The sequence below is a fragment of the Papio anubis genome, chromosome 13 (assembly GCF_008728515.1).
Source record: "Papio anubis isolate 15944 chromosome 13, Panubis1.0, whole genome shotgun sequence".
Taxonomy (NCBI): Eukaryota; Metazoa; Chordata; class Mammalia; order Primates; family Cercopithecidae; genus Papio; species Papio anubis.
This window is the reverse complement of record NC_044988.1, coordinates 81,729,382-81,873,560: the sequence shown is the minus strand read 5'-3', so window position 1 is coordinate 81,873,560 and position 144,179 is coordinate 81,729,382. Positions and strand designations below refer to the sequence as shown.

At 41.2% G+C, this 144,179-nt stretch overlaps 2 protein-coding genes and 1 pseudogene across 4 annotated transcripts in view; all 3 read right to left on the bottom strand.

The window, feature by feature from the left end:
• LOC100999647 (uncharacterized protein KIAA1958) overlaps positions 1-32,075 on the bottom strand; it is a 171,792-nt gene extending 139,717 nt beyond the window's left edge. The window contains exon 1 of one of the 2 annotated variants that reach the window (XM_003911355.4): positions 31,790-32,075. The gene's annotated coding sequence lies outside the window, so the exon portion shown is untranslated. The remainder of the gene's footprint in view (positions 1-31,789) is intronic. The other variant, XM_003911356.4, reaches the window with a different exon arrangement.
• A 13,349-nt stretch (positions 32,076-45,424) lies between these two features.
• HSDL2 (hydroxysteroid dehydrogenase like 2) lies at positions 45,425-128,875 on the bottom strand. Of its 2 annotated transcripts, none has more exons than XM_003911357.5 (11): positions 128,599-128,875; positions 111,631-111,794; positions 109,621-109,719; positions 106,296-106,410; positions 100,949-101,052; positions 98,919-99,017; positions 79,554-79,748; positions 76,425-76,496; positions 63,336-63,485; positions 57,733-57,861; positions 45,425-47,382 (listed from the first exon to the last, which is right to left on the bottom strand). In XM_003911357.5, exons 1-11 carry the CDS (start codon positions 128,613-128,615, stop codon positions 47,270-47,272), a joined length of 1,257 nt encoding a protein of 418 aa, XP_003911406.2. In that variant the 5' UTR covers positions 128,616-128,875; the 3' UTR covers positions 45,425-47,269. The 2 variants fall into 2 exon arrangements, with proteins under 2 accessions (XP_003911406.2, XP_009186539.2); XM_009188275.4 differs by lacking the exon at positions 45,425-47,382 and adding an exon at positions 56,880-57,556.
• Positions 60,037-62,916, bottom strand: LOC103878143 (annotated as a pseudogene).
• Positions 128,876-144,179: the final 15,304 nt, after the last annotated feature.

Here is a 144,179-nt window from a genome sequence, read left to right as displayed (position 1 = left end):
CAGTGGGAATGAGCACCTGCTCTGGTATCCTGGGCTGTTCCAAGGACCCACTGGGGACTGAGCTGACACCTTCTCAGCTAGGACTTTAGAACATTCATCTTGCCCAGCTTTAGTCTCAGGGCTGGGTAAAGCAGCTGAGCTTTTTGACTATAACCAAGGATGGAGCCATAAATAAGTAGATATGGTAAGTGAAAGTAAGATAATTGGTCCCAACTGGGTCAATGAGGGTCAGGACCCAAGATCAAAGCAAGCCACGAGAATGATCGCATATATCAAGCCAATCATATCCTTGGAATGAAACCAAGGAGGACAGAATCATGGCCCCAACAAAGGCCCAGGCTAGGCGTATACACCAGATAGATCTACATAGCACAGTGACTGGACAAATATAAAATGTGACTCAGGTGAAAGGAAAGCACGCCCAGAGCTACTTAGAGGTGGGAGAGATATTAAACAGGACAAGGTGAGACCTGGGTGACTACTGCTGGAGTATTAGGGATAAAGCACTAAAAAAGAATCAGATCCCTTATCTGAAACATGAAATACTAGAGGACAGCAAAGGTGGTCTACAGTTTCTCAGGAAAGAGTTCTGTAAGTGGCCAGGCACGGTGGCTCACGCCTATAATCCCAGCACTTTTGGGAAGCCAAGGCGGGCGGATCACCTGAGGTCGGGAGTTCGAGACTAGCCTGACCAACAAGGAGAAACCTCATCCCTACTAAAGATAGAAAATTAGCCAGGCGTGGTGGCGCATGCCTGTAATCCCTGCTACTCAGGAGGCTGAGGCAGGAGAATCGCTTGAACCCGGGAGGCAGAGGTTGCAGTGAGTCGAGATCGCACCATCGCACTGCAGTCTGGTCAACAAGAGGGAAACTCAGTCTCAAAAAAAAAAAAAAGTTCTTTAAAGCCAGAATTCTATGCCCAGCAATGATTATTCAAGTGTGTGGAGAAAAATAAAGACATTTCACTAAAGGGCATACAGTAATCAGTCTAATAGACTTTAACAATGGGGATAACAGAGAATTTATCCTATTGATTTTTTTAAAAAACTAAATTAGAAGAAAAATTCAAGACAGATATAAAAATCAGAGTAACAATTAAACCTGGGTATATATTTGTTCAAATACAGAATACATGTTCTTTTCCAGTGCCTGCAGAATATTTCTCAAAAGTTATCATGCAATATGCCACAAAGAAAATCTCAAAATTCCAAAATGCAAAAATCATATAGGCCATATTTATGACTGAAATGCAATAAAACTAAAAATTAACATGATAATCTAAGAGAAAATCTTTTTAAAAATATTATTCTAAATAATACAGACAATTTAGAGGGCCTGGCATGGTAGCTCATCCCTGTAATTCTAGCTCTTTGGGAGGCCAATGTGGGAGGGTCACCTGAATCCAGGAGTTTGAGACCAACCTGGGCAACACAGTGAGACCCTGTCTCTACAAAAAATTTAAAAACTTAGCCGGGCATGGTGGCACACACTTGTGGTCCCAGCTACTCCTTAAGGGGCTGAAGTGGGAAGATCACTTAAACCCAAAGAGTCTGCAGTTACAGTGAGCTATGATCACACCACTGCACCCCAGCCTGAGCAACAGAGCAAGACCTATCTCTTTAAAAAAAAAAAAAGAAAGAAAGAAAAAAACAGTATAGGCTATTTAGAAATACAAGAAACTGAGACATTAAAACCTAAGGAAAACAGGCAAAGCAAAGAACCCAGGAAGATGGATTGTCTTACATGCCTTTATTAGAAATTTTTTTCTAATTGAAAAATAAATTGTTTAAATATTAAACCCAACAAGTTTAAAACATGATAAAAGAAACAAGAAGAAAAGGCTTATAAGGTAAAGGAGAAATTAAAGAAATAGAAAACAAAACAAAGAAGATGGCACAGATTACATCATGAAGAAAAAAAGGATTTAAAGAAATCATTTATTTAGCACCTCCTAACTTCCAAGTACTGCATGCCAGGTGCTAGGGATATGTTTCATATGTTGAAAAGGACCAACATATGCTGTCTTGATCCAAACCACAGATGGTCTAAAAAGGATTCCTAGAAGGAAAACTCAGGACATCAGTATTTCTAGCTTCCATTTTTATTCTTTATATTTTGACTTTGTTCTTATTGGGAACTAAAAATTAACATTTATTTGTATTCAGTATTTTCTTGATGGTCTGGATTTCCTCTTTTAGAATCACTTACAGTGTATAATTACTGTGAAAAATTCACTGATTTCTCAGTTTCAACACCCTGTTCATTTCTCTGTTTCTTCATTTTCTTTTCAATCAGTGCTTCTGCTTCTTCTGCCATTCTCCTATCTATAGTTTAAGTTTGGGGATATTAATTTATACAGAATACCACAGCTCTTACTGTAAAAGTTAACCTAGGACCAATATAGCCACTCACTTGGAGTAATACAGAGTATCATGTAGATGATGGTAAAAGCATCGAGCATATGCTGTTGCTTTATCAGACCCAATAAATAATGCAGAACTAATGCAATATATCAATTTCATTCGGCCTCTAGTTATTTGAGACTATACTACATTCATTCTCTTATCTACAACTGAAGGTAGTACTTCTACTCAAAGCCAGTGCTAAAGACTGAATTAGATTTCGTTAGCAGTAATATGCACATAGCATGTTCATCTACCTCCATCTTTTCCATTTTCCATCTTAAGTGTTTTGGAAATGCAAAAGCAAATTAATTTGCCATCTCCTTACTACTAACCAATTTAATCCATCAAGCACAGTGTAAAATGACGAAGAACTGCTTTCAGTTTGCTATTTTCCCATACATACAAAACTTAAGAACTCCTTGATCTTAATTAAGATGACATATCACCAAGGGGACTGACCCCCTCTTTTCTATTATACTAGTCCACTTCCTGCAATATTGTATAATTAGGAACAAGAGACAAGCTGATGTATTTATATCAGCACTTACTGAAATACTAATTAAATGCTATAATAATACAACAATTACATGAACATAATCTACTGGGGTCCAATTAATACCATATAGTTACTGATTGTTTTATCAGAAACAAGTTGGTACAGAAATCTTTTAACTCCAAAAGGTACATCAGCATTTCTCACTGTTATGATTTGCAGCAATCATATGTATCTGCTGGAAAAGCCTCAAAGAACTGAAGGATTTGGGATTTGTTTTCCTAATCAGCATGCCTATTTTGCCTCTCTTACACTGTAATTATTAGTTCAGTAATCACTGAGCACCTACGTACCAAGCACTAAGGAAGGCAAACCTAGGTAAATTAATGTTCAAAAAAGACACAAGGATAATTCAAAACAATGAATTCCTAAAAGCCTAAAAGTCATCTATGTCTTCGATAAAGCTTTTGTTACTGTAAAATTATATTTAAATACTTGGTGCATATGATATCCTGGTGATAACCATCATGTAAAAGCTACATCATAAAACTTCCAATCAGACCCTAAAATAGTTTGGGAAGCTATGAGCGTAAGTTCAGACATCATAAAGAAACACCCAATTTGTCTTCAAGCTCATGTAAGTATGATAATAGCATATATTAGTAAAAAACACATGTTTCACAGAGCAGTCCACAGAGAAATCATGAGCTAGTCTGGGCATGATGGCTCATGTCTGTAATCCTAACACTTTGGAAGGCCAAGGGTGGGAGGACTGCTTGAGCTCAGGAGTTCAAGACCAACCTGGGTAACATAGTGAAACCTTGTCTCTTGAAAAAAAAATAAAAATAAATTAGCCAGGCATGGTGGTGCATGCCTACAGTCCCAGCTACTTGGGAGGCTGAGGCAGGAAAATTGCTTGAGCCCGGGAGTTTGAGGCTGCACTGAGCTATGATTGTGCCACTGCACTCCAGCCTGAGCAACAGAGTTGAGACCCTGTCTCTAAAAAAACATGAACTAAAAATAGCAAAGAATGAATTTGGTTCCAAAAACCAGTCAATAATGTTAGTTTTTTTTTTATTTTAGCTCCCCAAATGTTTATTTGGTTTCTACCAGCATCTGCTTAGTTAACTGTTTTACGTCCAAACTTGGCTACCTTTTGTCATACTGTTCTTTCCGATTTTACTTTTTTAAAAATGCCTTTATTGGAATATAACTGAAATACAATGAATTACACATATTTTAAATGTACAATTTGACAAGTTTTGACATGTAATAGCCATGAAACCATCACCATGATCAGAAAAAATGAACATACACATCACTCCGAAATGTTTCCTTTATAGCCTCTAATTCCTCCCTTCCACCCTCCCCATCTCACACTTGCTCCCAAGGCAAACACTCATCTGTTTTCCATCTCTACAAATTAGTTTGCATTTTCTAGAATTTCAAATAAATAGAATCATATGGTATCTGTTTTTTTGACCTGGCTTCTTTCACCTGACATATTTTGAGATTAATCTATATTGTTGGGTGTATCAATAGTTCATTCTTTTTATTGTTGAGAGATATGCTCTCGTACGTATATGCCACAATTATTTTATCCATTCACTTGCTAATATCCATTCACTTGCTAATAGATATTTGGATTGTTTCCAGCTTTACAAATAAGGCTGCTATGAATATTCATGTACTTATATAAGTCTTCATACATATACATGCTTTCCTTTTTCTTTTTTAAATTAGCCTCCAACTTAGTCCTTCAAACCTTTTCATTTTTTTAAGAGTCAAGGTCTCTCACTGCAGCCTTAGACTCCGGGCTCAGGTGATCCTCCTGGCTCAGCCTCCCAAGTAGCTGGGACAGCTTCCATGCGGCACCGCTCCCAGCTGCTTTCCTTTCTGTTGGGCAAGCACTTAGGGTCAGGTGGGAAGTGTATGTTTTTAACTTTCTATAAGGTGAAAACTGTTTGCCAAAGTAGCTGTACCATTTTACATTTCCACCAGCAGTGTATAAAAACTGTAGTTACTTAATATCCTAGCCAACACCTGGTCAGACTTTTTAATTCTAGCCATTCTAATAGAGATGTAATTCACTCTGGTTTGATTTGCATTTCAATGACATCGAACATCTTATCATGTGCTTACTTGTCATCTGTGTATCTTCTTGGGTCTGTTCAAATCTTTTGCCCATCCTTTTTATCTGAGTTCCTCGTTTTTTTAGTACAGAGTTTTAAGAGTTTTGTGTAAAGTCTAGATACAAATCTTTCATTGTATAATTGGCAAAATATTTTCTCCCAATGGTTTGTATTTCTATTCTCTTAAGAGTGTCTTCCAAAGAGCAGAAATTCTTAAATTTTCTGAAGTCCAATTGATCAAATTTTACTGTTATGAAATTTTGCTGGTGTCATCTCTAAGAAATCATTGCATAATCCAAGGTTACAAAGATTTTCTCCAATGTTTTATTCTAGAAATTTTACAATATTAGGTATTAAATTAATCCTATGATCCGTTTTAACTTTTATATATGGTACACGGTATAGACTGAAGTTCACTTTTTAGAAGTGCAAAAGGTTTACTGGAAAAAAATTTTCACAAATAAAATGAAGTTCACTTTTTGCATATAGATATACAATTCTTCAAGCACCATTTGTTGAAAAGATTATCCTTTTTCCACTGAGTACCTTTTCACCTTTGTCAAATATCAACTGGCCACATATGTCTGTGAGTCTATTTCTGGACTCTCTATGATGTTCTACTGCTGTATTTATTCTGTTAAATTAAGTTCAGCCTAAAGCTGCCTCCTTCCACATTTGAAGTTCAGTCTAAAGGTTTCTTCCTACATAGAGAACTATAACCTAACTCGATGTGTAAACAGACTGCAACACACTCTTGTACCAATCACTGAGTTTTAGCCAATCACTGAGTTTTAGCCAAAGGCAGCCAACTTTTCAAATTGTTTTCAAGTAAGGCAAACAGGGAGCTGTAACCAATCAGCTGTTTCCATACATCACACTTCTGCTTTCTGTACATCACTCTCCTTTTTCTGTTCACAACTCTTCCACCACATGGCTGCACTGGAGCCTCTGTGAACCTGTTCTGGTTCAGAGGGACTGCCCAATTCGTAAATCATTCTTTAATCAATTAAATTCTGTTAAATTTAATTTGTCTAAGGTTTTCCCTTTAACAATTCTTATACCCGGGCGCGGTGGCTCAAGCCTGTAATCCCAGCACTTTGGGAGGCCGAGATGGGCGGATCACGAGGTCAGGAGATCGAGACCATCCTGGCTAACACGGTGAAACCCCGTCTCTACTAAGAAATACAAAAAATAGCCGGGCGAGGTGGCGGGCGCCTGTAGTCCCAGCTACTCAGGAGGCTGAGGCCGGAGAATGGCATGAACCCGGGAGGCGGAGCTTGCAGTGAGCTGAGATCCCGCCACTGCATTCTAGCCTGGGCTACAGAGCGAGACTCCGTCTCAAAAAAAAAAAAACAATTCTTATACCAGTAGCACACTGACTTGATTACTGTGCCTTTATAATAAGTCATGAAGCCAGGAAATGTAAGTCCTAAAACTTTATTCTCTTTTTAATGTGTTTTGCTCTAAATCCTTAGCATTTCTGTAAGAGCTTTAGAATCAGTTTGTCAATTTCTACTAAAAACTTTGCTGAAATATTAACTGAGATGGCAATGAAACTACAGATCAAGTTGAGTAAAACTATCAATCTTAACAATATTGCATCTTCTGAACCATAAAAACAGTATCTCTCTTGACTTATTTAAGCCTTTTAAATTTATATCAGCAATGTTTTACAGTTTTTAGTGCATAGATCTTACATGGATTTTATTAGCCTTATCTCTAGTTAGTGTTTTTGATGTTATTACAAATGGTATTTGCAAATGTCAATGTTCAATTGCTTGTTACTAATATATAGAAATACAACTGACTTTTTTTTTTAAGAGACGGGGTCTCACTGTGTTGCCCAAGCTTGTCTCGAACTCCTAGGCTCAAGTGATCCTCCTGCCTTGGCCTCTCAAAGTGCTACAACAATTAACTTTTATGTATTGAATTTCATCTTGCAACCTTCCCAAATTGATTAATTAGTTCTAGAATTTCTAGTATTTCTTCTGTACATTCCACAATATTTGCTACATAGATAATCATGTTGTCAGTGAATACAGACAGTTGTACTTCTTCCTTTCTAGACTGAATTTTCTTCCCTAAATCTGAATTATTTTCCTTTATCTTCCTTTATTTCACTGTCTATAAACTCCAGCACAAAGTTGAATGTTCTCGATCTTAGGGAAAAGCATTCAATCTTAAATTATTAAACATGAAGTTAGCTGTAGGTTTTTCATACATGCCTTTATCAGGTTGAAAAGATCTCTTTTATTCCACAGTTTGCTAAGAGTTCTTTTTTTTTTTAATCAGGAATAGATGTTTGATTTTGTCAAATTATTTTTCATCTACGGCAATCAAATGATCATACGGTTTTCTTTTTTAGCCTCTTAATATAAATTGCTTTCCTGAGTTTTGAGTGTTAAATCAAGCTTGCATTCCATACATTTACTTGGTCATGATGTGTTTTTCTTCTTATGAATTGCTGGATCATTTGTTAAAATTTTGTCAGGTATTTTTATAGCTATGTTCATGAGAAATATTGGTCTATACTTTTACTTGTAATATGCTTGCCTGGTTATGGTGTCTGTACTATAGAAACACAAGGGAAGTATTCTTTCCTCTTTAATTTCTTAGAAGAGTTAGAATATAATTAATACCATCTCTTCCTTAAATGTCTGGTAGAATTCCATAGCAAAGCCATCTGTGTCTGCAGTTTCCTTTGTGGGAAGGTTTTCAACTACAAATTCAATTTCTATAACAGATACAGGACTACTCAGGTTTCTATTTCTTCTTGAGTGAGATCTGGTGGTTTGCGCTGTTCACTGAATTTATCCATTTTATATAAGTTGTCAAATTTACTGGCATAAGGTTGACCGTAACAGTCTCTTATTATCCTTTTAATATCTGTAGAATTTATATTGATATTACCTCTCTCACTGGTAATCTGCATGTCTCCTAATTTTTGATTAGTCTGGCTAGATATTTGTATTTTTAAAAAATTTTAAATTAAGCTTCTCAAAGAACCAGTTTTTGGTTTATTTTCTATTCCATTTCACTGATTTATGCTCTGATATTTCTTCTACTTTTTTTGGTGTCATTTACTGTTTGTTTAGTATTCTAATTTCATAAGACAAAACCTGAGGTCATTGACTTTATTTGCTGTAATTTTCCCCAAAGTACTACTTTAGCTATATTCCACAAATTGTGATGCCCTGTCTTCACTTCTTTATGTAGCTTAGATTTTATGGTATATCATTTAAAATAATCCTTTGTACACACTCAATTCTCTCAACCCTTTTTTGCTTCAGCACAATTTACTGACTGCTTTCACATCAAATTTAAGACCACTAAACTCAAATGGATCCTTAGTGCATTATACTCGTCTCCCTAATCCAGTGACTCTCAAACTTTTCTGTACATCAGAATAGCTTGTTAAAATACAGACTGTCCGTCCTCACCCCCAGAGTTTCTGATGCAGTATGTATGTCTGGGATGGATCCCAAGAATGTGCATTTCTAACACATTCTCAGACGATACTGGTGCTGTTGGTCCAAGGATCACACTTTGTTCAAATCCATATTTACTCTCCCACTTTCCTAACTGAACATCTCTTCAAATCTCCAATTCCTTTTGCCCCATCCTCCCTCTTACTGAGAAAACAGAAGCAAGCAGCAGATAATTTCCACATGCTCTCAATGCCACATCTACCTGCCTACCTCTCTTGACACCATCCCCTGCTTGATCACTCTGTTCTATCTGTAAAAATCTTCCTTGCTTTTTTGCAAACGCATCAACATTGTCCCCACTTCAGGGACTTTACACTGGCTGCCTGGAATGCTCTTCTCCCCAGATAGTTACACGATTTGCTTCTTCACAACCTTTAGATCTGCGTAAGTGTCTCCTTATTAGAAAGGCCCACCAAGACTACTGTACAAAAATTAGCAAACCTCCCCTACACATGCCTGGCACTCCCTATGCCCCTTACACTGAAGTGCTTTTCTCCATGGTACTTATTATCACCTGACAGTATACTTTGTTGTTTATGTGTCCATTATCTATGTTTACCTACGTGGAGAATTTGGGTAGAAGAGAGGTATAAACAGCCGAATTCTTTGGAATTAAAGCGATTTAATGATAAGAGAAGAGACAGTATATGTAACCCATTTATCTGAGAAACCCGTGAAAGAGGGAAACAGGGACAAGGAATGGCAGGCTCAAGCAGAGACTTCTTAAGATGCAAAGGCAGATCTGAAAGCACTGGTGCCAGGATCAGTGTACAGAGAAATTTTAAACACGATGAAGACTTAAAGGATGTGTGGGAATCAAGACGGCTTAAATATCTCAGAGAATTGGGCTCGCAGAGATTTTTGCTTTTGCTTTTAAGGCAGGTATCTACTGAGAGTTGACTGTATGCAGGGCGCTATGGGGAAACAGTTCGTGCTCACTGTGACATTTGATTCAGTTAATCTTCACAACAACCCTAGGAAGTAGGAATTACCATCCAGGCCTTTTTGCACACAATCAGAGACATCCCACTGACAGATCTGCCCACTATAAAAATACCACACCAGCTTCTCCTCCCAAACAGTTTCATCCTTCCTTTCTCCCTTACCTTACTTACAACTGATCTTACAAGGTCTCCAACTCCAGGGTCTTGTGCAGTCAAAGATCTTAGGAGCAAATTTGTGTGGAAGGGGCTGAACCACTTCCTTAAGCACTCAGAGGGTTATTAAGCTGCCTACACAGGTAATGAACCGCTTATGCTCAGAGAATCCAGATGCCACCCTGACTCACACAAACCACCTCTGTTGACCGACTCCCAGTGTCTTCATGTTAATTCACCCTCTGTTGAGCTCTTGGAGCTACTCCACATATTTTTTCATCACAGCGGCTTCTCCATATCTTTTCTTCCCAATCTTCTTAGTTGCCCAATTTCACTCTCATCCCCTCCACTTTCAGGAAAAGCCTCCATTCACCAAAAACAGAGGGCAGCCAACAGAAAATGTTTCAACCTCTCTTTCTTCCACTTCAAACTTTCAACTTATTCTCAGGAATGTTCTTCTCCTCTACTGAATCACTATTCCTGGAAATGGTGATAAATGTATGGCTTCCTTTTCAACATCCATAATCCTTTTTGCCTTACTTTACTTATTACACTGACTCGCACCTCCCAAACAATGGTGAAAATAAATGTCCTCATCTTGCTCCTGACTTCACCTGCAGGCCTTCAGTGTTTCCTCATTTGGACATCTTCAGTGTTTCCCCATCAAGAATGGGCCTGGCGGGAGGCCGAGGAGAGTGGATCACCTGAGGTCAGGAGTTCAAAACCAGCCTGGCCAACATGGTGAAATCCCACCTCTATTAAAAATACAAAAATTAGCCGGGCATGGTGGCACGCACCTGTAATCCCAGCTACTTGGGAGGCTGAGGCAGGAGAATTGCTTGAACCTGGGAAGTGGAGGTTGCAGTGAGCCAAGATCGTGCCATTGCACACTCCAGCCTAGGCGACGCAGCAAGACTCCGTCTCAAAAAAAAAAAAGAACGGGCCTGGCTTGGCTTCTTACAAGGATGCTTATTTTAAATGTCTCAAGGATAGAAATTCTCTGTGATAAGCTTTCTCCATACACTATTCTGCTAACACTGACCAAAATAGATAAATAAATAAAATAAATGTATCTACATTGCTCTTTTTAAAATTTTTTACCATATGTTATCTTTCGAGGCATTTTAATCACAAGTCAGCTATTTCTTGAAATGTTTTAGTATCTTCTTTATCAAATAATTTTCTTTCTGAAATGACTATAAATGCAGGCTATGTTTGCTCATTTTGCAAAAGTACTATATCAGTGAATGGCCTATAAAAGTGAAAAAATTTTAAATTGAACCACACAGTTTAACTAGCGGCCAGCAGGGCCAAATAGTCTTATAAAAATCTTACTTAAAAAATTAGACAATCAGCTTTATGGTACAAACCAGGCAACAGAAAACCGATTTCAAAAATAATCCTCAGATGTTTAATAATGTATATTTTTACAACATGACTTTCAGCTGTTGTTTCACCTTTTAGCTAGGCTGAATCTGATTTTAACCATGCTTCTGGCATTGTATATATATGCAGGGAGCAAATGCAATCTATTGAAGCGAAGCAGTGTGTGTAAAAGGGCTCAATTAAATGGTGGAATGTTTCTTGTAAATTAAAGCCCTATTGAATAATCATCTTCCATGCAAATTATCTTTCTTAGGGTGTTCCAACAATGTGCCATCATCGTATGTAGCTGCTTTAATACATGCTTATTTGTAATGCTTGACATAATGAATTCTCCCTCTTTATTCCCTTAGAAATGAGAACGAGAATTTAAGCTTTTTAATTTTTCCTTGCTAGACTGCCTTTGTGAATACACTAGTAAGACACTATTTTTTCATAACCTACAGTGCAGAAGAATGATTTAACTAGATGCATACTAGTAGTATATTTGTCCAAAAAAGCAAGTTAAATGGATTTCTGATGGAAAAATAGCACGTTAATCTCTCCTTTCTCAAAAAAGTAAATTTTCCCTGGAAGCTCAGAAGCTCAGACTCCTAATCCTTTTCAAGCCTGTAAGATTTCTACTCTTAAAAGAAAGTCATATGCTAAAATGTAAATACAGAAAACAGAGACTGTTTGCCTAATGCATCAAGAGAGTTCACATATCTCCTAAAATGTACACAAAATTATAGGCTATATATATAGATATGTATTGAATAAGAAAGGAGTCCAAAGATTTTATCCAATTCTCAAAGGGGTCAAAAACCCACAAAAATATTTAGAATTACCACATAAAGCTAAAAGATAGAATCTCGCTTATAATCTCAGCAGTTCAGGAGGCTGAGGCAGGAGGACTGCTTGAGCCCAGGAAGTCAAGATCAGCCTAGGAAATACAATGAGACCTCATCTCTTAAAAAAAGAAAGAAAGAAAAACAGATACAGTATCTTAGAGTTATACTTTGATCTTATAGGTATAGATGTTTGATTGATATCACGCAAAACAAAAATTCCCATTCAAAAGAACCAAACTGGCCAGGCACAGTGGCTCAAGCCTATAATCCCAGCACTTTGGGAGTCCAAGACAGGAGGATCACTTGAGGTCAGGAATTCAAAACCAGCCTGTGCAACATTGTGAGGCCCTATCTCTATAAAAAATAAAAAATTAACCAGGCGTAGTGGCACATGCCCATAATGCTAGCTACTCAGGAGACTAAGGCAAAAGAGTAACTTGAGCCCAGGAGTTCGAGGTTACAGTGAGCAGTAATCGCACCACTGCACTCCACCCTGGATGAGAGAGAGAACTTGTCTCCTAAAAAAAGAAAAAAAACAAACCTAAACCTAAAATACTCAGTCAATTTCACACATCTTTCCTACACATTCTCTTATATGCATACGACATATCAACCTAAGCCCTGAAAAAAGTGACTGGCAAAGGATACAGGGGCTATTTGAGAGTCATATGCCACTCCTTGGACCAGAGCCTAGCGCATCGGCAGAGAGTTGGGATTGAAAGACAAATTCAGTGTCACAATTTCATGCTTCATCTGGGTCTCTGTAATGTATGGCCTCCTTCCCTCTACCCACAAATACTTCTAAAAGTCCTTAGCTTAACTATTAACTAAATCATAAATTTTGAATTGCACTTAGAAAATTTTTCTCAGAGGTCTAATGTAATGGCCTAGAAATATTCCAAGTTCAATTAAATACCACAATTGCTACAATAGCAATGACCACGGAGTATGTAAGTATCTGGGTCCCGTTATGAACTCACTACCAAACCTAACACACTTCTAGTTAAGCATAATCTCAGGTTCTATTCAGAATTAATATGCCCACAGAAACCCTAAATTACAACCCATGACTCGGCAAAAAAAGGCAAAAACTTTCTAATAAAGCTAGTGTGGCAGAAACACTGCAGACTATATCTGCATGTATCCAGCTGTGTTTACCAAAAAAAAAAAAAAAGGCAGCAGTTTGAGCACATAAAGACCTCTGAAATTTTAATACTTAAGAAAATAGTATCAGCACTGCAAAAAGATTCCCTATTTTTTCCAGTAAAAAAAGTAATAGAAACTTGTGCAACCCCCAAGTACCCAAGTAGTCACAAACATGTATAAACACGTAACACATCAGGGACACACTACACATATAAAATTATCCTTAATTATCATGAAGAAAAAACATTCTAACATTTGTTTTTTTGCTTTGTTTTGTTTTGAGACGGAGTCTCGCTCTGTCACGGAGGCTGGAATGCAGTGGCGTGATCTCCGCTCACTGCAAGCTCCGCGTCCCGGGTTCATGCCATTCTCCCGCCTCAGCCTCCCGAACAGGATTACAGGTGGGATTACAGGCGCCTGCCACTACGCCCGACTAATTTTTTGTATTTTTAGTAGAGATGGGGTTTCACCCTGTTAGCCAAGATGGTCTCTATCTCCTGACCTCGTGATCCGCCCACTTCGGCCTCCCAAAGTGCTTGGATTATATGCCTGAGCCACCGCACCTGGCCTCTAACATTTGTTTTTACAAACTGTCACAGTACTCTAAGTTAAATTTCATTTTTCTCCATACTTCAGATTTTACCAAAAGCTTTACCCTACAGTTCAAAAATTATAGAAACAAATAATTTGTTCATTCTTAATTATATTCATTATATGAGTTCAGTGGTCTTCTGTCTCTTTGATATTAAGGGACATTCAAATGCTAGAATTTGGCGACACATTTCAAAGGAAAGGGGTACATGCTCACTCTCTGTTCTCTATTTGATCCCCCTTCACTGCTGTTTGTCAGTTTAAATCGAACTTTTTATTGCCCTGACCTATATACTCACAAAGCAAAGTTCTTGCCTGCTCCAGTAAACAAGCAATCTTTCCTACAGCTGCCTGGACCCCATGCTTTTGCCTGGACCCCATGCTTTGCCTTTCATCACCTAACCACTCAGGCCGTTTACCTAAATCACAGGATTTCTCCAAATGAAATGAAAGTAAATATCCTTTTCAACAAAATTTGATAACCATCTGTGAAGTGCTACAACAACATACAATTTGAAACCACTATACTAATTAAAATTAGCTTTAAAATGTTCTTAATACATTACTACATTGCCTGCAAAGTCAAAATAGAGACATATATAAACTTTACACCATACAATTCAAGGATTTGTTAAGCTTAATTTTCTCTGCTATCTAGTGTTCAAATATACTCTCTTCTAGATATTTAAGCCTCAGTAATAATATAACCAATGTGCCTGGCACTGTACCCACACGAATTCATCTAATCCTCATGACAACCCTATAGGCTATATACTTAGTATTATACTCATTTTATATATGCAGAAACTAAAACACTGAGAAGTTATGTACTAATAAGGACGAGAAACAGGATTCAAAACCGGGCAGTCTGAGTCCAAAGTCTGGTCTTAACCAGGGTGCTAGCCTAAAGAACTCATTATTGGAAGAATAAAATCATGTCATTTTCAGCAACATGGATGAAACTGGAAGTCATTATCTTAAGTGAAATAAGCCAGGCACAAAAAAGAAGTATCACATATTCTCACACATGGAAGCTAAAAAATTTGACCACATGGAGGTGGAGAATGGAAAGACAGATAACAGAGACTGCGAAAGATGAGTGAGGGGACCAAGGGGAGGTTGAAGAGAACTGGTTTAAAAGGTACACATAGAATAAGAAGGAATAAATTCAATGTTAGATGGCAGAGTAGGGTGACGATCTTCAACAAAAATGTATTGTACTCCAGCAACAGACATGCTAAATACCCTGACTTGATCACTACGTATTATACACATGTAACAAAATTTTACATGTACCCCATAAATTTGTATAAATAAAAAATATATAGACATCTACACATATATACATATACATACGTACATACATATATAATATTTCATTATTGGCATCATATTTGCTATAGTGGTTTTGGCGCTGAGAAGATTTGCACAAAACAGACTCAGATTTCATCATTTTCAAAGATTTTCTTGTCATAATCTTATCATAAAGATAAGATTAGGTAAATCATGAATCACAAAAATCACTCCAGTGCTGGATAACCTGATTAAATGGCGATGAAACATACAATGAAAAGGAACTAGAAGCTAGAGTTCCTTCATTTCTCCAGATCATTTCCCCATCTGTAATAAGGGGATTAAAAATAGATAATCTATTTTTACTAGATAAAAGGCAGGGCATGGTGGCTCACACCTGTAATTCCAGCACTTTGGGAGGCTGAGGCCAGCAGATCACCTGAGGTCCGGAGTTCTCATGAGACCAGCCTTGCCAACATGGCGAAATCCCGTCTCTACTCCAAATACAAAAATTAGCTGGGGGTAGTGGCATGCACCAGTAATTCCAGCTACTCGAGAGGCTCAGGCATGAGAACTGCTTGAGCCCAGGAGGTGGAGGTTACAGTGAGCCAAGATCGCACCACTGCACTCCAGCCCAGAATGAGACTCTGTCTCAAAAAAAAAAAAGATAATCTCTACAGTTCCTTCTGGTTCAAACCCTGAAAGATTAATACATAATTAAAGAGCCAACAACTCCTTAGATGATTTAAGACACTGTTGCCCACCATCAATAAAGTCAGGTTACAATCAACTTGAGAAAGACCTAAGTACTTGATTTCTAAGGTATTAAAAGACAGAAATATGCAAAATACTTCGTCTTTAATTATGCTTTTTATTATAAAATATAACCAAATTATAGAAAGTATGGCAAATATATATATAATTTATAACCCCAGCACATTAACACTGTTAGCATTTTAGGGTATTTTCTTCCAATCTTTTCCTTATGCATAGCTTTGCATGATAGTCATGATCAGGGAGGGAGGGAAAATGGGAGAAGAAAAATTCTTTTTATTTCCTACTTGAACAATTTTTAATAGGGATTTTTCATTTTGCCAGAAGGTTCTACATGATCTGCCCTACCCACCACCACCAGCAATTACCTGTCCAAACTCTTGCAACTCTCTTCCCTTGAAGCTCTCCCCTCCTTCCCTCTAGTGTAGCCCTTGATTTTTTTTTTTTCTTTGAGACAGGGTCTCGCTTTGTTGCCCAAGCTGGAGTGCAGTGGTATGAACACAGCTCATTGCAGCCTCAGCCTCCCTAGTAGCTGGGACTACAGGTATGCAACACCACATTTGGCTAATTTTTTTAATTTTTTGTAGAGAAGGGGTCTTGTTTCCCAGTTGGTCTCAAACTCATGGGCTTAAGCGATCCTCCTGCCTTGGCCTGCCAAAGTGCTGGGATTAAAGGAGTTAGCCACCGCAACCACCCAGCCCTTGAAATTCTTGTTCCTAGAACATATCAGGGCACATTTCCAACTGACCCTTTGTGTTTGCCATTCCCTTTGCCTCAAATGCTCTTCCCCCAGATACCTGCATGTCAAGCCCTCTTACTTAAGTCCTTACTCAAAAGTCACTTTCTCTGTGAAATATTCCTTGGTAACCCTAATCTAAAATGTCAAGACCTTACCCTGAAATATTTCATATCCCTCTTTCCTGCTTTTCTTCTTCCTTCTTAGCACTTACCCTTTACATGTTATTTTACTTGTTTCTTCTCTATCTCCACTACTAAAATTTAAGCTCTATGAGGGCAAGTATTTTGTTTTTACTGATTTCCTAATATCTAGAAAAGTACCTAACACACGGTGAATGCCCATTAAATATCTGTTGGTTAAACAGTCCCTATAATCATCATTGTAAACGGCTAGATCCAGTTTTATCAAGGATTTAGCCAATAATTCCCCTACTGATGGACATATTGGTTACTGCCAATCTTTTACTATTCTAAATAATGCTCGAATGCAGGGGTCAGCAAACTTTTTCTGGAGTAAGTCAGATAGTAAATATTTTCTGCTTTGCAGGATCTCTATCATAACTACTCAATTCTGCCACTGCAGCACAAAAGCAGTCACAGACAACAAATGGTGTGGGGTTGCAGCAGACAAAATTTAGACTGCTTCACTGAATGTTTTTGTGCATGTATCTCTATCTTTTCAATTATAATTACTAGATAAATTGGTATAAATATATTTATGGCTCTTAACATACTGACAAATTGCTTTTCAAAATGATAATCATGGAAAGCGGGACAACTAGAACATTTACACACCGCTGGTGTCGGTGCCAGTATAAACTGATATAATTACTTTGGAGAACACATTAAAGCTCAGCATATATACCCTATGACTCAGCAATCTGTCAGGATATTTATTTTGTTTCAGAGGAATTGTGTTAGATACTGGGAAAAGCATGAGGAATAAATAATGTCTTGTTTATTATCTGAGTACTAGTCACATGTATTCAATTTGTAAGTTAATCAACTATACACATTGATATGTTCATCTTTTGTAAGTATATTATACTTCAAAGTTTTATAAGAAAACAAGGATGCCATATTCCCATCAGCAATACATATGAGAATAACTTCCTCCCCTCCTCCTTTCTACTCACCACACAATGGGTATTATTTCACTTTATATTTTTGCTGATTTGATAGTGTTTAAAAAAAGCTTCTGGATTGCCATAGTATTTTGTCTGTGATTATCATGGAGGCTAAACATTTCTCTTCTATAAATGGCTCTTCATTTTATCTATTATTCATTAGGGTTTTATTATTTTTTTGTAAATCGTGAAAATAAAACAATACAAGGTCATAAAGACATCAACTCTTTGTCTATCATATTCCTGCAAGTATTTTCTTTTTGTTTGTTTTTTCAAGAAAGAGTGATTTTTAGTAGGGCCTGCTCCATGTGAGCCCCCATGCTGGACCCACTAATGAAGAGTTATTAGAAGCCATAGATGGGAGTTGGGGTCTAGCATTAGGGTTTCGAATCTTGGCTCTTCTGTGCAGTCTGCTGTGTGACCTCATGCCCTTCCTGTCTCTCTATGCCACAGTTTTCTCTGCCTGAAATGCTTGGCTACCAGCTCTGCAAGGTGTTGGTTCCTCTTTATTTTTTAAATCTGAAATGGAAGATTTTCTTCTTAGACCAATTGAAGACTTGACTGAAAGAGGCCTTCCTTGTTACTCTCCATTGCAGCCCTGGTTGGCTGCCTTCTTGGCAGCGTTCTCACTTTTCAACTTGGTTTTATTTTGTTTTTTCAAGAAACAGGATCTTGCTCTGTTGCCCAGTCTAGAGTGCAGCGGCGCCATTATAGCTCACCATGGTCTTGAACTCCTGAGCTCAGGTGATCCTTCCACTTCAGTCTCCCAAGTAGCTGGGACTATAGGCATGAGCCATCATGACTGATTAATTTTTCTTTCTTTTTTTTTTTTTTCTGTAGAGACAAGGGTCTTGCTGTGTTGCCCAGGCTGGTCTCAAACTCCTGATCTCAAACAATCCTCTCACCTCAGCTTCCCAAAGTGTGCTCCTTCCTTTTTAATGCCATTGTTTTATTTAAAAAATAAAGTTTTTTGAGTTTTTTTGTTTTGGAGACAAGGTTTGGCACTGTCACCCAGACTGGAGTACAGTGGCATGATCATAGTTTACTGCAGTCTCAACCTCCTAGGCTCAAGAGATCCTCCCACTTCAGCCTCCCACCTTAGCCTCCCAAGTAGCCAGGACCACATGTGCATGCAACCATGCTGGGCTTTTTTTTTTTTTTAAGAGATGGGGGTCTCCCTATGTGGCCCAGGCTGATCTTGAAACTCCGGGGATCAAGCAATCCTCCTGCCTCAGCCTTCCAAAATACTGGGATTACAAATGCGAGCCACCAAGCCCAACCAAGTTTAAACTTTCACATGGTCAAACCAACTAACCTCTTTATCAGTGCACCGTTTTTCTCAAAAATATTATACAGAACTACATTTTTTTATATTCAACAGAATATTGTTTATTATGTAATGTGCAAGGACATGCTTATCTCTCAAGCCAATAGTATGTTCTTAGATGACTAAATAAAGTAACTGTAAAATATCTATTTGATAATTAACAGGAAAGCATCAAATAAAAATAATACTAAGCTGACCACGGTGGCTCATGTGTGTAATCCCAGCACTTTGGGAGGTCAAGGCAGGAAGACTGCTCAAGCCCAGGTGTTCGAGACCAGCCTGGGCAACACAGTGAGACCTTATCTCTAAAAAAAAAAAAAAAAGAAAAGAAAAAAAATTAAATGGTATTAAGGTTAATTAATAGGATAAATTTTGATACCAAAAAAATAATTTGTAAAGCCAGGTGTGGTGTTTTGCCTGTAATCCCAGCATTTTCGGAGGCCAAGGCAGGCAGATCACTTGAGGTCAGGAGTTCGAGACCAGCCTGGCCGACTTGGCGAAACCCCATCTCTACTAAAAATACAAAAATTAGCTGGGCGTGGTGGTGCACACCTGTAATCCCAGCTACTCAGGAGGCTGAGGCACAAGAATCGCTTGAACCAGGAGGTGGAGGTTGCAGGGAGCTGAGATCGCACCACTGCACTCCAGGCTGGGCGACAGAGTGAGAGACTGTCTCAAAAATAGTAATAATAATAATAATTTTATTAAGAATATATACTTTTCAATGGATATATTCATATTCATTAACAAAATTCAAAAGGAAAATATTTCTAAGACTACACTATCATATGACCCAAACTTTTAAAGCAGAACATTCCTTAAAATGCTGCCGTGAAGGTAGAACGGGAGTACCTTCAGCTAAAATTTCACAGAAATCTTCAAAGGCTATTTACTATAGAAAACCATATGGAAGTTTCTAAAGGCAGAACTACCACAGTAATCCAGCAATCCCACTACTGAGTGTTTATCCAAAGAAAAGAAAACCAGTGTATCAAAGAAATCAGTGTATCAAAGAGATGATCTGCACCACCAAGTTTATTGTAGCACTTTCACAATAATTAAAACATGGAATCCAACCAAATGTCCATCAGTCGATTCACGGATAAAGAAAATGTGGTGTATACATACACAATGGAATACTATTCAACCATAAAAAGGAAAGAAATCCCACCATTTGCCACAACATGGATGAGCCTGGAGGACATCATGTTAAGCAAAAGTCAGGCACAGAAAGATAAATGCCACATGTTCTCACTCATATGTGGGAGTAAATTTTTTTGAGCTCATGGAAGTAGAAAGTAGAACTGTGTGTATTAGAGGCTGGGAACAGCAAAGGGAGAGGAGTGGATAGAGGCTAGTTAACAGATAAAAAATTACTGCTAGATAGGAATGAGCTCTGGTTCTGTAGCACTGTAGGATGAATATGGTTAACTACTATTTATTGCATATTTTCAAAAGGCCAGAAGAGAGGATTTTTAATGTTCCCAACACAAATAAATAATAAAATGTTTGAGGTTATGGGTGTCCTAATTACCCTAATTTGATCATTATATGTTGTATACACACATTGAAATATTACTCTGTATCCCAAAAACATGTAGAATCATTACATCTCAACTAAAAATAAAAGGGGGAAAAAAATCACTCTACACATAAAATTTATGCATTTTATGTAAGTTACACCAACATAAAAGAAACTTTAAAAGAATCTTCAAAGGTTGTTTAAACAAGATTTTGGTAAATCCGTTAATTTTATGGATTTGTAAGTTGGATTGATTGATCCTTCCTTGAATTGGCTGTAGTAAACTAGACTAAATTTATTGTAAAACTTCAGAGTTGAAAAACTTAAGCAAATTTTCCAGGGAGGGAAAAGAAAAATTTCTCTGTATCAGCTTGGGTTCATCCAGATGCCAGAAAAGGATTCCTTTGGCAGATTTCTAAAACGACTGAACCGCCACCTTTACTTAAGCTATGTTTAAAGAACATCTCTACTAAAAATGATTTTAATCTTGTTTTCTCCAGGAGATAAAGTATAGTTATATGGTAAATTCACTAATGTAGAACTCTTTGTTTTCAGAAGATGTCAGATAAAGAAAGTCAATAACTGTACCAGAATTGTCATGAAAATGTTAACAACCTTAGTCATTTAGAAAAGAATTAAACTCCCTGCAACAAATATGTATTGGCTTATCACTATAAATCAGATACACTAGAAAAGCTATTACTAATCAGATTATTGCATATCTTACCCTTTCTTGCCTGATGGTATTTGTCCCCTTTGACCAATTGGGAAAATAAGTCTTCCAATATAACAAAAAAAACCTACTTAAAAATAAATAAAGGACTCCTAAGCAAGCAAGACAACAGACTCAAATCTAATCATATGAATATGTTAGAAATGGTGGGGGGGGGGGGCAGTGGAGAGGCTGGTAGAAACAGAAACCTAAAAAGGTGATAAAACTGTATTGAACCTACACAAGTGAATACCACTGAAACTGGAAATCTGAATAAGAGTGGTGGATTTTATCGATGTCAGTGTATTCATTTGCTAGGGCTGCCATAACAAAATACTACAGACTGGGTGCCTGAAACAACAGAAGTTTATTTTCTGACAATTCTGGAGGCTAGAATTCTAAGATCAAAGTGCTGGCAGGCTTGGTTTCTTTTGAAGCCTCTCTCCTTGGCTTGCAGATGGCCTCCTCTTTGCTGTTTCCTTTACAGAGTTTTTTCCCCTGTGTGCATGTCCCTAATGTCTCTTTTTGTGTCCAAATTTCCTCTTATAAGGACACCACACTGGATTATATTAGGGCCCACTCCAACAACCTTATCCTAACTTAATCACCTTTTTAAATGCTCTAGCTTCTAAATACAGTTACATTAAGGTACTGGAGGGTTGGGGCTTCAACATACGAATTTGCAGGGACACTACTCAGCCCATAAACCGTCAATATCCTGGTTGTAACATTACAATTTTGCAAAATGTTACCACTGGGGGAAGCTGAGCAAAGCATGCAAAGAACCTCTCTGTATTATATCTTACAACTGCAAGTGGACCTACAATTATCTCCACGGGAAAAATAAAAACACCCACAGATAGGAGGATAACAAAATAAGTGAACAATAACAAAAGACAAAATGTTCAACAATATCAGGTGATAGGACAGTCCTATGGACACCAGATAAGTAGGCAGGGCTAAAACGCCCACAAAAATAGAACCTACACAGAATAAGCAACTGAGCAGATGAAGGCAGAAAAAGGAGAGTTCTAGTGATTCTAAGAGCTGGGAAAGAAGAAATTACCATCAAAAAGAGAGGATCCTTTTTAAGTGAAATTGTATCTAAGAACAACCAGTAAAGTTTCTGAGTTTCTGGGGGAGAATGCAAGACCACAAGGACCTAAGAGGCTTTAGGAAGAACACTGTGGACTAGAATCCAAATCAAACAAAGAGGCAGGAGTGGGAATAAAGGAAAGCGATACCCAAAGAAGGTTAATCTCAGAGAACATCACAGAGGAGGCCACATCAACATTGAAATATACACTCAGAAAAAGGCAGCAATAAGTGAACTTGCTAATATTTTACAATTTCACAAACAGAACCCACTTATGTAACCAGCAACCAGTTCAAGAAACAGAACCTTTCCAGCAGCCCAGAAGCCTCTACTTTCTCTGTTCTCGTCAATACTCCCCCAAGGGTAGCCCCTATTCTGGCTTCTAACAGAACAGAATGATTCTGCCTGCTTGAGGACTTTCTATATATGCAGGCATACAGTATAAGCTCTGCTCTGTCTGGCTTCTTTAGCTCAACATATGTCTGTGAGATTCACACATACTACTGCATGCAGCTGTAGACTGTTTATCATTCTCATTGCTCTACAGTATTCCGTTGTGTAAATATACCATGATGTATTTATTCAATCTGAGTCAGTTTAATATTGCTGTATAACAAATCACCTAAAAATTTAGTGGCTTAAAACAACAATTTCTTGTTTCTCACAATTGTATGTTTTCTGGGTAGTCTCTCCTCTGGTTTTCCCTGGACTTGTTCATGTGGCGACTTTTAGCTGGAAGGAAGGTCAGCTAAACTACAAGGTCAAAGATGGCCTCACTCACAAGTTTGTCAGTAAGTACTGGTCATTGGCTGGGCACCACGATTCTCTTCCATGTAACCTCTCCTACTCCCGGACATCCCTATATAGTGGTCTCAGGACATTATTCCCCGGAGGACGTAAGCACTGATCAAGCTTGTGTTGCACAATGCTTGCAAATGTCCAACTGGCCAGAGCAAGTTACACAGCCAAAGTCAGACTCACTGTGGAAGGGAACAACAATGACTGATGGCCATTTGGACAGATTTCAGTTTGGAGCAATGACAAATGTGCTATGAGCATTCTAGTCCATATATTTGGGGAGTATGGATCATAGAGTAGAACTACTGAGTCACAGGATTTGCAGCATATGTCCAGCTTTAGTAGATACAGCCATAGAGCTTTCCAAATTGCTGTACCACTTTACATTTCCATTCCAATTTACACTTCGAACAGCAGAGCAGGAGAATTTCAGCTACTCTACATCCTCATACTTGGTATTTTTTATTTTTCTCATCTAGCCATTCTAGTGAATGTACAATGGTACCTCATTTTTATTTTAATTGAGTGGCCATATTTTTAAAATACTCCAGCTAAGCAACAAAGGAGAAAATCTTCAAACCATAAAAGCAGGAAAACTATATTTGCCAATTTCCACCTCCATCACAGAAAGCTTCTCCAAAAGTACAGGTAAGACCATCTAATTTAAATATGACCAAGAGAGAACAATTAAAAAGTACAGTAAGAAAAAAGATGAGAACTGTAACATATTTCAAAATGAATAAGAGAAATTAAGAAAATAGCCAGGCACAGTGCCTCATGCCTGTAATCTCAGCACTTTGGGAGACCAAGGCAGGAGGATCACGAGCCCAAGAGTTCAAGACCAGGCTGGGCAACACAGTGAAACCCATCTTTACAAAAAAAAAAAAAAAAAATTCAGCTGGTAGTGATGGCACACATCCATAGTCCTAGCTACTTGGGAAGCTGAGGTGGGTGAATTCCTTGAACCTTGGATGACAGAGAAAGGCCCTGTCTCAAAAAGAAAAAAAAGAAAAAGGGGAAAAAATTTTTAAATGATAGAAGCTATGGAAGAACAGCATAGATCAGAAATTGAAAAACTAAAAAACGAATCTTGCCAGATAACAAGAGGATGTACAATAAGAAATGACAAAGTTCATGACAGAACAGGAAAGAAAAAACTCAGAAAGGAAGTGAAAACTAGCAAGAACACTAAACTTGATAGATAGGTGCAGTGGCTCATGTCTGTAATCCCAGCATTTTGGGAGGCCGAGGCAGGTGGATCATTCGAGCTCATGAGTTTGAGACCAGCCTGGGCGACACGGTGAAACCCTGTCTCTACAAAAAATACAAAAATTAGTAGGGCATGGTGATGCACATCTGTAGTCCCAGCTACCTGGGGCTAAACTGGGAAGATCACCTGAGTCCAGAGATGTTGACACTGCAGTAAACCACAATGGTGACACAGCACTCCAGCCTAGGTGACAGTGAGACTGTCTCAAAAAAAAGAGAGAGAGACATAGATACCACAGAAGATACATTGAAGGCACTAAAGCATAAAATAGAAAAAAATAAAGCAAATATAAAAAATAAGAATAATATTAAGGTATAGATATAAGAAGATCCAACATACATATAACAGGAGGCCCAAAAGAGAGAGAACGAAAATAATGGAACACTACTAAAAAACTATAATTGATGAAAATATGAAAAAATATTTGAGCCAATGTAATAAAAAACACTATGTATCTAGGAGAATTAACAGGGAATGGCTAACAGACATTCTAGTAAAATTATTGGCTTTAAAGATGAAAAAAAAGCCCTTGGGTATCTAGGCAAAAAGATAAAATTAAAGAAAGAAAATCATATTGGTATTAGAGTTTGACAACACATTTTACCAGAATAGAATAGGACTCAGCAAACTAAGGCCCATGGACCAAATCCAGCCCACTGCCTGGTTCTGTAAATTAAGTTTTATTGGAACAGTCATGCTAGTGCATTTACACACTATCTAGAGCTGCTTTTGCAATGCAATGGCACAGTTAAGTAATTGGGAAACCTATGACCCACAAAACCTAAGATAATTATTATTTGGTCTTTTACAGAAAAAGTTTGCCAACTCCTGCAAGAGAGTAACATTTTTAAAGATACTTGAGGGGGAAAAAATGTGAGTCAAGTATTTTTATTCAGTCAAAGTGACCTTGAACTATAAAAGCCACAGATAAACAGTGTTAAATATGAAAGGCAAGGGATACATTTCACATGAGCCACTTACAAGAATTCAGTGAACTTCAGACTACTAAATGATTACAGAAACCTTACCATAAGGACTTCTGTTGCACACTGAATACATTTAACTGTAAAACTAAGACTAACGCAAAAGTAACACAGTAGCACGATTCGCATGTGGCAAACAGACAGAATTGAGAAAACTAGGGGAACAAGAACTGACTGACCCAGGGGCTTGATTATGTATGGAAAATGGGATTAAGAATAAAGAAGGAATCAGAGATAACTCCTAAATTTCTGGACTGGGAAAATGGATGGAAGGTGGTACCAACTCACTGAGCTAGGGAATAAAAGAAAAGACACAGATTTGAAGAGGACAGTAAGTCTGGGGCATGTTGAATGTGAAATGTTTGTGGAAAATTAAGTGAATATATCCAGTCATAGTAGGACACAAAGATGTGCATTTCAGGAGAAAAGCCCTGACTAGGTATTAGATTCAGGAATCATCAGACATGTGTGAAAAGACCAAATAATGCATAACTTACCATGAGAGCAGCAAGATGAATAGCTGAAAAAAAAAAAAAGGCACCAAAAGAAACAGGTCCTCAGAACTCAGAAGAAAACAGCATTAGTGCTTCCACTGAATTTGGCCACAATAATATTCTCTAGTATTCCAAAACAACTATTAAGAATTTTGGCCAGGCACAGTGACTCAGGCCTGTAATCCCAGCACTTAGGGAGGCCCAGATAGGAGGATATCATGAGCCCAGGAGTTCAAGACCAATCTGAGCCACACAGGCTCATCTCTACAAAAAAAAAAAAAGTTAGCTGGGTGTTGGGCGTGCACCTGTGATCCCAGCTACTCAGAAGGCTGAGGTGAGAGGATTGCTTGAGCCCAGGAGGTTGAGGCTGCAGTGAGCTGTGATCACATTACTGCACTCCATCCTGGGCAACAGAAAAAGATCCTGTCTCAAAAAAAAAAAAAAGGATTTTGTACTTTAAGTCATTCAAAATAAAGCATTTAAAAACAATGAATACGAAGAGTGAAAAAACAAAAAGCCTTTATCTATTCTTAATGACTATATACAGAGCTGATCATACTGCTATGTATTTCGGCCTGGGACTCAAGTGACAAATTGACAACAGAGTAAAAAAGACATAAAAGATGAAACCGCTACAAAATTCCACAAGTGGAGTGAGGTATGTATGTACATATGTAGGGAGGTAGGTACATATGGGTGAAAGGCAGTAGGCAGAGGGGTGGACCGTGTTACGGGATGAACTGTATTCCTCTCGAATTCATCTGTTCACATCCTAAACCCTGGTACCTCAGAAGTGTGACTTATAGGGGAAGTAAGGCCTGGAATAGAGGTAATTAAGGTAAAATGAAGTCACATGTGTGGGTCCTAATCCAATATAAGTGATGTTCTTAAGAGAAAATTAGGACATACACATACACAGAGGGAAAACCAAACGAAGACACCTTAGGAAGACAGCTATCCATCAGCCAAGAGAGGCGCTTTAGAAGAACCCAACCCTGCCAACACTTTGATCTTATACTTCTAGCCTCCAGAATTGTCAGAAAATAAATTTTTGTTGTTTAAGACAACCAGCCTGTGATTCTTTGTTATGGCAGCCCTCACAAATTAATACAAGCTGAGAGGAGGAAGTAGTCCTAGCTGGTTAAGAATTCACACATATTGTCAACTCCATCCCATAAATATGAAGTCCTATAATAGAAAAAACGGTAGAGCTTTTGATACATGGTGATAATGCCTTAAATCACACAAGGAAAATATTTTTTAAATAATTAGTATTTCCAGAGGAAAATATAAGAAAAAACTGAAAGGATATAATATTTGCAATTAAAAAAGGACAGAAAAGGTTAAAGTAATATCAGTTTTGAAGAACACCAAGAATAAAAAGAGAAGTCAAGCAAGATGTATCCTATGCGTGAAATGAAAGTTAACCAAAGAGTAAATGAATCATCTAAAAACAACCCAGCAAAGCAAGGGAAAGCAATGGAAGCAACTTTGGATAATTATTTAGAATTAAAAAGAGTTGTATTTTATTTTAATGTTTAGTTAATGAATTCCTTGATGATTAACAAAAAACATTTTCAGGCCTCAAGTGAAAATATATTTCCAGTAGGTTTTAATGGAACTTTGGTTCTTTGCAGGTTTCTTAAGGAAAAAAAAAACAACAAACAAACTAACAAAAAAAACAGCTAATAATCACTAGCCATTCCACACATACTAGTTTTTGTCCTATGTCTCGAGCTAAAGAGGCCACAGATTTCCAGAGGAGAGTAAGGTGGAGGAGAAAGCTATTCTCTAACTTGCAGCAACCAAGGGGGGACTTGCTCCCTGGTGCTAGGTTGGCCAAAGTTCATGCAGAGAAGAAAAAAAGCTAGAATAGAAATTCAGCATTTTACGGTAAGATTTTTAACGTTTTTAAACATTGCTTCAACGTTTTAACATCTTCTTAAACTTTTTTAAAGTTATGGTTGGACGTGATGGTTCACACCTATAATCCTAGCACTTGGGAGGCCAAGGCAGGATGATCATTTGAGTCCAGGAGTTCAAGACCAGCCTGGGCAACACCGCAAGACCCCATCTCTACAAAAAATAAGAAAAATTAGCTGAGTGTGATGGCACATGCCTGTAGTTCCAGCTACTTGGGAGGCTGAGATGTGATCCCTTGAGCCCAGGAGTTCGAAGACGCAGTAAGCTATGGTTGCACCACTGTATTCCAGCATGGGTGATAGAGTTATGACCACATCTCTAAAAAACACAATGTTATATCTCATGTCAAAGTTGTATAATTTCTCTTTTGATACATAGTTACTTCCTTTCAGTATAACAATATCACAGTTGTCCTAGACCAGGATTCTTTGCTTTCTATACATTATTTTCAAGTGTGATAATATGTTTCTGAAATACATCTTCTTTGTCACTAGAGCCATTAGCATTACCAGTATGAACACTAATGGTGAAAAAGCTCTCCAACTGTTTTAAGTGTAAGACTTTGCAAAACAAACTTGAATACGGCTGCATAATTTGCCTTTCTCCAGAAAAGCCTATTAAACGTTGTTGGCATTGGATACAAAATCAAATTCAAAAATTTGCATTTTCAGTACTTTTGGTTTCTTGACCTTTATTTGAATTTGAGACTAAGCTTTACCAAACAACAGAATTTACACAGTAACTAGTCAACCACAGTCCTCATTATGGAATCTATGCAGTGCATTTGTTACCTAGGAAACGGACCAGAGCACAGGCAGAGTGCAATTTCAGTCTAGCAAAAGAATTCTCCAATCATGCTAGTAAATAAAGTCCATAAATCAACTAATCAGAAGCAAAGTCAAGAAGTATCACATAAGAGTTAAGCTCAATGGAAACTTTTTTAAAGGAAAAGAAACCTGTGGGGCTTCCTCAGGCAACTATGGAGATCTCTGAAGTAAATATTATGAGCAGGTTTCTTTACAAACACAAACTGTCAGAAAATAAACTGTTCAAAATAAATGGCTTCTCTCCAATCTTCAGCTTCTCTATTTTTGACAGTACTTAAGAGAAAAAGCTTCTTTAGAGCCAGCCTCATACATCTGGTACCAGAATATTAATCCAAGAATGAAATCTGCATTTTCGGCGAGCAGCATGGGGTTGGTGCTGTTGTTAAACAATGCAGGACGATGATAACGGCTAGAACGAGAGGTCACTGTCCACACCTCTCACAGCGGGACCTGCGTCCCCACTAGGCTACAAAAAAATGTGAAAAAAAGACTTGAAAGTCACAGATCTATCACAAAGAATAAAATTGTTACTTTTCAGCTTTCCATTTATTACTAATGAAAACACTAGTCATTTGAGCATTCTAGTTAACATAAAGTGGCCATTTTAAGCTTCCTGTAATGATACCACATTGATAACCAATAAACAGGAAAATGCTAGAAAAGTCCACGGATTTTAAAGCTTATCAAATTTAACTGTGGACAGCTTAGTGTTGTTTTAAAAAGAGAAGTTGGTAAATGTCAGCTATATTTAAAAATGCAGTTTTATACAAATTCAAATTTTCTGGAAGTAGCACGTATTTGTCAAAACAAGTCAAAAAATTTCAAACATGAAAAATGAAAAATAATTTATATGCCTTCCTGAACACCAACTTACCAGAAAGGAAATCAGTTGAAAATACATAAGGTTCTCTGGAATGCTTCTGATTACACTAAAATATTATTGCTAATCATACAAAAACAAAAAATTAGTATCTACTTATCAGTCAAAAAAACACACAAAAACATAAACAAAACTAGGGTGTTATCTTTTAGCCAGCCCACATAAAGACTACACTGATGATCTCAGAAAACAGTTAGGCACAACTACAACTTTGCCAAAACAATTCTCAGTACAGGCCACACTCTGTTAATGCTTAGTTACACAGTGACTCTTTGTTAAATCTTATCACTACCACTGACAGCCTTGTAAATATATAAATAAGCAATTCAATTATTAGCTTATCTTTTTTTAATACTTTAAAGAGCTAAGGAAGAGTATGTATACCAAAGTGCTGAAATTCTGAGAGTGGTCTAGAACTCCATTCCTGGATTCGCGATAAAGCCTGATTAAATTTCAGTACCTCTCCTCTTTGGGCTATTGAACGCTAGTCAAGGGCCTACCAGAGCCACATACTGAGCTCTGTGCCTCTGTGCAGAATTTAAATTCATTTACCTAATGCAGACTGGAAGTCAAAGCAGAAACCAGTAAAATTTTGTCAACTAAAAGGGACTGGCTTGATCACTGCTGGGTTTTAAGTAATGTGTGTATAAATGTACACTCCAGGCATTTACAGTATTAGGCATGCAATAATATTAATCTGTTTAACTGGGGCAAGAATCTAGGATAAATTTTTCTCCTAGAAAAAAACCACTATTTTAAGCATACTAAACTTTTTATAATGACAAAAATCAGTTTGTCTTTTAAAAAGTGCATTAAATTGTACAGTTTTCTAAATTTTAAACCTTAATGAAAATTTAAATAATACATAATTTTCCACGTTTTTCCTTCAAGTTTAGATGATAATGCTTTTTGTTTTTTTAGGAAAACCTGCATTTTCTACATATGACTGTCTATATAATTGTACGCATGGCCCCCAAAACTGCTTCTTCGTTTTTTTAATTTCCTGGGTAACTGTCAGACTTAAGTTTGTCAATATAGATTCTCACACGGGGGGCAAAAAAGAGTTTCCAGAACTGAGCAGTAGATTGAGATTAATAGTTATAAATCCATACCTGCATATTAAAAATCTGAATCTGTAAAATTTATTTTCTGGGTGCTTATTCAACCTCGTTTATCATTTGAATATCTACAAATACACAGCAACCGTTAATGAAGAAACTTAGCTAGCTAATCAAATAAGACAAATCAGAAACATTACCCTACCGTATTTTTCAAAACACGGTATCCATATCCATGCACAACCGAATCGCTGGGTTATATACATAGAATAAAATAGGAAAAGCACAATCCTAGGGGGAAAACTCAATTCTGACATTCATGATCTCATGGGTTGTGAAAGATCTCATATCTTAAATCAGTAGAAATAAAGGCTTCAGCCTGAACGGAAAGCTAGATCATTGTTTATTGCACTCCAATTTAACCTCCACCATGCAAGCTGTCACTACCTGACTGGCTTGTTAACTGTTTATTTCGTCAGGAGAAGATTCCGTCTTGCGAATCCTAACAAGTACGGGAAAAAACAAAACTTTACTCCTAAACTTCAACACACACACACACACACACACACACACACACACACAAAATATACATAATTGTAAAAATCACAGCCATGCTCATTTTTTAAAGTCTCCATCTAAAACCTTAAAGAAAAAAAAAAAAAAAGACTTGAGGGAACCAAAAACATTCTTTGACTTTGGTTTGACGTTGCTCAGTCCAACCTCCTCCTACCCAGGGGAATACATTTCTCGATATATTTGATAACAAACACAAATCACTGTGCGCAGCCTCAGATGGGGGTGGGGGACGGAAGAGCCTTTTGGAGAAAGCCCTCCTCCGTTAGAAACAATAAATAAGGGAGCGAAGCCATGCACGTTCCTTCACACACACCCCAAACGCACCTCGGCGAGCCTCCCGAGGAGGGAAACTAGTGGGGCAGAGCCCTGAACCACCTCTCTTTCTCCATAAGCATCTCAAGACTTGGAAACTAACAGGACAGACCTTTTCTTCCTCCTTCCCGCCCTCCTTCCCACCTCCAACAGACCCAAGAGCAGAAGCAGGGGCGCCAGCCCCGCGCACTGCGCCTGCAGCCGCCGCTGAGACCCGAGCTGCCGGGCGGCGGGGCGGCCCGCGGCAGGCGGACCGGAGCTGCAGCCGGGGGTCTCTGCGCCTCGCACCCCCAAGCCCGGCGCTGCCGACGAGCGGCCGCCCGGGTCCCTGCCCTCGCTCCGGCCTCGCTCCCCCGAGAGGAGACAAAAGGAAGGTTCAGCCGGGTCACCGCGCGGCCGCTGACGGGGAAGCAGAGTCGACCCCTGCGCGGCCGCCCCCCACACAAAGGGGATCCCCGCCTGGGTCGCGGCGTCGGCGCGCTCGTCCCCGCCCAGCGCGCGGGCTCTCACCCACCTGCAGGTGTCTGTGCGTCTGTCCATAGGAACGCGGGCGGCGGGGGGGCCTGCGGGAGCCGGGCAGCCCGGGCTGGACGGGGCGGGCCGGAGGGGCGCGAGGGCGGGAGGAAAGCGGCCGGAGGACCGGGCACCGAAGGCAAAAGGCGCGGGGAAGGCGCCCGGCGGGCGGCGGACCGAGGCGCGGGGCGGGGGGCGGGGGCGCCAGCCTGGCTCGGCCGACCGGCGCGTTACCTGTGCGCCCCGCCCGCGTGCGCGCCCGGCTCGGAGCGCGGCGGGCGGGCAGGCGGCGCAGGGTCGGGGCGGGGCTGGCGATGGGCGGGGCCTGACCTAGCTCCAGCCGGCACCGGAAACGCTCCGTGGTCGGCAAGACCCACAGGAAGTGTGTAATGACACCTCCTACGGCACGCACCAAGCTCGCAGTCGTCGCCCAGAGGTGTAGACTGAGCCTCCTTGCTGCAATAATATCGCGCTGCACGCGGCGGGCTGGCGCGTCCTGGAGGTTACAACCGGTCCTCCGCGCGCACGAGCTCAGTCTCTGCTGCCCCGACAGGTGTGGAACCCGCCATCCCCGCTATGGTCCGAGGAAGTGTGCAGCACCGCCCCCTGCTACACGTCCCGGGCCCGCGGTCCCCGATGCCCCCCGGAGCTCTGTGCACCTCCACTGAAATGCAAGGAGCAGACAGAACCTACACCGTCCGTGAGGTGTGTGAGTCCCCTTATAACGCATTGAGTAGAGTTACCTCTCCGCCCAGGGATGTGCGTTAACACTTTCACCGAGATGATATGTACAGTCCACAGTCACACCCTTATCCCATCGAGGGAGCGGGGATGCTTAATGACACCTGAAATACACTAAAACTAGGTCCTCCAGCAAACCAGGGACACAAGAACACCACCTACACGACTCTGCACAGCAAAGCTGAAGCTGGACTTACTAGGTGCTACCAGGCTTGGTCCACCTTTATTTTACCTAACACTTACATAGTACATGCTGTGTGCCCACAGTTTGCACTGAGTACCTAGCGAATATTTATTTAATCCTAAGAACTCTGAACAGTGGGTGCTATTAATATTGCCATTTTATGGATAAGGATTAACATTGTCATTTTATGGATATGGATGAGGCACAGAGAAATTAAGAAATATGTTCAACATCACATATATAGTAGCTAGAGGAGCCTGGATTCATTGCAGACAGTCTGGCTTCAGAGTCTGCTCTTAACTCCCTTTCTGTGTACAGCACTGACCATCTCCAAAACAGTAATCATGGTAATAAATAACATTTATACCGTATCTGATGGGCCTTAATTAGTGCCCACATCTTGGCCTCACCTCACCTGTGACAGGCATACCCCAGTCACTTGTACCCTTGGAGTAGGTAAAGGAAGAGAAGAATATTTTTGAGGCAGAAAAAGAGGCTAACTTCTTAGCAAAGGAGAAGATATCCAGGGTCGCCCAGAATCCAGGCAGGTAACTTCATTGCCACATCAAGCATGTTCTCTCCTTTAGGGTAGCTTCTGCCAACCCCTCTCCATCTCTAGAGCTGATTCAGGTTGATGTTCTTAACACTCCTCTATCAGCACTCTTCCAGGTCTAGGCTGAAATTTGAAATCTGTGTAAATTTTGACACAATAATGTTTGTACAAACAAAAAAGACCAAAAATGAAAACCCCCTAGTTAACTGCTGCATATTCTAAAGATGGGATCTTGTGGAGAAATTGGAACTCTTATGCAACGGTGGTGGGAATGTAGATGGTACCACCACTATGCAAAACAGTGTGAAAGTTCCTTAAAAAACTAAAACTAGAGCTAACATGTGATCCAGCAATCCCACTTATGGGTAAGTGTCCAAAAGAATTGAAAGCAGGATATCGAAGAAATATTTGCACACTCATGTTCATTGCAGCACTATTCACAATAGCCAAGAGGTTGAAGCAGCCCAAATGTTCATCAACAGATAAATAGATAAATGAAAATGTAATATATACATATAATGGAATATTATTCAGCCTTAAAAATGAAGGAAATCCTATCACAGGCCACAACGTAGATGAACCTTGAGGATGTTGTGCCAAGTGCAATAAACCAGTTACAAAAGGACAAATACTGTTATGATTTGATGTATATGAGGTATGTAGAGGTATGTAAATTGTGTGATTATGTCAAACTCGTGGAAACAGACAGTAGAATAGTGGTTGCTAGAGGGTAGAGGGAGGGGAAAATAGTGCTATAATGTTCACTGGGTATAGAGTTTCAATTTTGCAAGATGAAAAAGTTCTAGAGATGTTACACAATAATGTAAATATAACACCACTGAACTGTACACTTAAAAGGAGTTACAAAAGTACATTTTAAATTGTTTTTGCCACAATTAACTTTAAAAAAAATCTAATTTTATTTGTTTAAAGGATATTTCATCATAATGAATTTTTTTAATGATGCAGGCATCCAACCATGATGAGGTACCTTGTCGAATAAACTAACTCTGCCACTGAGGACTGTAAAAGCTGTTTAAATAAATAAATAAAAAGTCTGTTTAAAACAATTGGAGAGCAACCCTGTCATCCAAGGCTTGAGAGTCCAAGAGCCCCCAGGAAGAAGGGAAATACTTTGAAGTGAGTCCTGCATTCTCAGCCACTCTTCCTTCTCAGGGCATTGTTGATTTGTGTCTAGGAGTGTGGAAGTCAGAAAGAAGCACCCTAGAGCTTACTGGCAGTCTTACTGGCCTGGTGATACAAAATTTGGAGTCAGGTCTATTAGGGCAGCTAGGACTTGAGAAACCAAGATCCCAGATAAAGCAATCACAGTAAACCTAATGGGTTGGCTGAAGGCCATAATCCCGGCACTTTGGGAGGGTGTGGCAGGAGGATTGCTTGAGACCAGGAGTTTGAGACCACCCTGGGTAACATAGTGAGACCCCCATCTCTACAAAAAGAAAAAAAAAAAAAATTAGCTAGGCCTGGTGGCCCACATCTCCAGCTCCAGCTACTCAGGAGAAAGAAAGAGAGCGAGAGAAAAGAGACCTGTGGGATTATGCTTTTATTAGGTCCATAGGCATTACGCCCTTAAAAAACCACATGCGCAAAGGAGGGGAACTTATTTCCAAGGCTCTGGTGTTGACCATTAAGTTTTTGTGGTGTTCTGTTTTGTTTTGAGACAAGGTCTCGCTCTGTCACCCAGGCTGGAGTGCAGTGGCATGATCTCAGCTCACTGCATCCTCTACCTCCCTGTCTCAGTCAATCCTCCTGCCTCAGCCTCTTGAGTAGCTGGGACTAGAGATGTGGGCCACCATGCCCAGCTAATTTTTTTTTCTTTTTGTAGACACAGGGGTCTCACTATGTTACCCAGGGAGGGTCTCAAACTCCTGGCCTCAAACAATCCTCCTGCCGCACCCTCCGAACCTGCCGGGATTACAGCCCTCAGTCAACCATTAGGTTTTTTCATGGTCAGCAGCTGAGGGATATGTTGTGTTTGGGGGTCTATAAGATGAACAAGTGGGCTGTATCAACCACACCAGGAGGGGAAGTTTGTTTTGTTTTTGTTTTGTTTCTTGAGACAGAGTCTTGCTGTGTGGCCCCGGCTGGAGTGCAGTGGCGTGATCTCAGCTCACCGCAGCCTCCTCCGCCTCCCACATTCAAGTGATTCTCGTGCCTCAGCCTCCCAAGTAGCTGGGATTATAGGTGCGCGCCATCCTGCCCGGCTAATTTTTGTATTTTCAGTAGAGGCAAGGGTTTACCATATTGGCCAGGCTGGTCTTGAACTCTTGACCTCAAGTGATCCTCCCACCTTGGTCTCCCAAGGTGTGGGATTACAGGTGTGAGCCACCACACCTGGCCAGAAGGGTAAGTTTTAACGAGGCCAAAGGTCACGGCGGGGGCCAGGGGGTGGGTATACAACTGGGTTTCCAAAGACTTAGGCCAGGCCTAAAAATGAATACCAAAGCAGCAACTATATTAAAAAATTTATGACACTGGTACATGCTTCAACATGGATAAACCTGGAAAAGCTTACAAAGCTATGCGAAAGAAGCCAGTCACAAAGGGTCATATATTATATGATTCCATTTATATGAAGTGTCTAGAATATACAAATCAATAGGGAGAGAAAGTAGACTAATGATTCCCCAGGGCTGAGAAGTTTCGGTGAAAATGTGAGGTAACTACTACAGAGTAAAGTTTCTTTTTGGGGTGATGAAAATATTCTAAAATTGGATGATATTTATGAAACTCTGATTATACTAACAACTACTGAATTGTACATTTTAATGGGTGAACTGTATGGTATGTGAGTTATTTCTCAATAAAACTGTTTCAAAAAGAAAGCATCAAATACAAATCCTAGGCCAGGCATGGTGGCTCATGCCCGTCATCTCAGCACTTTGGGAGGCCAAGGTGGGAGGATTGCTTGAGCCCAGGAGTTTGGGACCAGCCTGGGCAACAAAGTGAGACCCCGTCACTACAAAAAAATTAAACAATTAGCCGGGCGTGGTGGCACACGTCTGTAGTCCCAGCTACTTGGAAGCCTGATGTGGGAGAATCGGTTGGTCCTAGGAGCGTCAGGGCCACAGTAAGCTGTGTTTGTGCCACTGCACTCCAGCATGGGTGACAGAGCAAGACTCTGTCTCCAAAAAAAAAGGAAAAAGGAGTCCAATAGAGGGCCCAGTCTGAGGAAGGGGCACAGGTGCCAAGTCCAGCTGTGAAGGTGCCGTGGTGTGAAGGAGCCATGTCCAGCAAGAAGGACCCCCTAAAACAGTTCAAGAAGCAGGCCAAGAAAATGGATGAGGAAGATAAGACTTTCAAGTGAAAGCAAAAAGAGGTGCTAAAACAAAATGATTTATCCCAACAATTGCAGAATACAAGTTCCTTTCTTTCATTATTTTTATTTGTTTTGAGACAGAGTCTCACTCTGTCACCCAGCCTAGAGTAACATGGATCATAGCACACTGCAGCCTTGACCTCCATGTTCAAGCGATCCTCCCACATCAGCCTCCTGAATAGCAGGGACTGCAGGTGGGTGTCATCATACCCAGCTAATTTTTTTTTCTTTCTTTCTTTCCTTTTTTTTTTTTTTTTGAGACAGAGTCTCACTATGTCACCAGGCTAGAGTGCAGTGGTGCGATCTCGACTCACTGCAACCTCCACCTCCCAGGTTCAAACGATTCTCCTGCCTCAGCCTCCCAAGTAGCTGAGACTACAGGCACGCGCCACGATGCCCAGCTAATTTTTGTATTTTTAGTAAAGATGAGGTTTCACCATGTTGGCCAGGATGGCCTTGATCTCTTGGCGTTGTGATCCGCCTGCCATGGCCTCCCAAAGTGCTGGGATTACAGGTGTGAGCCACCACACCCGGCCATACCCAGCTAATTTTTAATTTTTTTTTGTAGAGATGTGGTCTCGCTATATTGCTCAGGTTGGTCTTGAACTCCTGGGCTCAAGTGATCCTCTCACCTTGGCCTTCGAAGTGTTGGAATTACAGGCGTGAGCCACCATGCCCAGCCTAGATGTTCCTTTTAAGTGCATATATAATGTTCACTAAAAAAGGCCATATAATTAGCTATAAAACAAGTCTCGAGAAATTTAAAACGATTGAAGTCACACAAAGTATATTTTCTAACCACCGTAAAGCTAAATTTGAAATCAATTATAGATCAATATCTGGAAACTCTATGAATATTTGAAAATTAAACATGTTTCTATGTTCCTCATTGACTAAAGAAGAACTCAGAAGGAAAGTAGGAAAATCTCTCGAAGTGAATGAAAAATTACACAATATATCAAATGTTTGTGGGAAAATGTTAAGGCAGTTCTAAAAGTAAAATTTATGGCTTAAAAGTTTATATCATAAGAAAAAGAAGGCCCAAGAGAATGAACTAACTTTTAATCTTCAGAAGCTAGAAGAAAGGACATATTAAACACAAAGAAGAAAACAAATAAGATAGTAGAAATCAACTTAAAACAGAAAACAGACCCCCCCAAAAAAACAAAAGAAAGAAAGAAAATAAAGGAAAACATAAAGTATTTTGTAAAAAATCATTGCCAGGCATGGTGGTTCATACCTGTAATCTCAGTGCTTTGGGAGACCAAGGTGGGTGAATCGCTTGAGCCCAGGAGTTTGAGACCATCCTGGGCAACATAGTGAGACCTTGTCTCTACAAAATTAAAATTAAAATATTAGCCGAGCATGGTGGTGTGTGCCTGTGGTCTTAGGTCATCTAGAGGCTGAGGTGGGAGGATCACTCTAGTCCGAGAGTTTGAGGTTGCAGCGAGCTGTGCTTACGCCAGTGTACTCCAGCCTGGGTGAGAGTGAGAATCTGTACTAAAGCTCCATTTACATTAGTCAAGAAAATGGACATTACTAATTTCAAAAATGAAAGAAGGAATTCATAGACATTAAAGTGACAATATAGAATATTGAAGTCAACTTTATGCCGCTAAATTGAACAACTTAAATTCTTTAAGAGACAAAAATGACAAAATGGGCTCTAGAAAAAAATATAAATTTGAATAGTTTTCTTTCTATTAAGATATCGAAGCCTGGCCAACATAACAAGACCCACAAAACAGATTTTTTTTTTTTTTTAATTAGCTGGCATAGTCACATGCTCCCGTAGTTCTAGCTACTCAGGACGCTGAGGCAAGAGGATTGCTTGAGCCCAGGGGTTCAAGGACACAGTGAACTATGATTGCTCCACTCCACTCCAGACTAGGTAACAGAGCAAGACCCTGTTTGTAAAAAAGAAAAAAAAAAATGAATTTGCAGTTTAAAACTTTCCCTTAAGGAAAATCTGGCCCGGGTAAATTCACTGATAAATCTGATAAATTCTGTCAAACTTTTAAGAAAAAATAATGCCGACCGGGCGCGGTGGCTCACGCCTGTAATCCCAGCACTTTGGGAGGCCAGGGCGGGTGGATCACGAGGTCGGATCGAGACCATCCTGGCTAACACACTGAAACCCCGTCTCTACTAAAAATACAAAAAATTAGCCGGGCATGGTGGCGGGCGCTTGTAGTCCCACCTACTCCGGAGGCTGAGGCAGGAGAATGGCATGAACCTGGGAGGCGGAGCTTGCAGTGAGCCGAGATCGCGCCACTGCACTCCAGCCTGGGCAACAGAGAGAGACTCCCTCTCGGGAAAAAAAAAGAAAAAAGAATGCCCATCTTTCAGAAACTTTTTCAAAATATAAGGGAACACTTCCTAACTCCTTTTTTGAGACCACCATTACTCTGAGACCAAAAACAGACAAAGACGTGTCAAGAAAACTACAGCCCAGGCCGGGCGCGGTGTCTCACACCTGTAATCCCAGCACTTTGGGAGGCCGAGGCGGGCCGAGGTCAGGACATCGAGACTATCCTCAAAAAAAAAAAAAAAAAAGAAAAGCTATGGCCCCAATATGGCAAAGGGACACAAATACAAAATTGAATCCACCAATATATAATTAATACAATATGACTAAATGGGATTTTTCCTAGAAATAATAAAGTTAGCTTTTCACTCAAAAATCAATCATTACATTGTTTCTTCTTATGTAAAATAATAATAATTTTTTTTTGAGACGGAGTCTTTACCATCTTTATATTGACTTAAACATCTCAAAATTTAGAAACAGAATTGCCTGGAGAAGAATATCATAAGGAAGATAAAAAGTCTAAAATAAGAGATTTGTGTGCTGTAAGGTTTAAAATCTCATCCCATGTGGGCCCATTATTGAAGGTTTATTAGTGTCTTTTGGAGGTGTCATAATTCACTGATTCTTTGCAATCTTTGTGTCCTTGCATTGTTGTCTGAGCATTTAAGAAGACCGCCCCTGGCTGGGCATGGTGACTCACGCCTGTAATCCCAGCACTTTGGGAGGCCGAGGCAGGCAGATCACGAGGTCACGAGATCAAGACCATCCTGGCTAACATGGTGAAACCCCGTCTCTACTAAAAATACAAAAATTAGCCTGGCATGGTGGCGGGCGCCTGTAGTCCCAGCTACTCAGGAGGCTGAGGCAGGAGAATGGCATGTACCTGGGAGGTGGAGCTTGCAGTGAGCCGAGATTGCGCCACTGCACTCCAGTCTGGACAACAGAGCGAGAGTCTGTATCAAAAAAAAAAAAGAAGAAGACCGCCCCCTCTTCTGTCTTATGAAGGTGTTCTTTGGCAGGAGTAGACCTTCACTATTTAGCCTGTGATTCTGAAAGGGCCAGCTCCCAGATAAGCTGGAATGACCCCAGATAGGCAGAGCTTGTTGTGATTTCTCTAGTTGACTGGGCTACTGCCTTTGCCCTGATACTGGATAGAGCTGCTGGCTGGGTACTGTGAGGGCTTTTGGTCAGGTTAGTCACAGGATATATTCCCTAGCCAAGCAATTCTGATATTTGGGATCTGCAGTTAGGGAAGGCTGCGGGCTGGGATTGGAAGTTAGGTAGAGTCACTGCTTGGGACAAGTGGGATCACAAGCTATGCTCCTTAGAATTGCACAATTGAGGCTGGGTGCGGTCTATAATCCCAGCACTTCGGGAGGCCGAGGCAGGTGGGTCACGAGGTCAGTAGTTCGAGACCAGTGTGACCAACATGGAGAAACCCTGTCTCTACTAAAAATACAAAAATTAGCTGGGCGTATTGGTAGGTGCCTGTAATCCCAGCTACTCGGGAGGCTGGGGCAGGAGAATCGCTTGAACCTGGGAGGCAGAGGTTGCAGTGAGCTGAGACTGTGCCATTGCACTCCAGCCTGGGCAACAACAGTGAAACTACATCTCCAAAAAAAAAAAAAAAATTGCAGAATTGAGGATTGCCTGCCTGTCAGGATAGAACTGTGGGGTAGGCTTTTGGCTGAGTTAAGTGGTTGTTTGACTTCTCAGGTCAAGCCAGTCTGGCCCCTTTGCATTTCTGAAATGTTCAGAGGTGGGAGTCTTCCTGCGTGGGTAGGTTGTTAGGTGGGATTTTTGGCTGAGGGCTGAGTAAATCTTACGTTTGGCTTCCTGGGTCAAGCTGGTCTAGCTCCTTCTCTCCAGTGCATGGAGGTGGGAGTTTCCTTGCTTGAGTAGGATTGTTAGGGTGGGCTCTGAGTCTGGGCACAGAGACTAGCTATCTAGGGACTCAAGCTAGCTTGAAATACCCACCATGCTTCTGAAAGTGACTAGCTCAGTTTTGTGGGTAGGCTTTGAGACTGGCTGGTATCTCTCATCTGGTGCCACAACTGGCAGAAACGTAAAGGTATTACCAAGATCCACGTGCTGGTTACTATGACCTCTGCCTCCTTTCATTGTTTCTACCTGGCCCTGAGTGGTCTAGTGATGCCATTTCCCCAAGTGTTCCAGGGGAAAACACAGTGGGCTGCCTGGGAAACATCTCAGAATACACTAGGGAAGCTACATGACTGTCTCAATTTCTCTTTTCCCCTAGTAGAAACTGTGGGCCAGGAAAATCTTCTGTCTTGCATTGTGCTGACTTGGAGGGAAAGGGGTGCCACAGTTGGAATAAGACCATTCTTCCTTGGGCAACATAGTGAGCTACAGTCTCTTAAAAAGAAAAAAAAAAAAAAAGACTGTTCTCTTTACCCTTCTAATTCAGATTTCATTCAGTTCTGTGGACCATGTGTGTCTCAAACTTGTTTCCAAGTATTGGGGTTTACAAAAGGATTTTCTGCCCTGTGGATAGTTTCTAGGTGAACTTTCTGTTGGTTGGGAATGAAGCCTGATACTTCCTAAACTGCCATCATTCCCCTAGATACAGCTGTTTGTCTCTATTTAAGTACATTTGGCTTCAACAAACATGGGTTGGGGAAAACAGCACAATAAATATTTTTAACGTAAAAAAATCATTTTAGACTAGGCAAGGTGGCTCACACCTGTCATTCCAGCACTTTCAGAGGCCAAAGCAGGAGGATTGCTTGAGACCAAGAGTTTGAGATGAGCCTGGGTAACAGAGCAAGACCCCCATCTCTAAAAAAAGTAAAAGTAATTTTAAAAAATCATTTTAATTCACCATATTAATAGAATAAAGGAGAATAACCCTAATCGTCTCAATAGATAATAGGAATAGCATTTGACAAAATTCAGCAATCATATGATTAAGAATACTCAGCAGATAAACAATAATCAGCCTGATAATGTGCATCTACAAAAAAAACACCCTACAACTGTCATAGTTAATGGTGAAAAAACACAGTGTTTTCCCCCTAAGACTAAGAACAAGGCTGGGATATCCATTTTTACCACCAGTATTCACCACTATACTGTGGGTCTAACAGTGCAATATGACAAGAAAAGAAATATATAAGGCACACAGAATGTTAAAGAAGAAATAAAACTATCTTTATTTGCAGATAACTATCACATACATAGAAAATCCTAAGGGATTTACAAAAAAGCTGCTAAAACTAGTAAGTAGGTTTAACAGTATTGCAGGACACAAAGTATTTCTGTATCCTAACACAGAATAATTAAAAACTGGAATTTAAAAAATTATTTAGGCTGGGCATGGTGGCTCACACCTATAATCCCAGCACTTTGGGAGGCTGAGGTGGGAGGATTACTTGAAGCCAGGAGTTTGAGACCAGCCTGGGCAACAAAGTGAGACCTTGTCCATACAAAAAAAAAACAAAGCCAGGCATGGTGGTATTTGCCTGTAATCCCAGCTACTTGGAAAGCTGAGGTGGGAGCCCAGGAAAGCTGAGACTTGGAAAGCTGAGACCTTGAGCCCAGGAATTCAAGGCTGCAGTGAGCTATGAGCATGCCACTGCACTCTAGAATGCACTGCAGAAAAAAGAAAACATCTGTGCACTGAGGTACACTATGAAAGCATTACATGACTGTTTTGGGAAAAACTCCAAACCGTTTTTCCTCTGCTCTTATACCAACACAACAATCACCAACACACAAGAAGACTTCCGTGACCAAATATGTGAGGGTTTTTCCCACACACTAAGCAGTGGACACCAAGTGGGTGTCCTCCAATTTTATTCTGACACTATCTACTTGGAGATAGTGGGTATCACGATGTTGCCCACTATCTACTATCTCCAAAGTGTTAGATGTCACAGGTCGAGGGCTCAGTCCCCAAAACTGGCCCACCTCCCAGACACCAGTTGTAACTCTGGGCCTCTGGAAATTCTGACCAACTGACTTCAAGTTGGGGTTCCTACAACCCCCACTTGGGGTTCGATTAATTTGCTGGTACAGCTCACAGAACTCAGGGAAACACATTTACCAGTTTATCGTAAAAAAAATTTAAAGGATACATATGAAGAGATGCGTAGGGCACAGTATTGGGGAAGGGGGCACAGAGCTCTCCAGCCCTCCCTGGGTGTGTCACCCTCCAGAACCCTCGTGTTCAGCTATCCAGAAGCTCTTGGAACCCAGTCCTCTTGGGTTTTTATGGAGGCTTCATTAAGTTGGCATTCTTTCCCCCAGCATATGGAGCAGGACCCTCTCTGGAATGAGGGTTTATATGACCCACAGTTCTGCCTTGGGGAGGTGAAAGGAAGGCAAGAGAAGGTCAGAGAGATTCCGTTTCCTGAGGCCTGCCTGCAAGGCCTGACACACCCAACATTGTAACAAAAGCTTGTAACAACGCTATAGGAATTATAAGCCAGGAACCCTGGAGAAAAACATAGAGGGGGAGAGGGGGAGAGGGGGAGGGGGGAAGAGAGAGAGAGGAAAAAAACACAATGACCCAACCTCATGGCATTTCACTCTTAGACTTTTATCTTGACTCTGAGAGACTCAAGATTCAATTTAAAAATGGCATCCTTAATTCTTTTCTTTTTTTTTTTTTTAAAGACAGAGTCTTACTCTGTTATCCAGGTTGGAGTGCAGTGGTGCAGTCTTGGCTCAATGCAACCTCCACCTCCTGGGCTCAAACAATTCTCACACTTCAGCCTCCTGGGTAGCTGGGATTACAGGCCACGCTGCCACACCCGGCTAATTTTTGTATTTTTAGTAGAGATGGGGTTTCACCATGTTGGCTAGGCTGGTCTCGAACTGCTGGCCTCAAGTGATCCGCCGACCTCAGCCTCCCAAAGTGCTGGGATTACAGGTGTGAGCTACCATGCCTGGACAGCATCCTTAAAATTTTTTTTTTTTTGAGACGCTCTCCCTTTCCCCCCCAGGCTGGAGTGCAGTGGCGTGATGTCAGCTCACTGCAAGCTCTGCCCCCCCGGTTCACGCCATTCTCCTGCCTCAGCCTCCTGTGTAGCTGGGACTACAGGCGCCTGCCACCACGCCCGGCTAATTTTTTTTTTTTGTATTTTTAGTAGAGACGGGGTGTCACCGTGTTAGCCAGGATGGTCTCGATCTCCTGACCTTGTGATCCGCCCGTCTCGGCCTCCCAAAGTGCTGGGATTACAGGCGTGAGCCACCGTGCCCGGCCCTTAAATTTTTAAAGAACTGTGTACTTCACCTTCTGGCTATGTTTGCCTTTTACATGTATTAGGGCCTAGAAGCTGCAAATACTTACAAAAATGGTGAAATCTTACTAAAGATAAATGAGAATTATGATGACCATTATGTGGAACATTCCAGATGAATAAGACTGTTTGTTCATCTAAGAATTGAGTTTAAAAATGAGGGCTTCTGAATCAGGCCCTCCCAGGGATACCTACTGATGTGCAAAAGCTTCTAAAAAGATTTCAAAAATGTTTGCCTCTTTAAAAGATCCCATGTAGAAGGCAAATGAAAAGCTTTAGCAACTAGTTTATAAGAAGATTGAATCTGCCAACCTTTTCACTTAGTTACTATTTTACTCCAAAGGCAAAAAGAATGCTAGGTAATATTTATAAAAATTAGGCCCGTGGGTAAAGCAGGTTTGCTTCTTTTTCAGAACTATCCATCTGCGTCCAGAAATAGGAAACCCTTTGTCTGCTCTATTTGCTAATGGGCTCTGCCCTGAACTCAGTAATCTAGTTAAGAAACAGAAGCTAAGTTGAAAAGACCGCCTATTGAATTAAATCAGTCTCCAAAATTTGCATTTCTGGTATTTGGCCAGTTATTTTGAAACTCTTTGTAAAAATGTGTATCTATAAAGGAAAATCAGTAGAAATTCTTACAATAGGTGAGAGCATTAGTCCAAATAAACCTCACCTTCGACCATTTTGTCTTAACTGGGCTTCTTAGCATCACCTTTCTGTCTTGGCAAATAACAATATTTGGGCCTGAAATGTAAGTTCTTTGCCTTTGAGATGTAAATTTTCTACCTTGTGTTACCTAGGAACCATCCCTTTCAAAATGCAATTCAGGATAGAAAATTTTTAAATGGTTATTTAAAAAAGGGATGAATAGTAGACTGTGATGGGTTTAAAACAAAGGTGTAATCTAATGATTGGATGGATCAGAGGAACTCATTGCTGGTCCCCTAACATTACAAGCTCAAAACCAGTCAGCTCAATTTACTCCAATTTGGAAAAAATTTTAAAGCCAGAAGGCAGAGATTCCGATGGGCAACCTAACAATCACTTAGGGCAATAATCAAGCAGGTCAGTCAAGAAAAGGGCAAGGTCCCTTGACTCAATCCCCCTGTTGGAATGGGTGTAATTAGCAAATTCATGTTTTAATGACCAGAACCCAGAGATTGCTGCCTCACGGTATTTTCTACTTCTCATTTTCCCAAACCTTAAAGAATGTCAAAGAATAAAATCTCAACAAATTAAATTGTAAAGATCTAATTGGCTTTTATTAGCGATTCATGAACCGGGTAGCATCCAGCCTACAAAATAAACAGAAGCTCCACCAGGTGTGACAGAACGGTCTGCATTTGTAAGGCAGCACTAGCAGGAACAAGGAAACAGCATAGTAGAAGTAGCAGATTGGTTAACATCAGGTTACTTCAGGTTACGTTCCTTGTGTGGATTAAAGCAGAGGGGGCTTCCTCGTCATCATCACGCTGGCTCATGTTGACTGGACTCCCTTTGATCAGTTGCAGTGAATCTCTGGACTTGTTGAAACTGTCCTATTTTTAAGTTCACTTTGATTACATGGACTCCATTCCTGGATGGAGAGGTGAGATCTTGGAGTTCCATTCAACATAAATGTATTGGAAAGTTTTTGTTAGATAGGGCTTGTTAATTTTGGCCTTGGGCTACTCCTTTCCCATCTCTGATCCTCTGCTTCCTAACCTGTAAAATACAGATTAAATGCTCCTGACTATGATTCTAAGAAATGTCAGGATTAGCTAAATTGCTTAATGGCACAATATTAGAGTGGAGGATGAGAAGCAAAATTGTTACGCTGAGCAAGTATTTTTAACTGATTGAAATGAAAGATAAGAGCTTTTTTAGAGTTTATCTTCCCCTCAACCCTCCCAGCCTCTCAAACCACTGTATCAGCTTGTGAGGGCTGCCATAAAAAAACCCCACAGATTGAGTGGCTTTTTAAATTAACTTATTTGGTGGGTAGAGATAGGGTCTTACTATGTTGTCCAGGCTGGCCTTGAACTCCTGGCCTCAAGCAATCCTCCTGCCTTGGCCTCCCACAGTGGATGGCTTAACAACAGAAATTTATTTCTCACTATTCTGGAGATTAGAAGTCAAAGATCAAGGTGCTGGTGATTTTGTTTCTTCTGAGGCCTCTCTCTTTGCTTGCAGATAGCTGCCTTCTCACTGTGTCCTCTCCTGGTCCTTGTTCTGTGCACGCATCGCTGGTATCTCTTATGTCCAAAGGACACCATGTTGGATTAGACTAACAGCCTCCTTTGAACTCAGTCACCTCTTTAAAGACCTCATCTCCAAATAGAAATGGGAGGTAGGACTTCAACGAAGGAATTGGGGGTTACACAATTCAGCCCATACCAATGCCCTATCCTAAGGTTCCTGTTTCAAAACATGGTAGCCAAATGCATACTCCTAGGGAGAAAATTATTTTGTTTTAGGACAATTTAAACATATTTTTACATGGAATACATATTGCAATTTGTTAAATTACATTAGTAATATTTTCCTATGGCTAAGTCTACCTGGAAAGCTAGTTATCAAAATAAAAAATGAATTGTTTCATTTAGTCCTCACCAGTAGTAGTTAATTCGTTTTTTGTGATTTTTGTTAAATGCACTATATACGATTTTCTTTAAAATAAGTATATAAAAATCAAATACATCATTAAAATTTTCATTAGTATACAATCCAAAACTAAAAATTTTAAAACAGACTAGCTTCATTTTACATGACAAAGAGCTAATTTTACTGCTTGATCTGACTGGCTGCCCAAAATACTTTTCTTGGAGAAAGACAGTGAGTGAGATGTAAGGCTCAAAGGGTTAAACCCTTGAAATATAAAAACACATACTGTCTTAGAATCCCACTTAATGAAGCTTATGTTTGATTAGCTTGCTGTTTTAATTACAATTTCAGGTCTTTTAGAGACAAATTATTTTTTCCAGAACAAACGTGCATATCCTTATAACACAACAGGGAAGAAAACAAACATTAGATTTTAACTGTTGAGCTTTTTTTACTTTTTGAGCATAGCAGTCGATATTTTTTCTTTTTTTTTTAATCTTTTCCTTCACAGTCTGGCATTCATCTGATTCATTAGCTTCTCCAATTTGATTGCTAGGGCCATGTTACCTTTAATCTTCAATTTTCCTGACATGAATGCCATTGTTGGTTTTAGTTTCCCTAAAATGAGAAAAGGAGAAGAGAGAAAAGCAACCATGAATGCCCTTAGGGATATACTGCTTTAAGAACACTCATTCTAAAAGAATCTCGAGTTCTATAAACCTCAGAAGCACAGAAATTTCTGTTACAGCATTTTATATCAGTATCTTGGGAATCCCAATTCCTAGACTTAGATGTTAACAATATCCTATAAGAGCTAGCATAAAAACCACAATCAGCAAAAGATTAGAGCAAATGTTTTTACACTAAAAAGATTTTTATACACTAAAGGATACACAGCCCTCTAATGAATTCTGCTAAACAAATACTGTCTATTTTAGTTAACTTTCCAACTTATGATAGTTCATTAAACTTTTAACATTTCAAGTTTAAGTTAAAAAAACCAAACAGTGTAAATGAACAAAATATTCTTAAGAAATGATCATTAAAAGTATAGTGTATAACACATTAAAAATATGTGTTAGCATTACTTTAACCACAGAAATGCCAGGGTATAAAAAATGTGAGCATTAAAATAGAATTGTAGCTAGTAACAACATGTAATAAATATGAGCTCCATGGAGAGAAGTACATTTGTTATCTGCTACTCTTATTCCAGTGTCAGTACGGGGTCTGTCACATAGTGGAATTAATGAGGAAACAGACTCAAAAAGGATTTTGACTTGCCCAAGGTCACACAGCTTGTATGAGGCAGTGCTGCAATTCAAAGCCAGATATGTCTGCCTTTCATTTATGACTTTTTTTTTCCTTTTCTTTTTATTTTGAGACAGGGTCTCACTCTGTCTCCCAGGCTGGAGTACAGTGGTGTGATCGTTGCTTACTGCAGCCTCGACTTCCCAGCCTCCTACCTCAGCCTCCTGAGTAGCTGGACTACAGGTGTGCAACACCATGCAGGGCTAATTTTGTAGAGATGAGGTTTTGCTCTGTTGCCCAGGCTGGTCTCAAGTGATCCACTTGCCTCCCAGAGTGCTGGGATTACAGATGTGAGCCATCTGGCCCAGCCTCATTTATGATTTTGTCTTACATTATGCTAAATGATATAGATGACAGATCTCCTAGAAGGCACAAAATGTGTTTGGTATATTAGTAGCCACCCTCCCCACCACTGTGCTCCACACAGGTTCTTTGTAGAGAAAGTATATGAGTTAATGTATTTTATATATATTAAGCTATTAAATGCCTTTAAATGATTCCAAATAGAGGTTGTAGCAAAGCCTCATAGAGTTATTATAAGGTAGAAAGGATCAAGTCCAACTCTTTTAATGAAAAACTGAGCTGTGTCCTACTTTAAGACAATGTGATGTTTAAATCCCAATACTAGCAAATAATAAATGAAGGGCAACTTTTATTTACATGGAGGATACTGAAGGATCTTTATTATTGAAGGAACAGAACAGCCCCTCAAAAAACACAGACATCTGGGTGTCCTTCAGCTAAATCAACTGGATCATGCTCTGTTATTCTACAGTGAAGCCTACCATTCCACCCACCCCACTCACACACATCTTCCAATCAGCTTTGCAAAGCCTTGCCCATAGAGATGAATGGACATCAAATATAACCAAAACCAAAACATAGATAAGAGCAACTTGGAGGAAACAGAATGCAGGCTCAGACTAAAGATAACTAAAATAGAGTAAATGGAGAACAAATTAAAAATTCCATAATCTCTGCCCTCAGAGATAAAAGAAAATAATACAGCAAGGGATGGAGAACAGGATGCAGGCGGAGAGAGAGGGAAGAGGAGGAGCACAGGAAGGAGAGATGAAAAGAAGAGGGGATAAAGAGGAAGGAGAGGGGAGAAAAAGGGAAAGGGGGAAAGGCAGCGATACCAGGGAAAGACAGGGGATGGGTTGGATTGACGAGGAGGAAGAAAACAAGATGAGCTCTTAGAAATTAAAATTTTACTCAACAAAATTAAAATGCAATAGAAAGGAAAAAGAAGGTGAGTCGATCTAGAAGGTGAAAAGAATTATACAAATACATGTGCAATAGGAGAAATGCATGATTAAATCAGATGATCTTTTCTCCAGAAAGTCAGAAGAGAGAAAACTGAGAGAACTATCAAAGAAATAACGTAAGAACTTTTCAAGGGGCTGAAAAAATGACAGAAGACATTTACCTTTTATCACTGTGAAATATGAGACCACCACAGAGAAAGATGTCTCTGATTTCAGAAACTTTCAGAAAGGACAAGGGTAGATAGAAAAGATTAAGAACAACAACATCAAATTCTCAACGATAATCTTAAGATGATAAAGCAATGGCCTCAAAATTCTGAGGGAAAATGAATTGCAACCCAGAAATCTCTACCCAAACAATCAAGAGAGTTGGTAGAATAATAGTGGTTTCAGATACACACAAAAATTTTCTCTAAGGTATCCTTTCTCATGAAACTACTGGAGAATGTGTGCCACCAAAATGAAGATGTAAAGGAAGAAAGAAGACATGGGATCCAGGAAACAGGAGATTCAATGCAGGAGAGAGTTAAATTTCTAGGACAACAGCTGTGTAGCAGGCTTAATGAGCTTCAGGTCTGGATTATAACATGAAGACAAAGGGCTCCAGGGAAAAAATGGACTGACATGAGCTGATACATTTGACAATGTAGAAAACTGCATCAGGAAGCTGTGGGAAGAGTACAGGAAGACTCTGCTTAGTGTCATGTACTGAATGTTGGCATTCCCCACAAACTTCATATCTTGAAGCTCTTGCCCTCGGTGGGATGGTCTCAGGAAGTGGGGCCTTGGGAAAATAATTTGGTTTAGGGGAAATCATGAGGATGGAGCCAGAATGATGGGATTAGTGCCCTTATAAGAAAAGGAAGAGAAATAATTCAGTGGCATTTAAGTCCAGCCACAATGTTATGTACCACCACGCAACACATGTGGTATCTATCTAGTTTCAACCCATTTTCATCATCCCAAAATGAAACCCTCAGGGATTCAGCATTAGCAGTTCCCCCTGCCTCCAGACTCCGGCAACCACCAACAGCTCTCTGTGTCTATGGATGCACCCATTCTAGATATTTAATATAAAAGGATTTCGACAGTATGTGATCTTTGGTGTCTGGCTTTTTTCATTTAGCATAATGTCCCATGGTATAGCATGTGTCAGTACTTCATTCCTTTTTATGGCTGACTACTATTTCATCGTATGTATATACCACTCTTTGTTTATCCATGTATCCCTTAATGGACATTTGGGTTGTTTCCATCTTTTGCCTATTGTGAATAGCGCTGCTGTGAATATGCATGTACATTTATTTGTTTGAGTGCCTGTTTTCAATTCTTTTGAGTATAGATTTACAAGTAGAAATTGTTATTTGGTAATTCTGTAATTAACTGTACATATACATCTATGGGTTTAAACCCATGTGTCTATAGTCAACTGATCTTCAACAAGGGTGCCAAGACCATTTAACACAGGAAAAAACAGTCTATTCTACAAATGGTGCTGGGATAACTGGATATCCACATACAAAAGAATGAAGTTGGACTCTCCTACTATCTACAAAAATTAACTTAAAATGAATCATAAACCTAAATGTAAGAGGTAAAACTCAAAACTCTTAGAAGAAAATATAGGGATAAAGCTTCCTAACCTTGATTTGGCAAATGATTCTTAGATATGACACTGGAAGTAAAAACCAAAAAATATAGGTTGAATGTTAAAACTAAAAACATATGTGCTTCAAAATATATCATCAAGAAAGTGAAAGACAACCCACAAAAAATGTGAAAAGGCATTTGTAAATCATGTTCCTGATGAAACGTAACTGAAAATATATGAAGAATTTCTTTCTTTTTTTTTTTTTCTGAGACAGAGTCTCTCTGTCACCCAGACTAGAGTGCAGTGGCATGATCTTGGCTCACTGCAACCTCCGCCTCCTGGGTTCAAGCGATTCTCCTGCCTCAGCTTCCTAAGTAGATGGGATTACAGGCGCCTGCCACCATACCTGGCTAATTTTTGTATTTTTAGTAGAGACAGGGTTTCACCATGTTGGCCAGGCTGGTCTCGAACTCCTGACCTCAAGTGATCTGCCCTCCTCGGCCTCCCAAAGTGCTAGGATTACAGGTGTGAGCCACTGCGCCTGGCCATAATTTCTTAAAACTGAATAATAAAAGACAAACAACCGAATTTTGAAATGGCAAAGGACTTGAATGGACATTTCTCCAAGGAAATACCTTTGATCCATAAGCACATGAAAAAATGTATATCATTTGTCATTAGAGAAATGCAAATCAAAACAACAAGATGCCATTTCACATCCACTAGGGTGGCAATAATGAAAAAACAAAATACTAAAAAAACCCAGAAAAGAAGTGTTGGTAAGGGCTAGGATATGGAAAAACAGAAATCCTTGTACATTGGTGGTGGGAATGTAAATGATGCAGCCACTATGAAACACCTTTTGGCAATTCTTTGAGAAGTTAAACATATATTATGACCTAGAAATTCTACTCCCATGTAGATAGCCAAGAGAAAGGAAAACATATATCCACACAGAAACTTGTATATGAATGTTTATTGAAGCATTATTCATAATAGCCAGACAGCAGAAATAACCTACCTGTCCATCAGAAGATGAATGGGTAAATGAATTGTGGCAAATCCATATAATGGAATAATATTCGGCCATAAAAAGAAATGAGGTACTGATACATGCTACAGCTTGGATGAACCTCAAAAACATTATACTAAGTAAAATAAGTCAGATGCAAAAAATCACATATTGTATGATTCCATTTATTTAAAATATTCAGAATATGCAAATCAATAGAGAAAAAGCAGATTAGTGGTTGCCAGGGGAGGTGAGAATGGGAAGTGCTTACTCACATGTGGTACAGGTATTCTTCTGCAGTGATGAAAAAATTTTGAAACCAGGGAGAAGTGATGTTTGCACAGCATTGTGAATGTTAAATGTCACTGAACTGTACACTTTAAAATGACTAATTGCGGCCGACTGTGGCCAGGCGCGGTGGCTCACGCCTGTAATCCCAGCACTTTGGCAGGCCGAGGCAGGCAGATTGCCTGAGGTCAGGAGCTCGAGACCAGTCTGGCCAACATGGTGAAATTCTGTCTCTACTAAAAATACAAAAATTAGCCAGGCATGGTAGTGGGCTCCTGTAATCTCAGCTACCTGGGAGACTGAGGCAGGATAATTGCTTGAACCCAGGAGGCAGATGTTGCAGTGAGCCAAGATTGCGCCACTGCACTCCAGCTGGGCTGACAGAGTGAGACTCTGTCTCAAAAAATAAAATACACTTTAAATGGGTGAACTGTATGGTATATGAATTATATCTCAATAAAGCTGTTTTTAAAAAGCTATTGACATACAACAAGAAATTGAATTGTTAATTTAAAATATTCCTACAAAAAAATCCCAGCTACAAAATGGCTTCACTAATTAATTCAAATGATACAAAATCAAAACACAAAAATTAAGTATAGGTCTATATACCAGAAACAGGCAATTTGGAATAAACTAACAACAATAATTTCATTCACAATAGTAAAAAAGAATAAAATATTTAGTGGGAAAAGCATGAACCATAAGAGGAAAAAATAATAGATTAAACTTGATCAAAACAAAAAACTTTTGTAATACAAAATATACTATTAAGAAAATGGAAAGAGAAGCCACATACTGGGAGAAAATATTTGCAAATCACATATCCAATAAAGAACATGCATCCAGAATTTATAAAGAATCTTACAACTCAATATTAAAAAGATGACTCAATTTTACTTTATTTTGTGTGTGTGTGTGTGTTTAGAAGCAGGGCCTCACTATGTTATTCAGGCTGGTCTCATACTCCTGGCCTCAAGTATCCTCTTTCTTTGGCCCCCCAAAGTGTTGAAATTATAGGCATGAGCCACCATGCCTGGCTGACAAATCAATTTTAAAATGAGCAAAGACTGAATAGACAATTCACCCAATATAAATAGCTATTAAACACATGAAAATATGTTTAACATCATTATCAGTAAGAAAATGCAAATTAAAACAACACTAGGCACGGTGGCTCATGCCTATAATCCCAGCGCTTTGGGAGGCTGAGGTGGGTGGATCACTTGAGGCCAGGAGTTTGAGAGCAGCCTGGCCAACATGGTGAAACCCCATCTCTAGTAAAAATACAAAAATTACCTAGGTGTGGTAGTACATGCCTGTAATCCCAGCTTCTTGGGAGGCTGAGGCATGAGAATTGCTTGAACCCAGGAGGTGGAGGTTGCAGCGAGCCAAGATGATGCCACTGCACTCCAGCCCGGGAGACAGAGCAAGACTCTGTCTCAAAAAATAAACAAACACATAAATAAACATGAGATACCACTACACGCCTACTAGAATGGCTATAATAAAAAAGACAACAAGCCAACTCTGGGTGTACTGCCTATGAGTTAACCCTGCTCTGCAAGGAGCAGTTAAAAAAAATGTTTTTAAAAGACAACAAGTGTTGGTGAGTAGGTAGAGAAAATGAAACCTTAATACACTGCTGATGGGATTATAAAAATGGTATAGGCACTGTAGCAAATAGTTTGGTAGGTTCTTAAAAAGTTAAATATTGGCTTACAGTGGTTCTCACCTGTAGTCCCAGGACTTTGGAAAGCTGAGGTGGGAGGATTGCTTTAGCCCAAAAGTTCAAGACCAGCCTGGGCAACAAAGCGAGACCCTATCTCTATTTTATTTTAAGTGAAAAAAAAAAAAAAAAGTTAAATGTCAACTTACCATATGACCTAGCAATTCCATTCTTAAAAATCTACCCAAGAAAAATGAAAACAAATATCCATACTGATACATGTATGAGAATGTTCATAGCAGCAATATTCATAATAGCCAAAAACTTGAAACAATCCAAGTGTCCATCAGCTGGAGAGTGAATAAACAACATGTGGTATATCCATACAATGGAATACTATTCAGCAATAAAAAGGAACTGAACTACTGATACCAGCTACAACATATATATGAATGAATATCAAAAGCCTATGCTAAGTAAAAGGACCTAGATGCAAAAGACTATACACTGTTTTATTCCATATATATAAAATGTCCAGAAATAGCAAATTTATAGAGACAGAGAGGAAATTAGTATTTGGCTGGCTAGGGGGTTGGGAGTGGAAATAGGATCGACTGCAAAGAGACATGAGAGAATTTTTTGGTGTGATGAAATGTTCTCATAACATACAGTCCATAACTGGACTGTAGTTATGGCTGTGCAACTATAAATTTATTAAAAATCATTTATACTTAGGATGGTAAATTTTATTGCATGTGAATTAGACCTCAACAATACTGTTTTAACAAAAGGTTTTTTAAAAAGCTAGTAAGCTCAATGTTTTATACACACACACACACACCCCTCCTCAAGTAAAGTAATACTACTCAATTTACTTTATTTCTATCATACTGCTCCACCATATAGTGGCCTCTATTGGCCAAAAGGAGAGATTCCGATTAGTTGGTTACTAGTTGCTTTTTTTTTTTTTTTTTTGAGACAGAGTGTCAGTCAGTCACCCAGGCTGGAGTGCAGTGGCTTGATCTCAGCTCACTGCAACCTCTGCTTCCAAGGTTCAGCCTATTCTTGTGCCTCAGCCTCCCAAGGAGCTGGAGTTACAGGCATGTGCCACCACACCCGGCTAATTTTTGTATTTTTGGTAGAGACAGGGTTTCACCCTGTAGGCCAGGCTGGTCTCAAACTCCTGACCTCAAGGCATCCATCTGCCTTGGCCTCCCAAAGTGCTGGGATTACAGGCATGAGCCACCATGCCTGGCCTAAATTTTATATTTATAATGTATCCACTATATAAACTAGGCATAGAAATGGCTATGGTTTCATCAAAGAGAATTCTTAGGATATAAAGTCTAAATTGTGCCCATTTAGAGGAAAGCAGATGGGAAAAACAGAATAAAAGGACATAAGAAGCACAAGCAAACTCACTTGCTCCCGATCTAAACCATACCTATAAAATATACTTGATAAGAATAACTGTTTTTTTTTAAATAATTCATATAACTGACTGACCTCATCCAGTGAACTCAAGACCACATTCAAAGAAAGATACCAATAAAAAGCCTATTATTTCAAGTGTATGCTACATAAATGAAATGTAAATTAAAGAAAGAAGTCACTTGATTTCTTCACCTTTGGAGGGCAGACTAGCATAAGCTTTGGAGTTAGCTTGGATTCAAATCCTAGCTCTATTTTCTCATTCATTAGCTGACCTTGGGCTTATTATTTAATTTATCAAAGCCTCAGTACTTACTGCTATAAAATGGAGAACATATTTTATTGGAAAGGACTGTTGGGAGTATTGCTTAACCTATAGCAATCATATAATAAATAAATCATACATAATTACTGTTATTTCCATTTAGAAGTTGACAATAAATTTTTATTTTAAATGGTCTTCATGTTCAATACTTATAAGAAACCAGTTCACCAATTCATTGAGCATTTATTAAATGTGTCCAAAGAACTGTGTTTAAGCTCTATGGAGAGATAGTTGTTGAAACACTAAACTATTAAAAATCATTAAAGGGGCCAGGCATGGTGGCTCACGCTTGTAATGCCAGCACTTGGGGAGGCCAAGGTGGGTGGATCACCTGAGGTCAGGAATTCGAGACCAGCCTGGCCAACATGGTGAAACCCTGTCTTTACTAAAAATACAAAAAATTAGCCAGGCATGGTGGTGGGCACCTGTAATCCCAGCAACTCTGGAGGCTGAGGCAGAAGAATCACTTGAACCTGGAGGCAGAGGTTTCAGTGAGCCAAGGTTGCACCATTGCACTCCAGCCTGGGCAACAAGAGCTAAACTACATCTCAAAAAAAAAAAAAAAAAAAAAATCCTTAAAGGGAAAACCACTGATAAACATTGAAAAGATGTTATAGTGTATTAAGTGAAAAAGATTGCCAAACAGTAGTAATGGTATGATCCTGTTTTTATAAGCACACATGTATATTTATATACACTCACACACACAAATATACATATGTATGATGCTAAACCAAATTATGCAAACCATAATAAGATGAGCATAATATACATATATAGATGCTAAACCATATTTTGGTTTGGTTATGGTTTAGCATCATACATATGTATATTATGGTCATCTTTCAGTGGTATGGTAAAAATAATTTTATTTTCTTTTTTCTTAGGTATACTTTCTCTTTTTTTGAGACAGGGTCTCATTCTGCCGCCCAGGCTGGAATGCAGTGGTCTTATCTCAACTTACTGCAGCCTCCACCTCGTAGGCTCAGGCAATCCTCCTACCTTAACCACTGGAGTAGCTGGGGACTACAGGTGCGCACCAGCACACCCAACCAATTTTTGTATTTTCTGTAGAGACATGGTTTCCCCATGTTGCCCAGGCTGGTCTCAAACTCCTGGGCGCAAGTGATCCTCCCACCTTGGCCTCCCAAAGTGTTGGGATTACAGGCATGAGCCACCATGCCTGGCCTATCTTTTCTAATTTTCATATGAACATTTAACACCACTTTAAAAAAAGGGAAAAGTTGAAGAAATGTTGATCATTAGTACACTGTATACAGATTGGCTCAGATGGAATGTAGGCAATTAGCATCCTGAATTAGAACTGGAAAGAAAGACTTAGAGGGCACAGAATACACCATGTTCCTGTTTAGAAAGATTAAAACAGAACGAAGTCTGAATAACATTTATAATTCATTCCATGAAAGACTCTTTAGATCAGAATGTTATGCTTAGTTTCAAGTGCTGCTTCTAGTTTTTTAGAATTTGAGTTAATTAACTTATCATTTGGAGTAGTTTTCTAAGAGTAGAAAAGAGAAAATTATCCTTAATTTTCTAGCACAGTTAGAGGTAAATGGACAGAATAGAAAAATCACACAAAAGGTTCTCTGGGTTTGGGACTCCACAGAAAGCAGGGTTACTAGGCCATGGCCGAAGGCTGGTATGTGTTTCCTATTCAAACAGCTGGCAGGATGGAAGCACGACCTTACTCCTGATAAGCGAATTGCTGCTACTGAGTTCAGTGCCTCCAGTGACTGGGGTGTTATTGGAAACATAATACCTTAGGCCAGCTAATATGTTGAAGCCCACTCAGGAGTCCCTTTGAATTATCTCTCTGTTCCCAACATTACTGGCTTCTCAGTAATGGAAGAAAATGATTCTGACATCTGCCTTCCACCTGTGAGAGGAGGGAGAAGTGGCAATAGAGGCAACAGTAAGAACAGCCTTCCCAAAACTAAGATTCCACTGCTGCCAACATCTACAAGTCTTGATTATTTGGGAAGGGATAAAGCAAAATGTCAGAACTAAATTTTCGCTGAACAATAAGGTAAACTAATAAACTGGAAAACTCACCTGAAAACATTTTTACAAAGTCATCAGTAGACATACTCATCACCACATCTGCCTGATCAGAAGGCTCTCCATATCCGACATTCCCACCCTTGCTTTTCAGATCAAGAAACCACGTGCCACCATCTTCACCTAGAGAGATAAACATATGGAAATCAATGTTATAGGAGCCCTGTTCTTCTTAAATTTAATAATTACTTCAATTAGAATAATCTTACAAAATGCTGTTTCCCAAGTTAAAATCCCCAGACCTCCATCAGTCAAATTCAGCAAATATTTATTAAGCATGTCCAGGTACTCTGCTAGGCTCTGAAGACTCTTCTAATAAAAAAAAAAAAAAAATGGTTCTACTCACAAAAGAGGAAGTAGGGCATGTGTATATACAGTTCTATGCAAACCCTCCCAGCACCGCGATGGGGAATGCGGGGAGCCATTGCCATCGGGTATATTTCACTTGGAATGATGAAAAGTTCTGGAGATAGATGGTGATGATTGTTTTTTGTTTTGTTTTGTTTCCTTTTTTTTTCTTTTTTGGAGATGGAGTCTTGCTCTGTCACCAGGCTGGAGTGCAGTGGCTCATCTGAACACGAAGCTCCTCGCTTCCTGGGTTCACGTCATTCTCCCAGCCCCAAGTAGCTGGGACTACAGGCTTCGCTCAGTTAATTTTTTGTATTTTTTGAGACGGGTTTCACCGTATAGCTTGTGATGGTCTGGATCTCCTGACCTGGTGATCCCCGCCTAGCCTCAGCCTCCCAAAGTGCTGGGATTACAGGCGTGACGCCACTATAATTCCTGGCCGTGATGACTCGTTATAAAACAATGTGAATGCATTTAATGCTACTAAGCTGTACACTTAGAAGTGGTTAAAATAGGCCGGGCATGATGACTCACACCTGTAATCCTAGCACTTTGGGAGGCCAAAGTGGGCAGATCACCTGAGGTCAGGAGTTCAGACCAGGTTGGCCAACATGGTGAAACCCTGTTTTACTAACAATACAAAATTAGCCAGGTGTGAGGGGGAGCACCTGCACCCAGCTACTTGGGAGGCTGGAGACAAGAAAATTGTTTGAACCCGGGAGGCAGAGGTTGCAGTAATAAGATCACGTCAAGGCACTCCAGCTTGGGCAACAAGAGTGAAACCTTGTTCCAAAGAAAAAGAGCAAAGAAATGGTTACAATTTTATGTATCTTTTACTGCAATGCAAAATTAAATTTTCAAAAAGGGTCAGGAAAGCTCAGTTGAAGCTGAGATTTGAAAATTAAGTAAGAATTAGCTGGATGGACATGGTAGAGGGAAAGTATTTCAGGCAATGGGAACAGCATATGCAGAAAAGCCAGAATCAAGAGTGCAGCATGTGTGAGGAACTGAAAAACACAGTGGTACTAGAAGGTAGATGGGTGTTGGATGAGCTTGTGAGGCAGTCTAGGTCTGAGCACAGCCAGTCATGTAAAAGATTGAATGACTTCATCCTACAGGATGTGTCATATGGTAAGGTTTGCGTATGGCCCTACCTGCAGTGTAGATAATACGTGGAGAGAAATCAAAAGAATGGAGAGGGCTAGTAAGGATGGTGTTGGGATAGTTCAGGAGCTTGAGGGTGCATGCCTGGACTGGGAGCGTGGCAGAGGCATGGAGAAAAGTGGGTACATTTGAGAGAGAATTTCAAGGCAGAACTATAAGACTAGGTAACTGCATATGAAAAGGAAAAGGTGGGGAGGGTACACAGGAATGATCTGCTAGTTCTTGGCTTGGGTGGATTTGTTTTTTATGGAGAAGACTACTGGAAGAACAACAGATTGCTTTATTTTTACTCTTTTTTTTTTTTTTTTTTTGAGACGGAGTCTTGCCTGTCACCCAGGCTGGAGTGCAGGTCGGATCTCGCTCACTGCAAGCTCCAGCCCCAGGTTTACGGCCATTCTCCTGCCTCAGCCTCCCGGTAGCTGGGACTCACAGGCTCAGCCACCTCGGCCTGGCTACTTTGTATTTTTAGTAGAGACGGGTTTCACTCCATGTTAGTTGTGTGATGGTCTCGATTCTCCTGACCTCGATCCTACCATCTCGGCCCCAAAGTGCTGGGATTACAGGCTTGAGCCACCACGGCCGGCCTTATTTTTAATTTTTTAGGACAGGTCTTGCTGTGTTGCCCAGGCTAGAGGGAAGTGGCATGATCACCGCTCACTGCAGCCTCGACCTTCTGGGCTTAAGCAGCCTTCCTGTCTCAGTCTCCCAAGTATCTGGGACTACAGGCATACATCACCATGTCCAGCTAATTTTTTATTTTTATTTCTGTAGAGACAGGGTCTCACTATGTTACCCAGCCTGGTCTCAAACTCCTGAGCTCAAGTGATCGGCCTCCCAGAGTGCTGGGATTACAGGCATCGTTTAAAATTTTAATACAGCTCAAACCATTATGTCTGGTTCATCTCAGCTCCTTCACTGTCAAACCAGGGGGCAGGGACTGCTTCAGTTTCTCTGCCTTCTCTTTGTCTGTGATAACCAAAGTATAATCCTGCTGCTGTGAACTTTATTTTTCTTGATCTTGACAGATATGGCATCCACTTGCCTGGATCTGAGCAGAAAGTGCTTGATTTCCTCCATTTTTCTTTTTCCTTTCTTTCGTTTTTCGAGTCAGAGTCTCGCTCTGTTGCCCAGGCTGGAGTGCAGTGATGCGATCTGGGCTCACTGCAACCTCCGTCTCCAGGGTTCAAGCAATTCTCCTGCCTCAGCCTCCTCCCAGGTAGCTGGGACTACAGGCGCACACCACCAAGCCCGGCTAATTTTTATATTTTTTAGTAGAGATGAGGTTTTGCCATGCTGGCCAAGCTGGTCTTGACCTCTGGTGATCTGCCCACCTCAGCCTCCCGAAGTGCTGGGATAACAGGCATGAGCCACCCAGGAATTTCCTCAATTTTTCGAGGCATGGCAAGGAAGCATGCAGAGAGAGGGTGTGGATTGACAGTGCCCAAGAGACACAGTAAGCCAGACACTCAGCAGATTTAATGGGTGGTTGCAAAGGCAGGTCCTGGGAATGGCTGTTTTGGACATTTTCAGGCTGAGACATCTTTGTGATAGTTAACTAAAAATGTCAGATGAAGTCTGGCTAAGCTAGAAACAGGGACACATAATCAATCGGTTCATGTGGTCACTGAAGCCACGTGAATGGTTGGGGTTTCCTAGAGAAAGTGTCAGAAGTAGAGTGTCAAGAGTGCTGAGACAGTGACGTGAAGAACACTGCTTAAGGGAAGGACAGAGGAGAAGCAGCCAGCAAGGGAGACTGACAAGCTATGATCACAGGCAGGGAAGGAAAGCAAGGAGGTTACAATGAAGGACCGGGGAAGGAGCATTTCCACAAGGAAAGTGTGGTCAGCAATATCAAATGCTGCAGTGTGGTCACAAGCGAGGAATGACACATGCCCACTGGTGACATGGAAGTCATCAAGGACCTTGGTGAAAACCAATTCTGTGAAATGGAAACAAATGGTATCAGCAGGGTGTGTTCAGGGGAGTAAGTTGTAGATGAAAATCAGTCTGGCTCTGAAAAGGAGAAAAAAGATGGGGTGCGTGGTTATTGTCATTGGGTTCCGTTTTAAAGTTAGAAAAGAATTGAGAACATTAAAATACCACTGGGAAGGAGGCTGCAAGATGAACAGATTGAGGACAAGGTACAATTAACAGCACAAAATTCTTGAGAAGGCCAGGGAAAATGGGATCTAGAACTTTGCTTCCAAGTATGATCCATGGACTGCAATAGTGTCATTACCTGTCAGAAATGCAGAATCTCAGACTCCACTCCAGACCTACTGAATCATTATTTTGCATTTTAGGAAGATCCCAGGTACTTGGTATAGACATTAGAGCTTGAGATGCACTGATGGGGAGCTGAGCTCCATTCTACTAAGAGGGAAGGAGGCGAGGATGATGCCTATCATGGTTGATTTGATATCTGATGGCAGGAAGCTGAAGGAATTTATGTCTGCAGTCTTCTACCTCTGTCAAAGAGCAAGTGGAATTATCTGCTGACACTGGCAGGGAAGAGGTGAGGGGAAATATGGGAGATTTCAGGAACACTGAGAAAGTTTAAAATAGTCACTGTGGAAAATGCAGCAGTAAGCTGACCATGAAAATACGGAATTCTGAAGTGTTGCTTAAACCTCAGCTGAAGTGGGGCAGTAGTCAATTTCTGCTGGTACAGATCCACCCAGGCGGTGTGATTTTTTTTCCTTTCCTCCCTCAAAACTTAGCAGCCTGGATGCAACTGTGGAGCAGCCAGAGTTTGATTCAACCAGGACTAGTCTTTTGACAGGTGATGGCACAAGCACAAAGGGTCCAGCAAGTTTAGGACACAAGCAAGACAGTGACTAAAGCCATGGATGATGGATCCCAAGGATGGCAAGGAAGTAAGAACAGGAAGGCAAGATGGATTAAGATAAAGCAGAGAGGACGAAGAATAAAAACGTTTGTGTATAATGGGGCTGAGGTAGCTTTTTTGTAACATAAATTTTATCTGTTTCTTACTTTTATTTGTTTGAGATGCGTCTCACTGTGTGGTCCAGGCTGGAGTGCAGTGGTTATTCACAGATGCGATCACAGTGTACTACAGTCTTGAACTCTTGGGCTCAAGTGATCCTCCAGCCTCAGCCTCCTGAGTAGCTGCAATTACAGCTGCATGCCACCATCCCTGGCAGCTAGTTCTTAAACTATTATTAACATGGGTAAATTTTATATGGAGAAGAACAATATTAATTGGTTTTTAAAAGCTAACTATCATCTGGGCACAATGGCTCACACGTGCAATCTCAGCACTTTGGGAGGAGGCTGAGGCAGGAGGATCGCTTGAGGCTAGGAGTTTGAGACCAGCCTGGGCAACATGGCAAAACCCCACCTCTACTAAAAATACAAAAGATAGCCATGTGTGATGGTGGGTGCCTTTAATCCCAGCTACTTGGAAGGCTGAGAAGCAGGAGAATCGCTTGAACCCAGGAGGCAGAGGTTGCAGTGAGCCCAGATCACACCACTGCACTCCAGCCTGGGCAACAAAGCGAGACTCCGTCTCAAAAAAAATAAATAAATTTTAAAAAACAGAAACGTAAAAAAAGCTGACTGCTTTCAGACTGACCTGTTAATGTCAAAGATAAAAGTGGCAAGGTGCCTATAGTTGATAAATTACTGTATCATATTACCTGTCATGATCCATATGCCCTTCTAAGCAGGATTTTCTCTCAAATATGCCAGAGTTATATAACACTGGGAATATTTGTAATAAAATTTACTTTACATGTGTCCGTACGCACTGATCTTAATCTAGAAATAAAAATCATTGGGAGGCTGAAGTCAGAGGATCACTTGAGCCCAGTAGGTCGAGGCTGAAGTGAGCCATGATCATGCCATTGCTCTCCAGCCTGGGTGACAAAGACTCCATCTCAAAGAGACAACAACAAAAACAAATTAATAGTTATAGGTGCTGTTCTTGAATGTCTATATTCAAGAGTAAGGGTCTTGAATGCAGCCAACTATCCAGGGCATCACTGTTGGAGGCTGATTTTCTTCCAAAAGAAACACCCCGTTTTGTTTCATAAAAACTTCAGATTACCAGATGCAGTCCTTACCGGAGAGTTCAAACAGATAGATTGCTTGAGTGGCTTTAACAATATCATCACTGAGAGAATCCTTAACAATTCTAAATGTTTTTTCCACAGCTCCAGAACGTGGTTTTGGTTGCGGCTGCGGTTTCTCTTCTTTGAATTCTGGAACAGCACCTATAAGATGTTATTCAAGCAAATGACCTTAATGCCTGGCAGTGAAGGACCACACACAGAATTAATTAATCAGCAGGACAGACTTGCCACCAATTAGACCTATTTGACCAAAATGACTTTAAATGCATTAAGTGGCATGTAAAAGCATAAATCATATTGACAGAATAACAGTCAAACACACATCAATTGTGACTATAAATGTAAATGGTTTGTACTCTCCAAATAAAAGGCTAACTTTCAGATTAGGTTAAAAATACTACTAAACTATAAATATTCATTATAAACAGACCTTCTATATCTGAGCACTTTGTGAGGCCAAGGCTGGGCGTGGTGGCTCATGCGTGTAATTCCAGCACTTTGGGAGGCCAAGGCGGGCGGATCACTTGAGCCCAGGAGTTCAAGACCAGCCTGGGCAACATGGAGAAACCCTGTCTCTACAAACAATACAAAAATTAGCTGGGCGTGGTGGTTGGTGTCTGTAGTCCCAGCTACTTGGGAGGCTGAGGTGAGAGGATCACTTGAGCCTGGGAGGTGGAGGCTGCAGTGAGCCGAGATCACGCCACTGCACTCCAGCCTGGGTGACAGAGGGAGACCCTGTCTCAAAAATATAAATAAAATAAACAGACCTAAACACAACTACTGGAGTATTAGGGATGATAATCACTCCTTTGTCAATTTCTCTGAGTTCTAAAACCAAATGAGAACAAAAAGACACTGGAATCAGAAAGATGGAAATCAAAATATCAGCTGTGGAATTAGTGGAGCTATACTGGAGACTGTAGCTTGAATCAACACCCAAGTGTGCTTTCTAATCACTCTACCTCTATATTCAATCTATTCACATAGTCCTTTCACCCATGGATTGATCCTGCATCCTCCCATCACAGGTTAGAAATGCTCTGTTAAGTACAGATCATGTAGAAAACTGAGGACAGCCTGCTCAAAAAGAGAATGCTCAGAAGGGTCTGACATACAACCTCAAGTTCTCCCCATCTCACTTATTCAGATTGATCCTCCCAATAGATGAAAAGGGAGGTTAAACTATTAGCCCCCTGACTAACAGGCTGCCTTCTCTGGAAACACTAGGTCACGAGAATGAAGGTTGCCTGCAACATTTTAAAACTTGCATTCACTTAACCCATTGGCTATAACAACTTAACATATGATGTTAAGCCAGGGGAGAAGACAGCAGTTCATAGGACTGCCTTGCTCCCGTATCATGATGCTGCTCCCCAATACTGTCACAGTTTGTGTATTTATTTATTTATTTATTTATTTTTGAGATTTGTCTCAAAATCTCGCTTTGTCACCCAGGCTGGAGTGCAGTGACTTGATCTCGGCTCACTGCAACCTCCGTCTCCCGGTTCAAGCGATTCTCCTGCTTCAGCCTCCCAAGTAGCTGAGACTACAGGTGCCCACCACCATGCCCGGCTAACTTTTGAATTTTTAGTAGAGACAGGATTTCACCATGTTGGCCAGGTTGGTCTCAAACTCCTGATCTCAGGTGATCTGCCCACCTTGGCCTCACAAAGTGCTGGGATTGCAGACGTGAGCCACCATGCCCAGCCTCTCTGTTCCTTTATTTATCATCCTAGAATCACATAGGGGCACCTAAGTAGTTGCCCCCAGAAACAGGTAAGAACAATTCATTAATTAAATTAACTCCAAGGCCAATCTGTGCTCTAGGCTGAAGGTGAATCTGTTTCTCAACTCAAATTATACACAGCCATCTTGTCTAATACAACTCCCCAAAGGTTATTAAATGAAATCTAATTGACAGCATAAAGATACTCCATAGTACAAAGTAAGCTATTAATTCATAAAGTATACTGAATATAAATTGCCTTTCATTATGATATTTCCACAAATTTAAAAAAAAAAAAAACCCTTTTCCTTTTAAAAATTAAAGTACAAACAGATATTAGAGATGAAAGCCTTAAAGAATTTCTTTAGCCTGTTTTATTATTGTTTTAAAATTTACTACAGTGTACCCCTTTATTGCCTGCACTGGGGGCTATCCACTTCTCCTGCCTTGCCCTTAGCATGGCGCTGCTTTTTATTGATGTGTAACATACATTCAGAAACAGTGATCAGGTGTATCCAGACCAAAATTTATGTAAGAAGGTGAAAACATCGTGTCATCACCACCTAGGTCAAGAAAGAGGGCATTACAGGTATCCCAGAAGCCCACTCCACAACCCCTCCTAATTGCTAACACCATATATTAGTTTTTTTGTTTTGTTTTGTTTTGTTTTGTTTTGAGACTGAGTCTCGCTCTGTCGCCCAGGCTGGAGTGCTGTGGCCGGATCTCAGCTCACTGCAAGCTCCGCCTCCCGGGTTCCTGCCATTCTCCTGCCTCAGCCTCCCGTGTAGCTGGGACTACAGGCGCCCGCCACCTCGCCCGGCTTATTTTTTTATATTTTTAGTAGAGATGGGGTTTCACCGTGTTAGCCAGGATGGTCTCGATCTCCTGACCTCGTGATCCGCCCGTCTCAGCCTCCCAAAGTGCTGGGATTACAGGCTTGAGCCACCGCGCCCGGCCTCATATATTAGTTATTAGTTTTGTCTCATGTTTATCGTCAAATAAATGGAATCAATCATACAGTATCTATTTTTATATGCCTGCCGAACCTTCAAAACTCTTCCAAAAAAAATGCAAGAGGAGGGAACACTTTCTAATTAATTACGTGAGGCCAGTTTACCATGACACCAAGCCAGACACAGACATACAAGAAAACTGACTAGGATAGACAGACAATATGCAAATGCATATACATGCATACATACATAAAATTAAGTCGAGAAGTGATGGGTTCTACTTAAGAATTGGGATAGAATGTAAGAATATTTTAGTTAAGATAGTTTTTGAATAGATACTGAACTAAACAATATAAGGCTGAATATGTAAATACATACACACGTACATATTTATTCTACAATTTGAAAACATAAAATTGGCCAGTAGTTCATCTTCACCAGTTAAATTTGAAAAAGGTATTCCCCATGCTTCAACGATAACACCTAATACTTTCTAACCTTTGCAGTGCTTATCTGAGCAAGGCCACTTCCCAGTTATTTTCCAAGTGTACACCAGTGTAAGTAAATGGGACACATTACTATTAATATAAGGTATTATTATTTAGAAGCCAATTTTAAAATTGACCTATGAATTCCAATGTTTATCTGTTTATTTATTTATTGTTTTTTGAGACAGGGGCTTACTCTGTCACCCAGGCTGAAGTGCAGTGGTACAATCAAGGTTCACTGCAGCCTCAACTTCCTGAGTTCAAGCTTCCTGAGTAGCTGGGACCACAGGCATGTGCCACTATGCCCAGCTAATTTTTTGTATTTTTTGTAGAGATAGGGTTTCACCATGTTGGCCAGGCTGGTCTCGAACTCCTAGACTCAAGCGATCCACCCGCCTCAGCCACCCATGACTGGGATTACAGACATGAGCTACTGCACCCAGCCTCAAAAAGTTGTTTTTGAAGACATGGAGAACATTCACAATAATTAAGTAATATTAAATTAAATGAGAATCTATGCAATTAAACATAATATAAATAAAGCTTCTTTAAAAAAAAAAAACACACACTATGAACCTACTGGTAAAATATTTATTTCTGGGTATACATTTTAAGTTATATGTGCAAAAAAAAAAAAAACACACAGTGGTTGAAAGGAAATAAGCCAAAATATAAATGTACTTATAATTGGATTACAGGTACTTTAAATTTTTTTCTTTGAGCTGTTCTATACTTTTTTTTTTTTTGAGACAGTCTTGCTGTGTCACCCAGGCTGGAGTGCAGTGGCGTGATCTCAGCCCACTGCAATCTCCACCTCCCAGGTTCAAGCGATTCTGGTGCCTCAGCCTCCCAAGTAGCTGGGATTACAGGCGCATACCACTGCACCCAACTAATTTTATATTTTTATTTGAGACAGGGTTTCACCGTGTTGACCAGGCTGGTCTCAAACTCCTGACCTCAGGTGATTCGCTCACCTCAGCCTCCCAAAGTGCTGGGATTACAGGTGTGAGCCACTGCACCTGGCCTGTTCTATACTTTTTTATACTTCTGTATTAAGCTTTTCTTTTCAAAAATGTTTTTAATTTTTTTTTTTTTTTTTTTTGAGACGGAGTCTTGCTCTGTCACCCAGGCTGGAGTGCAGTGGCCGGATCTCGGCTCACTGCAAGCTCCGCCTCCCGGGTTCACGCCATTCTCCTGCCTCAGCCTCCCGAGTAGCTGGGACTACAGGCACCCGCCACCTCGCCCGCCTAGTGTTTTGTAATTTTTAGTAGAGACGGGGTTTCACCGTGTTAGCCAGGATGGTCTCGATCTCCTGACCTCGTGATCCGCCCGTCTCGGCCTCCCAAAGTGCTGGGATTACAGGCTTGAGCCACCGCGCCCGGCCTTTAATTTTTAATGTTTTAAATTTTTTCTATTTGTAGCGATAGGGTCTTGCTATGTTGCCCAGGCTGGTCTTGAACTCCTGTCCTCAAGTGATCATCCCACCTCTGTCTCCCACAGTGTTATGATTACAGGTGTGAGCCCCTACATCCTGCCCGTACTAAGCTTTTCTATACAGACTAATTTAAAATGCTATCAAAATTGAGTAAAGTATATAACAAAATTGATTGGCTGTAGCCAAAACTATGTTAAGGGGATAAATGCACAAACTTTATTTCATTATTTTAAAAGAAATAACAATAAAGTATTAGCCCAACAAGTAAGAACAGGAACAAAACCGACCTCAAAGAAAGGAGAAAACAATAAAGCAAAAGTAAAAAAAAGTGAGGTATCAGATGGTTGCACAATTCTGGGAAGATGCTAAAAATCATTAGACACTTTCAAATGGTGAATTTTTTTTTTTTTTTTTAAACAGAGCTTCACTCTGTCACCCCATCTGGAGTGCAGTGACATGATTTTGGCTCACTGCAACCTCCACCTCCCAGGCTCAAGTGATTCTCCTGCCTCAGCCTCCCAAGTAACTGGAATTACAGACGTGCACCACCACAACCCAGCTAATTTTTTGTATTTTTAGTAGAGACAGGATTTCGCCTGTTGCCCAGGCTGAACTCCTGAGCTCAGACAATCTGCCTGCCTCAGCCTCCCAAAGTGCTAGGATACAGGCATGAGCCACCGTGCCTGGCCTAAAATGGTGAATTTTTTGGTGTATGTAAGTTATATCTCAAGTTGTTTTTAAAAGGATAATGAATCAGAAAAGAGAAAACCTGTAGAATTAAACATGAAATAAAATTTAAAATCTGGTGCTTTTGAGAAAAAAAAAATAAGATACTATAAAATAAGCAACTGATCAAGAAAAAAGAAAAATAATTTTTAAAACAGAGGAAAGAGGCCAGGTGCAGAGGCTCACACCTGTAATCCTAGCACTTTGGGAGGCTGAGGTGGGTGGATCACCTGAGGTCAGGAGTTTGAGAACAGCCTGACCAACATGGTGAAACCCCGTCTCTACTAAAAATACAAAAATTAGCTGGGCATGGTGGCGGGTGCCTGTAATCCCAGCTACTCAGGAGGCTGAGGCACGAGAATTCCTTGAACCTGGGAGGTGGGGGTTACAGTGAGTCAAGATAGCACCACTGCACTCCAGCCTGGGTGACAGAGTGAGACTTTTTCTCAAAAGAAAAAATAAAAAAACAAAGGAAAGAGATAAAACAGTTTGAAAACTTTAAAAAACTGTGTAAGTGAAATACTACATGTCAACTCTTAAATAGGTTTTGAAACTTCAAATGGATAATTTTGGTTTTTTTATGTTTTAAAAAGCCTATAATTGAATAAAATAAAGGTTCTGAAAGAAATAACTTCAGAAGAGACCCAAATGACTTAGTAGGTATTTCAAACCTTCAAAGAAGAGAGCATAGAAAAAGGCCGGGTGTGGTGGCTCATGCCTGTAATCTCAGCACTTTTGGGAGGTCAAGGCAGGTGGATCACGAGGTCAGGAGGTTGAGACCATCCTGGCTAACACAGTGAAACCCTGTCTCTACTAAAAATAAAAAAATAAAAATAAAATTAGCTGGACATGGTGGCGCGAGCCTGTAATCCCCAGCTACTCAAGAGGCTGAGGCAGGAGAATCGCTTGAACCCAGATGGCTCAGGTTGCAGTGAGCCAAGAAAACGCCACTGCATCCAGCCTGGGCAACAGAACGGACTCCATCTCAATAAAAAAAAAAAAAGGAAAGAAAGAAAGGAAAGAAGAAAGGAAGAAAGAGCACAGAAAGAGAACATTACCCATTTAACATATTTAAAATGTAACAAGTTTATTACACTAAAAAAAGTAGATACCAATCTAACTTCTCTGATTTAAAAAATATCCATCTTATACAAATGTTAACACCTTATGGTAAAATCTGAAGATTTTTCTAATTAAAATTAAGAATAAAATAAGGATAATTAAAATAAAATAGTTTTAAAGAACTTGTGGAAGTTCAAGTCAGTGTATTAAGATATATGCCAGAAATAATCCTTCAAAGATATTATTATATGCAGACAAGAAGTTTTACCATGTAGAAAATCCAAGATAATTAATAATAACTACAGCAACCAATAGTTATAGGGGCTTCCTGCATCAAATGTACAATATGATGTACTATCACTCTTATTCCTCACAATAATTACACAAGGAAAGCAAGACGTGACAAAACTGTTTCAGAGAGCTGAAGTGATGTGCCCCAAATGACACATGTAAGTGGCAGGCACCGGATTTGAACCCATATTTGTCTTACTCCGAAGTCTATGCTTTCAATGAGTACTCACTCTCTCTCAGAAACTATTAGATGTCTTTAAAAACAACAACAAAAAGCTCATGATGGTGACCAGATACAGAACATACAAAAGTTAATTTCCCCCTTTTTATTTTTAACTTGCCTTGTTCCAGAAAGCATTTCAATTTGTTTAATAAAAACAAATGGAATTCAAGATTAAATCCAGGCAGTCTGACTCCAGAGCCTGCAATTTTATCCACTGAGTAATAAATATGTCCACAACATTTTCTTCTATGTTTAGCAATCTAATTTTTTATATAGCCAACATAAAAGCTGAGCACAGTGCTGAGATGTGAAACTCACCAGAAGTTGACCAAGCAAAGGCTGCTAAAGCAAGGGCAGCGAAGACACACGGTTCCTTCATGTTTCCAAAGGCAGGTCATGTGTTTTGTCTTAGCAGTTACACCAGAGAGAACTGAGTCTGTCATATAAATAACTGCTGGAACCCCTCCCTTCCTAGTGGGTAACTACTTCAGGTGATTTGTGTATTAGTCAAGGTATATCATCTACATATGAAGTGCCAAGGAGATTGCAGCAAAAACTTTAGTTTATCCCTGAAAGACATTTGCCAAGAGATAAATTGCATAATTTATCACCTGGATTATTGAGACGTAAACATGATGAGTTTGCACAAGAGAAAAAAAAAAACTTCAGGAGACAAAAAAAACAAACCAATGATAGATTTTAAAGGTGCAGCCATCAGACTACAAAAATGTAAGCCGGAATGGGAAAGAAATATTTATAGAATTCCAATACACAAAAGAAGATGACATATGGCTGGTAGTCCCTGACACAGGCTCTCCTAACTTCACACTGAATAAATATAAAAATGCACACACACAAAAAAGGGGAAATACTGAACATCACCTAGACTGATACACAATCTATTATCTGAATCTAGGAGGAGAGGTTCAGCAGCTCTAAGGTACACAGAGTCAGCCTCAGAAAGACCGGTCTCCTGTGCTTTCCCTCATGAAAGATCTCAAAGAAAGAATACCTCTGCCCACCCGAACAAAGAAGAGAGGCTCGCGCTGGATCAGACTCTGGGCTTGTACCAACTAAGATCAGCAGCCGTCTCTCTGTTTTACACATGCTACTTTTCAAGACACACTCTATATGATTCCTCATCCTCATCTTTCAAATCCAGTTCCAAAGCTTGTAGCTCCCAAATAAGATAAGCAGACAGTAGGGGAGTCCTGCAGTGCAGCATCCTGGGAAGTACGTGCCCCAAGGCATGGCTGACAAGGATGGGGAGGGGAAGAACCTTGGCAGCAGAGCATTGCAGGAGAGAGTAGTTTTTGTGTTTTTGTTGTGTTTCATGTTGTTTTTGAGATAGGATCTCCCTCTGTCACCCGGGCTGGAGTGCAATGGCACAATCACAGCTCGCTGCAACCTTGAACTCCTGGGTTCAAGTGATCCTCCTGCCTCAGCCTCCCAAGTACCTGAGACTACAGGTACGTACCACCACGCCTGGCTATTGTTAAAAGTTTTTTGTAGAAATGGGATCTTGCTATTGCTATATTGCTCAGGCTCATCTAGAACTCCTGGCCTCAGGCGATCCTCCCACCACAGCCTCCCAAAGTGCTGGGATTATAGGCTTTAGCCACTGAGCCAGGCCTGGAGAGTAGTTTGAAACAGAGGAAGTAAAGGAAGGTCACATGTCAGCCTTGCACACTGGCCTGAGCTATTTGCCCAACAGGTGCTACATTTGAAACTACAGCTCAGAAAAAGGAATTCCTCCATATGGACAGGGAGTGGAGCCAAAAGCAACCTACACATTCCTGCCTTTGACTACACTAGCTCTAGAGATACCTCCTACTATGAGGAAGAATTAATGGAAAAAAAATAACCTGATGCCTATGAAAAAAATAATATGCCACAAGGCAATGGAGGCTACTCTGAAGAGCAAGATCTAAAACTAACTTACAAGAATTCTTCCACATGGAAACTATATCATTATGATGTGTCAATACAGATTCATCAGTTGTGACAAATGTGCCACTCTGGTAGAGGATGCTGCTAAGGAAGGAGGTTATGCATGTGTGGGGGCCGGCGGGTATATGGGATATTTCTATACCTTCCTCTCAGTTTTGCTCTGAATCTAAAACTGCTCTCGAAAAAATTAAGCTTTGGCCAGGCACAGTGGCTCATGCCTGTAATCCCAGCACTTTGGGAGGCCAAGGTGGGTAGATCACCTGAGGTCAGAAGTTTGAGACCAGCCTGGCCAATGTGGTGAAACCCCATCTCTACTAAAAATACAAAATTAGCCAGGCGTGGTGGCACACCCATGTAATCCCAGTTACTAGCAAGGCTGAGGGAGGAGAATTGCTTGAAACTGGGAGGTGGAGGTTGCAGTGAGCCAAGATCATGCCACTGCACTCCAGCGTGGGCAACAGAGAGAGACTCTCTCAAAAAAATAAATAAATAAAGCCTTAAAAAAAAAACTATATGAAACAGGGACAGAAAGTTATATATAACTGGCTGAGATGAAAAGACAATAGGATAAAATGAAAGCGGAAGTGAGAGAAATATAAGCACCATAGCAAATTAAAATAACCATTTGAGACAATATGGAAGAGAAACTAAGCTATAGAACATCTTATCAGACTGTCCTTTTTAATACAGAGGACAAACTTTAAAAGGTCTCCAGAATACAGAAGAGAAAGCCGGAACCAATGAGAAGTGGTGCTAACTACAGGGAAAGGGTAAGGGGAGCCAGGGTAAGAATAAGTGTTTCTGAGAATCAAGAACAAATGGAACAGAAGCAATTAAAACTGTAACTGAAGGAAAATAGGCCCAGCGCCATAGCTCATGCCTGTAATCCCAGCACGTTGGGAGGCCGAGGCAGGATGATTGTTTGAGGCCAGGAGTTTGAGACCAGCCTGGGCAATATAATAAGATCCCCTCTTTACAAAAAATTTAAAAATTAGCTGGGCGTGGTGGCATGCACCTCTAGTCCCAGCTACTGGGGAGGCTGAGGTGAGAGGATTGTTTAAGTCCAGGACTTTGAGGGCTGCAGTGGGCTATGATCGAGCCACTGCACTCCAGCTTGGGCGACAGGGTGAGACCCAGTCTCTAAAACAAATGAAAAATAAAAATAAGAATAAGCTGAAAGTCAAAAAAAAAAAAAAAAAGACTGAGTGGGCTCCCTGTGTTCCAGTGGAGAGTAGGGGTGGGGGGGAATCAATGAAGAAATAATGGTATTGTGTTTTTTGTTTGTTTGTTTTTTGAGACAGGGTCTCACTCTCTCACACAAGCTGGAGTTCACTGGCTTGATCATAGCTCACTGCAACCTCAAACTCCTGAACTCAAGTGATCCTCCCACCTCAGCCTCCCAAGTCGCTGGGACTACAGGCATGCACCATCACACCCAGCTAATTTTTGTACTTTTTGTAGAGACAAGGTTTCGCCATGTTGCCCAGACTACTTTTGAACTCCTGGGCTCAAGCAATCCTCCCACCTCAGCCTCCCAAAGTGCTGGGACTACAGGCATGAGCCACTATGCCTGGTTGATATTGCTTTTAAGATAGGAAGAAAGAAAAAATCAATTTAAAACTATGTACACTGTTTACAATAATTACATATATAAGAGCTAACATACACAGGACAAATACTGGAAAAGGTATAATGAAATGGTAACGGGTTATTATAAGTTGTGGGTGCAACAGAAGGGTGAACCTCTCCCCCTTTGGAAACAAGGGATACACCATGGTTCTCAGAGAGCTGAACTATGAGAGGACATAAGAAATAAACTGAAAGAGGTAACTTATAGCCCAGGCTACTATCCATATGACTATAATAATATACCTACAGAAAAGGTCAAGTAAAATTGCTATCGACTGAACCACACAGAATCAAAAAAAGAGAACTACAGAAGTAAATGCTCCCGCAGCATTAGGTGGGGGAAGTTAGCCAAAGGAATTTGAGTCTTCTGACCTTAAGGGTGAGAGCATTGCTTCTGTGGAGATGGCTATAGGCAAAGTTATCCCTATCAAAGCCTGATGCCAGTAAACGCTGATTTTACACTCTACCTGTCTAACCCCCTTGTTCTGATTCCATGGTCATTAAATGACCTTCTGACTATGATTCTGTTTCATGTGTAATTATATCCAAAGGCAGAGTATGTGCTGATCAAGCACCTACATGTTTAACCTATGAGATGGCAACTCCTTGTTATAAATTAATAAATTGGATTATCACGGGAAAGAATGTGCTAATTTATGTATTTATTTGAGACAGGGTGTTGCTCTGTTGCCCAGGCTGGAGTGCTATAGCTCAATCATAGCTCACTGCAGCCTCAAACTCTTGAGCTCATGGGATCCTCCTGCTTCAGTCTCCTGAGTAGCTGAGACTACAGGCATGTGCCACCATGCCCAGCTAATTTTTTTTATTTTTTGTAGAGATGGGGTCTCACCATGTTGCCCAGACTAAGAATATGCTTAAATTTATAAGACTAAGTATTCAAGTGTTAGGAAAGCCATTTAAGTTTACTGGTTAAAGACATGGGCTTTGGAATCACAGAAATACAAGTTTAAATCTTAGTTCTGCCACCTGCTGGCTGTGCAATCGCAGCTATAAAATGAGGGTAGTATCTGTCTTGGGGATTAATAGTGTTAAACAGGACAATGCATGCAAAGTACTTAGCACAGTGTTTGGCACATAGTAGGTGTCCAGTAAATAGTTGTTGAATAAACAAAATGAATATACTTGATCAATAAATGGTTATTATTTAAAATTTGGAATTTAAATGAGCTCAGTTCATGCATGCCTTCTTCTAAAAGACAGATCCAACCTTAGGGCGCTGGGCAAAAATCAGAGTTTTGGACTTAACTAACTTGAAGACCAGACTCTTCCAGACTTTGATAATTTTCCACCATTCTCTAAGAGGCCTTTTGAGAAAAAGACTGAGAATCTTGTTTTTCCTGGTTTTAATACTCTGGGTAGTAGGATTATGAGTAACTATTTTCCTTTCTATTGTTTTAAATTGTCTATAATACAAAAAAGTCCTTTTTATTACCTAAGTAATTTTTTTTAATTACCACAAAAATTTGGAAAAAGAAAAGATAAATAATAAAGAATTAATAAAGGAAAGCTGGAAATAAGGTTTGGCACTAAAATGCACTACAGTAAGGTGCCACAGATTTGCTAAAGGTATCAAGGAAATTCATCCCTACATTTTCTATCAGACTTCTAAAAAAAAAAAAACAAAATCGATGAGCATCACAGCATCTATAAGATAAAAATAAGGTAAGGGCCCATAAGAAGCACAGCCATTCTTATTAGTAAACCAGGAGAGAAATTCTTCCCACAGGTATTCATTAAAGTGTTTCTTCTTTAAGTGAGCCACTGGCAAAATGTCAGAACACAAAGTCTAAAATGTAAACTGTGGACCAATTCAAGGGCACTGTTGTTTCTGAATTACAGAAACAAAACAAAGTAAAACCCGAACCTCCTCTGAAGTTGATTTCTTCCATAAAATCGTCACATAACACAAACTGTGGAAATGGTGTTAGATGTATTTGATATATGACACACTTTTCCTCAAAATAACGTATCAACATGAAATACCTAAAGACAGTGCAAAAGAAAATAAATAAAACCTGAAAAAAAAGTTTTTTCAGACCTTTTTTTGACCAAATGCAAAGAATATATTAATAACTCCTTCTTTTTTTTTTTTTTTTTTTGAGACAGGGTCTTGCTCTGTCACCCAGGGTAGAGTGCAGTGGCACGATCATGGCTCACTGAAGCTTCAACTTCCCAGGCTCAGGTGATCCTCCCACCTCAGCCTCCTGAGTAGCTGGGACTACAGTCTCGTGCCACCACGCCCAGTTTATTTTTTTGTAGACATGGGGTTTTGCCATGTTGCCCAAGCTTGTCGCAAACTCCTGGACTCAAGTGATCCATTCGCCTCAAAAGTGCTGGGATTACAGGTATGAGCCATTGTGCCCAGCCTTATTAAAACTTCTTAGTGGTAGATGAACAAAATAACCTTCTTTACTAGAATTAACTGAGAGCTCACATTACTTGTTTACTTTAAATTACAAAATAGTTTAAAAACAGAAGGCAGAAATGTCACTGTTACAGGATCAATTCCATATTTTGGAAGAAATATGTAAGTTAGGATTTATATTTTCTAACATAAAATATAGTCTAGATCTTACCAGTTGATTCCATTTTCTTACTAACTGCTTCTGGGTATTCATCTAAGAAGAAATCTGGTTGCAAAGGATGACCTGAAAAATTGACCCCAAACCATTAGGTTAATGTAACTACAACATAGTAAGATTTTAACATCTGTTTAGTAAACATATCTGTTTCATTAAAAATCATTCTGGTGCAACAGAAAAGGCCTCCGTGAGAACTGTCGAATGACCTGATCTTCATTCAATTAATTTTCTCATAATTCAGTTATCCTCCTCTCCTCTGATAAATTTTATCTTCAAGATTTAATCCCCAAAAGATCACCTGTTCTGTAAAGCCTTTACCTGCTCTCCCAGGAACCTTTGCCCTTCTCCTCCTACACTGCTCTTCTGGCCCACATTCTTCCAAAGTGCTCAGGACTCATTTCTTACCTGCCCTCCTAAGAGCAGAGGGCCCCTTCTTAAGAAGGACTTTCTTCTCAGCATTAGCGCATTTGGGTCTCTTCTCTCTCTCCCTCTTCCTCTCACTCCATCATCATGAAAACTAAGCTATCCTATTCCATCCATTCCACTGGGTTATTATTATTATTATTGACACAGGGTCTCACTGTCACCCAGGCTGGAGTGCAGTGGCACGATCTTGGCTCACTGCAACCTCCACCTCGTGGGATCAAGTGATCCTCCTCCCTCAGCCTCCCAAGTAACTGGGACCACAGGTGCAAGCCACCATATCCAGCTAATATTTATTTATTTATTTATTTATTGAGATGGAGTCTCGCTCTGTCACCCAGGCTTGAGTACAGTGGCACAATCTCGGCTCATTGCACCCTCTGCCTCCCAGGTTCAAGGAATCCTCCTGCCTCAGCTTCCCAAGTAGCTGGGATTACAGGTGCCCACCACCAGGCCTGGCTAATTTTTGTATTTCTAGTAGAGACAGAGTTTCCCCATATTGGTCAGGCTGGTCTCGAACTCCTGACCTCAGGATATCCACCCACCTCGGTTTCCCTATGTGCTGGGATTATGGGCATGAGCCACGGCACCCGACCACTCATTTTTATTTTTTATAGACAGAGGGTTTTGCCATGTTGCCCAGTACGGTCTTGAACTCTTTGGCTCAAGTGATCTGCCGGCCTTGGCCTCCCAAAGCGCTGGGATTACAGGTGTGAGCCACTGCACACAGCCTCCACTGGGTCTTATTTTCAGCTAATGGTTGTGGTTAGCAAATAGGCTAACTGTTTTAATTACACTGATAACTCCAAGACACGTGCACACTAGAAGATTTAAAGGCCACAAAGCCTTCAAAACTATAGTACAGTGAGATGTTAACAATCTCAATTGCTCTCTTTTTCTTTTCCTTTCTTTCTTTTCCTTTTTTTTCTTTTCTTTTTTTTTTTTTTTTTTTTTTTTTTTTGAGATGGGGTCTTGCTGTTTTGCCCAGGCTGGTCTCAAACTTCTGGGCTCAAATGAGCCTCCTGCCTCAGTCTCCTGTCTCTCTCTCTCTTTTTCAGAAGTTTAAGCAAACTTCTGGAGGGCAGGAATGAATTCATCTTTGTTGGATCCTAATATCATAGTATCTGGTCATACTAAGTTCTGAATACTTGATAGGATTTTTAATTTAAATAAAATTTTAAAACTTGTGCACAATTACACTGTGTCTTTAAAACCTAAAGTAATAATTATATTCCTGGGTACCAGGACCCAGAAGACCCGAATCTAGTCAGGTTCTGCCGCCTATTAGCCATCTGCTCTTAGGCAAAGGCTCAATCTCTCTGAGCCTGTTTTTCCACTTGTAAATATTAACTACTAAATATTCTGAGTGTACTATATGCTGGGCACTGTGCCAAAAACATACGTTATCACATTTAGTCTTTACAAAAAATCTTGTATGAAATGTATCATTCTCTTAAGTTTACCAATATGGACATTAAGGCTGAGACAGACAAACTGGGTGACACGCTCAAAGCTGCATAGCAGTGAGCAGCAGAGCTGCAATATGAACCTGGCTTGTCTTCTCCCAAATTCCATGTTCTTAATCACTAAGCATTACTTCCCTTACAGAATTGTTATGCAGGCTAAATAGATAATGCATATAAGAGTGCTTTATAAAACTATAATCTGCTATTTAATTCAGTTGGAACTGCAGAGATGAGCAGGGATGATACAAATATAAACATGGTTTGTGTCATTTAGAAGCTCAGCTTAATGAATAATATTTAAAATATACTTTACCATAAATTAAATTTACTTCTATATATGGCTATATTAGAATACATCATATTCTATATGGTAAAAATCCATTATTATCATTATCATCCACAATTTCAGAGAGAGAGAGTTACTTAAAAAGAGGGCTTTCTGGAAGCTTCTCAGATCACTTTACTACACCATGCCCACTCATCTACACCATCTGTCATTAAGCTACTCTAAGAGACTGCACTTAAGAGACAAATATTTACAGAGTCCACAATCATAAATTATTTTAAACAAAAAAATTCATGACTGGGCCAGGTGCAGTGGCTCACACCTGTAATCCTAACACTTTAGGAGGCCAAGGCAGGCAGATCACTTGAGCTCAGGAGTTCAAGACCAGCCTGGGCAACATGGTGAAATCCCACATCTACAAATATAAAAATTAACCAGGTGTGGTGGCACATGCCTATAGTCCCAGCTACTCAAGAGGCTGCGGTGGAAGGATTGCTTGAGCCTAGGAGGTGGAGGTTGCAGTAAGCTGAGATCGTGCCACTGCACTCCAGCCAGGGTGACAGAGTGAGACCCTTTCTCCAATAAATAAATAACCCACTACTGTACCATCTGTCACCACATATTCTTGAACAAAATCTTTACTCTGTGATTTTAAGACCAACTTTAAAAAATAATTTTCATTTCTTATTTCGAGATTTGGAAGTGGCTAGTAGCTGATCTGACTTTCTGTGCTTATATATATCACTTCAAAAGCCCTCAACTCACCTCTATTTTTTATTCATCTTTTTTTTTAAGTTGTGTTGGTATGGGTTTTTTTCCTTCATTGGGAAGACAGCTTTTAAAATAACATATTCATTTTACGATCACACAAACACAAAAAACAGATGTGTTCATTGCAGAAAATATGGAAAAACATATTGTTATTTTTAAAAACTATACAAGCATTACCTGGTTTAATTGCATAGATGTCAAAATTTTGTATTCCTTCTGCTTTTAAGATATTTTCATCAATGACAAAGTTGCCAGTAAAACTTTTTGGCTTTTGGAAAATGGAATATGCTGCATCTGCAATGATATCCACTTTTCTACACTGGCTTTCGATACCAGGTCCTCCCAGCATCTCCGTAGCAGCAGTGTGTATGGCTGTAGAGAAAACACACACACACATACACTCGTAACTCCAAATCAAATAATAAAACTATGGAAGTAACAAGCACTACCCTTCACAATTATCAAGGCTAATTCTTTCATTTCTTAGATGATGAAAACAAGGTCCAGACTGCTTAAGGGATTTGCCAAATTTTTTTGTTTTTTGTTTTTGTTTTTGTTTTGGAGACAGTCTTGCTCTGTCGCCCAGACAGGAGTGCAATGGCGTGATCTCCGCTCACCGCAACCTCCACCTCCTGGGTTCAAGCAATTGAACCCAGCCTTCCGAGTAGCTGGGATTACAGGCGTGCGCCACCACGCCCAGGAAATTTTTTGTATTTTTAGTAGAAACGGGGTTTCACCATGTTGGCCAGGCTGGTCTCAAACTCCTGACCTTGTGATCCATCCACCTCGGCCTCCCAAAGTGCTAGGATGACAGGCGTGAGCCACTGAGCCCGGCCCCAGAATTTGCCAAATGTTCCACAGAGAGAACTGGGTAGAAAACACATGTTCCTTACTCTGTGCGACCCTGCCTTATACTACAGACTAAACCAGAAGACTCACAGTAAAATTCAATGAACTTTCTGATTTAGAATGCTCAAGAATTTGCATGTCTTTTAAAGGAATAACTGAAGAGACCTCTAATAGCTTCCAGTTGATTCTCTTGATAACAGCTAAGAGATTACTGCCTGAAAACAGACAGTACCACCAGTCTTAATACCCAAAATTTCCTTTCACATAAACATATGGAGTGCATATGAGGCTTAAAACATCAGCACTGCCTGTGATGACTCCTTCTCTGGGAAGAGAGCTTGTTTTGCCTCTTTAACACCTGTCAGCCACCACCAACCACATGCACACATTCTTGTGGGAATTCACTGAACCAACAATGCCACTGATTATAAAGTGCACCATTATGTTAGGGACCACTAAGGAAACAAAAAAGCTGCCAATTAAATTATGATATATCATTCATTGTAAGATACAAACTGGTATCAGAGATGTACAAATATAATACATGGGCATCTCAGCATCAATGAAAATGGTATAAACTCTTTCACCTAGTCAGTGAATAGGTTCCTTGAAAAACACTCAATAAATATTGCTTGGATTTCTGGGGGTCCTTTTTAAATTCAGACAACTCTGTTCTGTAGAAAATATTAGAAAATAGCCAGGTGCGGTGGCTCATGCCTGTAATCCCAGCACTGTGGGAGGCCAAGGTGGATGGATCACTTGAGGTCAGGAGTTCGGGACAAGCCTGGTCAACATGGTGAAACCCCATCTCTACTAAAAATACAAAAATTAGCCAGGCATGGTGGCCAGTGCCTGTAGTCCCAGCTACTTGGGAGGCAGAGGTAAGAGGATCGCTTGAATCTGAGAGCCAGAGGTTGTAATGGGCTGAGATTACTCCAGTGTACTCCAGCCTGGGTGACAGAGTGAGACTCCGTCTCAGGAAAAAAAAAAAAAAAAAGGAAATAAAGAGAAGTAAAAGGAAAAATTGCTTAATTAATTATAATTTCCCTATCCAGGGATACCTGTTGTTAATATTTGCATATAATTTTTACTATGTTAGCTGTACTTTTAAAAATTATGTGTCTTATATGAAGTAACTTGAAACTCTACAATTAACAGTACATTATTAATTACACATTGTCAACAGTAACATCTCAATTTGCTTACATAGTTTACATCAAACAAGAAAAGTCTATTTATTTATTTTCCAACATAATTCATAGGTTCATAGAAAGTCAATTTATTTAAATGTACTTAGGTTTGTGAGTTTCTAGTACTTTAGATAAAACTTATTTCCATACATTGTTAAAATACAATTTTAAATTATTATATGCTAGAATAACTTACATATTTTGGTCTATAAGATGACATGTCTGTAGCTTTTAAGGGCCATTGACCCTTTTGCATTCACTCAACAAATAGTTATTAAGCACTTACTATATATAAGTCAGGCGCTATTCTAGATATTAAGGACACAGATGTTGACAAAACAGACATAAAGCGTCTACCTTCATGGAACTTACATCCCTTTTTTTTTAATGTTCAATTAATTTAGGGAATTTCTTGAAAGCATTGAGTTAGAAGACACTTTTCTACTTCATAACTAAAAATCATTTACTAGGAATAATATATATATATATATATTTTTTTGAGATAGGGTCTCATACTGGCACCCAGACCAAAGGTAGTGGTGAGATCATGGCTCTCAGCAGCCTTGATCTCCTGGGCTCTCAAACTATCCTCCTACCTCACCCTCCCACCACATCCAGTTTTTTTATTTTATTTTTTTTTTGAGACGGAGTCTGGCTCTGTCGCCCAGGCTGGAGTGCAGTGGCGCGATCTCGGCTCACTGCAAGCTCCGCCTCCCGCGTTCACGCCATTCTCCTGCCTCAGCCTCCCGAGCAGCTGGGACTACAGGCGCCCGCCACCACGCCTGGCTAATTTTTTGTATTTTTAGTAGAGACGGGGTTTCACCGTGTTAGCCAGGATGGTCTCAATTTCCTGACCTCGTGATCCACTGGCCTCAGCCTCCCAAAGTGCTGGGATTACAGGCGTGAGCCACCGCGCCTGGATTTTTGTTTTGTTTTGTTTTTTTGGTTTTTTTTTTTGTAGAAATGGGGTCTTGCTGTGTTTCCCAGGCTGGTCTGCAACTGGTGGGCTCAAGCCATCCTCCTGCCTCGGCCTCCCAAAGTGTTGGGATTACAGGTGTGAGCCACCATGTCCAGCCCTAGAAATAATTTTTTTCCTTAACCAACAGATCAAGAGCAAGAGCTCTGGTCTCACTCTTGAACTGATCCTTTATTAATTTAAAAAAAAAAAAAATAGCAGCTGGATGTGGTGGCTAGAGCCTATAATCCCAGATATTCTGGAGGCTAAGGCAGGAAGATTGCTTGAGCCTAGGAGTTTGAGGCTGCAGTGAGCTATGACTGTGCCACTGCATTCCAGCCTGGGTGACAGAGTGAGACCCCATCTGCTTGTCAAAAAAACACAAAAATTAAAAATGAATAAACTAAAATAAAAAATAGCACCTGCCATTCATTAAGTATACCCTGTGCCAGGCATGCTATTACCTATTTTACATACATTATCTTACTTAATTCTTAGAACCCTGAGGTAGGTCCTGTTGTTATTCCCATTTCATAGATAGGAGCGCTCAAGCACAGAGAAGTTAAGTAACTTGCCCAAGGTCACAGAAGCTAAAATTCAAACACCCAGCAGCCTGACTTGAGAGCCAGGCTCTCATCCATGATGCAACTAAATGGGTCATACCTTGTTAATCAAAGTTCTTGGAGTTCAGTTATCATCTCACTCTCGAAAACTGCAGAACTTTCCTGTACATAATTGAGTATAATCTATTTTGAAACGATATGCATACATGCACACTCCTAGTCTCCATGTAAACGACATCAATTGTACAAGAATCCTTAAAAATTCTAAATTAGAAGTCTAATAAAAATATGTCACATGTAAGTATATACATGCTATGTGTGTGTGTCTATAGAATAAGAAATGTTCCTCCAACCTATCATTACTTTAACAATCTTTCTAGGAAAGATACAAAGAAGGTACAACTAGACGCTCAAAAATTAGGAAGTGGGCCATTGAATATTTCTCAACACAGATTTTGGAATGCCAACAAGCTAACCCAACAGGTTAGAAAAAACTGATAACAATAAAAACAGGTTAACAGTAGGATAAATCAAATGAAATTCACTGATGATTTCTGGGAAAGAAAATAAGCAAGATTTATAATGAAAGCAGATAAGCCATGGATCACAAGAGTCACAACATCAACCCTAAAACTTAAGTCTTATTAAGAGATAACTGAAGAGACATCTAATAGCTTCCAATTGATTCTCCTGATAACAGCTAAGAGATTACTGCCTGAAAACAGACAGTACCAACAGTCTTAAGACCAATCAAAGATTTCCTTTCACATAAATATATGGAGTGCATATGAGGCTTAAAACATCAGCACTGCCCGTGATGACTCCTTCTCTGGGAAGAGAGCTTATTTCCCCTCTTTAACACCTGTCAGCCACCACCACACATATCCACATACTCGTGTGTGTATCCACTGAACCAGTGATGCCACCGATTATACAGCACACCATCACCTTAGGGATCACTAAGGAAAGAAAAAAGCTGCCAATTAAACTATGACATATCATCCATTGTAAGATACAGACAGATATTAGAGATGTACAAATACAAAGCATGGGGATGTCAGAATCAATGAAAATGTATAAACTGTTTAACCTAGTCAGTGAACAGGTCCCTTGAAAAACAGAGAAACTAGTTTTGATTTCTAGCACCAGACAGGAAGGAGGTGAGGCACCACCTTGTCGCCTCACCCTCCTTGGTTAGCTGAGTTCCCAAATCTATTTGCAATATAGTCCAGGTGACAGAGGTCTGCAGCTGCTCTGTGATACTTCTGCGGCCTTCCTCTCTGCAGCCATTACCAAATCAGTAGCTGCCATACCCAGACTCCCCACCCCAAAGCCCACATCAAATCCACCCAAAAGTGGACTTTCCTGCTTCTACTACACTTGTCCAGACCAGTCACAAGGTAAGAAGAGTACGCATTGTGAATAGCAGCCATCATCCCTCTCTCCTTCTCCACCCTCCATTTCAGCAGGAACCATGAAACAGGTCTTATAAAAAGAAAAAAATTACAATTCTGAAGGTGACCTAGTTGGAAGCCTGAAATTCCATGTTGTGAAACAACTAGAGGCCGGCCCTCTGATCCTTTCTCTGGATGTGCTGAATTCAGCAGGGTGAAAGTGCTAAACCCAGGAGGAGCAATGAAGTCAGTGTTGTTGAGAAGAGCACGCAGCTGAAAAGCCAAGCGGCAGACCAGGACACTGCTGTGATTGAGGATAATATATGTTACACTGTACTCACTCCGTTAAGCACAATAAATCTCTTTTTTCTTGAAAGGCAATAATGTTGGGAGATTACTTCTGGTTCCAGCTGACATAAAGAGAGTCACTCTACGCTGTCATCTAAGATGAGGAGATGCGTGTTTTCCTTTAAATAGAGGCCTCACAAACAGCCAAGAGCCTGGCCACCCTCTCAAGTCCATTTTCACCCCTCCATTTTCATTGCCTCACTCATGAATAATGTAATATTCTAGCTAGCTTTCCTGCCTCTTCTCTCTATAATCTTACAAGCCATCCTACATTCAGATGCCAGATTAAACTTCCTAAACCTCATCAAAAACCATATTACTTCAGTGCTCCTATTTTCCCTAGTTTATTATTAATCCTCTGCTTTTAAGTCTTCAGTGGCTCTCCACTGAATATAGGTTACAACTCAAGCTCCTAAACTTGGCAGACAAGACCATCCATCTCATCCATCTTCCCCACACCCTCACACTCACCCAACATTCCAGTCAACCTGCACAACTTGAGTTGCTCAAGTTCAGTAGGAAATAACAAGCCCACACCCTATCATACATACACCAACCTTGTAGTTCCACCGCACAGACAGTATTTTCCCAAACTGCAATCTCTGCATGCGTCGCTCCCTCTGCCGAGAAATGTCTTTCCCAGTTCTCCTTTCTGAAACATTCCAACATCCCCTTGAGATCTCTTTTCAATTGTTTACCTACTTTTGAAAATCTACTTCTCTGATCATTTATCCTGAGTTACTATGTCTCAAAAGCACCCTGTAGGCCAGGCACGGCGGATCACACCTGTAATCCCAGCACTTTGAGAGGCCGAGGAGGGTGGATCACTTGAGGTCAGGAGTTCCAGAGCACCCTCGCCAATGTAGTAAAACCCCTGTCTGTACTAAAAAATAAAAAAAAATACAAAAATTAGCTGGGCGTGGTGGCGCGTGCCTGTAGTCCCACCTACTCGGGAGGCTGAGGCAGGAGAATCACTTGAACTCAGGAGTCAGAGGTTTCAGTGAGCCAAGATGGCGCCACTGCATTCCAGCCTGGGTGACAGAGCAAGATTCTGTCTCAAAAAATAAAAAATAAAAAACAATACCCAGTACATAATTCATCATACCATGCACCACAAGGAACATGACTGTAAATTGGATTTAGTGTGTCATCAAGTCTAGCACCAAGTAACATCACTGGCTCCAAGATGTCTAGTAAACCTTCTAAAATGAATATCTTGACGCTAAAGCAAAGATCTCAGCAATGAGCTGATTTTTCCTGCTGATCCTAATAATGCCCTCTATATTCCCTGATACAGAACATTCTGCCTGTTATATAAGCTTCGTCCACAATATTTTGGAGCCAGGCAGAAGGTAATCATATTGCACATTCATTCACTCATTTACTCACTCATCAAATATTTATTGAATGTCATCAAATATTTATCTACAATGACTACAATAAAACGAACAAAGCAAACACTGTCCCTATCCTCAAGAAGTTTTCATTCTAGTAAAGAAGACATTAAATAACCATAATTATAATTATAAATTAATAATTACAAATGCTGTAAGTGATGTGAAGATGTACAGACTACTAAACCCGATGATCAGCCCCATTTTGTAAGAACTATCAGCATAATCTGACACAATTGATCACTCCCTATATTAGTCTGTTCTCGCATTACTGTAAAGAAATACTTAGGCTGGGCACGGTGGTCACGCCTGTAATCCCAGCACTTTGGGAGGCCGTGGGTGGATCACTTGAGGTCAGGAGTTCAAGACCAGCCTAGCCAACATGGTGAAACCCCGTCTCTACTAATAATACAAAAAACTTAGCCAGGTGTGGTGGTGCACGCCTGTAATCCCAGCTACTCGGGAGGCTGAGGCAGGAGAATCACCTGAACCTGGGAGGCAGAGGTTGCAGTGAGCTGAGATCGAGCCACTGTGCTCCAGTCCAGCCTGGGCAACAGAGTAAGACTCCGTCTCAAAAAAAAGAAAAAAGAAAAAAAAAGAAATACCCGAGACTGGGTAATTTTTAAAAGAGGTTTAAGTGGCTCACAGTTCTGCATGCTGTACAAGCATGGCTCCAACATCACTTGGCTTCTGGGGAGGCCTTGGGGAGCTTGTACTCATGGCAGAAGGTGAAGAAGGAGCAGGCACATCACATGGCTAAAGGAGGAACGAGAGAGCGAGGGGGTGTGCTACATACTTTTAAAAACCAGATAAGAACTTGCTCACTATGGTGAGGGCAGTACCAAGGAGGATGGTGCTAAACCGTTCATGAGAAAGCTGTCCCCATGATCCAATCAGCTCCCACCAGACCCCACCTCCAACACTGGGGATGACATTTTGACATGAGATTTAGGTGGAGACAACATCCAAACTGTATCACTCCCCATTCTCCTTGGAACAGTTTCTTCAGCCAGCTTTCACCTCCTCTGGGTTTCTTCCTACTTTACTCTCCTATGTGGGTCTTCCTCTTCTTGCCAACCTTTCAGTGTTGAAATGGGCAATGGTCCTTTCTCTTCTTCTCACTGCCTAGATGGTATCGTGTAGTTTTGTGGCTTTTAATGCCTTCTATATGTTGATAACCCACAGATTTTTATCTCCAGCCTGGACCACTCTCCTGACCCCTATTCATAAGCCCTGCTGTCTAATGACTGTCCCCGCTTGGGTGTTCAAACACAACACCCCACACTGAATTCCTAAGCTTGCCCTCCATCTGCTCTACGTGCAGCTTTCTCCATCTCAATTCCTGAGATGGAGATAGTCTCCACCGACCTAGTAACTCAAGCCAGAAATCTTTATTTTTTTAATTTAATTTTTTTTTTTTTTTTTGAGTTGGAGTCTCACTCTCTCACCCAGGCTGGAGTACACTGGCATGATCTCAGCTCACTGTAACCTCCACCTCCCAGGTTCAAGCAATTCTCCTGCCTCAGCCTCCTGAGTGGATGGGACTACAGGCACGTATCACTAAGCCAGGCTAATTTTTTGTATTTTTAGTAGAGATGAAGTTTCACCATGTTGGCCAGGCTGGTCTTGAACTCTTGACCTCAGGTGATTCATCCACCTGGGCCTCCCCAAAGTGCTGGGATTACAGATGTGAGCCACCGCACCTGGCTATTTTCCAGAAATCTTGGAGTCACCCTTGACTCTTTCTCTCACGTCCCAAAGGCAATCCATCAGCAGATATTGTTGGTTCTACCTTGAAAATATATCAGAATCTGGCCACTCTCTACCACCTTTACTGCTGTCATCCTGGTCACAGCCACCAAAATCTGTGCCTCACTTCCTGCAATAGCCTCCCAACTGTTCCCCCCTTTGCCCCTCAAGAATCTAGGCTTGGCTGAGCGTGGTGGCTCACGCCTGTAATCCCAGCACTTTGGGAGGTCGAAACGGGCGGATCACGAGGTCAGGAGATCGAGACCATCTTGGCTAACACGGTGAAACCCCATCTCTACTAAAAATACAAAAAATTAGCCGGGCGAGGTGGCCAGCGCCTGTAGTCCCAGCTACTCGGGAGGCTGAGGCAGGAGAATGGCGTGAACCCAGTAGGCAGAGCTTGCAGTGAGCCGAGATCGCCCCACTGTACTCCAGCCTGGGTGACTGAGTGAGACTCCGTCTCAAAAAAAAAAAAAAAAAAAAAAAAGGAATCAAGACTCATCAGAACAGCCAGAAAGGTTTTTTAAACATTTAGGTCCCTTCTCTGCCTGAAATCCTGAAACAGCTCCTCATTTCACCCAGAGTAATCTAAGACCAAGTCTTGGCAAGGGCCTATAACATCTGACCCCCATTTCCTTATGGACATCATCTCATTTTCTACTCCTCTCCCCTCACTCTGGCGACACTGGTCTTCTCCCTGCTCTTGCATCATGCCAGTCATACTAGTCCACAGGACCTATCCACTGCTGCTTCCTCTGCCTTGCATGTTTTCCCTCAGATAACCTTTGGCTAACCGTATTACCCCTAAGACTAACCATATGCTCAAATGTCAAAGTCTATGCTCAAATGTCACCTTCTCAGAAAGGCCAAACCTACCTTCCCTGGTGGTCTGATAGTTAGGACTTGGCACTCTCAGAAAGACCAAACATCTCTTTTCTTTCTTTTTCTTTGAGATAGGGTTTCACTCTGTTGCCCAGGCTGAAGTGCAGTGGTACGATCATGGCTCACTGCAGCCTTGAACTCCTAAGGCTCAGGTGATCCTCCTGCCTCAGCCCCCTGAGTAGTTGGGATGACAGGCACACACCACCACACCCTGCTACTTTTTGTAAAGACGGAGTTCTGCCATGTTGCTCAGGTTGGTCTCGAACTCCTGGGCTCCAGCGATCGGTCTGCTTCAGCCTCCCAAAGCGTTGGGATTACAAGCAGGAGCCACTGCTCCTGGCCTAATGCCAAACCCTTCTACCCTATTTTAAATTACCACCTTCCTTCCTCAATGGCTGAGACTCCAATCCCCTTTCCTTTGTTCTATTTTTCATAACATATTACCTTCTAGCATACTATATACTTTGCCATTCATCACGTTGTCTGTTGAATCTCTCCCAATTAGACTGTAAGTTCCATAAGGACAGAGATTGTTATCTCTTTTGATCTCTGATGTATCTTCAGCAAACAGAACACAGCTTGGCACAAAATAAGGGTCCAATGAATGTTTATTGTATGAATAAAATTTAAAATTCTTAAGAGTCAAAGAAGGCTTTTTCTGACTTTGTTACCCCAGGATCCCAAGGACCTACAGGTGCGGAAATAAAGGAAAGTGGGGGGAGGACAAAGTACAAGTGGTGGTAACAAACTCTTAAATCTCCCATACTAAATGGTAAACTCTTTGAGGGTAAGGATTGTGTCACATTCATCTTAGTACCCACGTGGCCTTGCCTTGCACCAAGTAGACACTTAATAAATTATCTGTCAAATGCGTAACAAGTGAATAGTGCAGAGAACTGTGCCTGGCATGTAAGAATGAATGTTTCGGAAATGAACGAATGTAAAGTGAGAAGTCAGCTGCGCACAGTGGCTCATGCCTGTAATCCCCGTACTTTTGGAGGCTGAGACGGGCGGATCTCCTAAGCTCAGGACTTTAAGATCAGCCTGGCCAACATGGTGAAACCCCATCTCTACTAAAAATACAAAAATTAGCTGGGTGTGGTGGCGTGTGCCTGAAATCACAGCTACTTGGGAGGCTGTGGCCTGAGAATCGCTTGAACCCGGGAGGCAGAGGTTGCAGTGAGCCAAGATCGCACCACTGCACTCCAGCCTGGGCAACAGAGCGAGACTGTCTCAAAAATAAAAAAAGAGAAAGTGACAAGTAATATAAGGGAGGTACAAAGAGGGAAAATAATGTGTTAGAACTTTGTTACCTCAGAGACTTCCCTTTCTAACTATACTTCCTAACTCTCTATATCAACTTTAATGACAACAATGATGTGAGGGAGGGTGATTGAGAAAGGGTGAGAAAAGGCAAAGAAGTTGAAAAAGAGAGACACGATAAAGTGTGAGCTTTTAATTTTTTTGGCTGTGACCCATAATAGGTAACATTTTCATATATGACACTTATATATGAAACAAAAGCTTATGAAACAATACTGACCCTTCCTCTGTGCAATGCACTCTAATATTTTCTATTCGATTCCACTAGAAATAATAATTTTTAAAAAACACAACAAAACAACTCTGGCTGCTACTCACTAAATCAATTTCACAATCCACTAAATTGATTTCATGCCTCACTAAATTGATTTCATGACTCACCAATGAGTCTTGACATACAGTTTGAGAAATATTGAAGAAGTGCCTTTTTCACTCTCTTTTTCCCCACTGCGAAAAACACCACTCTTCTGAAAATCTTAAAAGAATTATCTGCTACAGAAACATAAAAGAAACAAAGAAGCAATAAAACATGGTTTTGGTCCCACAGTGGGGACCAGGAAAGAAAGGAGTGTTGGCCAAATTGCAGAAGAAAGGAATTTAACCAAATTGATTCCTGGACTACTTAGAAGAAAAAGATGGTGATTGGAAAACTGGCTGCAACCCTCAAATATTCCTAAAAGTTACCTCAGCAGCATGCCCCAGTACTCGGTAAATTCTCACCCATAACCCCTTGTTTCCCCTCATCTACACCACAGGCCATAGAATTTTCAGTACTGCTTGGAGCTGGGGAACTCCCTTTATCCAGTACATAGCAGACAGGAAGCAACAACGAAAAGAAATCCTTCATTTATTCCTAAACTAGAACTCTGGATATGTTTCACACAGCTATATGTGGCAGTTCAGTTCAAGAGCACCACTAGGGCTTTAATAATACTTTGCATAAATGCTGGATTAAATATGCTTTTAAAACCTAACTTCTACCAACCTAGACATACACTAGGTAAAAAGGCCAAAGAAGTATCCCCAGTACCCATGTCTACTGCATGATAACCATCCAATCAATAGTTGTTGGATGATGAATGAATAAACAAAATAATGCCAGAAGAAAGAAGAATGGAAATAAACAATATACTAATATAAGGGTCCTTAGAGGATACAGAAAGACGTTAAATGATACGACTGGGAGAATCAGGAAAATCTGGAATGACAGAAATCCTGTAAGATAAACAACCTGGTTTTTCAAGAAATAAGTGGCAAGAAAAAAAAATGAGTGTAACTGCTTTAGATTAAAAACACTTGAGACTGGCCGGGCGCGGTGGCTCACGCCTGTAATCCCAGCACTTTGGGAGGCTGAGGCAGGTGGATCACGAGGTCAGGAGATCAAGACCATCCTGGCTAATAATGTGAAACGCTGTCTCTATTAAAAATACAAAAAATTAGCCAGGCGTGGTGGCAGGCGCCTGTAGTCCCAGCTACTTGGGAGGCTGAGGAAGGAGAATGGCATGAACCCGAGAGGCGGAGCTTGCAGTGAGCTGAGATCCGGCCACTGCACTCCAGACTGGGTGACAGAGCAAGACTCCATCTCACAAAAAAAAACAAAACAAAAACAAAAAAAAAAAACTTGAGACTTATCAAACAAATGCAATGTATGGAACAATTTAGATCCTGATGTAAATAAACCAACTGCAAAGAAAACATTTATGAGACCCTTGAGGGAATTTGAACACTGACTAGATATTAGATGGTATTAAGGTATGTTTGTTAGCTATAATAATTTTGCCTTTTTAAAGAGCCCTAATCATTTAAAAATGCATATTGAAGTATATACAGATGAAATGATGCTATGATTGAGATCTGCTTAAAAATAATGTGGTGAGGGCCGGGCACAATGGCTCACACCTGTAATCCCAGCACTTTGGGAGGCCGAAGTGGGTGGATCACTTGAGGTCAGGAGTTCGAGACCAGCCTGGCCAACATGGCAAAACACCCTCTCTACTAAAGATACAAAAATTAGCCGGGCACAGTGGCAGGCGCCTATAATCCCAGCTACTCTGGAGGCTGGGGCAGGAGAATCACTTAAACCTGGGAGGTGGAGGCTGCAGTGGGCTGAGATCGCGCCACTGCACTCCAGCCTGGGTGACAGAGTGAGACTCTGTCTCAAAAAAATAATTAATTAATAATATAATAATCTGGTGAGGTTAGAAGTGGGTTTAAGGCCGGGCGCAGTGGCTCAAGCCTGTAATCCCAGCACTTTGGGAGGCCGAGATGGGCAGATCACGAGGTCAGGAGATCGGGACCATCCTGGCTAACACAGTGAAACCCTGTCTCTACTAAAAAAAATACAAAAACTAGCCCGGCGAGGTGACGGGCGCCTGTAGTCCCAGCTACTTGGGAGGCTGAGGCTGGAGAATGGTGTAAACCCGGGAGGCGGAGCTTGCAGTGAGCTGAGATCCGGCTACTGCACTCCAGCTTGGGCGACAGAGCGAGACTCTGTCTCAACAAGAACAACAAAAAAAGAAGTGGGTTTAAAGGGAGATGGAGGTGGGAGGGCTGATAAAACTAGATTGGCCATGTGGTGAAATCGCTGAAGCGGAATTGTACATGATGTACTAGTCTCCCTACTTGTATACATGTTTGTACATATGTTTGACTTTTTTCATAAGTAAAAGTTTGAAAAATATGCAACAAAGGGCTTTAGAGGTTATTTATAATACTGAATTTTATATAAGGGGAAACTAGGTACAAACAGCTACTGCAGCTCACACAGCTAAGAAGAATATGTGCAATACAGAAACTGAATTATTTTATTTTTATTTTTTCGAGGGACTGGTTCTTTAGTTCATAAAGACACTTGTCAATATTCAGTATCAAAACAGTTGCACTATTGATTTTTCTTTCTCCCAATCAGCCCCAAAGAGACTACACCAAAGGCTAGTACATTTTAAACCAATAAGCTGCAGGATGTACACCTAACAGACCTCATAGAAACCTTACCAGGGCAGAGAGTGGTGGCTCATGCCTATAATCCCAGCACTTTGGGAGACCAAAGCGGGTGGATCCCCTGAGGTCAGGAGTTTGAGACTAGGCTGGTCAAAATGGCGCAACCCCATCTCTACTAAAAATACAAAAATTAGCCAGGCATGGTGAAAGGCTCCTGAAGTCCCAGCTGCTTGGGAGGTTGAGGCATGAGAATCGCTTGAACCCGGGAGACGGAGGTTGCAGTGAGCTGAGATCATGCCACTGCACTCCAGCCTGGGTGACAGAGCAAGACTCCGTCTCAAAAAAAAAGCCTTACCAGAAAGTGGGGATTGGGTAGGAAAGAAACTTTAAAAGATGAGCAAAGTGCCAGCCCACAGAGCATAGAGGCTATCACAGCCAGACGGAGGTGGCCAGGGTGCCACAAACCCAAAGAAGCAAAGAGAAACTGAGTAATTTTAAATACTAATGTGACGTTTGGATATTTCATCAAAATTAGTTCTGGCAGGGCACAGTAGCTCACGCCTGTAATCCCAACAATTTAGGACGCCGAGGTGCAAGGATTTCCTGAGCCCAGGAGTTCGAGACCAACCTGGATAACATGGCAAGACCCTATCTCCACAAAACAAAACAAAACTAAACTAAAAAGCCAGCTGGGCATGGTGGTATGTGCCTGTGGTCCTAGCTATTCAGGAGGTTGAGGCAGGAAGATGGCTTGAGCCCAGGAGGTCAAGGCTACAGTGAGCTGTGATCATGCCATTGCACTCCAGCCTGGGTAACAGGGCAAGATTTTATCTCAAAATAAATAAATCAAAATCAGTTCTATCATTTCTTTACCTGAACTATATTATATGGTTAATTGAGAATCTGGAATACAGAATAACTGTGCTAAAAAGAAAATTAACAAAATGTGACACCGAGAATATGAAAGCTCAAAGGCTCTCACAGAAGAGAAGATACAGATGGAACTAATTTCCATAATTAATAGATTATGGAAGCCTATTTGCAACTTTACAATCAAGAGTTCAAACATTTGAAGAGTATCTAGGTAGATTACCTCTCTGGTTGCATTATATTTATATGATTTATTTGCCCTAACAAAATTTGTAAACCACTAACGGCAGAAACAATATGTTACTGCTTAATTCTCCAATAGTTCCAAGTTTGAGATATGACTAAAAAGTAATATTTCAATTTTATTAAGCATTTAAAAACTTACATGGAGATTTTATGGTAGTTCAGTATAAGTTGCCAACTTACCAAGTCCACTTAGTAGATAGGAACATTACACAAAAGTTTCCAGCAAATCAAGTAAGACCTTAATGCCTTAACTATCACATTTAATACTAACACAGCATTAAGTAGTAGAAAGGATGCAAGAACTGAAGTTAAAAAAAGGGAAGAAACTGTGTATATATAATGATGAAAAGAAAAGCCTTCCCATTATTGACAAGAACACAACAAATATACGTCCCATCATTGTTACTATTCAACATTATTCTAAAAGGATTAGCTAATCTAATAAGAAATAGAAACATAATTTAACATATAAGGAAAAGGCAGAAACACAATTGTCACTTTTTGTGATAAGACTTTAAACCTAAAAAAACTAGGAGAATCTGCAGAAAACTTTTTAGTACTAATAAGAGAGTTCAGTTTACTAGTATATTTGTAATAAAGATATATCATTTTTATATTTATATATACTTTAACAAATTAGAAAATATATTGAAAACAATAAAAATATAAAATATTGGCTGGGTGCGGTGGCTCACGCCTGTAATCCCGGCACTTTGGGAGGCCGAGGCGGGCAGATCATGAGGTTAGGAGATCGAGACCATCCTGGCAAACACGGTGAAACCCCGTCTCTACTAAAAATACAAAAAAAAATTAGCCGGGCGTGGTGGTGGGCGCCTGTAGTCCCAGCTTCTCGGGAGGCTGAGGCAGGAGAATGGTGTGAACCCGGGAGGCGGTGGAGCTTGCAGTGAGCTGAGATATTTTATATATATATTTATATATTTTTTTAATATATATATATATATATAAAACATCTAGTAATATATTTAACTAAAATGGATAGGACTAGTCTTCTGCTTCCGGAAATACGTTTTCTTTTTTTCACTGCTGGGGGCTGGCATCCCTAACACCGCATTGTTCATGGATCAACTATATGATGACTTACAAACTCTAAAGGGCTGTCTCATTACAATAAAACTATAAATAAGCAATAAGCATTTTTTAAAAGCACTGCTGGGCTCTCAATAAGTCAAGAGAAAACTACTAGTGAAGGCTAGAGAGGAGGAGAAAAGAGAGTGCAGTAAAGCAAGAAAAAAAGAAACCAAGGACATAAGAATTGGAATGTTATTATAGATTATATGATTACCTGCACAGAAAATCCAAGAGACTCTAAATTATTAGACTCAACAAGAAAGTTTAGAAAGATAGCTGCCTATAATGTTTAAATGCAAAAACGTTTCTACACCCTAGCACCAAACAGAAAATATAATTTTTTAAAAAGATACCATCTAGGGCAGGTGTGTGTGGTGGCTCATGCCTATAATCCCAGCACTTTGGGAGGCCAAGGCAGGAGGATCATCTGAGGTCAGGAGTTCAAGACCAGCCCGGCCAACATGGTGAAACCCTATCTCTACTAGAAATACAAAAATTAGCTGGGCATGGTGGCGAGTGCCTGTAATCCCAGCCATTTGGGAGACTGAGGCACAAGAATCACTTGAGCCTCAGAGGCAGAGGTTGCAGTGAGCTGACTGCGCCACTGCACTCCAGCCTAGGCAACAGAGTGAGACTGTCTCAAAAAACAAACAAACAACAACAACAGAGACACTATCTAGAATTGTAGCTGCCTCAAAACGAGATGGTGAGAAAGCGTTCCCTTCCCTAATCTTCCCATGCTCATATGAGTCCTTCAGAATTCAGTGACTTCTGGCCTGGTGCAGTGGCTCATGCCTGTAATCCCAGCACTTTGGGAGGCCGAGGCAGGTGGATCACCTAAGGTCAGGAGTTTGAGACCAGTCTGGCCAACATGGTGAAACCCCCTCTCTATTAAAAATACAAAAATTTGCTGGGCATGACAGTGCACGCCTGTAGTCCCAGCTACTCGGGAGGCAGAGGTTGCAGTGAGCCAAGTTTGTGCCACTGCACTCCAGCCTGGGTGACAAGAACAAAACTCTGTCTCAAAAAAAAAAAAAAGAAAGAAAGAAAAGAAAAGAATTCAATGACTTCCACATTTCCCTCTTCCCCAAAATCTAGGTTTTGAAGACAGTGTAGTCAAAATTTAGCCGGGCACAGCGGCGGGCGCCTATACTACAGACAAGTATTAAACTTTTCTCTTCTCCTATCTCTTCAATGTAGAGAGTTGATATTTGGTACCTGTATTTCATATTCCCAGTTATTCTAGGTAATCCATGTACATTTGACCATATATTAAATATACTACAGGTTTATTTGCTAGCCATTATTTTCTCTCCTCTTTTTTTCTGACTCCTATCTTGAAAACTCTCTGTTCTGACAGATTTGCTGCTTGGTTAACAGCCCTTTCTATAAGACTCTCCTCAAGTGTGGTAGCATATCCACATATCTTCCCTTCATCTTGTCAATAAATAACTATCTTGGCTGAATCCCTTTCCATCAGTAACGTACAGATGTTATTCCACTGCCTTCTAGTTTCTGGCATTGAAGATAAAAGAGTCTGCAATCTTTTTCCTTTGTAAGTAACATATATTCTGCCTGAAGGCTTGGAAGATTTTTTTATCCTTGAAATTCTGAAGTTCTCCCAGATGTCTTTCTCCCCCTCATAAATTCAGCCTCAAATCTGGTCAACCTTTTGGTCTACATCCATATCGGTCTTTCTTCTGCTCAAGGGAATTGTTTCCTATTAGTCATTCAATTATTGTTTCTCCTCTATTTGTTCTCTTTCCAGATATCCTTCTGGGACTTCTGATATTTGCATGTGAAGTTCCCTGGATGTGTCCTCTAAGCCTCTCTCCATTTTCTTCAGGGTGTTTTTGCTCTTCTGAGATATTTCTTGCAGTAGACTATCCAAGCTGCTTACTCAGGTGTTACTCAACATCCAACCCTTCAACTACTATATACATATATGTATTTTATTTGTTTTGTTTGTTTGTTTGTTTGTTTTTTGAGACGGAGTCTCGCTCTGTCGCCCAGGCTGGAGTGCAGTGGCGCCATCTCGACTTACTGCAAGCTCCGCCTCCCGGGCTCACGCCATTCTCCTGCCTCAGCCTCCCGAGTAGCTGAGACTACAGGCGCCCGACACCATGCCCGGCTAATTTTTTGTGTTTTTAGTAGAGACGGGGTGTCACCGTGTTAGCCAGGATGGTCTCGATCTCCTGACCTCGTGATCCACCCGTCTGGGCCTCCCAAAGTGCTGGGATTACAGGCATGAGCCACTGCACCCGGCCCATTATGTATTTTAAAAATACAATCTATTTTTAGTTCCAGAAAGCATTTTTCATACTATAATTCAATCTCTTATGTTATGATTTTTCTTTTTGAACTGAGGTATTTTCTGTTTCTTTAGCAGTTTTATTTCACTGAAAACTACTATTCTGGGTATTCTGTTTATTTTTTCTGTGTCTGGATATTGGGTCCTCTTAGCTGTACTACCATTTTTCTTTGTTTCCTCATAGCACCGTTCACCCTTATGTAGCTTTTTTTTTTGAGACAGTCTCGCTCTGTCACCAGGATAGTTTAAACAATGCCAGCGTTGCCAGCAGTAGTAAGTTATCATATCAGATATACTAGTCACTGAATCTATTTTGGGACTTGATGAAGTCTCCGAGGTCTCCTCACTTCCACACCTCAAGGATAGGAAATACTTACCTTGCCTGTTGAGCCACCCCATTGAGTCCTCAGATCTCCATGGTCAAAGCCCTCTCCAGGAACTTCTGAGTATCTGTTCTTTCTCAAGTTCTCTCCCCTGGCTCCATTCTGTCCTCTAGCTCAGAGAGAACAGTCTTTCACAAGCTTCTCAAGTTCCTTCTCTTACAGAATCAAGTCCTACTCCTTCCTTCCTAGTCCTACCTGCCCCAATCAGGGGAACGGAAGGGACAGCAGGGACATGACTTCCAGTAGTCATCTTCCTAGAAACCCCCTCTGCCGGCAAATTCAGTGAAAAAGATTCCAATTTGCCATCAGTAGAAGTGATTTTTCTTTGTTTTTGTGGTTTTTTCCCCAAGACGGAGTCTCACTGTCTCCCAGGCTGGAGTGCAGTGGTGCGATCTCGGCTCACTGCAAGCTCAGTCTCCCAGTTTCACGCCATTCTCCTGCCTCAGCCTCCCGAGCAGCTGGGACTACAGGCACCCGCCACCATGCCCAGCTATTTTTTGTATTTTTAGTAGAGACGGGGTTTCACCGTGTTAGCCAGGATGGTCTCAATCTCCTGACCTTGTGATCCGCCCACCTTCGTCTCCCAAAGTGCTGGGATTACAGGCGTGAGCCACCGCGCCCGGCCTAGAAGTGTTTTAAAAAATGTAATGAGGCTGGCGCAGTGGCTCACGCCTGTAATCCCAGCACTTTGGGAGGCCGAGGAGGCTGTATCAGTTGAGGCAAGAAGTTCAAGACCAGCCTGGCAAACGTGGCAAAACCCCCTTTCTACTAAAAAAAAATACAAAAAAAATTTTAAAAATGTAATGAAGAGGCCGGGCACAGTGGCTCACACCTGTAATCCCAGCACTTTGGGAGGCCGAGGCTGGCAGATCACGAGGTCAAGGGATTGAGACCAGCTGCTTGGGAGGCTGAGGCACAAGAACTGCTGGAACCCGGGAGGCAGAGGTTGCAGTGAGCCGAGATCACACCACTGCACTCCACCCTGGATCAAAAAAATAATAAGTGTCAGGGACAATACATGAAAATCTAACAAATGAAGTTTTTAAAAATACATACCTGTTTTAGGCCATAATGCATTGACTGCAATTTCACCTTTAAATTCTTCTGCCATTCCAAGCACATACATAGACATACCATACTTAGCAATGGTATAAGCTGAAAGAAGCACAAAAAATAATAATCTAATTATAAAAGAAATTAATTTGATTAACTTGTGAGTAGAAATAACCAATTTTTCTATTACTATTTTCTTCCCGATATATGTGTGTATGTATGTATATACATATATATGTGTATATGTGTGTGTATACATATATGTATATACATGTATATACATACAACATATCCACATACAGATATATATCAGGAAGAAAACAGTAATACACACATGTATACAGACACACATACATATATACATATGTATACACATATTCTTTTTTTTTTTTGAGACAAGGTCTCACTCTATCACTTGGGCTGGAGTGCAGTGGTGTAATCATGACTCACTGCAGCCTCTACCTCCTGGGCTCAAGCAACCCTCCCACCTCAGCCTCCCAAGTAGCTGGGACTATGGGCACGTGCCACCAAGCCTGACTAATTTTAATTTGTTGTAGAGACAGGGCTTTGCCATGTTGCCTAGCCTGGTCTTGAACTCCTGGGCTCAAGCAATCCACCTGCCTTGGTCTCCCAAAGTGCTGGGATTACAGGTATGAGCCACCACACTCAGCCTCCCTGATATATTTTTGAGAATTCTTTTCAATAATATAAAATATAACTTTTAAATGTACTATTTTCTAAAGAACAGTTTTTATAGAAGTGAACAGAGATGAAATCGTTTTATATATTTCCCTCCTAATATTTGATTAAAATAAAAGTGACAGTAATAAACTTTCATTTTTCTTAATACTATAAGGGTAAATTACATTATTATTTCTTAATATGTTATACCTTTTTTTTTTTTTTTTTGAGACTCACTTTCACTCTGTTGCCCAGGCTAGAGCACAGTGGTGTGATCTTGGCTCACTGCAAACTCCACCTCCCTGGTTCAAGTGATTCTTGTGCCTCAGCCTCTGAGTAGCTGGGATTACAGGTGTATGTCACCATGCCCAGCTAATTTTTGTATTTTTAGTAGAGATGGAGCTTCACTATATTGGCCAGGCTGGTCTCAAACTCCTGGCCTCAAGTGATCTGCCTGCCTCAGCTTCCCAAAGTGCTGGGATTACAGATCTGAACCACCATGTCTGGACTTTTTTTTTTTTAAGTATGAAAGTGTTTATTTAAAGGGAAACTGCTGCTAGTAAAACAATCATTACAAAAGGCTGCAAATGTATTTAACCTAGTCAATTAAAGCGGAACTTCTTTCAGTTTTGCTCTGTGGGTTCCCATTCCAAGTGCCTTTCCAAATGTTAGTGAATTGTGCTGAAATAAAAACTAAGTGTTTGATACAACTATTTTAAAGGAGGCACCTATACGTAAATCTTGTTGCTTAGCATATTTACCTTAAACCATTGGTATGCTATGAAAGGTAATAGTTTTTTTTTTTTTTGTCGTGTTTGTTTTTTTTTTGAGACAGGGTCTCTCTCTGTCACCCAGGCGGGAGTGCATACCATGATCATAGCTCACTGCAGCCTCAAACTCCTGGGCTCAAGCGATCCTCCCACCTCAGCCTCCCAAGTAGCTAGGACTACAGGTGCATACCTGGCTAAGAAAAATAAAGTATCCCATAGATAGTTTTTAACCAACTTTATAGATGAATAAATTACACACAGTAAAACACACTCATTGGGAAATGAAAGAGCTTTCTGAAATGGTAAAAATCTGTATCTTGATTTGGATGTTGGTTATATACATTTCTCAAAATTCATCAAACTGAACCATTAAGAGCTGGGCATTTTATTGAATGTAAATTATGCCTCAGTTTTTAAAATTACAGATAAAAGATTAAGAATCTGCTTTCCAAATGCCACTTAATGATTTGGCATAGAAAATTCAATGCTGATTGTTATGTGCAGATTATGATTACATCAGACATACACAGATTTAATTCAAAACAAATTAAGCACAAACCATCCCCTCACCCTACCACCTACCACAGTGCTCTTTGAACCAAACTGGATTTAGGTTTAGTGGTGGACTGATATTGAGGATATGAGCAACTTTACTCTTTTTCAAATAAGGAATACATGCTTTAGATCTGAAAGCAAAAGAAAATACAAGTCAAATTAAACAGCTTTCTAAATTTCTCCACTTTTTTTTTTTTTTTAAAGAGACGGGGCCTCACTCTGTTGCCCAGGCTGGAGTGCATGGCTCAATCACAGTTTGCTAAAACCTTGAGTTCCTGGGCGCCTGGGCTCAAGCAATCCTCCCGCCTCAGCTTTCCGAGTAGCTGGAACTACAGGTGTGCACCACCATGCTCCGCTAATTTTTGTAATTTTTTTTTTTTTTTTGAGATAGGGTCTAGCATTGTTGCCCAGGCTGGTCTTGAACCCCTTGGACTCAAGCACTCCTCCTACCTCAGCCTCCCGAAGTGCCAGGATTACAGGTTTACAGGTGTGAACCACTGCTACCAGCTAACTTCTCCTTTTTCTTTTTTTTTTTTTTTAATTTTAAGACAGGGTGTCTCTGCTGCCAGGATGGAGTGCAGTGGTATGATCACATCTCATTGTAGCCTCTACCTCCCCAGCTCAAGCGGTCCTCTCACCTCAGCCTCCTAAGTAGCTGGGACTACAGGCATGTGCCAGCAAGCCCAGCTACCTGGATAGTTTTTGTAAATTTTTTTTTTTTTTTTTTTTTTTTTTAGAAACAGGGTCTTGCTATGTTGCCCAGGCTTGTCTCAAACTCCTGGACTCAAGCGATCTACCCACCTCAGCCTCCCAAAGTACTAGGATTTTAAGCGTGAGCCATCATGCCGGGCCAATCCACCTTTTTTTTTTTTTTTTTTGAGACGGAGTCTCACTCTGTTGCCCAGGCTGGAGTGAAGTGGCGCGATCTCAGCTCACTGCAAGCTCCGCCTCCCGGGTTCACGCCATTCTCCTGCCTCAGCCTCCCGAGTAGCTGGGACTACAAGGCGCCCGCCACCACGCCCAGCTAATTTTTTGTATTTGTAGTAGAGATAGGGTTTCACTGTGTTAGCCAGGATGGTCTTGATTTCCCAGCCTCATGATCCACCCGCCTCAGCCTCCCAAAGTGCTGGGAATACAGGTGTGAGCCACCGCCCGCCTGGCCAAAATAGAAATATTTCATTATGAATTTTCATTTTATAACATACCTTTCATAGAAGGCCAAAACTCTGACACTTTTCTTTGACCCAAAGGTCAGTGTGAGGTCTTTCATTTGGCATTGCAATCTGCTTTTAACTGGGAGCAATATTTAATTTTATTTAGTGGATTTTTTTTTACGCAGCTGTTTATAAAGGTAGGCACTTTCAATAGTGAATAGAATCTTTGTGCAAGAGTTTTAATTTTAACTTTAATTTTTTTTTAAATAGAGACAGGGTTCACTGTGTTGCCCAGGTTGGTCTCGAACTTCTGGGCTCAAGTAATCCACCCGCCTCGGCCTCCCAAAGTGCAGAGATTACAAGCAGGAGCTACCCCACCTGGTCTATTTTGTTTTTAATTGAACCTTCACATCTAAAAATGTGGGTTAAGACATCACTTTCATTTTTGAAAAATGACCTCAATACAGGAAAGTAGACTAAATTGTTTTTGCCAAATGGGCTTTCCAAAGACATAACTTCACAAGGAAAAAAACAAACAGACTCATACATTTATGTACACATCAGTCATAATGTCAGTTTAAAACGTCAAGTCCATAGTTACGATTACCAATTTTGACAAATCTACATAAAATTCAGTGCTTTACTTGTACTGATCATCTTGTGGAAAGAAAACATGTATGTTTTTAACTTTGTTAGTAGGGAGCAATTCCTAGCAAATGATACAATGAACAAACAATTTCTGCACCCCTGCAAAACATATATTTACATTTGTTTAGATTTTTAATAAGTCTAAAGTTAACACTGACCACTACTACAGCACTGTCTATAGTTATGATTACTAGTTTTGACAAATCTACCTTAAACTTGCCAAGATATCTGTCAATACCTTAGAAGTCATTTCATGTCATGAATACCCAGTCTAAAACCTTTTTAATCACTTCGAAATTCTCCTGACGCCATATACCTAGGTGTGTGGTACAAGTTTAGTAACCCTTATGCTTGGGAGCAGAATTGTTTCAGATTCCATTCTGAAATATCTGCATTATACTTAACCAGTTCAACATCCCTACTCCAAAAATCTGAAATCCATAATGTTCCAATGAGCATTTCTTTTGAGCGTTGAGTCAGCACTCAAAGTTTCAGATCTCAGAGCATCCTGGATTTGGGATTTTCAAACCAGGGATACTCAACCTGTATATGTATATCCGTGGCTTCATCATCTACAATAGAAACTGCCAGAAATCATTAAACTTATTCACACAACATGCCCTTAACTAAGCCTTAGTTTAACATGTTGAGCAATAGTATTCCTGGCTAGGTTTATATTTTTAAGCATTTGTTTAAACAAATACTTAACTTTCAATTGAACTTATTTCACAAAGTTGCCAGCTGTAAAAGATTTTGATTCCCATATAATTTTTTTCTAGTACCATGACAGTATCACATAGCAACATTGCCTATTTTATTTGAAAATAAACACAAACTCTTGAAAAATGAATTCCTTTTCTAGTTCAAGTTTTTCACCACAATCTATATGCTTGCCATAATTCTTTTTTTCTTTTTGAGACAGAGTCTCACTCTGTCGCCCAAGCTGGAGTACAGCGGTGCGATCTTGGCTTACGGCAGCCTCTGCCTCCTGGGTTCAAGCGATTCTTCTGCCTCAGCCTCCGGAGTAGTCGAGTAACAGGTGCGTACCACCATGCCCGGCTAATTTTTTGTATTTTTAGTAGAGACAGGGTTTCTACCATGTTGGCCTGGCTGGTCTTAAACTCCTGACCTCAGGTGATCTGCCTGCGCTGGCCTCCCAAAGTGCTGGGATTAAAAGCCACCATGCCCAGCCAGTTGCCATAATTCTTGCTATGGTTGGGTTCAATATGGTTTCATTCAATAGAGACATACCTTACATAGTGAATTTGTAGAAATATGCCTCATATCTACAAACAAGTAAGCTTTCACCCATTTTACTTGAATATACGGCCCTCTTGGCATAAGTCTCATTTTCCTACTTCAGAGAAAGATGTGGCTATGAGAAATATTTCACTTTCCTCTTTCATATAAGAAAAAACAACAGTGTAAACACAATGATATAACTTGTTAGCCTGTCCTCAGCATCCAGAAGACAACAGAGCTCTGGCCCCATCTAATGAGGTAGTTGATACCCTGCCACTCAGCTACAGCAATATTGCCATGTGGTAATGCTTCTCTATGGCCAGATCTTCTAACATTTCAAGAAAAGCTAGCAATCTGGACTTTTACATAAATCTTCTAGTTTTTTCAACATAAGCAACCAATAAAGTTTTTGAGACAGGGTCTCGCTCTGTCACCCAGGCTGGAGTGCAGTAGCGTGATCTCAGCTCACAGCAACGTCCACCTCCCAGATTCAGGCAATCCCCCCACTTCAGCTTCCTGAGTAGCTGGGACTACAGGCACATGTGCCACCATCCCCAGCTAATTTTTCTATTTTTTGTAGAGACAGGGTTTTGCCATGTTGTCTAGGCTGGTTTTGAACTCCCGGGCTCAAGTGACCCGCCTGGCTCAGTCTCCCAAAGTGCTGGGATTCCAAGCATGAGCCGCCCTGCCTGGCCCTAACTAATAAAACTTTGAATGTAGGTAACTCATGAAAATAATTTTGTTTTAACACTGTCTGGGCCAAGTTTTGCAGACCCAACAGAACATACCTGAGGGAAAAATTCAGGACTCTAACTTAATAACTTAGATATTTAACCCTCATGACCAACCCTATAACATTCTACTTTATTATTGCCATTTTAAAAGTAAAGAAACTGAATCTGCAAGAAGTTAAGTTACTTGTCCAAGGTCACAAAATAGAAAGTCATGAAGGGTGAGTGTTAAGATTTGAATCCAAGCAGTCTTATTCCAAAGTCTGAGCTCCTAACCACCTGTTCTGTGTGTAATAAGATACACGTAAGGCACAGAAGCAAGTTCTACCCTGATGTCTCCTGATACTCACATGGAAAATGATAGAATCAGAGGGTAAATAAACAAATAAATAAATGGACAATAAGACGGGTTGTCTGATGAATCCAGAACAGATCAGGACTATGTTCTTTCATTTGATATTCTACATTTCCCCAGCAAAGCCCAAAAAAGTGTTAGCCTTTTTATTGGTTACAATAAAGTGTGATTCATAATGAGAATGACCTTACTGTTATTTAAATAACTAAAACCTAAGTCTTTTTTTTTTTTTTTAAATTTAACTCCAGTTCTTTTTCAGAGGAAGAAGACTATTGCTGGCTTCAGTAATCAGAAACAGTTCTATGAAAGGACTGTGTCCTATGAAAGACAGAGTATACATGTAAGTATTTACACATGCAAATATTTGAGAAAATGCTTGAGCTACACTTTAGTCCTTTTTTTTAATTTGGAGACAGAGTCTTTCTCTGTCCAGGCTGGAGTGCAGTGGCATGATCACAGCTCACTGCAGCCTCAAACTCCTGGGCTCAAGGGATCCTCTTGCCTCAGCCTCCTGAGTAAATGAGACCACCACCACGGTCTCAGTAGGCACACACCACTATGCCTGCCTGATTTAAAAAAATTTTTTTGGTAGAGACAGCGTCTTGCCATCTTGTGCATCTCAGTCTCGATCTCCTGGTCTCCAATAATCCTCCCCTCACCCAAAGTGTGGAAATTACAGGTGTGAGCCACCGCACTCAGCCTACTTTAGTCTTTCCTAAATTCATAGAGACAAGGAGCTCCAAATAAAGCTATTTAAAATACTATTGGGCTGGGTGTGGTGGCTCATGCCTGTAATCCCAGCACTTTAGGAGGCCAAGGTGGGTGGATCACCTGAGGTCAGGAGTTCAAGACCAGCCTGGCCAACATGGTGAAACCCTGTCTCTACTAAAAATACAAAAAATTGGCTGGGTATGGTGGTGGGCGCCTGTAATCCCAGCTACTCGGGAGGCTGAGGCAGGAGAATCGCTTGAACCTGGGAGGCAGAGGTTGCAGGGAGCTGAGATCGTGCCACTGCACTCCAGCCTGGGCAACAAGAACGAAACTCCATCTCAAAAAAATATATACAAAAAAATAATAAAATAAAATATAATACTATTGACCGAATGAAGGACTTTTAGGCCTTTATAAGGATTGACTAGATTTTGAACTACACTGTTAATTTGACTCAAATCTGTTTACAACTAAGTAAGTTCCCTGAGAGAACACCACAACATCCTCCCCCACAACTCTTCTTGCAAACTTACGTAAGGTAGGTGCCTCTGGTGTTCACGTTCATCATCAGATCCACTCTCTTAGTAGGTGTGTCCAGTGTGTTGGTCAAGCTAATGGCACTGGCATTATTTACCAGAATATCAATTCCTGTTTTCAAAATTGAAAAATCAATTTCCTTTTAATGTAAGACTTTTTATCACACACCAAAAAAGCATTTACTCTCTTCTGAACTCTCAGTTGATTCACAAATACAGTCATGTACCACACCTAACATCTCAGTCAACAATGGACCATATATATGCAACATGGTCCCTTAAGATGGTAACACTATATTTTTATTTTATCTTTTTTCTGTCTAAATATGTTCAGATACATACTTACTGTTGGGTTACAAACGCCTACAGTAGTCAGTACAGTAACATGTTATACAGGCTTATAGCCTGGAAGCAATAGGCTATGCCATACAGCCTAGGTATGTGGTCAGCTAGACTATCTAGGTTTCTGTAATTACACTCTACATTCACACGATCATAAAATCACCTAATAATGCCTTTCTCAGAACATATCCCCATCATTAAGCAATGCGTGGCTGTACGTCTTTTAGATAATATGACTGAACACTACCAATGCAAGACTGGTAGCTGTTTCAAAATAGCACCTGCATGATTGTCTCTAGCACAATGGAGACATAGCCAATTGCCAGAGCTCCACATGAAACTAAAAGGAGGCTTAGTCTTTGGTGGTTTGTAGCTTCCACTCTTATCTGTTCTCTTACCTCCTGGTTGTCCCTCCCTGTCTCCATAAACCTTGGATCAAATTCCTTAAAGTCTTCCTTCCTCTCTAGCATGAAGTTTCAAAGGCCTGTCCTCCTTCCAAGCATAGTAGTCTCCCTTCCCCCAAGGCCCCTCACTTAAAGGGAAAGGCTCCTTTCTGGTCCTGAGAACTGGGAAAAGAGAAAGACCTACTGTTTCAATCCCAGGCAAATCATCAAAGTGGATCAATTTTGTTTTAGTGACTCATACACACACACACACAAAATAAACCAAAGTAACTACTATTTCTGCAAATTCTATCTAGCTTCCACCTATAAGCAACAAGTTTTGTTTACAGTTATATGCTTAGTGAAATAACATTAAAGGAAAATGGTAAAATACAAAAACTATGTCAAACATTTTTTATTTGTTTCTATCTGGTCTTCATTATTCTTTGTAAGGTGCACTTAATGATAGTTGTGTAACAATATAATAAACTTGGACGTCACTGAACTGTACACTGAAAAATAGGATGGTAAATTTTATGTTATGTGTATTTTACCACAATTTTTAAAAGTTAAATAATAAACGCAAGCCTAGGGACAATGGCTCATGCCTGTAACCCCAGCACTTTGGGAAGCTGAGGCGGGTGGATCCCTTGAGGTCAGGAGTTTGAGACCAGACTGGCCAACATGGTGAAACCCCATCTCTACTAAAAATACAAAAATTAGCTAGGCCTGGTGGTGGGCGCCTATAGTCCCAGCCTTTCGGGAGGCTGAGGTTGGAGGATCACCTGAGCCCATGAGGCCAAGCCTGCGGTGAGCCACAATCATGCCACTGCACACCAGTCTGGGTGACAGAGTGAGACCCTGTTTAAAAAAAAAAAAAAAAAAGAACTAAAACTGAATGAATATGGGAGAATTGAAAAGTCAGCTTTCTCCCCTTAGTTCCTCCCCAAAAATTAGTGGATAAAGTAATTACATCAAATCCTAAGTGGCACTAGTTAGCCACTTTTACTACTAGGTGAAGTCATTTTAGATAAAATATCCTGCAGTTGAGTGTGGCACATTTCACAATTAGGGTCCTATCAGTTGGACAAACATCATTTTGCATTTTCTCTCCTCTTCTGACACAGGCATTCACATTTCTTTGGGAAAGGCTGCCAGCTAGGGGTAAGATTTTGGATTTAAGGGAAGAGGCCCCACTTGAGCCAAAGTTCGTGCTTCAGTCCAGCACCCCACAGCACTCTGTACTGGGATTATAAGTACAGCCTTGCTAACACTGAAGCATTACCTCATTTTCCACTGGCCATTGTCCCTCACATGTACACATCGTCCTCCAGAACATTAGTGGGGAGAGTGGTAATGGTTTAGGCAGGATTTGGACATGCCTCGGTGCACTACTACAATACCATGAAAGCCTTAGCTCAATCCCCAACACCTCTCTTCTAGGAACTTTTCAACTAATTGTTGAAAAGAAATACTAAAAGAAATACTAAGATCTAAAATAGTACAAGGTAAGGATCAAAGGAATGTTTTAAAAAATCAGAGAGGCCGGGCATGGTGGCTCACGCCTGTAACCCCAGCACTTTGGGAGACTGAAGTGGGTGGACCATGAGGTCAGGAGTTCGAGACCAGCCTGGCCAATGTGGAGAAACCTGTCTCTACTAAATATACAAAAATTAGCCAGGCGTGGTGGCGGGCACCTGTAATCCCAGCTACTCAGGAGGCTGAGGCAGGAGAATTGCTTGAACCTGGGAGGCAGAGGTTGCAGTAAGCCAAGATTATGCCACTGCACTCCAGTCTGGGTGACAAGAGCAAGACTCAGTCTCAAAAAAAAAAAGAAAGAAAAGAAAAGAAAAAAAGAAATCAGAGAAAGAAAAATATACTTCTGATTAGTTGGCATGGTGAGGGAACTGACTTTGTGAAGATGAGATTTAACCACATAAAAGAAGAATTTTTCCAAAAATAAATGTATAAGGTACAAGTGCAATTTTCTCACATGCATAGATTGTGAAGTGTCTAGGATTGTAGGGTATCCATCACCCAAACAGCAAACATTGTATCCATTAAGTAATTTCTCTTCATCCACCCCTCTTCCATCCCTTCTTTCTTCCCAGTCTCCACAGTCTATCATTCTACACTTTTTTTCCTTTTCTTTTTTTTGAGATGGAGTCTTACTCTGTCACCCAGGCTGGAATGCAGTGGTGCAATCTCAGCTCACTGCAACCTCCACCTCCCAGGTTCAAGCAATTCTCCCATCACAGTCTCCTGAGTAGCTGGGATTATAGGCGTACACCACCATGCTCAGCTAATTTTTGTATTTTTAGTGGAGACGGGGTTTCACCATGTTGACCAGGTCAGGTCTCAAACTCCTGACCTCAAGTGACCTGCCTGCCTCGGCCTCCTGAAGTGCTGCAATTACAGGTGTGAGCCACCGCGCCCAGCCTCATCAGATGCTTTTAAACCATGTTCTGCGTGAACGAATACATTATTTCTCCAACGACTCAGAAAATTCAAGAATCAAAACAAATTTTTAAATTAACATTATAGTTATACCTTTATTTTACCAATATTCAATAATTTTTTCAGAATGAAGTTGTTACCTCCAAATTTCTTGACGGCTTTCTGCACTGCATCACTGATCTGCTGTTCATCTCTCACATCAACGATACACGGCAAGGCCTTCCCTCCAACTGCTTCAACTTATATAAAGGATACAAAACGAAAAAGCGTTAAAGCATTTAAATATTATACCTTTGATTCCGATATCACGGTCAAAAGAAATAAGTACCCTGTGTTTGGAAAATCAATATAAATAACTCTATCTTACCACCAGTGACTCTGCCATATAGTAGGACAGACTAGCTAGGCCAACACTATTATAAAACAAAAACGAAGGTTTGGTGGCGGTTTCTTTGTAACTGTTTTTAAAAAGCTAAAAAAAGGAAGTTTTTTGTTGTTGTTGTTTGTTTTCATTTTTCAGACAGGGTCTCACTCTCTTGCCCAGGCTTGGGTGCAGTGGCACAAACATGGCTCCCTGCAGCCTCAATCTCCTGGGCTCAAGGGATCCTCCCACCTCAGCTTTCCAAGTAGCTGGGACTACGGGCGTGCACCACCATGCCAGGCTAATTTTTCTGTTTTTTGTAGAGCCGCGGTTTTGCCATGTTGCCCAGGCTGGTCTGGAACTCCTGACCTCAAGTGATCCACCGGCCTTAGCCTCCCAAAGTGCTGGGATTACCGGCATGAGTCACCTCACCCAGTTGAAAGTAATTTTAAAAAACTTTTTATTGTGGAAATATTCTAAAGTATACAAAAATGTAAAGATGCTATAATAAACTAATAGGAACCCATCACCTATCTTCAATGATTGTTAGTTTTGTCAGTTAATATGTTTATCTTTCCTTTCCCCTATTTTATTTTTTGCTGGTGTGTTTTAAAGCAAATCCCTGACATCATTTCACTCATAAACACTTCACATGCATTCCTCTAACATAACCACAGTGCTCTGAACATGACTAACAAAACTAGCAATGTCAACTGAAGTTGAATTTTTAAGCCCTCTCTCCTGGCTCTGTGCCTAGCACCATGCCTTAAATAGAAGTATGTGATAATCATTTGTCAACTAAAAGTATTAAAATGATGACTTGCAAATTGTGCAGAGAATAAATAACACATAAAGCTTTTTCAAAGAGTTCATGCCACTCGCCAATCAAATTCTCTCCACTCTACTTCCCCACTCCCCCTCCCATCCAAGAACCACTGCCCTCATGTAACAAGATTTTTTTTTTTTTTTTAGAGACAGAGTCTCACTCTGTCACCCGGGCTGGAGTGCAGTGGCATGATCTTGGCTCACTGCAACCTCCGCCTCCCAGGTTCAAGTGATTCTCCTGCCTCAGCCTCCCGAGTAGCTGGAATTACAGATGTGCACCACCCCACCCAGCTAATTTTTGTATTTTTAGTAGAGATGGGGTTTCTGCCATGTAGGCCAGGCTGGTCTCGAACTCCTGACTTCAGGTGATCCACCCGCCTCAGCCTCCCAAAGTGCTGAAATTACAGGTGTGAGTCACCACGCCAGGCCATGAAATAAGATTTTTAAATGGAATCTCTCACATTGCTTAAAAGTGCTAGAGGAGGCCGGGCGCGGTGGCTCAAGCCTGTAATCCCAGCACTTTGGGAGGCCAAGACGGGCGGATCACGAGGTCAGGAGATCGAGACCATCCTGGCTAGCACGGTGAAACCCCGTCTCTACTAAAAAAATACAAAAAAACTAGCCGGGCGAGGTGGCGGGCGCCTGTAGTCCCAGCTACTCGGGAGGCTGAGGCAGGAGAATGGCGTAAACCCGGGAGGTGGAGCTTGCAGTGAGCTGAGATCCGGCCACTGCACTCCCGCCTGGGCGACAGAGCGAGACTCCGTCTCAAAAAAAAAAAAAAAAGTGCTAGAGGAGAAAAATGGTAAGAAGCACTGCCCCAAGGTGACAACATAAATACTTCTTTCACTAGATACAATTATTTTCAGGGTAGCTTTCAAATAGCTTTATCTAAACTCTCCAGCAAATTCTCTATGTATTGAAACCACTAGAAAGACATTTTATCAAATGGCACTGTCACACTCACTTTCTTCAGCAGCAGTATAGATTGTGCCTAGAAGTTTTGGATGTGGCTGGGCGGTCTTTGCGGCAATAACAATATTTGCTCCATCCTTTGCTGCTTTCAATGCAATAGCTTTGCCAATGCCACGGCTTGCACCTGTGATAAAGACTGTACATCCTGCCAGCCTCCTACAACAGAACAAAATGACTTTATTAGAAGACCCAATATTTTATTTACTGATGGGTATCAGAACCTCATACATATTTTTATAATATATGTTTCCTCCTCTGAAATTTTCTCTAAACCCTCCCCATGCCCATCTGATGGCAGATAACTCCACTGTACTCCCACTGCACAATGACTTATAAATTATTTACGACAACTGCAGCTGGCCAGTCTTGCTGTGATTTGGCAAACAAAACCTGTTCAAATGCAAAGCAAATCTTCAAGAGAAATGAAGAATTATAAAACAAATTATATAAACGTGCATTTTTTTCCCACAGAAAACATGTCAATAAAGCTTTTTTTTTTGAGTGGCGGGATTATGAGTAAATTTTATCATATTCTTTATATTCTTTAATATTTTTCAAATTTTCCACAATGACTAAATGCCACTTAAAAGAAATTATCTAAAAACAAACAATTGTTCAACGAACGCTCATAATAGCCAGGGTGGCAACAACCCACATGTCCATCAGCTGATGAACAGATAAGCAGAATGTGGTGTAGCCATGCATACAATGAAATAATGTTCAGAAATAAAGTACTGCTATAAACCACAACATGGATGAACCAAAAACATTCTGCTAAGTGGAAGAAGCCAGTCATGAAGGACCACAGGTGATGCCATTTACATGAAATGTCCAGAATAGGCAAACCTTTGGAGACACAAAGATCAGAGGTTACCTCGAGCTGGAAGTGGGAGGGGTTGGAGGCTGACAACGGAGGGTTGAGGGGTTTCTTTCTGGGATGATTAAAAGGTTTTAAAATTGACTGTGGTGATGGCTGCACAACTCTGTGAATATATTAACAGCCAATGAATTGCATATTTTAAATGAGTGAATAGTGTGGTACGTGAATCACATCTCAAAAGAGCTGTTAAATAAACAAACCGAGAAGTCTCACAAATTGCTGCAGGTTGATCTGAAATATTCTGATTCAAATGTACTGACAGGTCCCTGTGCCCATTTCATTATTTTTGTGTGTGTGCTCTGTGTGTGTGTGTTTTTTGAGATGGAGTCTCGCTCTGTCGCCCAGGCTGGAGTGCAATGGCGCGATCTCAGCTCACTGCAACCTCTGCCTCCCAGGTTCAAGCAATTCTCCTGCTTCAGCCTCCCGAGTAGCTGGGACTACAGGTGTGCACCACCATGCCCAGCTAATTTTTGTATTTCTAGCAGAGATGAGGTTTCACCATGTTGGCCAGGCTGGTCTTGAACCCCTGACCTCATGATCCACCCGCCTCGGCCTCCCAAAGTGCTGAGATTACAGGTGTGAGCCACCGCACCCGGCCAGCCTGTTTTTTGTTTTTGTTTTTTTAAATGGAAATGGGGTCTCACCATCTTACCCAGGCTGGCCTTGAACTCCTACGTGCTTTTTTTTTTTTTTTTTTCTTTTCCAGACAGCTCTGTTACCCAGGCTGGAGTACAGTGGCACAACCATGGCTCACTGCAGCCTTGAATTCCTGGGCCTAAGTGATCTTCCCATCTCAGCCTCACAAGCAGCTGGGACTACAGGCGCACATCACCATACCCAACTACTTTTTAAAACTGTTTGTGAGACAGGGGCTTGGTATGTTACCCTGGCAGGTCTCAAACTCCTGGCCTTATGTGATCCTCCCACCCTGGCCTCCCACCATTTCATTAAGTTCACTTAAACTTTCTGCTTACTCAGTTGCTAAGTGAAACGGAGACATCTAAAAGAATTTCCTAGTAAACTCATAAAAGAAAAACTAAAAGAAGAAAATAAAGTAAGATAACAGCAAGGGAAACCCACTTTCTTTTTTACTTTCTAAGGGCAAATTTAAAAGTCTGCTTAAGGAAAAGAATGGAGAGAGAAGAGCAAAAGCAACAACGACAAAGAAAAAGGGATGACCTGAGATTGGTAATAGATTAACAGGTTTGTTAATAAAAGAACATAAAGCTCTTGCACAACCCAGAGGATTACACTCCAGAAGAGATCAGAGGTAAAAGTGGGAAGCAGTTTTAAAATAAGGAATAATTGCCGGGCGCGGTGGCTCAAGCCTGTAATCCCAGCACTTTGGGAGGCCGAGACAGGCGGATCACGAGGTCAGGAGTTCGAGACCATCCTGGCTAACACGGTGAAACCTCGTCTCTACTAAAAAATACAAAAAACTATCCGGGCGAGGTGGTGGGCGCCTGTAGTCCCAGCTACTCGGGAGGCTGAGGCAGGAGAATGGCGTAAAAACCCGGGAGGCGGAGCTTGCAATGAGCTGAGATCAGGCCACTGCACTCCAGCCTGGGCGACACAGCGAGACTCCATCTCAAAAACAAATAAAAAATAAAAAATAAAAAAAATAACTAAAATAAGGAATAATTGGTTTGGTAAGAAGGAGGGAGGGTGGAGAAGTGGGGAGGAGTCAGAGAGGTTGAAATTATTTTTCGTGAAATACAGCACACATATAAAAAGCCTGTAAAACAATGTGTATTGTTTAATGAACAAAATTAAAATGAACAGTAGTATCAAGGCAAGAAATAGAATATTACCAAGACCCCAGAAGCCACCTGTATATTCCTCTCCAACTCTATCCTCCTTCCTTCCCCCACCCCACAGAACGAAAACTACCTTAAATGTTATTATTCATTCCCTTGTTTTTTCATTATTCCTAGTACCTAGGTCTGAGTCTAAATCAACAGTCTGCAAATTATGGCCCCAGGCCAAATCTGACCCACCACCCGTTTGTGTATGGCCCTGGAGCTAAGATTGATTGCTACAGATGAGCATTTGCGATCAATTTGATGATAAGGAATGCTAATTTTGAATCCTAATTAGATAAAACATTATCCTTCTGCTACTTTTTTTGTTTGTTTATTTGTCGTCCAGTCTGGAGTGCCGTGGTGTGATCATGGCTCACTGCAACCTCTGCCTCTGGCCTTAAGTGATCCTTCTGCCTCACCAGCTAAGTAGCTGGGACTACAGGCGTGTACGACCACACCTGGAAAATTTTAAATTTTTTGTAGAAACAGTGTCTCACTGTGTCACCCAGGTTGGTCTTGAACTGGGCTCAAGCGATCCTCCTGCTTTGGCCTCCCTAAGTGCTGGGCTTATAAACATTAAATTAAGTTCATTTAAACTTTTTATTTACTCACTTGCTAAGTGAGAAGGAGACATCTAAAATAATTTCCTAGTAAACTCATTAAAAAAGAATAAAAGAATAAAAATTAAGATAATAGCAAGGGATGTTATCAATCAATAACAGGAAGATAACCCCGGCCTTATCTCCCTGTTATTGATTGAATTGTGTCCCCTAAAAAGCAAGTGGAAGTCCTAACTTTAGAAGGTGACCTTAGTTGGAACCAGGATTGCTGAAGACGTAATTAGTTAAAATGAAGTCATATTGGAGTAGGGTGGGCCCTTACTCCAATCGGACAGGCGTCCTTCTGAGAGGGAAGACTCTGTAAAGACAGACACACAGAGAATGTATGATGACAAAGGCAGAGAGTCTGGAGGCATGCAGCTGTAAGGCCCAAACAGAAGGATCGCTGGCCACCCTCAGAAGCTGGGAAGAAGCAAAGAAGGATTCTTCCTAGAACTGCAACAGCGCAGGCCTGCTGACACCTTGGTTTCAGAATTCTAGCTTCCAGAACAGTGAGAGCATCCATTTGTTTTAAGCCATCCAGTTTGTGGTTCTGTTTTATTTATTTATTTATTTATTTATTTATTTATTTATTTATTATTATTTTGAGACTGAGTCTCACTCTGTCACCAGGCTGGAGTGCAGTGGCGCGATCTTGGCTCATCACAACCTCTGCCTCCCGGGTTCAAGCATTTCTCCTGCCTCAGCCTCCCAAGTAGCTGGGACTACAGGCGCATGCCACCACGCCCAGCTAATTTTTGTATTTTTAGTAGAGATGGGGTTTCACCATGTTGGCCAGGATGGTCTTGATCTCCTGACCTCATGATCCGCCTACCTCGGCCTCCCAAAGTGCTGGGATTACAGGCGTGAGCCACTGCACCTGGCCCAAAGAGGATAATATTCTTACCAACAGCAGTGAATGAGTATAAGAGTTCCTGTAGCTCCACAACCTCCCCAACACTTGGTAATATCTGACCTTAAAATTTTTTTGCCAATTCTGTATTATGAAATGATATCCCAATGCAATTTTCATTTGCACTTCCCCAGTTACTAATGAGGTGGAATACATTTTTGTTCCCATGTTAATGGTCACTTGTGTTCCTTCTCTTGCAAAGTTCCTATTAATTGGTTTTGCCCATTTTTCTTTTTCTTTTTTTTTCCTTTGAGACAGAGTTTCGCTCTTGTTACCCAGGCTGCAGTACAATGGTGTAATCTTGGCTCACTGCAACCTCCGCCTCCTGGGTTCAAGTGATTCTCGTGCCTCAGCCTCCCAAGTAGTTGGGATTACAGGGATGCGCCGCCACACCCAGCTGATTTTGTACTTTTAGTAGAGATGGGGGTTTCTGCATTTTGGTCAGGCTGGTCTCGAACTCCTGACCTCAAGGTGATCCACCTGCCTCCACCTCCCAAAGTGCTGGGATTACAGGTGTGAGCCACCAAGCCTGGCCAGTTTTGCCCATTTTTCTATAAATAAGGTTAACTTTTTTCTTATTGAGTCATACAAGTCTATAAATTACATACATTTCAGTATCTTTTCATTTGTGGCTTGCTCTTTCACTATTTTTATAGTTTTTTTTTTTTTTTTTGCGACGGAGTCTCACCCTGTCGCCCAGGCTGGAGTGCAGTGGCCAGATCTCAGCTCACTGCAAGCTCCGCCTCCCGGGTTTATGCCATTCTCCTGCCTCAGCCTCCCGAGTAGGTGGGATTACAGGCGCCTGCCACCTCGCCCGGCTAGTTTTTTGTATTTTTTAGTAGAGACGGGGTTTCACCGTGTTAGCCAGCATGGTCTCGATCTCCTGACCTCGTGATCCGCCCGCCTCGGCCTCCCAAAGTGCTGGGATTACAGGCTTGAGCCACCGCACCCGGCCTATAGTGTCTTCTGATGAGCAGAAATTCTTTTATCATTGGAGACAGGGTCTTGCTGTGTCACCCAGGTTGAAGTGCAGTGGCTCAATCATAACTCACTATAACCTCCTACTCCTGGGATTATGCAATCCTCCTGTCTCAGCCTCCCAAGTAGCTGGAACTACACGTACACACCAACATGCCTGCTTAATTTAATTTTTTTATTTTTTGAGGGGGACAGGGTCTTGCTATGTTGCCCAGGCTCATCTTTAACTCCTGGCCTCAAGCAATTCTCCTGCCTCAGCCTCGCAAAGCACTGGGATTATAGAAAAATCTTTTTTTTTTTTTTTTTAAATGGAGTCTTACTCTGTCACCCAGACTGAAGTGCAGTGGCGCGATCTCAGCTCACTGCAACCTCTGTCTCCTGGATTCAAGTGATTCTCCTGCCTCAGCCTCCCAAATAGTTGAGATTACAGGCATGTGCCATCACACCTGGCTAATTTTTTGTATTTTTAGTAGAGACAGGGTTTCACCATGTTGGCCAGGCTGGTCTTGAACTCCTGACCTCAAGTGATCTGCCCACCTTGGCCTCCCAAAGTGATGGGATTACAGGTGTGAGTCACTGCATCCGGCCTAGAAAATTCATTAATATTAAGGAATGTATAATTCTTTTCTTTTATGGCCCGGGCTTTGGGAATCTTAAGAAATTCTTTTTTTCCTATAAGTGTATTAATTTGTATTTCAAAAGTTTCATGGTTTACCTTTTAAAGTTTGGTCTTGAGCTACCTTGTGTGGTAGCTCAGACCTATAATCCCAGTACTTTGGGAGGCCGTGATGGGAGGATCGATTGAGCCCAGGAGTACAAGACTAACCTGGGCAACATGGTGAGACCCTGTCTCTACAAAAAATAAAAAAATTAGCCCAGTGTAGTGGTGTGCACCTGTAGTCCCAGCTACACAGGAGGCTGAAGTGAGAGGATTGCTTGAGCCCAGGAGGTTGAGGCTGCAGTGAGCCATGATCGTGTCACTGCACTCCAGCTTGGTGACAGAGCGAGACCCTGTCTCTAAACAGATAAATTAATAAGTTTGGTCTTTAATCTACCTGGAATTAATTTGTGTGTATAAACGGAGGTAGGGGACTAATACATTTTTTCCCACATAGATAACCAACTGTCCAAGTCTGAAATACCCATCTTTCTCACAGCTCTTCATATCAACTCTGTCACAAACTGAATGTCCATAAATATATATATCTGCTTTTGGACTCTCTATTCTGTTCCACTAATCTACATGACCACACTGCCTTAATTAAAACAGTTTTATCAGTCTTAATAATTGATAAGGCAAATAATTCCAATTTATTCTTCTTCAAGAGTTTCTTGTCTATATTTGGACCTCTGCTTTTCCACATATATTTTACTTTAATTTTTACTTTATTTATTTATTTAGAGACAGAGTCTCGCTCCGTCGCCCAGGTTGGAGTGCAGTGGTGTGATCTCAGCTCACTGCAACTTCAGCCTCCTGGGTTCAAGTGATTCTCCTGCCTCAGCCTCCTGAGTAGCTGGGACTACAGGTACACGCCACCGTGACTAGCTATTTTTTGTATTTTTAGTAGAGACAGGGTTTTGCCATGTTGGCCAAGCTGGTCTCAAATTCCTGACCTCAAGTGATCCACTGGCATCAGCTTCCCAAAGTGCTAGAATTACAGGCATAAGCCACTGTGCCTGGCCCACATATATTTTAGAATCTCATTATCTAACTGATCAAGTGAAATCAGTTGAGATTTTGATAGAAATTATAATAAGTCTATAATTCAAAGTGGAAAGAATTGACATCTTTGTGACAGTGAGTGTTCTAATCCATGAACATGGTATAACTCCCTGTTTATTTAGGTCTTTCTGTTTTTCACTATTATATAATTTCCTACAGAAAGGTATTATACATCTTTTGTTGGCTTTATTCCTAGGTACTCCATTATTTTTAACTTTTTCCAACTTTTTATTTGTAAATAATTCAAACTTAAAGAAAAGTTGCAAGAATAATAGTAGTACCAAAAAATACTCACATATCCTTCACCCAGATACATATATGGTTAATATTTTACCCCAATGATTTAGCATTTGTGCTCATTTTCTCTCCTTCTCCCTTTCTCCTTCTTTATATCTTATTTTCTCCAAAACACTTAAAAGTGATTTGAGGCCAGGTGCAGTGGCTCATGCCTATAATCCCAGCAGTTTGGGAGACCAAGACAGGGGGATCACTTGAGCCCAGAAGTCGAAACCAGCCAGGGCAACATACTGAGACCCTGTCTCTACAAAATTAAAAAATTAGCTATGTGTGGCGGTGCACGCCTATAGTCCCAGCTACTCGGGAGGCTCAGTCAGGAAGATTTTTTGAGCCCAAAGGTCAAGGCTGCAGTGAGCCATGATTATACTACTGTACTCTAGCCTGGGAAACAGAGACTGACCCTGTCTCAAAAAAAAAAAAAAAAAAAAAAGGTGATCTGAATACATCAAAGCTTGGTCTCTTATGTATCTACTTTCATAGTATTTTAATTTTGTCAGTTGATTCAATAATGCCCTTTAGAGCATTTTTTCCTTCCACTACAGGACCCAGTTCAGGGTAGTGCTTTTAATTGACATATCTCTTTAGTCTCCTTTAATCTAGAACATTTTTGCAGCCTCTTCTGTCTTTTATGATATTGACCTTTTGAAAAATACAGTCTGCACTCCTTTTTTAAAAATACAATGATCCTTAGTTTTTTTCTTTTCCAAGATGGAGTCACACTCTGTCACCCAGGATGGAGTGCAGTGGCACAATCTCAGCTCACTGCAACCTCCACCTCCCAGGTTCAAGCAATTCTCCTGCCTCAGCCTCCTGAGTAGCTGGGATTGCAGGCATGCACCACCACACCTGGCTAATTTTTTATATTTTTAGCAGTGACGGGGTTTCACTAGGGTCTTGGACTCCTGACCTTGTGATCCACTGGCCTAGGCTCCCAAAGTGCTGGGATTACAGCTGTGAGCCACCACACCTGGCCTATTTTTTTTTTTTTGAGACAGAGTCTAGCTCTGTCTCCCAGGCTGGAGTGCAGTGGCGCGATCTCGGCTCACTACAACCTCCACCTCCCAGGTTCAAGTGATTCTCCAGCCTCAGCCTCCTGAGTAGCTGGGATTACAGGCACGTGCCACCATGCCCAGCTAATTTTTCTGTTTTTAGTACAGATGGGGTTTCACCATGTTGGTCAGGCTGGTCTTGAACTCCTAACCTCGTGATCTGCCTGCCTCAGTCTCCCAAAGTGCTAGGATGACAGGCGTGAGCCACAGCACCTGGCTTTTTGTTTGTTTGTTCGTTTGTTTGTTTTTTGAGACAGGGTCTTGTCTGTCACCAAGGCTGAAGTCCAGTGGTGCGATCAGGGCTCACTGCAGCCTTGACCTCCTGGACTCAAGCAAGTCTCCTACTCAGTCTCCTGAGTAGCTGGGACTACAGGCACGCATCATCAAGCCCGGCTAATTTTTTTTATTTTTTGTAGAGACAGGGTCCTACTTTGTTGGCCAGCCTGGTCTTGAACAATTGGGCTCAAACGATTCTCCTGCCTTGGCCTTGCTAAGTGCTGGGATTACAAGCATGAGCCACCACCCCTGGCTGAATGCTCATTTTGGATTCAACTGATATTTCTTCATGATTAGATTCCGGTTATGCATTTCCAACCAGAACATGTGATACTGTGTTTTCCTCAGTATATCCCATAGGGCAGCATACAACGTCCATCTGTACTCACTTTATAATGTTAATTTTTATCATCTATCCATAGTGTTACCATATTTCTCCACTGCACAGTTACTATTCCTTCCCTTGCAACCAATAAACAATCAGTGCAAAAACAAAGACTCTTTTTATTATGGAATTTTCAAATACATTCAAAAAACCAGAAAAGAGTATAATAAGCTTCCATGTTTATCCAACAACTAAATTGTGAAAGCAATCATCAGAGAGCAAATCCCGGGTAGCATGGTGGTTCATGCCTATAATCTCAGCACTTTGGGAGGCGGAGGTGGGCAGATCGCTTTAGCCCTGGAGTTTGAGTCCAGCCTGGGCAACATGGAGAAACCTCATCTCTACTAAAAAATAGAAAAATTAGCCAGGCATGTGGTATGCACCCGTAGTCCCAACTACTCAGGAAGCTGAGGTAGGAGGATCACCTGGGACCACAACACGGAGGTTGCAGTCAGCTGGTATCACACCACTGCACTCCAGCCTGAACCACAGAGTGAGACCCTGTTTCAAAAAAAAAAAAAAGAAAAGAAAAGAAACCAAATCCCAGAGGGTATGTACTTTCACCTATGAATACTTCAGTATTTACTTTTCTAACAGATAAAAACTTTTAAAACACTAATGTCATTATTATACCTAAGAAAATTAACAATAATTTCTCAATATCACCCAATATCTGTCTATGTTCAAACTTTTATAATTATCTCAGGTTTTTTTGTGGTTGGCCTGATCAAATCAGGAACCAATAAGTACCCCACATTACATTTGGTTGTTATACCTTAAGAGTTTCTCTTTTAATCAGTGCCAGCTTCCCTTCCACTCTTTATGCCATTTATTTGCTGAAGAATATACATAATTTGTCCTGTAGTGGAGTCCATATCTGGGATTTTGAACTTCTCATTTTTATTGCTATGTACTATATACTTCTTGCAGATTTTTGCTTGTGTAGAAATCTAACTTACTATTATTTTTTGAGAGAGTCTCCCTTTGTCGCCCAGGCTAGTGTGCAATGGCACAATCACAGATTACTGCAGACTTGACCTCCCTAGCTCAACTAATCCTCCTACCTAAGCTTCCTGAATAACTAGGATCACAGGTGTGCATCACTATGCTTGATTTTTTTTTTTTTTTTGGTAGAGACAGAGTCTTTCTATGTTGCCCAGGGTGGTCTTGAACACCTGGGCTCAAGCGATCCTCCCACCTTGGCCTCTCAAAATGTTGGGATTATAGGCGTAAGCCACCATGCTAAGCTCAAAATTATTTTTATTTGTTGACTTTTATATATAGCAATTTTCTTAAACTTTTATTAATTATAACAATTCAGTTTTACGTTATTTTGGTTTCCTGTGCAGGATAATTACATCATCGGCAAATAACTACAGCATTCTTTATTTCATTATAATCCAAATAGTTTTTCATTCTGTCTTACACCTTATTTACTAAAGGTTACACTTCAGTCAGAAGAAAAGTGTTTCCACATGGAAGGTCTGAAATTCAAGAAAATAGGAAAACCAAAGATATTGGTAAATAAGTACAGAAATCTTTTTTAGAAAGAGTACAATAATAATAAAATAATAATAAAATAATACAGCCGGGAGCGGTGGCTCAAGCCTGTAATCCCAGCACTTTGGGAGGCCGAGACGGGCGGATCACGAGGTCAGGAGATCGAGACCATCCTGGCTAACACGGTGAAAGCCCGTCTCTACTAAAAAAATACAAAAAACTAGCCGGGCGTGGTGGCGGGCGCCTGTAGTCCGAGCTACTCGGGAGGCTGAGGCAGGAGAATGGCGTACACCTGGGAGGCGGAGCTTGCAGTGAGCTGAGATCCGGCCACTGCACTCCAGCCTGGGCAACAGAGCGAGACTCCGTCTCAAAAAAATAATAATAACAATAATAATAATAATAATAAAATAATACTTGTGGGGTTAAAAAAGAATTAAGGCCAGGTGCAGTGGCTCACGCCTGTAATCCCAGCACTTTGGGAGGCCGAGGTAGGCAGATCACCTGAGGTCAGCTCGAGACGAGTTTCGTGGCGAAACTCCGTCTCTACTAAAAAAATACAAAAATTGACCAGGCGCGGTGGCTTATGCCTGTAATCCCAGCACTTTGGGAGATTGAGGCAGGTGGATCACGAGGTCAGGAGTTGGAGACCAGCCTGACCAACATGGTGAAACCCTGTCTCTACTAAACACACACACACACACACACACACACACACACACACCAGCCAGGCATGGTGGCAGGCACCTGTAATCTCAGCTACTCGGGAGGCTGAAGCAGGAGAATTGCTTGAACCCTGGAGGTGCAGCCTGGGCGACAGCGCAAGACTCCGTCTTAAAAAAAAAAAAAAAAAAAAATTAGCCAGGTGTGTGGTGCACACCTGTAATTCCAGCTACTCCGGAGGCTGAGGCAGGAGAATCGCTTGAACCCAAGAGGCAGAGGTTGCAGTGAGCCTAGATCACGCCACTGTACTCCAGCCTGGGCGACAGAGCAAGACTCCATCTCAAAAATAAATAAATAAATAAATAAATGAAACTTAAAAACTTTTAAAAAAGAAGTCTGATCTCTTACCTCTAGGTGACTAGCTTCATTAATTTCTGGCCTATCATTTTTGTACTTTTTTCAAAGATAAGCAAACATACATATATATACAGATATCACACTCCATGTATGTGAAAAATTATCCCTTCCTTTTTTTATACAAAAGGCAGTATACACAAAATATTAAAGTGGTTTTGTTGTCATTGTGTTTTTCTTTTGACAGTCTTGCTCTGTCGCCTTGAGGGAGAAATTTAAAGAAAAATAAATATTGCATTTATTCACTCCAAGGAAAGTAAGGGTTAAGTGAAAAACACAAGTTTTTCACTACTGCAAGCAAGGCTATAGACAGGTCATGGTGACCTAGCCTGCAGAAATGAGCTCCAAACACCCCTGAGCAAGGTTAAAAGAAGAAAAACTATTTCCTTTACTGTCTCTCCTGTACTATCAGTTATGACTATGTTTGCCAATGCTTGTATTTAAGTAAGATTTGCAAAGTTCCTGTTTTTTCAATGTAGCTGCTAGGCCACTAGCTATGCAAGGCCACAGGTTAGTGCCAGGTCAGCAGTTATGCTATGGATTACCTGACTTGTCACTGTAAAATTTACTGCCTTTGTTTTGCTCTTGTATGCTGGTCTGTATAAGCTAAAATCTGTTTTTGTTCAAGGCTCAGCTTTTTGGACGTGAATCCACTGAGCCGGTGCGTACCTTAAATAAACATCCTCCTGTCTTCCCAATATCGGTCTCTCTGGTCCTCAGTTTACCACAACAGCCTCAACAGCTCACGGCAGCCTCAACCTCCTGGACTCAAGTGATTCTCTCACCTCAGCCTCCCAAGTAGCTGGGACCACAGGTTAAAGTGATTTTTAATGTAAGTATTTACAAGAAAATGTCCCAACTATTGCTGTGAAAAAGCCATACCTCTTTGCCTTGAGTATAGCTGGATTGATTCCCAGTAGGAGAAAGGGCATTTTCTTCCTCACTCAGAGTCTTTGGCATTGGCAGAAAAAAAAGCAAACATAAGCCCGATCTGTGCCAGTAAGGAAGCCCTCCAGCTCCAAAGCATTAGTACCAGAATATGGAAGGCAAGAGCACTTCAAAGAAGGCTCCAAATTTCTTAGTATTATTGATAGATGGCTAAAACCTATTAATGCAGAGCTAACTTACAGTTTGATTTACTAAAATTCTCTGGTACCCCAAAATCAGGTAAAAGTGCTGAAATGTTTGTTTTAAAAAGGAAGAACAATTGTTTCCAAAAAACTATACAAATTATTCTAAGGTTCATTTGGAAAAATAAATACCCAAGTATAACCAGGAAAATTCTGAAAAATAATCCAAATGTGGTGGGAACTAGCTTTCCCACATATTAAAACATTTTATAAAACTAAAACAATTAAAATAGTTTGGGCTGGGTAGAGTGGCTCACATCTGTAATCCTAGCACTTCGGGGGCTGAGGCCGGAGGATCACTTGAGCCCAGGAGTTTGAGACCAGCCTGGGCCACAAAGTGAGACTCCTCTACAAAAAAATTTGTTTTAAATAGCCAGGCATTATGGCGCATGTCTCTAGTCCCAGCTAATTGTGAAGATGAGCTGGGAGGACTGCTTAAGCCCAGGAGATCAAGGCTGCAGTGACCTATGATAGTGCCAATGCACCCCAGCCTGGGTGACAGAGTGAGACCCTGTCTCAATTAATTAATTAATTAAACAGTTTGGTACTGGTACATGAATACAGACTAAAGTAGCAGAGCAGAAAGTCCAGAAACAGACCTCTACATGTACAAGAATTTAATATACGACAGAGGTAGAATTTCGAACGGAAGAAAAAAGATTAACTATTAAGTCAATGCTGCTAGGACAACTGAGCAGCCATCTGAGGAAAAATCAAGTAGGCTTCCTAACTCACTTCCTGAAACAAATCCCAGGGGGATAAAAAAATCTGAGTACAAAAAATACATACAATAGAAATATATTTGAAAAATATAAACATATAAAACCATAAAAATATTAGAAGGAAACTAATTATAGAAAGATCTGCCCAGGCACAGTGGTTCACACCTCTAATCCTAGCATTTTGGGAGGCCGAGTCAGGATGATTACTTGAGGTCTGGAGTTTGAGACCAACCTGGCCAACATGGTGAAACCCTGACTCTACTAAAAATATAAAAATTAGCCAGGCATGGCGGTGTGCGCCTGTAATCCCAGCTACTTGGGAGGCTGCGGCAGGAGAATCACTTGAACCTGGGAGGCTGAGGCAGGAGAATCACTTGAACCTGGGAGGCTGAGGCAGGAGAATCACTTGAACCTGGGAGGCAGAGGATGCAGTGAAACAAGATCGCACCACTGCACTCAAGCCTGGGCAACAGAGCAAGCCTCCATCTAAAAAAAAAAAAAAAGAGAAAGAAAGAAAGAAAGATCTTGGTTTAACTCAAAGGCTTCTCACAAAAATGCAAAAGCCTTAAGAGACTGATAACTCTTGCTTTACAAAAACACGTTTCTCCATGTTAAATAAACAGTATAATCAAAGTCCAGATGCAACATGAAAAACTGGAAAATATTTGTAACATGATAAAAGACAAATTTTTAAAATACACAGAGCCCTCAGAGATTAATCAAAAACCCCGTTTGTTAAGCCAGACAAATATAAAGATACATAGATGGCTTTAAACCAGGGTTTCTCAACCTCTGCACGACTGACCTCTTGGACTACATAATTATTTGTTGTAGGGAATGCTTGTGCATTGTAGGATGTGTACCAGCATCCCTGTACTCTACTCACAAGATGGCATTAGCATCCCCGTTCAATTGTGACTATCAAAAATGTCCTCAGATATTACCAAATGTCCTCTGGGGATCAAATTGTCCCTGGTTTAAATATACAAAGAGATCAAAATCCACACTTGTGATAAAATAAATGCAAAATTTAACAATAATGAGGTGACACTTTTTTCTCTAATTAGATTTTCATCATTAACTATTTTGCAGTTAGCCAGCATGTGGGATTAGGGGGTCTCATTTATCCTTTTGGGTGTGCAACCCTTCTGGAGGGTCATCTGGCAATATCTATCAAAATATAAAGTGCATTTACTCTTTTTTCTTTTTGAGACAGAGTCTCACTCTTTCACCCAGGGTGGAGGGCAGGGCAGTCGCATGATCTTGGTTTACTGCCACCTCCGCCTCCCAGGTTCAAGCGGTTCTCCTGCCTCAGCCTCCTGAGTAGCTGGGATTACAGGTGCCCGCCACCAGGCCCAGCTAATTTTTGTATCTGTAATTTTTGTAATTTTGTAGTTTTAGTGGAGACAGGGTTTCACCATGTTGGCCAGGCTGGTCTCGAACTCTTGACCTCAAGTGATCTGCCCACCTCGGCCTCCCAAAGTACTGGGACTACAGGCGTGAGCCACTGTGTCAGCCACATCTACTCTTCGATCCAGCAATTTCACTTCCAGGAGTTTATCCCTACATATACACTTACATATATGCAAATAGAGAAATATAAGTATAATCATGGAAGCAAAAAGAGTATCCAAAAAACTGGAAACAGTCTAGTATCCAACAATAGGGAACAGGTTAAATAAACAAAGGTATATTCATATACAGGTTGAGCAAACCAAATCTGAAATCCAAAACACTTCTGGAACCAAGCATTTTGCATAATGGATACTCAGGCTGTTACAGAATATTACGCAACCATTAAAAAGGAGGAGGGGTAGCCGGGCACGGTGGCTCACGCCTGTAATCCCAGCACTTTGGGAGGCCCAGGTGGGCGGATCACGAGGTCAGGAGATCAAGACCATCCTGGTGAACACGGTGAAACCCCGTCTCTACTAAAAATACAAAAAATTAGCCTGGTGAGTGGCAGCGCCTGTAGTCCCAGCTTCTCGGGGAGGCTGAGGCAGGAGAATAAGCGTGAACCCGGGGAGGCGGAGCTTACCCGCAGTGAGCGAGATAAGCCACTACACTCCCAGTCACAGAGGCTGACAGAAGCTGAGACTCTGTCGGAAAAAAAAAAAGGAAGGGAGGGGCCAGGTGCGGTGAAGCACACCTGTAATCCCAGCACTTTGGGAGGCCAGTGAGGGCCGGATCCGCGAGGTCAGGAAATGAGACCATCCTGGCTAACATGGTGAAACCCGTCTCTACTAAAAATACAAAAAATTAACATGGCGTGGTGGCAGCCTGTGTGAGTCCCAGCTACTAGGAGGCTGAGGCAGGAGAATGCAGCTTGAACCCGGGGAGGCGGAGGGTTGCAGTGAGCGAGATCCGCCCTTCCCTTCCAGCCACAGGAGGAAAGAGCTGATACTCTGTCTCAAAAGAAAAAAAAAAAAAGGAGGCGGAAGATCTGCATGTACCAAAAATGTTTGTCCCTGGGCACAGTGGTGCATGCCTGTAATCCCAAGTACTCCAGAGGCTAAGAAGGAAGGAACATCAGCCTGGGGGTTCGAGGCTAGAGGCCAGTCTGGGCAACATGGGAGACCTTGTCTTTAAAAAAAAAAAAAAAAGAATGTCCCAAGACATACCAACTAAAAGTAGCAAGACCAAGAATAGAATTTGCACCGCTACTTTTAAGGAAAGAGGAATAATGTGTCTGTGGCCACTTACTGTGTGGGGGGGGGGTCTGGATGTATACAAAATATGTTTATACATGCACGAAACAGAAACATAACATAAGTAACTGGGGGACTAGATTTTACGGATGGGGAGACTCACTTTTTACCCTATATTCTTTGAACTGTTTTAAGTCTTTGGCTATATGCCTGCATGTTTCAGGCAAATCACAAAATCTGACAACACGTCACTCAACTCAAGATACCCAGACCTTACATAAACCAGAAAGTAGAATGGTGGTTGCCAATGGATGAGCGGAGGTGGGGAAGAGGGGTTGTTTAATGGGTAGAGTTTCAGCTTGCAGATGAAAAAAGTTCTGGAGATTGACTGCACAACGATATGAATCTACTTAACACTACTAAAGTGTACACTTAAAAAATGGTTAAGATGGCAAATTTTATACGTATTTTAACACAATTTTTTAAGGTGAAAAAAATCCCTAAAAGATACCCATGTTTTAAGATCGGTTTATGTTTCTAATTTGGAAATCAGTTTTTAAACACTCCATTATTACTCTAGAATTGAGCGTCAGGAACAGTGAAAACTCTACATTTAAACTCTGGAGCTGCTCCTGCGACCTTTCACCTAGAACTCGTACGCATTCGGCCAGGCATGCACTCCTGCTAAATTCAGGGAGGGCCAGCACTGCGGGCGGCAGGGTGACTTACCCTCGGCCCTTTACCAGTGGAAGAGGTTTCTACACTGCTGCCACCCTGTAACACAAAACTTTGTGTTCCTTTTCACGCGTTACCGCAGATTCTCGGTGCACAGCGCCCAGCGCGGACCAGAGCTTAGAGCGTGCCCAGGCAGCATCCTTGACTTCCCACCGCCGGGCCGGCCAGCCCGGGAGATTAGCGGCGGCCCTCCCGAGACGCGCCCTTCGCCCGACCGGGTCTCTCCCCGCGCCGCCCCGACCCCCTTACCCGGTGTTGGGTAACATGACTTTAGTAGATCAGAGGAGGTGGTGGCCACTGCGGCGGCTGCGAGCTGAGAGCGAAAGCCGGACAGTCCCTCCGCATTTATCCCCGCCCCGGCCCCGCCCCTGCACCCGAGGCCCCGCCCCAAGGCCTGTGCTGGAACGGGTGCGCCGAAAAGCCGGGATCGCCGAGTGCGCCTGCGTATGCAGTGGACCTCCCGCGCCCCACGTTCCTTTTCCTCGCCTCCCAGCCTGGTCCCTGAGAGGGGGCTCTCCGCGCAGGCGCTTTGAGGCACAGCTCCGCCCCGCCCCCTCGCTGGTCCTACGGTGACAATCAGGCTCCCGTCGGCGCCTAACGTCTGGGCAGCGTCATCCGCTACGTTCGCCTTTTTGCCGTCTCTAGGGGTTTCTCCTCGCGCTATCGTGTTCCAGCGCTGGCTCCGAGCTGGGAGGGTCTCTGAGCCCTGAGCCCGCCCTCTCCTCGGCGGGCCCTCCGGGGGTGCTTTAGCTCTGGGTCTTCTTGCCCCTGCACCCGAGCCTGGCGCGCCCTCGGGCCCCTCTGGGAACGCTAGCCCTGGGCAGAAATTGCCTTTGTGGTTAAAGTCGGCCGGCGTAACTTTTCCACTCTACCGCCGAATCTGGACCCAAGCCAGCCTCACCTTATGCATGAGTAGACAGTTTGTGTTAAGCCGCCAGCTTCTTGGAACAGAGCTCTCTGCAGAAGTCGCGCTGAAGAATTCATAGTCAAAAGCTGAACTTGCAGAAGAAGTTTTTACTTCTGGAATGAGTGTTGAGATGAGATCGATTCTGACATTCAGTTTCGCTTTTGGGATTACGCCTTGGATTAACTCAGCTACCCTGATGAGCTAAAGACTGTAGTATATTTGAAGGAAGACACGAGGAACTGTTTTGTATTTTGTAGGGATAAAACAGGACCCTGAGGAGATTATTATATGAAGACTCGTTAAAGAAACTAGCCTGGAGATGGCTTATGTAGTTGTAAGTTCCCCTTTGTTTTTGTTTTGTTTTTTGAGACGGAGTCTCGCTCTCGCCCACGCTGGAGTGCAGTGGCACGGATCTCGGCTCATTGTAACCTCCGCCTCCCGGGTTCAAGCCATTCTCCTCCCTCAGCCTCCTGAGTAGCTGGGACTACAGGCATGCACCACCACGCCCGGCTAATTTTTTTGTATTTTTAGTAGAGACGGGGTTTCACCATGTTGGTCAGGCTGGTCTCGAGCTCCTGACCTCAAATGATTGGCCCACCTTGGCCTCCCAAAGTGCTAGGATTACAGGCGTGAGCCACCGCTCCTGACCTCTCTCCCCTTTGTTATAGGCCCTAAAATGACTCTGTTTACTCAATCATATCACCTGCCCTACTCCTATAGGCATTTGAATTGATGATTCATGATATGGTCTTTAGAGGCTCCAGAGGAATTTGCAAATGTATTAGCATCCGCTCAGTGACTGCTGGTTACCTGAGATACAGCAGGACAAAAAGGACAAGGTCTCTGCCTATGGGAGGTATGAGTAGCCAGTGTGTTCTTTAGACTTGTTAGGCATTAGGTATTTTAGGAAGAGTGTTGATAGAGATAGATGGAAAAACTTACTCTCCTCTCATCCTTAGGAGCACTTGCTGAGGGGTGTATATATCTGTCGAATAGAGTGAATTCTGAGTAATGGGGTGACATTTTCTTCGTATCATCTAAAATGTTCTCTCCTTTTTGAAAGCCACAATATCCTCAGTCTGTTAGAGTCCCTTTTCTTGAATTTGTGTGCTTCTATTTCCATTTGTTACACAGAGCTCAACTAAGAGGCGAAACAAAAAACCTTTGCCAATTTTTCAGTCATAACCTTGATATTTTGTGAGCTTAAATACCTGTAATTATACTATTTTTGTACTTTGGAATGGCTTTCACAGAAGGCAAATTTATTCCTAAATTATTAGAGGTAGTTTTACTAAGCAAGTTTATATCCATTGTATTCAGTACTTTGACTAGAGTTCATTTAAAGTGTGATTTGGAGTTACCCGTGACCTTCTACCCCATTACCTTGGTTAACCTAGTATTAGATTAACACTAGAGTGGAGAATGGGTGAAGAAGGAGAGGACTTGTGAACATAATTAGATCTTCATTTTTGGAAGTGAATAATTTTGGCTTAGAAAGAACACTTCTGACTGCAGCGTGAATAGTTTGTGAGTAGATAAAGGCACAGAAGCCATTTAAAAGCCCATAGTAATGTAATGTGTAAGAAAAGCAGTAACCTGAACTAAGGCAGTAATAGTGGGAATGAAAAGACATACTCAAGGTATGGAACCTGGCAGATGTAACTAATGATTAGACATAGGAACAAAGAGGGGAAGATGGTATCAGTGGTGCCCTTCAGATTTCTGGTGTAAAGTCCTGGGAGGTTGGTGATAACACAGTCAAGAAGTGAAAACCAATGGTTTGAAAGCCAAATATCTTGAAAGTCAGGTAAGTCTCCCTCACTTCATCCCTTCTCAGCTTGACAAAACCCACTTAAAAATGCAACATTTTCTTGACAGGCTACTGGCTACAGCACATTCTCCCAACCAATTTATTTCCCTTAAGTTTTCGTTATAGGCAACAATAACCTGATTTGGCTAATTTAAACCAAATTAAAGGAGTTGGGGAATTTAGAAGAATTCTGGGATAGTTTACATAACTTAAGGAAGAGCTGAACAACTAAGCTTGACAATGGGAACCAGGATACTTCCATGATCCTCAGCAGCATGATCTTCTTTCTAGAATGCATTGTAGGTGACTTCTCTGTCTTTTCTGTGTATCTGTTCAAGCTTCAAATGCTAAGACAGTCTAGTACAATGTGTTTTGTTTTGTTTTGTTTTTTTGGGATAAGATCTTGCTCCGTCACCCAGGCTGGAGTGTAGCAGCACGATCATGGCTCACTGTAGCCTCAACCTCCTGGGCTCAGCCGCCCAAGTAGCCAGGACCACAGGAATGTGCCACCACACCTGGCTAATCTTACTTTTTATAGAGACAGCGGTCTCACTATTTTGCCCAGGTTGGTCTTGAACTCCTCGCCTCAAGCAGTCCTCCCACCACACAGCCTTCCAAAGTGCTGGGAAATGTTTCAACCTGTAAATTAGTTGGCCATGGCCAAGGACACAAGTGGATATGGACAATGGGGAAGTAACAAAACATTGCAAACCTACCTGCCCCAGGTCATTGAAGTTGTATAAATGTAGAGCAAGTAAATTGGCATTCGTAATTCTGGGAAGAAAGGGGTCATAAAACTTTTTATTTCATAGGGCTTGTGATGGTTAATACTGAGTGTCAACTTGATTGGATTGAAGGATGCAAAGTATTGGTCTTGGATGTGTCTGTGAGGGTATTGCCAAAGGACATTAACATTTGAGTCAGTGGACTGGGGAGAGCAGACCCACCCTTAATCTGGCTGGGCACCATCTAATCAGCTGCCAGTGAATATAAAACAGGCAGAAAAACCTGAAAAGATGAGACTGGCCTAGCCTCCCAGCCTATATCTTCCCCTGTGCATTTATCCCCCTCCTGCCCTCCAACATCAGACTCCAAGTTCTTTAGTTTGGGGACTTGGACTGGCTCTCCTTGCACCTCAGCTTGCAGATGGCCTATTATGGGACCTTGTGATCATGTGAGTTAATACTTAATAGGCCAGGCGCCGTGGCTCACGCCTGTAATCCCAGCACTGTGGGAAGCCGAGGCAGGCGGACCACAAGATCAAGAGATTGAGACCATTCTGGCCAACATGGTGAATCCCCATCTCTACTAAAAATACAAAAATTAGCTGGACGTGGTAGCACGCACCTGTAGTCCCAGCTACTTGGGTGGCTAAGGCAGGAGAATCACTTGAACCCGGGAGGTGGAGGTTACAGTGAGCCAAGACCGCGCCACTGCACTCCAGCCTGGTGACAGAGCAAGACTCTGTCTCAAAAAAATAAATAAATAAATAAACTGCCCTACACACACACACACACACACGTATATTTATATCCTATTAGTTCCGTGCCTCTAGAGAACCCTGACTAATATAGATTTTGGTACCAGGAGTAGGGTCCAGAACAGGAGAAGGCTCTGCAACGGGTCCAGGCTGCTGTGCAAGCTGCTCTGCCACTTGGGCCATATGACCCAGCAGATCCAATGGTGCTTGAGGGGTCAGTGGCAGATAGGGATGCTATTTGGAGCCTTTGGCAGGACCCATAAATGACTCACGGTGGAGGCCTCTAGGATTTTGGAGCAAGGCCCTGCCATCTTCTGCAGATAACTACTCTCCTTTTGAGAGACAGCTCTTAGCCTGTTACTGGGCTTTGGTGGAAACTGAACGTTTGACTATGGGTCAGCAAGTCACCGTGTGACCTGAACTGCCTATCATGAACTGAGTGCTTTCTGACCCATCTAGCTATAAAGTGGGTTGTGCACAGCAGCATTCGATCATCCAGTGGAAGTGGTATATGTGTGATCAGGCTCTCGCTGGTCTTGAAGTCACCTGAGGAATAAGTTACATGAGGAAGTGGCTCAAATGCCCATGGTCTCCACTCCTGCCACCCTGCCTTCTCTCCCCCAGCCTGCACCAATGGCCTCATGGGGAGTTCCCTATGATCATGATCAGTTGACAGAGAAAGAGAAGACTAGGGCCTGGTTCCCAGATGTTTTGCATGATATGCAGGCACCCCCTGAAAGTGGAAAGCTGCAGCACTAGAGCCCCTTTCTAGGACATCCCTGAAGGGCAGTGGTGAAGGGAAATCTTCCCAGTGGGCAGAACTTTGAGCAGTGCACCTGGATGTGCATTTTGCATGGAAGGAGAGATGACTAGATGTGTGATTATATAATGATTCATGGGCTGTAGCCAGTGGTTTGGCTGGATAGTCAGGGACTTGGAAGAAGCATGATTGGAAAATTGGTGAGAATAAAATTTGGGGAAGAGGTATGTAGATGGACCTCTCTGAGTAGTCAAAAACTGTGAAGATATTTTTATCCCATGCGAGTGCTCACCAATGGGTGAACTCAGGAGAGGAAGATTTTAATAGTCAAGTGGATAGGATGACTCGTTCTATGGACACCACTCAGCCCCTTTCCCCAGCCACCCCTGCCATCATCCAATGGGTCCGCGAACAAAGTGGCCGTGGTGGCAGGGATGGAGGTTATTCATGGGCTCAGCAACAGGAACTTCCACTCACCAAGACTGACCTGGTTACGGCCACTGCTGAGTGCCCAATTTGCCATCAGCAGAGACTGACACTGAGCCCTTGATATGGTACAATTCCTCAGGGTGATCAGCCAGATACCTGGTGGCAGGTTGATTATACTGAACCTCTTCCATCATGGAAAAGGCAGAGGTTTGTCCTCACTGGAATAGACACTTACTCTGGATATGGGTTTGCCTATCTTGTACACCGTGCTTCTGCCAAGACTACCATCCATGGACTCACAGAATGCCTTATCCACCGTTGTGGTATTCCACATAGCATTGCCTCTGACTAAGGCACTTACTTTATGACTAAAGAAGTGTGGCAGTGGGCTCATGCTCATGAAATTCACTGGTCTTACCATGTTCCCCATCATCCTGAAGCAGCTGGATCGATAGAACAGTGGAATGGCCTTTTGATGTCACAATTACAACGCTGACTAGGTGACAGTACTTTGCAGGGCTGAGGCAAAGTTCTTCAGAAGATTGTGTATGCTCTGAATCAGTGTCCAATGTATGGTACTGTTTCTCCCGTGGCCAGGATTCATGGGTCCAGGAATCAAGCAGTAGAAGTGGAAGTGGCACTACTCACCATAACGCCTAGCGATCCACTAGCAAATTTTTGCTCCCTGTTCCTGTGACATTACGTTCTGATGGCCTAGAGGTCTTAGTTCCAGAGGGAGGAATGCTGCCACCAGGAGACACAACAATGATTCCATTAAACTGGAAGTTAAGATTGCCACCTGGACACTTTGGGCTCCTCCTACCTTTAAGTTAACAGGCTAAGAAGGGAGTTAGTGTTGGCTGGTGTGATTGACCCTGATTATCAAGATGAAATCAGTCTACTATTCCACAGTATTCATGAAATGCAGGAGACCCATTAGGGCATCTCTTAGTATTATCATGCCCTGTGGTTAAGGTCGATGGGAAACTACAGCAGCCCAATCCAAGCAGGACTATAAATTGCCCAGACCCTTCAGAAATGAAAGTTTGGGTCACCCCACCAGGAAAAAAACCACAACCTGCTGAGCTGCTTGATGAAGGCAAAGGGAATACAGAACAGGTAGCAGAAGAAGATAGTCATCAATACCAGCTGTGACCACATGACCAGTTGTGGAAACAAGGACTGTAATTGTCATGAGTATTTCCTTCTTTTGTTAAAAACATGTTTGTGCAAGTATACACGTGTACTAAGAAAATATCTTCATTTTATTTCCTTTTTCCTTTGTCATGTGACATCATATTTATTGACTTCATGTCAGCATTTAAGTATTGTTAACTTTAATAGCATTTGGATTGGGGATTGATATGTTTCTGGTTGTATAAAGGATAGTTGTGTTAGGTGGAATTATGATCTTATTGTCTTTATTTGAAGATTATGTATGATCTCAGGAGATGTGTATGGGTTCAAGTTGACAAGGGGTGGACTTGTGATGGTTAATACTGAGTGTCAACTTGATTGGATTGAAGGATGCAAAGTATTGATCCTTGGTGTGTCTGTGAGGGTGTTGCCAAAGGAGATTAAAATTTGAGTCAGTGGGCTAGGGAAGGCGGGCCCACCCTTAATCTGGGTGGGCACCATCTAAACAACTGCCAGCGAATACAAAGTGGGCAGAAAAAATGTAAAAAGGTTAGAATGACCTAGCCTGCCAGCCTACATCTTTCTCCCATGCTGGATACATCCTGCCCTTGAACATCAGACTCCAAGTTTTTCAGTTTTGGGGCTCAGACTGGCTCTCCTTGTTCCTCAGCTTGTAGATGACCTATTGTGGGACCTTGTGATCATGTGAGTTAATACTTAATAAACTCATGTATATATGAGTATGTATGTATATATATGTGTTTATATATATACGTGTGTGATATATATACACACACATACACACACACACAGCCTATTATTTCTGTCCCTCTAGGAACCCTATTACAGGGCTTAAGTAAGGCTTCTCTCCTTGGTTTGTAGTGTTCTAGGTGGGTTGAACATCTATTTGCATAAAGAACCCAAAGACCTGAAAAAAAAAAAAAAAAAGAGACAGACATCAATATCCAACCCATACTCTCTGAGATTTGAAGTTAGAAATATCTTTTGAGGCTGGGCATGGTGACTCATGCCTATAATCCCAGCACTGTGAGAGGCCAGGGCAGGCGGATCATTTGAGGTCAGGAGTTCAAGACCAGCCTGATCAACATGGTAAAACCCTGTCCCTACTAAAATACAAAAATTAGCTGGGCGTAGTGGTGGGTGCCTATAATCTCAGCTACTCAGGAGGCTGAGGCAGGAGAATCACTTGAACCCAGGAGGTGGACATTGCAGTGAGCCAACATCGCGTCACTGCACTCGGCTTGGGTGACAGAACAAGACTCTCAAAAAAAAAGCAATTACCTTTTGAGGAGATTCTGACAAACGCCCAGTGGCAGACAGTATAACAAGTTCCTAAAGTAAAATTAACTTAAAGATATGGACATCTAGGCTCACACCCAGGGCTCTACATTAAAGCCTAGGAATTGAAGCTGGGCACAGTGGCTCACGCCTGTAATCCCAGCACTTGGGAGGCTGAGACAGGTGGATCACCTGAGGTCAGGAGTTTGAGACCAGTCTGGCCAACATGATGAAACCCTGTCTCTACTAAAAATACAAAAATCAGCTGGGCATGGTGGCGCATGCCTGTAATCCCAGCTATTTGGAAGGCTGAGGCAGGAGAATCGCTTGAACCTGGAAGGTGGAGGCTGTAGTGAACTGAGATCGCACCATTGCATCCCAGCCTGGGCAACAAGAGTGAAACTTCATCTCAAAAAAAAAAAAGAAAGCCTATGAATTCAAGGAAGTACATATATGTTCATGGCAGCATTATTCATAATAGCTAAAAGATGGAAACCAAATGTCTATCAACTAATGCATGGATAAACACAATATGGTATATGCGTTCAATAGAATATGATTCAGCTATAAAAAGAAATGAAGTACTGATACATGCTAAAATATGGATGAACCTCGAAAACATTGTACTAAGTGAAAGAAGGCAGACACGAAAGGTCACCTATTTTATGATTCCATTTCTATAAATAATGTCCATAATATGCAAATCTGTAGAGATAGAAAGCAGATTGGTGGCTGCCAGAGGCCAAGGGAAGGGGGCAATAGAGAGTAACTGCTTAATTGGTACGGAGTTTCCTTTTGGGGTGATGAAAATGTTTTGGGACTAGATAGAGGTAGTAGTCACACAACATAGTAATTATACTAAATGTCAATGAAAATTTCACTTTAAAATTGTTAGTTTCATATGTGAATTCCACCTTGTTTTATTAAACAAAAAAAATTATGGAAAACCAGGTGCAGTTGCTCATGCCTGTAATCCCAGCACTTTAGGAGGCCAAGGCAGGAGAATTGCTTGAGGCTAGGTGTTCAAGACCAGCCTGGGCAACATAGTGAGACCATGTCTGTACAAAAAAAAATTTTTTTTTTTTAATTAGCTGGACATGGTGACATGTACCTGTAGTTCCATCTACTCAGGAGGGCTGAGGAGGGAGTATCACTTGAGCCCAGGAGTTTGAGGGGGCTAAAGTGAGTTATGATCACACCACTACACTCTAGCCTTGGTGAGAGAATAAGACCTTTTCTCTAAAAAGAAAAAAAAAATGTATGGAAGAAAGTTTTTTAACAGAACATGACTGATGCAGAAAACTCTTCAAGATCCAACCACCATTTACATCTGTGCTTTGGAGAATAATAGCTAAGCAATGAAGAATTAACCAGGTCAAGCAACAGAACATGACTCCATGTCTACAAAAAAAAAGAAAAAAAAAATAGCCATTAGCCAGATGTGCTGGTGCATGCCTGTGATCCCAGCTACTTGGGAGGCTGAGGCAGGAGGATCCCTTATGTTTGGGTGATTGAGGCTGCAGTGGGCTGTGATCATGCCACTGCACTCTAGCCTAGGTGACAGAGTGAGATGCTGTCTCAAAAACAAAAATAGGCGGGCGCGGTGGCTCAAGCCTGTAATCCCAGCACTTTGGGAGGCCGAGGCGGGTGGATCACGAGGTCAGGAGATCGAGACTATCCTGGCTAACATGGTGAAACCCCGTCTCTACTAAAAATACAAAAAACTAGCCGGGCGTGGTGGCGGGCGCCTGTAGTCTCAGCGACTTGGGAGGCTGAGGCGGGAGAATGGCGTGAACCCGGGAGGCGGAGCTTGCAGTGAGCCGAGATCATGCCACTGCACTCCAGCCTGGGAGCACAGCGAGACTCCGTTCAAAAAAAAAAAAAAAAAAACCACACAAAAACAAAAATAAGTGAATTGTGAACTAAGAAATAAAGGTGTAACTTTTATGACTACCTTAAGCACCAGTGGGATCTGGTTTAAAAAAAAAAAAAAGCTACTAAAAACTTCTCCAGTTCTCATTCTCCTTGGATTTTGGAAGCAGAACCAATCTATGAATTGAGAAATACACCAAAGCTCTTGAACAACGTGTGGAGGAGAGTGCTCTAATAAGTTTATTTTGCATTCTCCAAGATGATAATTTTATATCTTTTCATGTGGAATGTCCACCAACCTCTTCTAGCAGTTTCGTAGTTGAGTAGAAACAGGTGCATTAGGGGTTCACGTGAAAAATCCAAGTGCAGTTAGTAGGAGCAATCCAGTATTGAGAAAACAAGACAGTAAGTAGTAGGTCAAGGATGTAGAATGAGGCAGCAAGGAGTCCAGCAGTAAGAAACATGTTGAAATCTGGAAAATAAGTAGTTGGGCATTAACCACAGAGGTTGGGGAGAACTGCAGTCTTTAGGAAATGATTCATATGACTATTTCAGGTGCTATACCCAAAACAGGTGAGTAAGACAAAGATATCTACTTTGGGCGCTTATATTCAATATTGTACTGGGAGCAATAGCCAGAACAATTAGGTAAGAAAAAGAAAAAGAGCACCCAGACTGGAAAGGAAGGAGTAAAACTATCTTTACTTGCAGATGACATGATCCTATATCTAGAAAATCCTAAGGAATCCACCAAAAACACTATAAGAGCTAATAAATGAGTTTACTAAGGTTGTAGGAAGCAGAATATTGAAAATGCAACCTTATTTATGTATGCAAGTAATAAATAATCCAAAAAGGAAATTAATAAATTTCATTTATAAGAACATCAAAATGAATAAAATACATGGAATGAATTTAGCCAAAAAATGCAAGATTTGTACACCAAAAACTGCAAAACATTGCTGAAAGAAACTAAAGAAGACCTAAATAAATGGCAAGTCATTCCTGTTCATGAGTTGAGAGACTTAAAATTGTCAAATTACAATACTCCTCAAAGCAATCTATAATTCCTATCAAAATTATAATAGCTTTGTTCATAGAAATGGAAAAGCCAATCCTCAAATTAATGTGGACTTGTGAGAGATCCCCAGTAGCTAAGACAATTTGAAAAAGAACAACAAAATTGGAGGACTTATACTTCCAGATTTTTTTTTAATTGAAACGGGGTCTCACTCTGTCATCCAGGCTGGAACACATGAGCACAATCTCGGTTCACTGCAACCTCCACCTCCTGGGCTCAAGTGATCCTCCCATCTCAGCCTCCTGAGTAGCTAGGACCACAGGCATGCATGACCACACCACTAATTTTTTGTATTTCTGGTGGAGATAGGGTTTTGCCACGTTGCCCAGGCTGGTCTCGAACTCCTGAGCTCAAGTAATCCACCTGCCTCAGCCTCCCAAAGTGCTGGGATTACAGGCATGAGTCATTGCACCTGGCCCACACTTTCAGATTTTAAAACTTACTATAAAGTTACAGTAATCAAAAGTGGGAGCAGTGACATCAGCAAAATGGTGGAAGAGGATTTTCCAGTATTTGTTCCCTTGCAGAAACATTGTATTAGTCCATTTTCATACTGCTATGAAGAAATACCTGAGATTGGGTAATTTATAAAGAAAAAGAGGTTTAAGCCAGGCGCGGTGGCTCACGCCTGTAATCCCAGCACTTTGGGAGGCGGAGGCAGGTGGATCACGAGGTCAGGAGATCGAGAGCATCCTGGCTAACATGATGAAACCCCATCTCTACTAAAAATGCAAAAAAATGAGCTGGGCATGGTGGCGGGTGCCTGTAGTCCTGGCAACTCGGGAGGCTGAGGCAGGAGAATGGTGTGAACCTGGGAGGCGGAGCTTGCAGTAAGCTGAGACTGCACCACTGTACTCCAGCCTGCATGACAGAGCGAGACTCTGTCTCAAAATAAATAAATAAATAAATAAAAAATAAAAAGAGGTTTAATAAACTCAAAGTCCCACATGACTGGGGAGGCCTCTCAATCATGGCGGAAGGCAAAGGAGGAGCAAAGACCTGTCTTACATGGTGGCAGGCAAGAGAGTGGTGTGCAGGGGAACTGTCTTTTATAAAACCATCAGATCCCATGAGATTTATTCACTATCATGAGAAAAGCATGAGAAAACTGGCCCCTATGATTCAGCTACCTTCACAATGCCCACGTGTTGTGGTATTATGCGAGTTACAATTCAAGATGAGATTTGGGTGAGGACACAGCCAAATCATATCATTCTGTCCCTGGCCCCTCCCAAATCTCCTGTCCTTATGTTTCAAAACACAATCACGCCTTCCCAACAATGCCCCAGAGTCTTAGCTCATTTCAGCATTAACTCAAATGTCCATAGTCCAAAGTTTCATCTGAGACAAAGCAAGCCCCTTACACCTATGAACCTGTAAAATCAAAAGCAAGTTAGTTACTTCCTAGGTACAATGTGAGTACAGGCATTCTGTAAATACACCCATTCCAAATGGGAGAAATTGGCCAAAATCAAGGGGCTAAATGCCCCATGCAAGTCCAAATCCAGTGGGATAGTCAAATCTTAAAACCCTGAAACAATCTCCTTTGACTCCATGTCTCACTTCCAGACCATAGTGATTCAAGTCGTGAGTTCCCATGGTCTTAGGCAGCTCCACCTGCATGGCTTTGCAGAGTATAGACTCCCTCCCAGCTGCTTTCATGGACTGATGTTGAGTGTCTGTGACTTTTCCAGGTGCACGGTGCAAGCTGTCAGTGAGTCTATCATTCTAGGGTCTGGAGGACGGTGGTCCTCTTCTCACAGCTCCACTAGGCAGTGTCCCAGTGGGGACTCTGTGTAGGGGCTTCCACCCCAAATTTCCCTTCCACACTGCCCTAGCAGAGGTTCTCCATGAGGGCTCTGCCCCTGCAGCACACCTCTGCTTGGACATCCAGGTGTTTCTATACATCCTGTGAAATCGAGGTGGAGGTTCCCAATCCTTAATTCCTCACTTCTTTGTGTCTGCAGGCACAACACCATGTGTAAGCCATCAAGGCTTGAGGCTTGGATGCTCTGAAGCAATGCCCTGAGCTGTACATCGGCCCCTTTTAGCCATGGCTGGAGCACAGGGCACCAAGCACCAAGGCGCTGACCCTGGCCCATGAAACCATTTTTTCCTCCTAGGCCTCCCAGCCTGTGATGGGAGGGGCTGCTGTGAAGACCTCTGACATGCCCTGGAGACATTTTCCCCCATTGTCTTGACAATTAACATTTGGCTCCTCTTTACTTATGCAAATTGGCTAAGTTCACAGAGGCATTTCACCTTCCCTGGCCCAAAGCACTCCCACTAGTGCTGCATACACTGCAATCCATCCCTTTGGGAAAACATCAATTGTCCCCTTATGAAATTATAATGGGAAGGCCCATGTGTATGGGAATGAAAATAACCAATCCAACTTTTCTCAAGGGAGATATATTGTAATATTGTGAGGGACTCAACATCACCTTCTAAAAGCCAAGATTTGATAAAGAATTCCTTTCACAGTGTGCTCCCTGAATATAAGGTACCTGGGTTGGGCACAGTGGCTCACACCTGTAATTCCAGCACTTTGGGAGGCCAAGGTGGGTGGTGGATCACTTGAGTCAGGTTCAGAGACCAAACCCAGCCAACATGGCCGAACCCTGTCTCTACTAAAAATACAAAAATTAGCTGGATGTGGTGGTGCACCTGTAATCCCAGCTACCGGAGGCTTTGAGGCACCAAAATTTGCTTGAACCCTGGGAATAAAGTTTGCAGTGAGCTGAGATTGCACCATTGTACTCCAGCCTGGGTGACAGAGCGAGACTCTGTTTCAAAATAAAAAATACAAATACAAAATGACCAGGCATGGTGGTCGTGAGCTATAGCCCTAGCTACTACTAGAGGAGGAATTGAGGTGGGAGGATTGCTTGAATCCAGGAGACAGAGGTTGTAGTGAACCAGATTGTGCCACTGCACACTCAGCCTGGAGTGTAAGAGTGATGCACTGTCCTTAACAATGAAAAGAAAAAAAAGAAAAAATGAAAAGAAAGCCAACAGGAATCATGAGATACCACCATCAAGCTAATATGTACATTATGGGAGTTCAGAAGGAACAGAGAAGGAGAAAGGGGACAAGCTTATTTAAAAACAATGACAGAAAACTCCCCAAATTTGGAAGGAAATGAACATCAAATCCAGAAGCAAAAAGAATCCCAAATAGATTAAATATAAAGAGATCTTCACTGAGGGCCCATTATAATCAAATCATCAAAGTCAAAGAGACAGAAAAGAATTTTTGGCGGAGTCACAGCTCTACAATAAGCCAGGCTGGGCCCTTGGTGGCAGATCTCAGCTCACTGCAAGCTCCGCCTCCCGGAGTTCGCATGTTCTCCTGCCTCTCAGCCTCCCGAGCAGCTGGGACCACAGAGGCCTGCCACCTCCACCCGGCTAGTTTTGTATTTTTTAGTAGAGGCGGGGGTTTCCACTGCATTAGCCAGGATGGTCTCGATCTCCTGACCTCGTGATCCGCCTGTCTCGGCCTCCCAAAGTGCTGGGATTACAGGCTTGAGCCACCGCGCCCGGCCAGAAAGAATTTTTAAAGCAGCAAGAGAAAAGGAACTCATTACATACAATAATAAGATTATTGGTGCATTTCTCAGTCTTGCAGGCCAGGAAACCGTGGGAATATATTCAAAATGTTGAAAGACAAAAAAACCTGCCAACTAAAAATACTATACCTGACTAAGAATACTATACCTGCCAACTAACAATACTATACTGTTCTGAAGGACAGTAATGCTGTCCTTTGGAAATAAAGGAGAGATAAGAACCTAGCCAAAAATAAAACGTAACAAAACAAAACAAAAAAACCCAAAACACAAACAAAAAAAACCTGTGGGAGTTCATCACCACTACATCTGCCTTACAAGAAATGCATGCTAAAGGGAGTTCTTTTGTGTTGAAACAAAAGAATAATAGCTAACAAAATGAAAACATACGCAGGTATAACTTTCACTGTAAGGGTCAAAATAGTCAAATTCAGAATACTCTATTATAGTAATGGTGGCACATAAATCACTTTTAACTGTAGTCTAAAGATTTGTTTGTTTGTTTGTTTGTTGTTTGTTTGTTTTGAGACAGAGTCTTGCTCTGTCGCCCAGGCTGGAGTGCAGTGGCACGATTTTGGCTCACTGCAAGCTCCACCTCCAGGGTTCATGCCATTCTCCTGCCTCAGCCTCCCCAGTAGCTGGGACTACAGTTGCCCGCCACCATGACTGGCTAATTTTTTTGCATTTTTAGTAGAGATGGGGTTTCACCGTGTTAGCTAGGATGGTCTCGATCTCCTGACCTCGTGATCCGCCTGCCTCAGCCTCCCAAAGTGCTGGGATTATAGGTGTGAGCCACCGTGCCTGGCCCTAAAGGTTTTTTTTTAATGTATTAAAAATATAACTATAATAATTTGGTCATGGATAGACAACATATAAATTGTAACATCAATAACATAAAATGTGGAAAGAAAAGTTAAAATGAAAAGTTCTTGTATGTGATCAAAGTTAAGCTAGTGTCAGCTTAAAATAGACTGTGATAAGATATTTTATGTTAAGCCCATGGTAACCACAAAGAAAAACGTATAGTATATCCACGAAAGATAAAAAGAAAGAAATTGTGCCATGGCAGGGATACCAAAAAAAAAAAAAAAAAGAAAAGAAAAAGAAAGAGAAAAGAATCCAGGCATACCATTATAATGAATAATCAAATCACAAAGGAAGACAGGAAGAGAGAATGAATGGAATGAAAGAACTATATAATAATAAGAAAACAGTTAACAAAATGACAGTATAGTTTGAGCATACCTAATCTGAATATCTGAGATCTGAAATGCTCCAAAATATGAAACTTTTTAAGTGCCAATATGATGCTCAAAGGGAAATTGTCACTGGAGCACTTCAGATTTTGGATTTTCAGATTAGGAATGCTCAACTAGTAAAACATCTGCAAATATTCTCAAATCTAAAAAAAAAAAAAAAAATCCGAATTCCAAAATGCTTGTGGTCCCAAGCATTTTGGGTAAGGGAAACTCAACCTGTAGTAATT

Coding starts and splice junctions, on each gene's coding strand:
- HSDL2 (XM_003911357.5), bottom strand. Junction 109,720..111,630: donor CTATACTGCTGCTGAAGAAA/GTGAGTGTGACA, acceptor CCTTTATATAAG/TTGAAGCAGTTGGAGGGAAG. Junction 63,486..76,424: donor TAAGAAAATGGAATCAACTG/GTAAGATCTAGA, acceptor AACATCTTATAG/GTGCTGTTCCAGAATTCAAA.